Source organism: Molothrus aeneus, chromosome 4 (genome assembly GCF_037042795.1).
Source record: "Molothrus aeneus isolate 106 chromosome 4, BPBGC_Maene_1.0, whole genome shotgun sequence".
NCBI classification, from domain to species: domain Eukaryota; kingdom Metazoa; phylum Chordata; class Aves; order Passeriformes; family Icteridae; genus Molothrus; species Molothrus aeneus.
The window spans coordinates 72,129,454-72,268,739 of NC_089649.1; the positions used below are offsets into that span (position 1 = coordinate 72,129,454).

Consider the following 139,286-nt stretch of genomic DNA (forward strand, 5'->3'; position numbering starts at 1 on the left):
TCACCGTCCGAGGGGGTCCAGAGGGGTCGGGGGGGGCCGGGGACCCCGATTATTTTGGGGGGGCGCGGAGGAGGCGCGGCCGCCCGCCGGCATCGCGGGGAGCGGGGTTGGGATCGGGATCTTTGGGATCTTCCTATGGGATCATCTTTGGGATCGTCACTGCGCGGAGGCGGCGCTGGAGCAGCCGGGGGGGGCGTCCCGGGCACGGGGGTGCGGGGATGGGACCCCCCCAAAATGGGTTTGGGGGTGCGGGGACGGCTGAATGGCCCAAAAGTGACCCCAAAAGTGCGGGTGCACAACCGGGATCGGGATCTTTGGGATCTTCCTATGGGATCATCTTTGGGATCGTCACTGCGCGGAGGCGGCGCTGGAGCAGCCGGGGCGGGGGGGTCCCGGGCACGGAACCCCCCCCCCCAAAATGGGTCTCAGCGTTATTGGGGTGCGGGGATGGCTGAATTCCCCAAAAGGGACCCCAAAAGTGCGGGGGCACAACCGGGATCGACCCCACCCCCGGTTTTGGGGCGCTCCCCATTGGGGGTTCAAGGCCGGGGGGGGGTCCCGGTGGCACCAAAATTTGGGGTCCCCCTCGTGCTGCGCTGCTCGATATTGGGGTGTGGGGATGATGGGGAAACTCCCACGGGGGTGACCCCAAAACTGGGGGTGCGGGGATGGGTAAAACCCCCCCCCCGCGTTCCTGAGCCCAAAACTGCAGAGCCGGATCCCCCCCGTTCGTGGCTCAAATCTGGGGGTGCAGGGCTGGATCCCCCCCGTTCCTGACCCCAAATTGGGGGTGCGGGGCTGGGTGAACCCCCGCGTTCCTGATCCCAATTTGGGGGTGCGGGGCTGGGTGAACCCCCCCCGTTCCTGATCCCACTTTGGGGGTGCAGGGCCGGACCCCCCCGGGTATCCCCGATGTGGGGAGCAGAACCGGGGTCGGCTCTCCCCGTGTGCTCCCCCATTTTGGGGTTCAGGCCCGGTCCCCCCCATCCCGGTGTCCCCAACACTGGGGGGGGGGGGGGGTCACAGCTCGGTGTCCCCTCCTGTCCCCTCCCCCCCTTCCCCAAAATTGCCCCCCCCAAGCCACGCGCAGGCCACGTGACCGCCCCGCCCACTCCCTGTGTTTACATGTTCCAGCCAATCAGCGTGCTTCTACCAACGCGCCCTGGCGGCGGGGTAGATTTGTGACGCCCGTCCCCATTGGGCGAAGCGCCTGTCAATCATTCTCCAGCAGCGGGGGCGGGGCGTTCGGTGTTATTTACATCGCGCGCGGCCCCGCCCCCCGCGCGCTGCCCGTCTGCCCCACGTGGGCGACGCGTGCGCTCAGCCAATCAGAGCCACCGGCGGCAGCCAATCCGGAGCGCCGCTCGGTGGGTGGGGTTAACCGTCTGATTGACAGCTCAGCGGCGCAATAGCAACGCGGTTTGTATCCGTGACGCCCAACCAGAACGCTGGGGGGCGGGGCCACGCGGCGGGGCTGGCCAATAGGGGGCGGGGGCGTGGCGGCGGCGGGAGGGGCGGGGCGTGGCGGCGGCGGAGGGCGCGGAGCGGCACCGGCCGGGCCCGAGGTACCGGGTGGGACGCGGGGGGGACGCGGGGGCGGCCCCGGGGACCGCGCCCGGGCCCGGCGGGGGCAGCGGCGCAGCGCGGCCCGGGGGCACTCGGGCGCACTCGGGGAACGCGGGACCGGCGGGGCCAGGGGGCTCCGGGCCCGAGCAGGCCCCGCTGTCCCGCGGGCTCCGGGGGCTCCGGGGGCGCTGCCGGGCCCCGCTCGGGCTCCTGGCGCGGCGCCCCCGGGAGCGGCATCGCGGCGTCCCGAAAGAGCCCCGGAGTGCGCTCGCTGTGGGCCGGGATCGGCTCCTGCACCCCGTTCCCATTCCTGTTTCATTCCCAATCCCAATCCCATTCCCATCCTGTTCCCAATCCTGTTCCCGTTCCTATTCCCATCCCAATCCCATTCCCTTTCCCATTCCCTTCATTCCCATCCCCGTCCCAATCCCATCCCCGTTCCCATTCCCATCCCAATCCTATTCCTGTTCTCTTTTCCATTCCAATCCCAATCCCATCCCCGTTCCCAATCTCATTCCCATTCCCTTTTCCATCCCCGTTCCCAAACCCAATCCCATTCCTGTTCCCTTTTCCATTCCCATTCCCATCCCAATCCCATCCCATTCCCATCCTGTTCCCAATCCTGTTCCCGTTCCTATTCCCATCCCAATCCCATTCCCTTTCCCATTCCCTTCATTCCCATCCCCGTTCCCAATCCCATCCCCATTCCCACCCCAATCCCGTTCCCATTCCCATTCCATAGGGCCGGGCACACCCCAGTTCCCCGTGGATCCCCCAGGCCGTGGCACACTCACATTTGGGGGAGGTCTGTGTCCCCCAATTCCCCCTCCAGCCGGGATTTTTGGGATATTTCTGCCTCGTTCCCATGGGATTTTTGGGATATTTGGGGTTTTTTCCATGCCAGCCCAGCCTGCAGGGCCGGATGGGGACACCAGGCTGTGTGTCCAGCATCCCAAATCCAGGATTTGGGAAAGGTTTTCCCAAACACTCCTTGGGGTGTTTGGGATAAAAACTCTGGATAAAAGCTCTGGGATTTGGAGGGTTATCCTGGAAACATCCACGTTTGGGGAATTTGGGGTTTTCATGGAATCCTGGAATGGTTTGGGCTTGGTAAAAGCCTTAAATCCCATCCAGGGACATTTTCCACCATCCCAGATGGATCCAACCTGGCCCTGGCTTCCAGGAATTCTCTGGGAATTCCAGCCCAGCCAGGAATTCCTTGCCAAGATCCCAGCCCCATCTCCCCTTTCCCAGTGGGAGCCATTCCCTGGCTCCTGTCCCTCGATCCCTTGTCCCCTTTTTTATAATCCCTGATCCTTGAAACCCAAACATTCCTTTCTCAATTTTCTCCCTCTTTTTTCCCATTTTTTTCTCCCATTTTCCCCCATTTTTTCTCAATTTTTTTCCCCTTTTCCCCCCATTTTTCCTCCCATTTTTCCTCATTTTTTTTGCCTGGTTTTCCTCCCTTTTTCCCTCTCCAGCTCTCTTGGAGCCCCTTTAGGCACTCAGAGAATTCCCTGGATTTTTCCCTTCTCCAGGTGAACGTTCCCAATTTTCCCAGCCTGGCTCCTTTTCCAGTTCCATGAAGATTTAACCCTTTGGGAATCCTCCCAGATTTCCAACCCAATCCCAGGGCTCCTGTCACTGCAGGAAAGGAGGGAAGTGGGATTGACCCTTCCCAGGAAATTTTGGGAATGATGAAGACTCCCAGGGCTCATCCCGGCTCAGCCATTCCCGCTGGGGTGGGACAATCCCAGAGATTCCAGCTGTGGAATCCCAAAATTCCAGTTCCAGCATCCTGGGAGAATTCCAGCTCTGGAATCCTGGGAGAATTCCAGCTGTGGAATCCCAAAATTCCAATTGCAGCATCCTGGGAGAATTCCAGCTCTGAAATCCTGGGAGAATTCCAGTTTTGAAATCCTGGAAGAATTCCAGCTTTGGAGTCCTGGGAGAATTCCAGTTTTGGAGAATTCCAGCTCTGGAGTGCCAGGAGAATTCCAATTCTGAAACCCCGGGAGAATTCCAGTTTTGGAGAATTCCAGCTCTGGAGTGCCAGGAGAATTCCAATTCTGAAACCCCGGGAGAATTCCAGTTTTGGAGTCCCAGGAGAATTCCAGCTCTGAAATCCTGGGAGAATTCCAATTTTGGGGTCCTGGGAAAATTCCAGCTGTGGAATCCCAGGAGAATTCCAATTTTGGAATCCTGGGAGAATTCCAGCTCTGAAATCCTGGGAGAATTCCAGTTTTGAAATCCTGGAAGAATTCCAGTTGTGGAGTCCTGGGAAAATTCCAGCTGTGGAATCCCAGGAGAATTCCAGCTCTGGAATCCCAGGAGCTGTTCCCTATCCTGGTCCCGCCTGTTCCGGTGGGATTTGGGATTTTGGGAGAGGTGGCAGAACCGTGGATGGAATCCTGGAATTGTGGAATGGTTTGGGGTGGGAAAAGGGATCCCAGATCCCAAATCCAAGCTGGGCTTCCCTTCCCGCTTTTCCAGAGGGAATGGGGGCCGGGGAGCAGAGCCAGGGGTGAATTCCCTGTGGAATTCCCGGCTGGAATTGCTGCTCCTGCTCGATTTTCCCCAGGGATGGATTTTGGGAAGGAATTCTGCTGGTTAACCCTTCCTGTGCCACAGGGATGCTGCAAGCCAGGCTGGGAGAGCTGGGAATGCTCCCCTGGAGAAGGGAAAATTCCAGGGAATCCTCAGAGTCCCTGCAGGGGCTCCAGGAGAGCTGAGAGGGGCTGGGGACAAGGCCTGCAGGGACAGGAGCCAGGGAATGGCTCCCACTGGGAAAGGGGAGATTGGGCTGGGATCTTGGCAAGGAATTCCTGGCTGGGCTGGAATTCCCAGATTTGCTGGGGCTGCCCCTGGATCCCTGGCAGTGCCCAAGGCCAGGCTGGATCCACCTGGGATAGCGGGAGGTGTCCCTGCCCATGGATGGGATGGGATTTAAGGTCTGTTCCAACCCAAACCATTCCAGGATTCTGGAGCTCTTTTGCTCTGGGAGAGCTGGGAATGCTCCCCTGGAGAAGGGAAAAATCCAGGGAATATTGAAAATCCCTGGAGACAGGGACAGGAGGCGGGGAATGGCTCCCAGGATGGAATCCCGTGGGATCGGGGCTGGCTTTGGGCTCCGCAGCCGCTCCCTCATTCCCGAATCCCCCGATCCCAGAGTCCCCAAGGATGAATGGCTCCGAGCTCGCCGGCAGCACGGCGTCCAACCCCAAATCCAAGGAGGATCCGGTTGGGAATGGGCACGAGGAGAAGGAGAACAATCCCTTCGCTGAGTACATGTGGATGGAGAACGAGGAGGACTTCAACCGGCAGGTGGGATTCCCGGAATTCCTGGGATTTGGGAACAGCCTGGGGGTGATTCCCACAGATTCCCGGAATTCCTGGGATTTGGGAACAGCCTGAGAGTGATTCCCAGAGAATTCCACATCCAGGAATTCTCGGGATTTGGGATTCAGGGCGGGTTTCAGTCTGGGGTGAGTCCCAGAAATTCCCACATTTGGGAATTCTTGGGATTCAGGATTCAGGGCAGATTTCAGCTTGGAGGTGATTCCCAGAGAGTCCCAAATCCAGGAATTCTCAGGATTTGGATTTCAGCCTGAGGGTGATTCCCAGAGATTCCCAAATCCAGGAATTCTCGGGATTTGGGAATGGGGCAGATTTCAGCATGGGGCTGATTCCCAGAGATTCCCACATCCATGAATTCTTGGGATTCTGGGTGGATTTCAGCCTGGAATTGATTCCCAGAGATTCCCACATTTGGGAATTCTCAGGATTTGGGTTCAGCCTGGGTGGGGATTCCCAGAGATTCCCAAATTTTGGGAATTCTCAGGATTCAGGGCAGATTTCAGCCTGGGGTGGTTCCCAGAGATTCCCACATTTGGGAATTCTCGGCATTTGGGAACAGCCTGAATCCCAGAGATTCCCACATCCAGGAATTCTCGGGATTCAGGGTGGATTCCAGCCTGGGAGTGATTCCCAGAGAATTTGGAATTTCCACATCCAGGAATTCCCAGAGAATTCCACATCCAGGAATCCTCGGGATTTTGGGTTCAGCCTGGGGGTGATTCCCACATCCAGGAATTCTTGGGATTTGGGAACGGGGGGCGGATTTCAGCCTTGGGGGTGATTCCCAGAGATTCCCACATCCAGGAATTCTCGGGATTCAGGGTGGATTCCAGCCCGGGCTGGTTCCCAACCTCCCGTGTGTATCCATAGGGAAAACGATCTGGGAATGTTTTGCTTTGATGGGAAAAGGCGGCTCAGGGCAGAGCGTTGGATCTGCCTGGAAAAGCCAGGAAAAAGCAGGAAGGAAAATTCCCGAGGGGGTGGTGCCATCACCATTCCCTTCTCCCCAGACTTTGGGATTTTCCTTCCCTTTCCTCAGGATCACCCCCTGGAATTTGGGTCCAGATCCCAGTCTGGGGTGAAATCCTGGATTTCAGGGAACCTCTGGAGCGGGCAGAGCTCCTGGGATGTTGTGCTGGGACCCAAACAGCTCCAAAACTCGGGAATAACGACCTGGAAGAGCTTTGGATCCTCATCCCAATCCCAGGGCATTCCCTGGCGTCATCCCAGGAGCTGGAGACACCTTGGGAGAGAGGAAGGAGCTTTTCCCTGGATGCTCCTCCCTCCCTCCCTTCCCTAAAACATTCCCAGGCTCCAATTCCCACCTCCAGGGTGTCCAGGAAGGCCGGGAAAAGGGAATTCCCGCCCCCTTTTCTCCACAGGGAAATTCCAGCAGCATTCCTGGTTTATCCCCAGCCAACATTCCCTGTTGCTGACCCACGTTCCAATCCCATGACTTTGGATTTTCCTCCAGAGGTTTTCCCTCTTCCTCAATTTTCCAAAGCCACGTGGCTCCCCTGGATTTTCCAGTTGGGATTTGGGACATCCATCCAATGGGATGGAGCTCTCCAGGTGCTTTTCCAGCCCTTTCCCATGGATCCAGACAATTCCTTTCCCATGGATCTGGAAATTCCCATGGATCCAGAAATGCTTTTCATTGGATCGCTGGAAATTCCTTTCCCAAGGATCCAGAGATTCCCATGGCTCCAGAATTTTTTTCCTCAATGGATCTGGACATTCCTTTTCCATGCATCCAGAAAATCCCATGGATCCAGACATTCCTTTCCCATGGATCCAGATTTTTTTTCTCAATGGATCTGGAAATTCCTTTCCCAAGGATCCAGAGATTCCCATGGATCTGGAAATTCCTTTCCCAAGGATCCAGAAATTCCTTTCCAATGGATCCAGAAATTTTTCTCCCTCATAGAACCAGAAATTTTTTTCCCCCATGGATGCAGAAATTCCTTTCCCATGGATCCAGACATTCCTTTCCAATGGATCCAGAATTTTTTTCCTCCACGGATCCGGAAATTTCTTTCCCCTGGATCCTGAAACTCTTTTCCCATAGATCCAGAATTTTTTTTCTCCGTGGATCCAGAAATTTCTTTTCCAAGGATCCAGAAATTCCTTTCCCATGGATTGGGGCTGAGGGGAGCATCCAGGCTGGAAAACAGGGAATGTTCACCTGGACGTGCAGAATCCTGGGATAATCATCCTCCTGCCAGGATGAGCTGACATTCCTGGGATATTTGGATTTTAGATCCCGATTTCTCTGCAGGAATTCCTTCCCAAATCCCAGCTAAATTCCACTTTTCCAACGGGAGCCATTCCCTGTGTCCTGTCCCTCCGTCCCTTGTCCCCACTCCTGCAGCCCCTTTAGGAGCTCTGAGAATTCCCTGGATTTTTCCCAGGTGGAACGTGGAAAACTCAGCCTTTCCCCGACATTCCATGGATCAAAATTTTCAGGATTGGCTCCTCTTGGAGTCTCCTAAATCCAGGAAAAAAACAAAACCCAGGAAAACGGGAACGGCTGCGATTCCCAACCCCATCCTCTGCTTCCACCTCCCTGCCTGGGCAGCTCCAGGAATTCCGGGCTGGGGAAGCTCTGGGATCACATCCACCATTCCTGGAAAAAAGGAATTCCTGGAAAAAAAAGGAATTCCTGGAAAAAAAAGGAATTCCTGGAACAAAGGAGGCTCAGGGACCTTCTGGAGCTCCACGAATCCCTGGTAGGGGGAGACAGGTGGGAATCGGGATTTGGGAACGGTGATGGGATGAGAGGGAAAGCTGGGAAAAATTGGGAATTTTCCTCTTGGAAAGGAGCTGGAATGGCCCCGTATTCCCGGCGGGATTGGACGGATGTGGCACCCAGGGACGGGAAGGGTCTCTCTGAGGGCTTTTCCGACCTCGAGAATTCCATGAGCTCCTCGGAGCTGCCGGCTCTTCCCGCGGGAAATCCCGGGATTCCCTCCCCTTGGAATGTTCTCATTCCAGGTGGAGGAGGAGCTGCAGGAGCAGGAATTCCTGGATCGCTGCTTCCAGGAGATGCTGGAGGAGGAGGACCAGGATTGGTTCATCCCGGCGCGGGATCTCCCGCAGGGAATGGCGCAGCTCCAGCAGCAGCTCCACGGCCTCTCCGTGGGCGACGGGCACGGGTCCGAGGACATCCTGGTGAGCGCATTCCCGGGATCGGCGCGGCGTTCCCGGGATCAGCACATTGCCGGGATCGGCACAGCATTCCCGGGATCGGCGCAGCGTTCCCGGGATCGGCGCAGCGTTCCCGGGATCGGCGCAGCATTCCCGGGATCGGCACATTCCTGGGATCGGCACAGCATTCCCGGGATTGGCGCATTCCCTGGGACTGGGACATCCTTGGAATCCTGTCCCTGGAATTCGCCCATCCCTGGAATTCTGTCCCTGGAACTGTCCCATCCCTGGAACTGTCCCATCCTTGGAATTGCCCAATCCCTGGAATCCTACCCCTGGTATTCTCCCATCCCTGGAATTGTCTGTCCCGTCCTTGGAGTTCTCTCCTTGGAATTGTCCCATCCTTAAAATTGTCCCATCCTTAAAATTGTCCCATCCCTGGAATTGTCCCATCCCCCGGAATTGTCCCATCCTTGGAATTCTATCCCTGGAATTGTCCCATCTCTGGAATTGTTCCAGTCTCGGAATTCTCCCATCCCTGGAATTGTCCAATCCTTAAAATTGTCCCATCCTTGGAATTCTCCCATCCCTGGAATTCTATCCCTGGAATTGTCCCATCCCCGGGAATTGTCCCATCCTTGGGATTGTCCCATCCCTGGAATCCTGTCCCTGGAATTGTCCCGTCCTTGGAGTTCTCTCCCTGGAATTGTCCCATCCTTGGGATTGTCCCATTCTTGGAATTCTCCCATCCATGGAATTCTACCTCTGGGATTGGCACATTCCCTGGAATTGTCCCATCCTTGGGATTGTCCCATCCCTGGAATTCTCCCATCCCTGGGATCAGCCCATCCTTGGAATTCTCCCACCCCTGGAATTGTCCCATCCCAGGAATTGTCCCATGCCTGGAATTCCACCCCTGGAATTGTCCCATCCTTAAAATTCTCCTATCCCTGGAATTCTGTCCCTGGAATGCTCCTATCCCTGGAATTGACCCATCCCGGGAATTGACCCATCTCTGGAATTGTCCCAGTCTTGGAATTTTCCCATCCCTGGAATTCTACCCCTGGAATTGTCCAATCCTTAAAATTGTCCCCATCCATGGAATTCTCCTATCCCTGGAATTCTGTCCCTGGAATTATCCAATCCCTGGAATTTTGTCACAGGAATTGTCCCATGCTTAAAATTGTCCCATCCTTGGAATTGTCCAATCCCTGGAATTCTATCCTTGGAATTCTCCCATCCTTGGAATTCTCCCATCCTTGGAATTATCCAATCCCTGGAATTCTCCCATCCTTAATTGTCCCATTCCTGGAATTGCCCCTGGATCCCTGGAAGTGTCCAAGGCCACATTGGATCCACCTGGAATATTTGGATTGGGATGGGATTTGAGGATGGGATTTGAGGATCCCTTCCCACCCAAACCATTCCACAATTCCATAAATTTCCTCTCCAGATTTCCCAAATCCAACCCGAGACCCCAGACCTGGGGAACCCTCAACCCATCCCGGGAATCCCTGGAATTCCCAACACTGACCAATCCCATTCCCATCTTTTTTTTTTTCCCAGAGCAAAAGCAACTTGAATCCAGATGCCAAGGAATTCATTCCCGGAGTGAAATACTGACCTCGGAAATTCGGGAATGGCCTGGCCAGAGACTGAATCCCTGCTCCAGGGAAAAGCTGGGACATGGGAAGAGCCCGGAGCGGCTCCATCACCGGGATCTGCTCCAGCTCCAAGTACTTCTGGGTTTCCCTAAAATTTTTTTTTTCCTTTTTTGGTTTTTTTTTTTTTTTTTTCGGGCTTTTCCTCACTTTTTCTTGGCAGTTTTTGGCTTCCTGGGATTTGCGGCGACCCCGCCAGCGGGAAAATCTTGGGAAAAGTCATGGGAAAATCACAGGAGAATAATGGGAAAAATCACGGAAAAATCACAGGAAAATCGTGGGAAGATCACAGGAAAATAATGGGAAAATCTTGGGAAAAATCATGGGAAAATCACGGGAAAATCCTGGGAAAATCACAGGAAAATCCTGGGAAAATCTTGGGAAAAAATCATGGGAAAATCACAGGAAAATCCTGGGAAAATCCTGGGAAAATCACAGGAAAATCCTGGGAAAATCTTGGGGAAATAATGGAAAAATCACAGCAAAATCTTGGGAAAATCACAGGAAAATCCTGGGAAAATCTTGGGAAAAAATCATGGGAAAATCACAGGAAAATCCTGGGAAAATCCTGGGAAAATCACAGGAAAATCCTGGGAAAATCTTGGGGAAATAATGGAAAAATCACAGCAAAATCTTGGGAAAATCACAGGAAAATCCTGGGAAAATCTTGGGAAAAAATCATGGGAAAATCACAGCAAAATCTTGGGAAAATCACAGGAAAATCCTGGGAAAATCCTGGGAAAATCTTGGGGAAATAATGGAAAAATCACAGCAAAATCTTGGGAAAATCACAGGAAAATAATGGGAAAATCACGGGAAAAATCATGGAAAAATAATGGGAAAAATCATGGAAAAATAATGGGAAAAATCATGGAAAAATAATGGGAAAAATCACGAGAAAATAATGGGAAAATAATGAGAAAAGCATGGGAAATCAATAATGGGAAAATCATGGAAAATCTTGGGGAAAATCATGGAAAAATCATGGAATATCAATAATGGGAAAATAATGGGAAATCAGTAATGGGAAAATCAGCTTTTCCTGCTTCCAGAGGATTTTTAGGGTTGGGAGCTGCACTGGATTTTCCCTGATTTTTCTGGAGTGGGATTTCCCCTGGTTTTTCCGGGATGGGATTTTCCCTGCTGGAAGTGAAGGGTTCCAAGGTGCAATCCCGAAATTCCTCCATGTGGAAGCTGAGCAGGGGGATCCTGCCAATCCCAGAGGTTTTGAGGGAAACCTGGATTTCCCCAAACTCCTCTTCCCCTTAAGGAATTCCTCAGCTCATCCAACACTACAGCCCCGATTCCTCGCGGGTGAAAAATCCAAGGAAAACTGAATTCCTGGGAAAAAAGAGAGGGCTGGGATGAGGGATATTTGGGAATATCCTGATGCTGATCCCTTTTCCAAGGATCCTGGGGTGGGATCCGTGTCTCCATCAGGATTTGATCCTGGGAATTTCCTTCCCAATCCATGGGAGCTGCAGCTCCCTAAATCCCAGCCGCTCCCAAGGTTCTGGGAGGTTCAGAAATCCAAGGAAAGCAGGAGATCCTTGAATTTGGGAATCCCTGTCCAAGGAAATCGGGAGCTCCTTGGGATTGGGAATCTCTGTCTGAGGAAATCAGGAACTTTTTGGGGATTGGGAATCCCTGTCCAAGGAGAGCAGGAGCTTCCCAAGGTCAGAAACCCTGTCCAGGAAAACCAGGAATGTTTTGGGATTGGGAATCCCTGTCCAGGGATATCAGGAGCTCATTGGGATTGGGAATCCCTGTCCAGGAAAAATGGGAGCTCTTTGGGATCGGGAATCCCTATCCAAGGAAATCAGGAGCTCCTCAGGGTCAGGAATCCCTGTCCAGGGAAACCAGGAACTCTTTGGGATTGGGAATCCCTGTCCAGGAAAAGTGGGAGCTTTCCAAGGTTACAAATCCCTATCCAAGGAAATCAGGAGCTCCTTTGGGATTGGGAATCCCTGTCCAGGGAAATCAGGAATGTTTTGGGATTGGGAATCCCTACAGAGGAAAAGCAGGAGCTCCTTGGGGTCGGGAATCCTCATCCAAGGAAATCAGGCACTCCCTGGGATTGGGAATCCTTGTCCAAGGAGAGCAGGAGCTTCCCAAGGTCAGAAACCCTGTCCAGGGAAACCAGGAATGTTTTGGGATTGGGAATCCCTATCCAAGGATATCAGGAACTTTTTGGGATTGGGAATCCCTATCCAGAGAAATTGGGAATCTTTTGGGATTGGAAATCCCTGTCCAGGGAAAGTGGGAGCTCCTTGGGGTCAGGAATCCCCATCCAAGGAAATCAGGAGCTCCTTTGGGATTGGGAATCCCTATCCAGGGAAATCAGAAGCTCCTGATGGGGGCCAGAAATCCCTGCCCAGAAAAATCAGGAACTTTTTGGGATTGGGAACGTCTCCCTGGAGAAAGTGGGAGCTCTCTGGGATTGGGAATCCCTGTCCAGGGAAATCAGGAGCCTCCCAAGGTTACAAACCCCTATCCCTGGAAAACAGGACCTATTTGGGGTTGGAGATCCCAAACCAGGAGCATCCCAGAGGCTCCAAACCCCTTTTCCAGGGAAAGTGGGATCTGCTGGGCTGGGGAACCCTGGCGGAGCAGCAGCACCGGCCCCATTCCCGCTGCTCATCCCTGAAAATCCCCGTGGATCAGCGGGATCGGGGCCGCCGGAGCGTGAACAGGGCTGAGCTCATGGAATTCCCGGCGCTTCCCGCAGTTCCCAGCCCCTCTGGAAGCAGCGGCCCCATGGAAACCCTTCCCGCCCCACAAGCCCCGTTCGGGGCCGGCTTTGGCTGGGGCGGGACGGGATCCGTCCCCTGGAGCCATCCCACGCTCCCCCCTCCTCTTTTTCCCGGTTTTCCTTGGATTTCTGCCCCAGTTCCCTCCTTTTCCCCCGCCCCCCAATGCTGTGCATTTCAGACGAGAGGTGTTATCCCAAATAAACTTTTTTGGGAAGGGAGCGGGGCCGGAGTTTTCCTTGGAAAACTGTGGGGTCTCCGTTTGGCCACCCCACCCCTCCCAGTGATCCCAGTCATTCCCAGTTTGGCGCCTGTGCTGGCTCTGCTTGGGAATTCCCCTCCTGGAGAAGCTCCTGGAGGATTTTCCAGCACTTTGGCCCTTTCTGGGCACTTTTGATTCCCTACAGGGATTTTCTCCCTTTTTTTGTTTCCCTTTTTAAGTGGGATTTCCCCCAAAAGCTGCTCCAGCAGCTCCACGTCCATTCCCAGGCTGGGGATGTCACCCCTGATCCCAATCTTTGGGGTTTCCTCCTTCCTGCTTTTCCTTGGATGCAGAGCCCTCCCTGCCTGTGCTGGCAGGCTCAGCACCCCAATCCCGTTCCCAATCCCATTCCCAATCCTGTTCCCAAACCCAGTCCCATTCCCAATCCCATTCTCATTTCCATTCACAATCTCATTCCTGTTCCCAATCCCATTCCCAATCCCCTACCCCGTGCCATTCCCATCCTGTCCCATTCCCATTCTCCCATCTCCATCCCATCCCCACACTCTCATCCTCATCCTGCCCCATCCCCACATTCCCATTCCCATCCTGTCCCATTCCCACACTCCCATCCCCTCACTCCTGGTCCCATCCTGCCCCATTCCCACATTCCCATCCTCATCCTGCCCCATTCCAGGCTCTCGTTCCCACTCCCTATCCTCTCAGTCCCATCCCCATCCTGCCCCATTCCCATCCCGCTCCATCCCCTCACTCCTGGTCCCATTCCCACACTCCCATTCCCACACTCCCTATCCCACCCCATTCCCACCTCCCCAATTCCCATTCCCACCCCATTCCCACTCCCCTGGGCCAGTGCAACCGTTTTATTGCTGAACCACAAACCCCACACACCCCACAAACCCCACAGACCCCACACACCCCACACACCCCACAAACCCCACACACCCCACAAACCCCACACACCCCACACACCCCATAGACCCTCACACACCCCACACACCCCACACACTCCACAAACCCCAAACACCCCACAGACCCCACACACCCCATACACCCCACAGACCCACACACACCCCATAGACCCACACACACCCCATAGACCCACAGACCCCACAAACCCCACACATCCCCCAGCCCCGCCCCTCCCGCGCCTGCTCCCCCTTCATCCGGGGGGCGCTCCAGGAGCAGTTTTGGGGCGCTGTTCCATTTTTGGGGCGCTCTGGGGGCAGTTTTGGGGCGCTGTTCCCGTGTTTGGGTTGGCTCTAGGGGCAGTTTTGATGTGCTGTCCTGTGTTTGGGGCGCTCTAGGGGCAGTTTTGGGGTGCTGTTCGGTTTTAGGGCGCACTTGGTGCAGTTTTGGGGCTCTGTCCCATATTTAGGGCGCTCTAGGGGCAGTTTTGGGGCTCTGTCCCATGTTTGGGTTGCTCTGGGGGCAGTTCTGGAGCTCTGTTCCATTTTTGGGGCGCTCTGGGGGCAGTTCTGGGGCTCTGTCCCATGTTTGGGGTGGCTCTGGGGGCAGTTTTAGGGTGCTCTGGGGGCAGTTTTGGGGTGCTGTCCCGTGTTTGGGTTGGCTCTGGGTGCAGTTTTGGGGTGGCTCTGGGGGCAGTTTTGGGGCGCTGTTTGGTTTTGGGGCGCTCTAGGGGCAGTTTTGGGGCGCTGTTTGGTTTTGGGGCACTCTGGGGGCAGTTTTGGGGCTCTGTTCCATTTTTGGGGCGCTCTGGGGGCAGTTTTGGGGTGCTGTCCCGTGTTTGGGTTGGCTCTGGGGGCAGTTTTGGGGCGCTGTTTGGTTTTGGGGCACTCTGGGGGCAGTTTTGGGGCTCTGTTCCATTTTTGGGGCACTCCGGGGCAGTTCTATGGCGCTGTCCCGTGTTTCGGGGTGCGGCTCTCAGAACACGTGTGTGTAGAACACATCCACGTTCCCGGCGCGATCCAGCGGCAGCGCCGCCCCCACGTTCCGGGCTCCGAGCCGCGCTCCCCCCAGCGCCGAGGAGCGCCGCAGCTTCAGCAGGCTGAACCTGGAGAAATCGCCCTGCGCCGCGAACCGCGCCTGCTCCAGCACCGGGATGAACCCTGCAGACACCGGCACGCGCTCACGGCCGACCCCAAACACAACCCCAAAAGTGAACCCCAAAAGCCAACCCCGAAAGCCAACCCCGAAAGCCAACCCCAAAAGGCGACGCCAAACCCAACCCCAAAAGCCAACCCCAAACCTGACCCCAAACCCAACCCCAAAAGTGAACCCCAAAAGCCAACCCCAAACCCAACCCCAAAAGCAAACCCCGAAAGCCAACCCCAAAAGCCGACGCCAAACCCAACCCCGAAAGTAAACCCCAAAAGCCAACCCCAAAAGTGAACCCCAAAAGCCAACCCCAAAAGTGAACCCCAAAAGCCGATGCCAAACCCAACCCCAAAAGCCGACCCCAAAAGTGAACCCCAAAAGCCGACCCCAAAAGCCAACCCTGAAAGCCAACCCCAAAAGCCGACTCCAAAACAAACCCCAAAAGTGAAGCCCGAAAGCTGACCCCAAACCCAACCCCAAAAGCCAGCCCCAAAACCAACCCCAAAAGTGAACCCCAAAAGCCGACCCCAAAAGTGAACCCCAAAAGCCGACCCCAACAGCCGACCCCCAAAACCGACCCCAAAACCGACCCCAAACCCAACCCCAAAAGCCAACCCCAAAAGCCAACCCCAAAAGCCAACCCCAAAGGCCAACCCCAAAACCCAACCCCAAAAGCCAACCCCAAAAGTGAGCCCCAAAAGCCAACCCCAAAAGCAAACCCCAAAAGCCAGCCCCAAAAGTGAACCCCAAAAGCCTACCCCAAAAGCCAACCCCAAACCCAACCCCAAAAACCAACCCGAAAAGCAAACCCCAAAAGCCAACCCCAAAAGCCGACCCCAAAAGCCAGCCCCAAAAGCCGACCCCAAAAGTGAACCCCAAAAGCCAACCCCAAAAGTGAACCCCAAAAGCCGACCCCAAAAGCCAACCCCAAAAGCCAAGCCCAAACCCAACCCCAAAAACCAACCCCAAAAGCAAACCCCAAAAGCCAGCCCCAAAAGTGAACCCCAAAAGCCAACCCCAAAACCAACCCCAAAAGCCGACCCCAAAACCAACCCCAAAAGCCGACCCCAAAAGCAGCCGACCCCCGGAGGGCGCGGGCGGCCCCGCGGCGCTCACCCGCCTGCAGGCGCTCCCAGCTGTTCCACACGGAGCCCACGCAGACGATGGGCAGCCCCAGCTCGCCCCCGAACAGGCTCTGCGGGGTGGCCGCGCTCAGACGGGCGCGGTGGCACCGCCGCGGGGGTGGGGACACCCGGCCGGGCGCGGTGGCACCGATGGCGCCGCCGGGTGCGGCCTCACCTGGTGGATTTTGGGCAGCACGGCCACCACGTGGCGCGCCAGCACCGCGCCGGCCTTGGTGAAGATGTGGCAGCACAGCGGGTCACCGAGCTGGGCACCTGCGGGTGGCACCCGCGGGGACATGGGACACTCCCCTGTGCCCCCTACCCCAGGGGTGGCACTCATGGGGACATGGGACACTCCCCTGTGCCCTACCCCAGGGGTGGCACCCACGGGGACATGGGACACTCCCCTGTGCCCCCTTCCCCAGGGGTGGCACCCATGGGGACATGGGACACTCCCCTGTGCCCTACCCCAGGGGTGGCACCCACGGGGACATGGGACACTCCCCTGTGCCCCCTTCCCCAGGGGTGGCACCCATGGGGACATGGGACACTCCCCTGTGCCCTTCCCCAGGGGTGGCACCCATGGGGACATGGGACACTCCCCTGTGCCCTACCCCAGGGGTGGCACCCATGGGGACATGGGACACTCCCCTGTGCCCCCTACCCCAGGGGTGGCACCCGCAGGGACATGGGACACTCCCCTGTGCCCCCTACCCCAGGGGTGGCACCCACGGGGACATGGGACACTCCCCTGTGCCCCCTTCCCCAGGGGTGGCACCCATGGGGACATGGGACACTCCCCTGTGCCCTTCCCCAGGGGTGGCACCCATGGGGACATGGGACACTCCTCTGTGCCCCCTACCCCAGGGGTGGCACCCGCGGGGACATGGGACACTCCCCTGTGCCCCCTTCCCCCCCCCGGGGGTGGCACCTGGGTGTCCCCACCCCGAGGAGGGCAGAGGGTGCTGGGGTCAAGGTGCGCCCGGGGCAGAGAGCGGGGAGTGGCAGCGGGAGGGACAAGGGGACAGGGATAAGGGGACAGGGATAAGGTGGCAGGGACAAGGGGGCAGAGACAAGGGGACAGGGACAAGGGGGACAGGGATAAGGGGGCAGGGACAAGGGGGACAGGGATGGGAAGGAGGACAGGGACAAATGGGATAGGGACAAGGGGGATGGGGACAAACAGGGACAGGGACAATGGGGTCATTCCCTGGGCAGGGGTTTCCCTACCCTCCGCCAGTTTCTGGCAAAATCCCGCAAATTTGGACTTCTCGAAGGTGCGGTAGAGGTGGGTCAGGAGCCCCATCCTGTCCGAGATCTGCGGGGTCGGGGCCAGGGGGGCCCCGGGTGAGGGCTGGGGACCCCTCCTGGGCACCCCAATGTCCCTGGTACAGCTGGGAGCAACCCCAGGACCCCAGAACACGGCTCAGGGCCGCCCCTGGACCCCAACACCCACCCCAAAAGCCTTCCAGGACCCCAATACTCACCCCAGCCCTGCCTCCAGGAGCTTGACACCCATCCCAGAGCCCTTCCAGGGCCCCGAGACCCATCCCAACCCCCCAAAAACTCCCAATACTCATCCCAAAGCCCCTCCAGGACCCCAAAACCCATCCCAAACCCCTCAAGACCTCCGATACCCATCCCACAGCACCCCCAGACCCCTACACCCATCCCAAAGCCCCTTAAGACCCATCCCAAAACTTCCCCAACACCCTGATACCCATCCCAGATCCCTCAAAACCCGTCCCAAACCTCCCCAGAACCCCAACACCCATCCCAAAGCCCTACTAGAATCTCAAAACCCATCCCAACCTCCCCAACACCCCAAAATCCATCCCAAAGACCCAAGAACCCCAAAACCCATCCCAAACCACCCCAAGCACCCCGATACCTCTCCCAAAGCCCCTCAAGACCCCAACACCCATCCCAACGTCCCTCAAAGACCCCAATACCCACCCCAGATGCCTCAAAAGCCATCTCAAATCCACTCCAAGACCCCAAAACCCATCCCAAACCCTCCCAGAACCCGAATACCCATCCCAAAGCCCCTCAAGACCCTGATACCCATCCCAGATCCCTCAAAACCTATCCTAAAGCCATTCCAAGACCCCAACACCCATCACAAACCATCCCAAGACCCCAACACCCATCCCAAACCCCACCAAGAACCCCAAAACCCATCCCAAACACCCCAAAAGCCCCGGCAGCACCTGGAAGTAGTCGAACATGGCCTGCCTGACGTAGGCAACGTCGTGAGGCGGCACCTCCAGGTTGTCCATGCAGTCAAACACAATCTTGACAGCCTGGTGAGCAATCCAGTACGCTGGGAATAACGGAATGGGGTCAGGGATGGATGGATGGATGGATGGATGGATGGATGATGGATGGATGGATGATGGATGGATGATGGATGGATGATGGATGGATGATGGATGGATGGATGATGGATGGATGATGGATGGATGATGGATGGATGATGGATGGATGGATGATGGATGGATGGATGGATGGATGGATGGATGGATGGATGGATGGATGGATGGATGGATGATGGATGGATGATGGATGGATGGATGGATGGATGGATGGATGGATGGATGGATGGATGGATGGATGGATGGATGATGGATGGATGGATGGATGGATGGATGGATGGATGGATGGATGGATGGATGGGTGATGGATGGATGGATGGATGATGGATGGATGGATGATGGATGGATGATGGATGGATGATGGATGGATGGATGGATGGATGATGGATGGATGGATGGATGGATGGATGGATGGATGGATGGATGGATGGATGGATGGATGATGGATGGGTGATGGATGGATGGATGGATGGATGGATGGATGGATGGATGGATGGATGGGTGATGGATGGATGGATGGATGATGGATGGATGGATGGATGGATGGATGGATGGATGGATGGATGGATGGATGGATGGATGGATGATGGATGATGGATGGATGGATGATGGATGGATGGATGATGGATGGATGATGGATGGATGGATGGATGATGGATGGATGGATGGATGGATGATGGATGATGGATGGATGGATGGATGATGGATGGATGGATGGATGGATGGATGGATGGATGGATGGATGGATGGATGGATGGATGATGGATGGATGGATGGATGGATGGATGGATGATGGATGGATGATGGATGGATGGATGGATGATGGATGATGGATGGGTGGATGGATGATGGATGGATGATGGATGGATGGATGGATGGATGGATGGATGGATGGATGGATGGATGATGGATGGATGATGGATGGATGGATGGATGGATGGATGGATGGATGGATGGATGGATGGATGGATGGATGGATGATGGATGGATGGATGGATGATGGATGGATGGATGGATGATGGATGGATGATGGATGGATGGATGGATGGATGGATGGATGGATGATGGATGGATGGATGGATGATGGATGGATGGATGGATGATGGATGGATGGATGATGGATGGATGGATGGATGGATGGATGGATGGATGGATGGATGGATGGATGGATGGATGGATGGATTATGGTCACTAATGGGGTCATCAATGGGGTCAGTAATGGGGTCAGCAATGGGGTCAGTAATGGGGTCAGCAATGGGGTCAGCAATGGGGTCTCCCCTCCCCGGTGCCCCCCGGGCTCACCAGAGCCTTCGTCCCCCATCATGTGTCCCCAGCCTCCACAGCCGGTCTCGGAGCCGTCGGGGTTGATGAGTTTGCAGTTGGAGCCCGTGCCCGAGATGAGCACGATGCCACCTGCGGGGTGACACCCATGGGGGTGGCACGGTGCCCGATGTCACCAATGCCATCCCAGCCACCAGGGACAAGGGGGGCAGGGACAAACAGGGGCAGGGACAAATGGGACAGGGACAAGGGGGACAGGAACAAGGGGGCAGGGACAAATGGGACAGGGACGAGGGGGACAGGGCCCAGGCGCACCGTGGTCGGTGGCCGTGGCCATGGCCCCCACGGCGTCGGTGGTGATGAAGTAGCTCTGGCTCAGGTGGGGGAAGCGGCGCTGCAGCTCCTCCGTCAGCTTCCCGATGGCGTCCTGCTGGTCCCCTCCGCTCAGGGACAGCCCCTGCCGCACCCAGGGCCACCGTCACCCCCGTGGTGGCACCGGGGGGGTGGCACGGGGCTTGGGGACAGCACGGGGGCTCACCAGGGAGCGCAGGGGCACCTGGGGGTCAGCGCCCGCCTTGCTCTTGGCCTCGGTGACCATGCGCTCGATCCTCTCCAGGCACTTGTCGGAGCCGATGAGCTGTGACACGGCCAGGGGACAGCCTGAGGCCACCAAGGTGCCACACCGGGGGTCCCACGTGGTGTTTTAGACACCCTGAGGCCACCCTGGGGGTCTCACGCGGGTTTTTGGACACCCTGAGGCCACCCCAGTGCCACCCAAGGGTCCCACACGGGTTTTTGGTTATGGGAACGCCCTGAGGCCACCCAGGTGCCATCCCATGAGGGTTTTTGGGAATGGGACACCATGTCACCATCTGCAGTGGCTGCGTCCCACCCAGGTGTCCGTGAGTTTGGGGACAACCAGAAACAGCAACACTCCGTGTCCCACACGCTGCTCCACACCCCACATCTCCATGTCCCACACCCCATTCCGTGTCCCAAACCCATTTCCATGTCCCAAACCCAGGCCTGTGTCCCAAACTCTGCTCCCTGTCCCAAACTCATCTCCATATCCCACATCTCCACATCCCACAGCCCACTCCATGTCCCAAAGCCATCTCTGTGTTCCATACCCCGCTCCGTGTCCCGAACCCAGCACCACGTCCCAAAGCCATCTCCAAATCCCGTATCTCCACGTCCCAAACCCAGCTCCGCGTCCCAAACCCAGCTCCATGTCCCACACCCTGCTCTGTGTCCCAAACCCAGCTCCATGTCCCAAACCCAGCTCCATGTCCCACAACCTGCTCCATGTCCCAAACCCAGCTCCATATCCCATATGTCTGTGTTGCAAGCCCCCTCCCCGTGTGTCATCCCCTGTCCCCGTGTCCCAAGCCCCCTCTCCCTGCGTCCCACACCCCGCTCCGTGTCCCACACCCCCTCCCCATGTCCCGTCCCCTGTCCCCGTGTCCCAGCCCAGCCTGGGGACAGGGCTGTCCCCCAGCTCACCCAGTGGTTGGTGCAGGGTCCCTCGGTCTCGGCCAGGATTTGGCCATCCTCGGACACCAGCACCACCCTGGAGTGGGTGCCCCCGCTGCGGAGAGAGGGGGGGACACTGCCAGCACCGCCCCCTGGCCCCTGTCCCCTGTCCCACCGAGCGGGGGGACCCCGCTCAGCCCCCTCGCCCAAGGGGTCACTCGGGGGGCCCTGAAATGGGGGGTGCTGACCCCACCCGGGGCAGGAGCCGGTCCTGGGGGGTCCATCCGAGCCCCCCTCCATGGCTGCCTCCCCCCGGCTTGGGGGTGCCTGGGCGGGGCGATGGGTTTGGGGGTGCGGAGGAGCCCCCGGAGCCCCCCCCCCTCCATCGGTCCCCGTCCCCCCAGTTTGGGGGTACCCGGGGCGGGGCGATGGGTTTGGGGGTCCGGAGGAGCCCCCGGAGCCCCCCTCCATCGGTCCCCGTCCCCCCAGTTTGGGGGTGTCTGGGCGGGGCGATGGGTTTGGGGGTGCGGAGGAGCCCCCGGAGCCCCCCCGGCCGCGCCGCGCCCCTCACCCCTCCACGCCGCCGAACAGCGACGCCATCGCGGCCGCCACTGGCCCCGCCCCCCGCTCCCGGACACGCGCCCCGCTCCCGGACACGCCCCGGGGCGGGGCCACGCCCACTGACACGCCCACGACCATTTATGGGTATTGCCACGCTCATATACACGCCCATCCGCATGGCCCCGCCCATAGTCCGCCCATCTCCATATATGGGCAAAGAGCAGCGTCATCTAGTCCATGGCCACGCCTCCCGCTTTGGCTCCGCCCCCCGCCCTCTCCGGGTCCCTGTGGCCCCTCCCTGTCCCCGTCTGTCCCCTGCGGGGACCGCGCGATGGCACCGGGACCCCACCCGCGACACGGGCCCTCGCACGGGGCGCTGCTGCCCCACGGACACGCTCAGGACACGGCCCCGCGCGTGTGGGGCTGCGGAATGGCGTAAAGACCCCAAATCCCCCCAAAACCCACCCGTGAGAAATCCCCCAAACCCCCGAAAACCCACCCGTGAGAAATCCCCCAAATCCCCCCAAAACCCACCCGTGAGAAATCCCCCAAACCCCCCAGTGCCCATCCGCGGCACAACCCCAAGCAACCACAAGTGACAAATTCCCCCAAATCCCCCCTACCCACGTGTGATAAATCCCCCAAATCCCCCCAAAACCCGCCCGTGACAAATCCCCCAAATCCCCTCTGTACCCCAACTGTGAGAAATCCCCCAAATCCCCCAGTACCCATCCATGGCACAGTCCTACGCACCCACAAATGACAAATTCCCCCAAATCCCCCCTACCCACCCGTGAGAAATCCCCCAAATCCCCCAGTACCCATCCGTGGCACAACCCCATGCACCCACAAGTGACAATTTCCCCCAAATCCCCCCAAAGCCCCCCAAAACCCACAAGTGACAATATCCCCCAAATCACCTGTGACAAATCCCCCAATTCCCCTGTTCCCTCCTGGCACAGAGCCCCCCTCGCACTCCACCTCTCCTTCCTGGAATCCCCCAAAGCTAAGGGGGGTCTCCCCCTGTCCCCTCTGTCCCCTCTGTCCCCCCTGTCCCCTCTGTCCCCTCTGTCCCCAGTGTCTCCAGTGTCCCCTCCCCCGATGGTCCCTCCGCAGCCGCTGCCGGTCCCCCGTCCCCCGGTCCCCCCTCCCCGGGGCAGCGGGGTCACAGCTGAGGCCCTGCAGGGCCCCGCGGGCTCAGCGGGGGACAGAGGTGACAGTGATGGCAGCGGTGACAGTGATGGCAGCGGTGACAGCGGTGGCAGAGGTGACAGTGATGGCAGCAGTGACAGCCACGTGAGCTGGCTGTCCCCGCCCTGGGGACAGGGAGGGAGGGAGAGGAGGGAGAGAGGGGAGGGGGGAGATGGAAAACGTGAAGGGAAAGAGAGAGGGATGGATGATGGATGGATGATGGATGGATGATGGATGGATGGATGGATGATGGATGGATGATGGATGGATGGATGGATGGATGGATGGATGGATGGATGGATGGATGGATGGATGGATGGATGGATGATGGATGGATGGATGATGGATGGATGGATGGATGATGGATGGATGGATGGATGGATGGATGGATGGATGGATGGATGGATGGATGGATGATGGATGGATGGATGATGGATGGATGGATGGATGGATGGATGATGGATGGATGATGGATGGATGATGGATGGATGGATGGATGGATGGATGGATGGATGGATGGATGGATGGATGGATGATGGATGGATGATGGATGGATGGATGGATGGATGATGGATGGATGGATGGATGGATGGATGGATGGATGGATGGATGGATGGATGGATGGATGGATGATGGATGGAGGGATGGATGGAGGTCTGGGGACACCTGAATGCAGAGAGAAGATGGCAATGCAGGACAGGCAGGAGGAAGAGCAGGGACAACTGCAACCAGCTGGGGACAACGGCCCAGAAACCAGAGGAGGGGACCGGTGGCCCAGCGTGGTCAGGAACCCTTTCCCACCCGGCAGCACCAGCCGGGCCATCCCAAATCCCAAAGCCCACATCCCACATCCCACACCTCTCACAGCCACATTGCCGCTGTCAGGGGTTCTGTGGTCCTGGGATGCTGGGACGGGGACACAGTGGGGCAGCTGGGCCACAGCTGGGACAGGGATACAGCTGGCATGGGGACACAGCCAGGATGGGGACACAGCCGAGATGGGGACACAGCCGAGGTGGGGACACGGCCATCCCGGGACTGTGATCGTGTTGTGTCCCCCCCGCCCTTCAGCAGGGTGTGGCGGAGTCTCCTTGCCGTGTGTCGCCTCCTCCTGGGGGCTGTGCCTGCCCCAGGGATGCGGACCCTCGGGATTGTCCCCGTTTTCCAGGCGGACCCTCGGGATTGTCCCCGTTTTCCAGGCTGGGGGTCCCGGACTCCGCGGGAGGAGCGATCCCGGCTCCCCCCCGGGCGGGGGAGGCGGCGGCAGGGGAAGGGTTAAGGCGGGGAGCGCGCGTGTGCAGCCCCCGAGCCCACCGCCCTGTGCCCTCATTAGCCCTGGTGGCACCAGCCTGTCTGGGGACAGCGGCGACAGGCGACAGGGGACGGCCCCCGCCGCCTTTGTCTCAACTTGTGGCAAAGTTGGAGCGGAGCCGGGAGCTGCCAGTGAGTCCCACGAGGCCGCGGCGTGGGGACAGCGCTGTCCCCGCTGCCACCCTCGGCGCCAGGGGGACGGCGGGGCCGTGCCGGGAGTGCCCCGACCGCATCGCGCCACCCGCTCGGGGACGAGGACAGGAGCGTCCCCGCGGTGCCCTGAGCGTGTCCCCAGCCTGGAGGAGGTGGCTTCTCCCATCTGGGATCGGGTGGCACCGGCGGGACGGGAGGCGCGGGGTAAGGCACGGAGGTTTGGGGGGCTCGGGGCAAACAGGCGGTGGGACCCAGCCCGGGAATGGGGTGCGGGAACCGGGAACGCTCCAGGGACAGCCCGGTGCCAGCAGAGCCCGGGAATGGCGGGGAGGCTCCATCCCCGCCGCTCCCGTGGGTTCCCGATGGGAGGGACAGCGACGGCAGCGGGACAGAGAGGGGACATCAGCACTCGGGGACCCGGGCTGAGCCCCCCAAAACCGGGCTGGGGCCCCTCCGTTATCCCGAGCTCCACCCCGGAGCATCCCTGGCGGATCCGGCTGGGAGAGGAGGGAAGAAGGCCCAGGCAGGAGCGGCCCCGCTGCGGGGGAAGCGCTGATTTCGGGGGGCTGGGTGGAATTCCAGGCTCTGGATCCATCCCCGGCTGCTGAGCCGGGGTCGGAGCGGCACCAGGGACATCCCAGGGACATCTCAGGGGCATCCCACCCGGAGGAGGAGGAGGATGGTGAGCGGAGGATCGGGAATGGGGCGGTGGTGGGATGGGGTGGGTGGCTGCCGTTGGGATTGGATTTGGGGTGCCCATCCCAGCGGGTGATCCCATCCCAAACGGACGATCCTGTGCCCGTTCCCATCCCAAATGGGTGATCCCACACCCGTCCCCATCCCAAATAGACCACACAGGGTCACACCCATGCCACCAGTACCGGGAGAAAGGATCAACCGGGAGAGCCGGGATGCAGGGAAGCGGAGTCTGTCCGTGTGTCCGTCCGTGTGTCCTTCCCTGTGTCCGGTTGCCTTCTTGCAGCTCTGAAATCCCACTGTGTTCCTGGAGATCCCAGCTGTGCTGTAAGTGCTGTCTGACCCATTCCCAGAGTCCGTCCATTTGTCTGATTGTCCGTCCATCCATCCATCATCCATCCATCATCCATCCATCCATCCATCCATCATCCATCCATCATCCATCCATCCATCATCCATCCATCCATCCATCCATCATCCATCCATCCATCCATCCATCCATCCATCCATCCATCCATCCATCCATCCATCATCCATCCATCCATCCATCATCCATCCATCCATCCATCATCCATCATCCATCCATCCATCCATCATCCATCCATCCATCCATCCATCCATCCATCCATCCATCCATCCATCCATCATCCATCCATCCATCATCCATCCATCCATCCATCATCCATCCCTCATCCATCCATCCATCCATCCATCCATCCATCCATCCATCCATCCATCCATCCATCATCCATCCATCCATCCATCATCCATCCATCCATCCATCCATCCATCATCCATCCATCCATCATCCATCCATCCATCCATCCATCCATCCATCATCCATCCATCCATCATCCATCATCCATCCATCCATCCATCCATCATCCATCCATCCATCCATCCATCCATCCATCCATCCATCCATCCATCATCCATCCCTCATCCATCCATCCATCCATCCATCCATCCATCCATCCATCCATCCATCCATCCATCCATCCATCCATCATCCATCCATCCATCCATCATCCATCCATCATCCATCCATCCATCATCCATCCATCCATCATCCATCATCCATCCATCCATCCATCCATCCATCCATCCATCCATCCATCCATCCATCCATCCATCCATCCATCCATCATCCATCCATCCATCCATCATCCATCCATCCCAGCATTTGCTCATCCATCCCACCATCCCTTTGTCCCTTCATCCCTCCATTGCTCCATCCATCCCTCCATTTTCCCACTCCTCACCCTCCACCCCTCCCTCCATCTCTCTCTCCCTCCCTCCACCCCACTCCCCATCCCAGGGATCCGGGCAGGGACAATGTTGGTGACATTTGCGCTCTGGCTCTGCCATCTTCCAGCCGGACACCGTGGAGGGGACAGGAGGTGAATTCCAGAGGAGGTGAATTCCAGGTGAATTCCTGAGGGACCAGGAGCAGGGCTGGGAGGTGACGCTGTTGGGGCTGAGCCGCCCTGGGGTGGTGGCACTGGGGACACGGGTGGCTCCTGCCTGTTCTGGGAGGTGTCACAGAGCAGCCTCAGCTCTGAGGGCTGGGGATGAGCACCGGGATGTGGCTGTGACCTTTCCAACCGGGAATGTCACCGGTGTCCACCCACGGAGACCCTGGGCTGGACAGGGATGGGGATGGGGACAGGGAATGGGAATGGGGAGAGGGAGTGGGGACAGGGACAGGGAATGGGGACGGGGATGGGGATGGGAGTGGGGAATGAGGACAGGGAGTGGGACAGGGAATGGGGATAGGGACAGAAAATGGGAATGGGGATGGGATCAGGGAATGGGAATGGGGACGGGGACAGGAATGGGGATGTGACAGGGACAGGAAATGGGACAGAGAATGGGGACAGACACAGACAGGGGCAGGGACAGGGAATGGGGATGGGGATGGGGATGGGGACAGGGAATGGGGATGTGACAGGGACAGGGAATGGGACAGAGAATGGGGACACAGACAGGGGCAGGGACAGGGAATGGGAATGGGGACCGGGAATGGGAATGGGGACAGGGACAGGGAATGGGGATGGGGATGGGGACAGGGACAAGGATGGGGACGGGGGCAGGGATGGAGATGGGAATGGGGCAGGGATAGGGACGTGGGTGGGGACAGAAGGATGGGAACAGGGACAGAGATGAGGACTGGGATGAAGACAAGGATGGGGACAGGGATGGGGACAGGAACAGGGACAGCAGTGGGGGTGGGCAGGGGGCTATGGGCGTGGCCAGGGGGGCAGGGACAGGGACAGCGCCGAGGGGCGCCCATCCCCACCGGAGGGGTCGGGGCGGGGCCGATGGGGCCGCGGGGCCCCGGTGGGGGCAGAGGGCAGGAGCCGAGGGGCGCCGCTCGTTAAAGCTGATCGCTCCATCGCTAATTGATATCATTAATGAGCGGGGGGAGGGGGCGGAGAATCCCCCCGGAGCAGCTCCGCCCCTCCCCCACCCGCGCCGTGCCTCAGTTTCCCCCACCCGCCTGCGGAGCGCGCGCGCGGGGACACGCGGCCATGTCACCGCCCCGCGCGTGCCACGGGAGCGGGGGGAGAGGGGAGGGGACACGGCCGGGAATGTCCCTTGGGGTCACCCGTGGGGCGGCCGCGGTGTCACACTCCTGACCTACTGCGGGGCCGGCGCTGGAAATGAGACAATCGGCTCCGGGGAGGGACCTGGGGACGCTGGTGGCACTGCCCTGGTGTCACCCGGGCTGGTGGCACTGCCACGGTGTCACCCGGGCTGGTGGCACCGCCCTGGCGTCACCCGGGCTGGTGGCACCGCCCTGGTGTCACTCGGGCTGGTGGCACCGCCTCGGTGTCACCCGGGTTGGTGGCACCGCCTCGGTGTCACCCGGGTTGGTGGCGGGGACAGGCGGGGCTCTCCCCACAGCGCTCCCAGCAGCGCGTGGGGCTGCACTGGGACGGACTGGGACGGACTGGGATGGACTGGGACGGATTGGGATGGACTGGGATGGACTGGGACAGACTGGGATGTACTGGGATGAACTGGGATGAACTGGGACGGACTGGGACGGACTGAGATGGACTGGGGCGGACTGGGATGAATTGGGATGGACTGGGATGAATTGGGATGAACTGGGATGGACTGGGATGGACTGGGATGGACTGGGATAAACTGGGGCGAACTGGGATGGACTGGGATGAACTGGGACAGACTGCAATGGACTAGGGATGGACTGGGATGGGTTGGGATGAACTGGGATGGACTGGGGCGGACTGGGTTGAACTGGGATGGACTGGGACAGACTGGGATGAACTGGGACGGACTGGGATGAACTGGGATGAACTGGGATGAATTGGGATGAACTGGAAGTCTTCCAGTGCTCCTCAGGAGCTGGGCAGGAGCCCCAGCAGGAGCACCGAGGGCAGAGAGGTCCCCGAAACCCGCCTGAGGGGACACGGGACCCCAAAACCCGCCTGAGGGGACACGGGACCCCTGAAGCCGTGACAAGGGGACAGGGGACCCCAAAGCTGTGGTAGGGAGGACATGGGACCCCCAAATCTCTGCTGAAGGGAGATGGGACCCCTGAACCTCCCCCAGGACCCCCAAATCCTGGCTGAGGGTAAATGGAACCCCAAACGTGGACTGAGGGGAGAAGGGGTCCCCAAAATCCCACCCGGGGGGAAATGGGACCCCTGAATCCCGGTGAAGACAAGCGGGGGGTCCTGGGCACCCCACAAGGGTGATGGAGCAGGGGATGGGGGCACCCCAAATCCAGGGGTCACCCCGGATTTTCCCAGACCCCAAATCCACGGCACCATCCCATGATGGGGATCCGCTCCCACCACCCTTTGTCACCCCAAAACCATTTTGGGGACACGCGGGGGGTGCTGGGGCCGGAGTAGATCCGGGGGTGCCCCCAAACCCCTCCCGGAGGGAGGTGAGGCCACCCCGTGTCCCCTCTGCCGTTTGGGGTCCGTGGGGACGCCGTGTGCCCATCCCGGGGGTCCCCTGCGGGTGCGGGCGGTGGGTGCCCCCCAATCCTTCCTGATCGATCCCCCCAATCCTTCCTGATCACCCCATTTTCCTGATTGATCCCCCCCCTTCCTGACTGATGCCCCGACCTTTCCCAATTGCTCCCCCCCTTTTCCTGATTGATTTTCCCACCTTTTCCAATTGAACCCCATCATTCCTGATCGATCCCCCCATTCCTGATCGATCCCCCCCATTCCTGATCGATCTCCCCCATTCCTGATCGATCCCCCCATCTTTTCTGATTGAATTCCATTTCCTGATTGATCCTCCCCCTTCTTGACTGATCCCCCATTTCCCGATTGCTCCCCCACCTTCTCCCGATTGATTTCCCCCCTTTTCCTGATCGATCCCCCCATTGTTCCCTTATTGATCCCCCCAATCCTCCTTGATTGCCCCCCCTTTTCCCAATTGATCCCCATCATTCCCAATTGCTCCCCCATCTTTTCCCGATTGATTTTCCCACCTTTCCTGATCGATCCCCCGACCTTTCCTGATTGATCCCACCTTTTCCTGATTGATCCCCTCACCTTTCCTGTCTGCTCCCCCATCATTCCCGATTGCTCCCCCTTTTCCTGATTGATCCCCCTCTCTTTTCCCGATTGATCTCCCCACTTTTCCTGATTGATCCCCCATCATTCCCGATTGCCCCCCCTTTTCCCAATTGATCCCCATGATTCCCAGTTGCTCCCCCATCTTTTCCCGATTGATTTTTCCCCCTTTTCCTGATGGATCCCCCGACCTTTCCTGATTGATCCCACCTTTTCCTGATCGATCCTGCTTTTCCGGATCGATCCCCCGACCTCTCCTGACTGCTCCCCCCCTTTTCCCGATTGATGTCCCCATCCTTCCAGACCTTTTCCCATCCTTCCTGATTGATCCCCCCCATCCTTCTTGATCACCCCCTCTTCTCCTGATTGATCCCCTCACCTTTCCTGTCTGCTCCCCCATCATTCCCGATTGCTCTCCCATCGTTCCCGATTGCTCCCCCTTTTCCTGATTGATCCCCCCCCTTTTCCTGATTGATCACCCCCTCTTTTCCCGACTGATCTTCCCACTTTTCCTGATTGATCCCCCATCATTCCCGATTGCTCCCCCTTTTCCCGATTGATCTTCCCACCTTTCCTCATTGATCCTTCGATCATTCCTGAGTTCCCCCCCCACCTTTTCCCGATTCATCTCCCCCCCTTTTCTCGATTGATTTTCCCACCTTTCCCGACTGCTCCCTCATCATTCCCGAGTTCTCCCCACATTTTTCCCGACTGATCTCCCCCTTTTTCCGATTGCTCCCCTTTTCCCCATCGCTCCCCCTTTTCCCAATTGCTCCCCCGCCGGTCCCGGGAGGCAGAGCCGGGCCCGGGGAGCAGCAGCGGGAGCGGGGCCCGTCCCGGGGAGCAGCGGGGCTGGTTCGGAGGAGGCAGAGCCGGTCCCGGGGAGCAGCAGCGGGAGCGGGGCCGGTCCCGGAGAGCAGCGGGGCCGGTCCCGGTTCGGGGGAGCAGCAGTAGGAGCGGGAGCGGGCCCGGTCCCGGGGAGCAGCAGCCGCAGGAGCGGGAGCGGGCCCGGTCCCGGGGAGGCAGAGCCGGTCCCGGGGAGCAGCGGGGCCGGTCCCGGTTCGGGGGAGCAGCAGCCGCAGGAGCGGTCCCGGTCCCGGTCCCGAGGAGCAGCAGCCGCAGGAGCGGTCCCGGTCCCGGTCCCGGTCCCGGTCCCGGGGAGCAGCAGCCGCTGGAGCGGGAGCGGGCCCGGTTCGGGGGAGCAGCCGCAGCAGCGGGAGCGGGCCCGGTCCCGGTTCGGGGGAGCAGCCGCAGGAGCGGGAGCGGGCCCGGTCCCGGTTCGGGGGAGCAGCCGCAGGAGCGGGAGCGGGCCCGGTCCCCGGCCGCGGTGCATTCACGGTTCGGGGAGCGCGGGAGGCTGAGCGGAGCTGACGGCAGCCGGCGGGAGCGGCGCTCCGGGGGGAGCGGGGCCCGGATCAGGCAGGGCTGACCGGAGCGCGACCCGCGGCGCAACACGGAGCCGATGAACGGCGGCGGCGGCGGCGGCGGCGCGGGGGGAGCCGGGGCGGGGGCGGCTCTGTCAGCCCGGGGCAGCGCGGCCAGGCGTGCGGGGAGCGGGGCGGGAACGGGAACCGGGAACCGGGAACCGGGGTGGGGCAATGAGAACCGGGATGGGGGAACGGGGATGGCAATGGGGTCATGGGAACGGGGACGGGGATAAGGGAATGGGAACGGGGGAATGGGAATGGGAACCGGGGTGGGAGAATAGGGGATTGGGGATGGGGGAATGGGAATGGGAACAGGGATGAGGATGGGAATGGGAACGGGGTAATGGGGACAGGGATGGGGACAGGGGAATGGGGATGAGAATGGGAATGGGGATGGGATGGGGATGGGAATGGGAACAGGGATGAGAGTGGGAATGGGGTATTGAGAACAGGAAAGGGATGAGGGAATGGGGATGAGAATGGGAATGGGGACGGGGGAATGTGGACAAGGATGGGGATGGGAATGGGAAAGGGAACAGGAACTGGGAGCAGGAGTGGGGATAGGGATGGGAATGGGAATGGGGGAATGAGGATGAGGATGAGAATGGGGATGGGAACAGGAACAGGGATGAGCGTGGGAATGGGAATGGGGAAATGGGAATGGGGTAATGGGAAGGGGGGCATGGGAATGGAGATGGGGATGGGGGAATGGGAACAGGGAAATGAGGATGAAATGGGGATGGGGATGGGGGAATGGGACTGGGAACGGGAACAGGAAAGGAGATGGGAACTGGGATGTGGGAATGGGAACAGGGATGAGAGTGGGAATGGGGATGAGACGGGGAATGGGAATGGGGATGAGATTGGGGGAATGGGGACAGGAACGGGATTGGGGATGGGGACGGGGACGGGAAAGGGAATGGGGATGGGAATAGGGATGGGATTGGGGTGGCAATGGATTGGGAATGGGAATGGGAACGGTGGAATGGGAACAGGGATGGGGATGGGATTGGGATGGGATTGGGAACAGGAATGGGGATGGGGGAATGGGAAGAGAAACGGGAGTGGGGATGGGGATGGGAACAGGAACGAGAAGGAGGATGAGGGAATGGGAACGGGGGAATGGGAATAGGAATGGGAATGGGATGGGATGGAACAGGAGCTGGAGTTGGAATGGGAATGAGATGGGAATGGGGATGAGGACAGGAATGGAGGAATGGGAAGGAGAATGGGAATAGGGGAATGGGGGAATGGGAGCAGGAGTGGTGGTGGGAAATGGGGATTGGAATGGGAATGGGAGTGGGGATGGGAATGGGAATGAGGATGGAAATCAGACAGGGGCAGGTGGGGGGCACTGGGAGTCAAATCCCATCCATGGGGATGTTCAGGGATTAGGGGACAAAATCCCATCCATGGGGACTTGTAGGGCTTGGAAACAAAACCCCATCCATGAGGATTTCTGGGATTTAGGGAAAAACCCCCTCCAGAAGGATTTGGGGGAACCCAAACCCCATCCATGGGTTCAAGCCAAGCTGTGGGGGGTGCCAAACACCCAAACCACTCCCCGAGAACCTTCTGGAAGCTCCAGTCCCGGATCCCTGGGGGAGCTGTGGGGTGGGTTTGGGGCGGGGCTGTGAGGGGAAGGGGGGGAGCGGCAGAGAGCCCCGTCAGCCCCGTCAGGAGCGGGAAAAGGGGAGGGAAAGGCGCTCCCGGGGCGCCTCTCGCACATTTTTCACGCCTGGATTCGCCGGCAGCTCCCGGCGGGGCCCTCCCGGAACTTCACGGGGTTTTGGTTGCGGAGTGGAAATGGGAAAAGAGGAAAAAAAAAATCCTGCAAAAGAAAAAAAAAAAGGGGGAAAAATAGCTGTAAAAATAGCTCTAAAAATAGCCCTAAAAGCAACCTAAAAACTGCTCTAAAAATAATCCTAAAAACTGCCCTACAAATAATCCTAAAAATGACCCTAAAAATTGCCCTACAAATAATCCTAAAAACGGCCCTAAAAACGATCCTTAAAATGGCCCTAAAAATAACCCCACGCGCAGCTCTGAGGGTCCTAAATGCCCTAATGGGGGATTTTGGGGTGACAGGGAGGCGTGGGCATGAGGAGGGCCCTATTGGGGTGTTTGGGGTGCTCGGGGTTTTGAGGAATTTGGGGTATTTGGGATCCTGGAATTTTTGGTGTGTTTGGGGTATTTGGGGTGTTTGGGTTGTGTGGGGTATTTGGGGTGTTTGGAGTGCTCAGGATTTTTGGGGTGCTCAGGATTTTAGGGTGTTTGGGGTTTTGGGGTTTTTGGGGCATTTGGGGTGCTTGGGGAGCTCGGATTTTTTGGGGTGTTTGGGGTATTTGCGGTGTTTGGGGTTTTTTGGGGTTTTGGGTTTTTGGGGTGTTTGGGGTATTTGCAGTGTTTGGGGTTTTGGGGTGCCCAGGACACCTGAGGTTCACAGGAGTTTTGGGGTGCTTGAGGTGTTTGGGGTGCTCGGGGTATTTGGGGCGTTCGAGATTTTGGGATACTTGGGGTGCTCAGGGTGCTCGCAGTTTTGGGGTATTTGGGGTATTTGGGGTGTTTGGGGGCTTCACAGGGGTTTTGGGTTGCCTGGAGCCCTCACAAGAGGATTTGTGGGGAAAACGGGGAAAATTCGGGCGGGGGGACACGGGGACAAAGGCGGGGGGGGGGAGCCCCAAAACGCGGGGCGCGCTCATCCCAAAGGATTCCGGGGATTTATCCCGGATTGCCGGGCCCGGGGTGGGGCTGGAAGCGGGATCGGGAATGATCGGGAGAGATCGGGGGGGATCGGGAGGGATCGGGGGGGATCGGAAAGATTGGAGGGGGTTCGTGAGGGATCGGGAAGTTTCGGAAGGATCGGGGGGGGGTTCGTAAGGGATCGGGAATGATCGGGAGGGATCGGGAAGGTTCGGAAGGATCGGGGGGGGGTTCGTGAGGGATCGGGAATGATCGGGGGGGATCGGGAAGGTTCGGAAGGATCGGGAGGGGGTTCGTGAGGGATCGGGGAAGATCGGGAGGGATCGGGAAGGTTCGGGGGGGTTCGTGACCGATCGTGAGGGATCGGGGGGGGGGGGATCGGGAGGATCTCGGTACCTCCCAGGGAGCGCAGAGATGGGAGCGAGGAGCCGGAGGTTCTCCCTGTCCCTGTCCTTATCCCTGTCCCTGTCCCCATCCCTGTCCCCATTCCTATCCCATCCTCGTCCCTGTCCCATCCCTGTCCCCCCCATTCCCCGCTGCCCGCGCCATTCCCGGGCCCTGGGGGGCTCGGCCTCACCCCCCCCCCCCCACCCCACATGGGGTCACCTCTGTGTCCCCCCTGTGTCCCCCCTGTGTCCCCCCTGTGTCCCCCCTGTGTCCCCTCTGTGTCCCCCCTGTGTCACGCCCCGGTCACGGCGCCCCCGGCTCAGCGCTGCCGCCCGTGCCAGGCCGCGTTAGCGCCGCCCGAGCGACACTTTGTCACCTCCCCGCCTTTGTCCCCTCTGTCACACAAAGGGGGGGTTCAGGGGGTGCCTCAGTTGGGGGTTCCCCCAAAATCCCGGGGTGCTGCGGGCTGGAGGTGCTGGCGCTGCTTTTTTTTAGGCCCCAGAGGCCCAAACTGAGCCCACGGGACCACAAAATGAACCCTCAGAACCCTAAAATGAACCCCGAGAACCCCTAAAACGAGACCCCAAAACGAACCCCACAGCACCCCTAAATGAGCACCCCGAAATCCCAAAACACAGAACGAGCACCCCTAAAATGAGCTCAGGGCCCTAAAATGGACCCCAGGACACCAAAACAAGACCCTAAAATGAACCCCCGAGCGCCCCAAAATGAAACCCCAAAAGCCCTAAAATGAACACCCCAAAATGAAATAACCCCGGACCCCAAAATGAGCCCCTCAGAAGCCCTAAAATGAGCTCAGGACCCCAAAATGAACCTGCATCACCCCAAAAGGAGCCCTCTGGGATCCTAAAACGAGACCCCAAAACGAACCCCCCAGGACCGCAAAATGAACCCCCAGCACCCCTAAAACGAGACCCCAAAACGAACCCCCCGGACCCTAAAATGAACCCCCAGCACCCCTAAAACGAGATCCCAAAACGAACCCCACAGCACCCCTAAATGAGCCCCCTGAAATCCCAAACCCCAGAACGAGCAGCCCTAAAATGAGCTCGGGACCCCAAAATGAGCCCCCACTACCCTAAAATGAACCCCCGGACCCCAAAATGAACCCCCACCACCCCAAAATGAGCCCACACCACCCCAAAAGGAGCCCCCCAAGACCCTAAAAGGAGATCCCAAAACGAGGTCCCCAGTTCCAAAACGAGACCCCAAAATGAGCTCAGGAACCCTAAATGAGCCTCCCAGGGCCCCAAAACGAGCCCCCAAAATGTGCCCCCCAATACCCCAAAACGAACCCCCCAGGAGCCCTAAAATGAGCTCAGGACCCCAAAATGAACCCGCATCACCCCAAAAGGAGCCCTCTGGGATCCTAAAACGAGACCCCAAAACGAACCCCACAGCACCCCTAAATGAGCACCCCGAAATCCCAAACCCCAGAACGAGCAGCCCTAAAATGAGCTCGGGACCCCAAAATGAACTCACAGCACCCCAAAAGGAGCCCTCCAGGACCCCAAAACAAAACCCTGAAATGAACCCCCGAGCGCCCCAAAACGAATCCCCCAAGAGCCCTAAAAAGATCTCGGGACCCCAAAGTGCAACATCCAGAACCCTAAAAGGAACACCCCAAAATGAAACAACCCCGGACCCCTAAAATGAGCCCCCAGCACCCCAAAAGGAGCCCCCGGGACCCTCAAACGAGCACCCCAAAATGAGCACTCCAACGCCCCAAAATGAACCCCCCAGCACCCCTAAAACGAGACCCCAAAATGAACACCCGGACCCCAAAATGAACCCCCCAGGACCCCAAAACGAGACCCTGAAATGAGCACCGCACCACCCCAAAACGAACCCCCGCACCCCAAAATGAACCCGCACCACTCCAAAACGAACCCCCGCACCCCAAAGTGAACCCACACCACCCCAAAATTAACCCTCTAGAACCCCAAAACGAGACCCCAAAACGCGACCCCAGAGCACCCCAAAAAGAACCCCCCAGGACCCCAAAAGGAACCCCCCAAAACCCCGCACCCCAAACCCCTCCCAGTCCGGCCCAGTGAGTTTTTTGGGGTCCCTACACACTTTTGGGGGTCCCTCTGCGTTTTGGGGTCTCTGTGGGGTTTTGGGGGTCCTCGCACCCTTTAAAGTTCCCATCCTTTTGGGGTCCCCTACAGATCGGGGTCCCTGTGCAATTTTGGGGTCCCTGCGTGTTTTGGGGTTTCCTTCACAGTTTGGGAGGTCCCTGTAGATTTTTGGGGTCCCCGCGCAGTTTTGGGGTGGGTCCCTGTACAGATCAGGGGTTTCTGCCGTGTTTTGGGGTCTCTGCCATATTTTGGGGTCCCTGCACACTTTCGGGGCCCTCCTTGTCTTTTGGGGTCTCCCCGCACCCTTTTGGGGTCCCTCCCGTGTTTTGGGGTCCCTGCACATTTTGGGGTCCCCTTTTCGGGGTTTCCTTCACACTTTGGGGGTCTCTGCACATTTTGGGGTCCCCGCACATTTTGGGGTCCCTGCACATTTTGGGGTCCCTGTACATTTTGGGGTCCCTGTACATTTTATAGTCCCTTTGCCAGCTTTTCCTTCACACTTTTGGGGTTCCTTGCACATTTTGGGGTCCCTCCCCGTATTTTGGCGTCCGTGCCCATTTTAGGGTCCCTGCACATTTTGGGGTTTCCCTCACAATTTGTGGGGTCCCATTCATTTCCCGCCTCCTGCAGACTGTGGGGAGTCTCCTCTCCCACTTTTCATCTCCCCACACCCTTTTGGGGTCTCCCTCGTGTTTTGGGGTCCCTGCACATATTGGGGTCTCTTTTTCAGGTTTTCCTTCACACTTTGGAGGTCCCTGCACATTTTGGGGTCCTTACCCATATTTTGGGGTCCCTGCACATTTTCGGCTCCCTCCCGAGTTTCGGGATCCCTCCCATGTTTTGGGGTCCCTGTAGATTTTGGGTTCCCTGTACATTTTAGGATCCCTTTTCCAGCTTTTCCTTCACACTTTTGGGGTCCCCGCACATTTTGAGGTCCGTATACATTTAGGGCTTTCCCTAACAATTTGTGGGGTCCCATCCATTTCCTTCCTCCTGCAGATTTTGAGGAGCCTTTTTTCTCCTCCTTCTCATCTCCCTGCACCCTTTTGGGGTCCCCCCCGCACATTTTGTTTGGGGTCCTAACAGAATTTTGGGGTTTCCCTCACAATTTATGGGGTCCCATCCATTTCCTTCCTCCTGCAGATTTTGAGGAGCCTTTTCTCCTCCTTCTCATCTCCCTGCACCCTTTTGGGGTCCCCCCGCACATTTTGGGGTCCTTACAGAGTTTTGGGGTTTCCCTCACAATTTATGGGGTCCCATCCATTTCCTTCCTCCTGCAGATTTTGAGGAGCCTTTTCTCCTCCTTCTCATCTCCCTGCACCCTTTTGGGGTCCCCCCCCGCACATTTTGGGGGTCCCTCCCATGTTTTGGGGTCCCTGTGCATTTTGGGTTCCCTGCACATTTTAGTATCCCTTTTCCAGGCTTTCCTTTACACTTTTGGGGTCCCCCCCGCACATTTTGGGGTCCCCGTCTCCCTTTAGGCCGCGCGAGTCCTCCAAGCCTGCAGGGGGCGCTCTGCCGCTCTGCCCCTCACGTCTCGTTGGTTCCGGTGCCTCCTCTCGTTGGTTCCGGCGGCGGGCGCGGAGCGGGAGCGGCCCCGGGAGCGGCACCGGGAGCAGCGGCCCCGGGAGCGGCCCGGCCCCGCCATGTGGTTCATGTACGTGCTCAGCTGGCTGTCCCTGCTCGTGCAGGTGGCCTTTGTCACCTTGGCCATCGGTGAGAGCGCCCCGGGGGCTGCGCGAAGGGATTGGGCCCGTTCCGGCCGTGTCGCGATATGGCGGGGGAGGGGACGGGAGGGGGAGGGGCCGGAAGGGCGGAGGGGAGCGGGGAGAACCCCGGGGGTGGCCCGGGGACAGCAAGGGATCGGAGTGTCCTCGAGATTTGGGCTCCCTGGGTGTCCCCAAAGCCTCAGAGTGTCCCCGAGACTGGAGGTCCCTGGGTGTCCCAAAAGGGCTTAGAGTGACCCTGAGATCTGAGGGTCCTTGAGTGTCCCCAAGCTCTCGGAAAGTCCCTGAGATTTGGGATCCCTGGGTGTCCCCAAAGCCTCAGAGTGTCCCCAATATTTGCGGTCCCTGGGTGTCCCGAAGTCTTCAGGATGTCCCCAAGATTGGAGGTCTCTGGGTGTCCCCAAGCCCTTAAATTGTCCCTGAGATTTGGGATCCTTGAGTGTCCCTGAGCTCTCAGAGTGTCCCCAGGATTTGCAGTCCCTGAATGTCCCCAAACCCTCAGAGTCTCCCCAAAACTGGAGATCCCGGGGTGTCCCCAAGGCCTTAAATTGTCCCTGACATTTGGGATACCTGGGTGTCCCTGAGCCCTCAGAGTGTCCCCAAGATCTGGGGTCCCTGGGTGTCCCCAAACCCTCAGAAAGTCCCTGAGATTTGAGGTCTCTCAGTGTCCCCAAAGCCTCAGAGTGTCCCCAACATTGCAGGTCTCAGGATGTCCTCAAGCCCTTAAATTGTCCCAGGGATTTGGGGTCTCTGGATGTCCCTGAGAGCTCTGAGTGTCCCAAGGATTTGGGATCCCTGGGTGTCCCCAAGCCCTCAGGATGTCCCTGAGATTTGGAGTCTCTAAGTGTCCCCAAGCCCTCAGAGTGTCCCCAAGACGGAGGGTCCCAGGGTGTCCCCAAACCCTTAAATTGTGCCAGGGATTTGGGGTCCCTGGGTGTCCCCAAGTCTTCAGGATGTCCCCAAGTTTGGGGGTTCCTGGTGTCCCTGAGCCCTCAGAGTGTCCCCAACAATGAGGGCCCCTGGCTGTCCCCAAACCCTTAAATCACCTCAGGGTCTGGAAATGTCCCCAAGCCCTCAAAATGTCCCCAAGATTTGGGATCTCTGGGTGTCCCCAGGCCCTTAAATTGTCCCAAGGATTTGGGGTCCCTGGGTGTCCCCAAGGCCTCAGGATGTCCCCAGAACTCTGAGTCCCTTGGTGTCCCCAAACCCTCAGAAGGTCCCTGAGATTTGGGATCCCTCAGTGTCCCCAAGGCCTCAGAGTGTCCCCAAGATTTGGGGTCTGTGGCTGTCCCCAAGCCCTCAGAGTGTCCCCAATATTTGGGGTCCCTGGGTGTCCCCAAACCCTCAGAGTGTCCCCAATATTTGGGGTCCCTGGGTGTCCTCGAGCTCTCAGGACGTCCTCAGGACTGAAGGTCCCTGGGTGTCCCCAGGCCCTTAAATTGTCCCAGGGATTTGTGGTCTGTGGGTGTCCCTGAGCCCTCAGAGTGTCCCCAAGATCTGGGGTCCCTGGGTGTCCCCAAGTCTTCAGGATGTCCCCAAGTTTGGGGGTTCCTGGTGTCCCTGAGCCCTCAGAGTGTCCCCAACAATGAGGGCCCCTGGCTGTCCCCAAACCCTTAAATCACCTCAGGGTCTGGAGATGTCCCCAAGCCCTCAAAATGTCCCCAAGATTTGGGATCTCTGGGTGTCCCCAGGCCCTTAAATTGTCCCAAGGATTTGGGGTCCCTGGGTGTCCCCAAGCCCTCAGAGTGTCCCCAATATTTGCGGTCCCTGGGTGTCCCAAAGCCTTCAGGATGTCCCCAAGATTGGAGGTCTCTGGGTGTCCCCAGGCCCTTAAATTGTCCCAAGGATTTGGGGTCCCTGGGTGTCCCCAAGGCCTCAGGATGTCCCCAGGACTCTGAGTCCCTTGGTGTCCCCAAACCCTCAGAAGGTCCCTGAGATTTGGGATCCCTCAGTGTCCCCAAGGCCTCAGAGTGTCCCCAAGATTTGGGGTCTGTGGCTGTCCCCAAGCCCTCAGAGTGTCCCCAGCATTGAGGGTCCCAGGATGTCCCCAAGCCCTTAAATTGTGCCAGGGATTTGGGGTCTCTGGGTGTCCCTGAGGGCTCTGAGTGTCCCCAGGATTTGAGATCCCTGTCTGTCCCCAAACCCTCAGAAAGTCCCTGAGATTTGTGGTACCTGGGTGTCCCCAAACCCTCAGAGTGTCCCCAAGATTGGAGGTCCCAAGGTGTCCCCAAGCTCTTAAATTGTCCCTGAGATTTGGGATCTTTGAGTGTCCCCGAGCTCTCAGAGTGTCCCCAATATTTGGGGTCCCTGGGTGTCCCCAGACCCTCAGAGTGTCCCCAATATTTGGGGTCCCTGGGTGTCCTCGAGCTCTCAGGACGTCCTCAGGACTGAAGGTCCCTGGGTGTCCCCAGGCCCTTAAATTGTCCCAGGGATTTGTGGTCTGTGGGTGTCCCTGAGCCCTCAGAGTGTCCCCAAGATCTGGGGTCCCTGGGTGTCCCCAAGTCTTCAGGATGTCCCCAAGTTTGGGGGTTCCTGGTGTCCCTGAGCCCTCAGAGTGTCCCCAACAATGAGGGCCCCTGGCTGTCCCCAAACCCTTAAATCACCTCAGGGTCTGGAGATGTCCCCAAGCCCTCAAAATGTCCCCAAGATTTGGGATCTCTGGGTGTCCCCAGGCCCTTAAATTGTCCCAAGGATTTGGGGTCCCTGGGTGTCCCCAAGGCCTCAGGATGTCCCCAGAACTCTGAGTCCCTTGGTGTCCCCAAACCCTCAGAAGGTCCCTGAGATTTGGGATCCCTCAGTGTCCCCAAGGCCTCAGAGTGTCCCCAAGATTTGGGGTCTGTGGCTGTCCCCAAGCCCTCAGAGTGTCCCCAATATTTGGGGTCCCTGGGTGTCCCCAAACCCTCAGAGTGTCCCCAATATTTGGGGTCCCTGGGTGTCCTCGAGCTCTCAGGACGTCCTCAGGACTGAAGGTCCCTGGGTGTCCCCAGGCCCTTAAATTGTCCCAGGGATTTGTGGTCTGTGGGTGTCCCTGAGCCCTCAGAGTGTCCCCAAGATCTGGGGTCCCTGGGTGTCCCCAAGTCTTCAGGATGTCCCCAAGTTTGGGGGTTCCTGGTGTCCCTGAGCCCTCAGAGTGTCCCCAACAATGAGGGCCCCTGGCTGTCCCCAAACCCTTAAATCACCTCAGGGTCTGGAGATGTCCCCAAGCCCTCAAAATGTCCCCAAGATTTGGGATCTCTGGGTGTCCCCAGGCCCTTAAATTGTCCCAAGGATTTGGGGTCCCTGGGTGTCCCCAAGCCCTCAGAGTGTCCCCAATATTTGCGGTCCCTGGGTGTCCCAAAGCCTTCAGGATGTCCCCAAGATTGGAGGTCTCTGGGTGTCCCCAGGCCCTTAAATTGTCCCAAGGATTTGGGGTCCCTGGGTGTCCCCAAGGCCTCAGGATGTCCCCAGGACTCTGAGTCCCTTGGTGTCCCCAAACCCTCAGAAGGTCCCTGAGATTTGGGATCCCTCAGTGTCCCCAAGGCCTCAGAGTGTCCCCAAGATTTGGGGTCTGTGGCTGTCCCCAAGCCCTCAGAGTGTCCCCAGCATTGAGGGTCCCAGGATGTCCCCAAGCCCTTAAATTGTGCCAGGGATTTGGGGTCTCTGGGTGTCCCTGAGGGCTCTGAGTGTCCCCAGGATTTGAGATCCCTGTCTGTCCCCAAACCCTCAGAAAGTCCCTGAGATTTGTGGTACCTGGGTGTCCCCAAACCCTCAGAGTGTCCCCAAGATTGGAGGTCCCAAGGTGTCCCCAAGCTCTTAAATTGTCCCTGAGATTTGGGATCTTTGAGTGTCCCCGAGCTCTCAGAGTGTCCCCAATATTTGGGGTCCCTGGGTGTCCCCAGACCCTCAGAGTGTCCCCAATATTTGGGGTCCCTGGGTGTCCTCGAGCTCTCAGGACGTCCTCAGGACTGAAGGTCCCTGGGTGTCCCCAGGCCCTTAAATTGTCCCAGGGATTTGTGGTCTGTGGGTGTCCCTGAGCCCTCAGAGTGTCCCCAAGATCTGGGGTCCCTGGGTGTCCCCAAGTCTTCAGGATGTCCCCAAGTTTGGGGGTTCCTGGTGTCCCTGAGCCCTCAGAGTGTCCCCAACAATGAGGGCCCCTGGCTGTCCCCAAACCCTTAAATCACCTCAGGGTCTGGAGATGTCCCCAAGCCCTCAAAATGTCCCCAAGATTTGGGATCTCTGGGTGTCCCCAGGCCCTTAAATTGTCCCAAGGATTTGGGGTCCCTGGGTGTCCCCAAGGCCTCAGGATGTCCCCAGAACTCTGAGTCCCTTGGTGTCCCCAAACCCTCAGAAGGTCCCTGAGATTTGGGATCCCTCAGTGTCCCCAAGGCCTCAGAGTGTCCCCCAGATTTGGGCTCCCTGGCTCTCCCTGACCTTTGGGCTCCCACACCCCAGAATTTGGGGCCCCCCGGGTGTCCCCAAAAGCGCCGTGGGCCGGTGCCACCCCTGCGGTGCCATCGGTGCCATCGGTGTCCCCGCGTGTCCCCGCAGCGGCCGGGCTCTATTACCTGGCAGAGCTGATCGAGGAGTACACGGTGGCCACCAGGAGGATCATCAAATCCATGATCTGGGTGAGTCCTGGACCCCAGCCCCAGATACCCGAATACCCCAAACCCCAAATACCCCAAATACCCCAAACCCAAATACCCCAAATACCCCAAATACCCCAAATACCCCAAACCCCAAATACCCCAAATACCCCAAACCCAAATACCCCAAATACCCCAAATACCCCAAATACCTCAAACCCCAAATACCCCAAATACCCCAAACCCAAATACCCCAAATACCCCAAATACCCCAAACCCCAAATACCCCAAATACCCCAAACCCCAAATACCCCGAATACCCCAAATACCCCAAACCCCAAATACCCCAAACCCAAATACCCCAAATACCCCAAATACCCCGAATATCCCAAATACCCCGAATACCCCGAATACCCCAAATACCCCGAATACCCCAAACCCAAATACCCCAAATACCCCAAATACCCCAAACCCCAGAAACCCCGAATACCCCAAACCCCAAATACCCCAAACCCCAAATACCCCGAATACCCCAAATACCCCAAATACCCGAAATACCCCGAATACCCCAAACCGCAAATACCCCAAATACCCCAAATACCCCAAATACCCCAAACCCAAATACCCCAAATACCCCAAATACCCCAAACCCCAAATGCCCCAAACCCAAATACCCCAAACCCAAATACCCCAAATACCCCAAATGCCCCAAACCCCAAATACCCCAAACCCAAATACCCCAAACCCCGGAAACTCCAAATACCCCAAACCCCAAATACCCAAATCCCAGAAACCCCAAATCCCAGACACCCCAAATACCCAAACTCCAAATACCCCAAACCCCAGAAACCCCAAATACCCCAAACCCCGGAAACTCCAAATACCCCAAACCCCAAATACCCCAAACCCCAAATACCCCAAACCCCAGAAACCCCAAACCTCAGAAACCCCAGAAACCCCAAATCCCAGAAACCCCAAATCCCAGAAACCCCAAATCCCTGGGAAATCCCAAAGCCCCGAAACCTCAGAAACGCCAAATCCCTGGGAAACCCCAAATACCGGAAACCCCAAATCCCAGAAACCCCAACACCAGGAAATCCCAAATCCCAGAAACCCCAAATCCCAGAAATCCCCAGGAAATCCCAAATCCCCGAAACCCCAAATCACTGGGAAACCCCAAACCCCAAAAACCCCAAATCACTGGGAAACCCCAAATGCCAGAAGCCCCAAATCTCAGAAACCCCAAATCTCAGAAACCCCAAATCCCAGAAACCCCAAATCCCAGAAACCCCAAAACCAGGAAATCCCACATCTTTGGGAAAACCCAAATCCCTGGGAAACCCCAAATCTGCCAGAAACCCTAAATCCCGGAACCCCCAAATCCCTGGGAAATCCCAAACCCCAGAAGCCCCAAATCTCAGAAACCCCAAATCCTGGAAACCCCAAATACCCCAAACCTCAGAAACCCCAAATCCCAGAAGCCCCAAATCTCAGAAACCCCAAATCCCAGAAACCCCAAATCCTGGAAACCCCAAATACCCCAAACCCCAGAAACCCCAACCTCAGAAACCCCAGAAACCCCAAATCCTGGAAACCCCAAATCCCTGGCAAACCCCAAATCCCAGAAACCCCAAATCCCTGAGAAACCCCAAATCCCAGAAACCCCAAACCCCAGAAACCCCAAATCCCAGAAACCCCAAACCCCCGAAACCCCAAATCTCTGGGAAACCCCAAATCCCAGAAACCCCAAATCCCTGGCAAACCTCAAATCCCAGAAACCCCAAATCCCTGAGAAACCCCAAATCCCAGAAACCCCAAACCCCCGAAACCCCAAATCTCTGGGAAACCCCAAATCCCAAATGCCCTGGAAATCCCAAATGCCCTGGAAATCACAAATCCCGGAAACCCCAAATCCTGGATACCCCAAACCCCCGAAACCCCAAATCCCAGAAACCCCAAATCCCCAAATCCCATTTTCCTGGGTTTTTTCCCATTTTCCCCTTTTTTTCTCCCATTTCCCCCCTTTTTATTTTCCATTTTTCCCCATTTTTTCCCATTTTTTCCTATTTCTCCCATTTTCCCCATTTCCCCCATTTCCCCATCTTTTTTCCCATTATTTCCCTCCTTTTTCCCCATTTTTCCCTCCTTTTTTTCTGTTTTCTCCCCATTTTTCCCATTTTTTCCCATTTTACCTTTTTCCTCCATTTTCCCCATATTTGTTCCATTATTTCCCGATTTTCCCCCATTTTCCCCCATTTTTTCTTCCCATTTTTCCCCCATTTTCTCCCCATTTCCCTCTTTTTATTTTCCATTCTTCCCCATTTCCCCCATTTTTCCCATTTTTCCTATTTCTCCCCATTTCCCCCCATTTTTCCACCTATTTCCCATTATTTCCTTCTTTTTTTTCCCATTTTTCTCATTTTCCTCAGTTTTATTCCCATTTTACCTTTTCCCTCCATTTCCCCCATATTTGTTCCATTATTTCCCTATTTTTTCCCATTTTTTCCCCATTTCCCCCTGGTTTTTCCCTGTTTTTCTGCATTTCCCCCCATTTTTTTTCTCCCTGTTTTCTCCCCTTTTTTCCCATTATTTCCCCCTCTTTTTACTTTCCATTCTTCCCCATTTTTCCCCTTTTTCTCATTTTTTCCCATTTTTTCCTGTTTTTTTCCCATTTTACCCCTTCCCTCCATTTTCCCCCATATTTGTTCCATTATTTCTCTATTTTTTCCCATTTTTTCCCCATTTCTCCCTGGTTTTTTCCCTGTTTTCCTGCATTTCCCCCCTTTTTTTTCTCCCTGTTTTTCCCCCCTTTTTATTTTCCATTTTTCCCCATTTTCCCCCATTTTTCCCATTTTTTCCTATTTCTCCCCATTTTCCCCCATTTCCCGCCTTTTTTCCCATTATTTCCCTCTTTTTTTCCCATTTTTCTCATTTTCCCCATTTTTTTCCCATTTTACCTTTTCCCTCCATTCCCCAATATTTGTTCCATTATTTCCCTTTTTTTCCCATTTTTCCTCCATTTTTTCCCCATTTTTCCCTGTTTTATTCCCCCATTTTCTGCATTTCCCCCATTTTTTTCTCCCTATTTTCTCCCTTTTCCCCTCTTTTTATTTTCCATTCTTCCCCATTTTTCCCCATTTTTCCCCATTTTTCCCCATTTTTCCCTATTTCCCCATTTTCCCCATTTCCCCATATTTTTTCCCCATTTTTCTCATTTTCCCCCATTTTTTCCCTATTTTCCCATTTTACCTTTTTCCTCCTTTTCCCTCCATTTCCCCCATATTTGTTCCATTATTTCCCTATTTTTTCCCATTTTTTCCCCATTTCTCCCTGGTTTTTTCCCATTTTTCTCATTTCCCCCCTTTTTTTCTCCCCATTTTCCTCCCATTTTCTTCCCTTTTCTCCCATTATTTCTCTCTTTTTATTTTCCATTCTTCCCCATTTTTTCCCCATTTTTTCCTATTTTTCCCATATTTTTTTTCCCATTTTTCTCATTTTCCCCCATTTTTTCCCTATTTTCCCATTTTACCTTTTTTCCTCTTTTTGCCTCCATTTTCCCCCATATTTGTTCCATTATTTCTCTATTTTTATTTTCCATTCTTCCCCATTTCCCCCGTTTTCCTTTTTTCCCCTTTTTTCCCCATTTTTCCCCATTCCCCCATCTTTTTTCCCATTATTTTCCTCTTTTTTTTTCCATTTTTGTCATTTTCCCCCATTTTTTTCCTATTTTCCCCTGTTTTTTTCCCATTTTACCCCTTCCCTCCATTTTCCCCCATATTTGTTCCATTATTTCCCTATTTTTCCCCCATTTTCCCCCATTTCTCCCTGTTTTTCCCTATTTTCCTGCATTCCCCCCATTTTCCCCCCATTCCCCCCATTATTTCCCTCCTTTTACTTCCCATTCTTCTCCATTTTTCCCCCGTTTATTCTCATTTTTTTCCCCATTTTCCCCATTTTTTCCCCATTTTTCCCCCATTTTCCCCCCCAATCCCATTCTTTCCCATTTTCCCCCCTCCTAATCCCATTTTTCCCATTTTTCCCAGTTCTCCTCTGCCGTGCACCTGGGGCTCTTCCTGTTCGAGCACTTCCCGACCGTCCTGGTGGCCACGGGGCTCTTCAGCAACCTCGTGTACCTGGGGCTGCTGCAGAGCTTCCCCTGCATCGTCCTCACCTCCTCCAACTTCCTCCTCTCCTGTGGTCAGACACAATTTTGGGATTTTTAGGGGTTTGGGGATTTTTTGGGAATTTTTTGGGATTTTTTCGGGCATTTTTCGGGCATTTTTTGAGGATTTTTTGGGGATTTTTGAGGATTTTTTCAAGATTTTTTCAACATTTTTGAGGGAAATTTTTGAGGAATTTTTGATGATTTTTTGAGGAATTATTAGGGAATTTTTGAGGGAATTTTGGGGTTCTTTAAGAGCCCCAAAAGGCTCGGAATGTTCCGGAACTTTGGGGTTCCTGGTGGCCGCGGGGCTCTTCAGCAACCTCGTGTACCTGGGGCTGCTGCAGAGCTTCCCCTGCATCGTCCTCACCTCCTCCAACTTCCTCCTCTCCTGTGGTCAGACACAATTTTGGGATTTTTAGGGGTTTGGGATTTTTTTGGGATTTTTTTGGGATTTTTTTGGGATTTTTCGGGCATTTTTGAGGATTTTTTGGGGATTTTTGAGGATTTTTTCAGCATTTTTTCAACAATTTTGAGGGAATTATTGGGGATTTTTTGAGGATTTTTTGGGGATTTTTTGAGGATTTTTTGGGGATTTTTTGAGGAATTTTGAGGGAATTATTAGGGAATTTTTGAGGATTTTGGGGATTTTTTTACGACTTTTTCAGGATTTTTTGGGGCTTTTTGGGGATTTTTTCAAGAATTTTGAGGGAATTATTGGGAATTTTTTGGGGAATTTTTGAGGAATTTTGAGGGAATTATTGGGGAAATTTTGAGGATTTTTGGGATTTTTTTAGGATTTTTTGAGGATTTTTTTGGGAATTTTTTGGGATTTTTGGGGAATTTTTCAGGATTTTTTCAACAATTTTGAGGGAATTATTGAGGAATTTTTGATGATTTTTTGGGATTTTTTGAGGAATTTTGAGGGAATTTTTGAGGGAATTTTGGGGTTCTTTAAGAGCCCCAAAAGGCTCGGAATGTTCCGGAACTTTGGGGTTCCTGGTGGCCACGGGGCTCTTCAGCAACCTCGTGTACCTGGGGCTGCTGCAGAGCTTCCCCTGCATCGTCCTCACCTCCTCCAACTTCCTCCTCTCCTGTGGTCAGACACAATTTTGGGATTTTTAGGGGTTTGGGGATTTTTTGGGAATTTTTTGGGATTTTTTCGGGCATTTTTCAGGCATTTTTTGAGGATTTTTTGGGGATTTTTGAGGATTTTTTCAAGATTTTTTCAACATTTTTGAGGGAAATTTTTGAGGAATTTTTGATGATTTTTTGAGGAATTATTAGGGAATTTTTGAGGGAATTTTGGGGTTCTTTAAGAGCCCCAAAAGGCTCGGAATGTTCCGGAACTTTGGGGTTCCTGGTGGCCGCGGGGCTCTTCAGCAACCTCGTGTACCTGGGGCTGCTGCAGAGCTTCCCCTGCATCGTCCTCACCTCCTCCAACTTCCTCCTCTCCTGTGGTCAGACACAATTTTGGGATTTTTAGGGGTTTGGGATTTTTTTGGGATTTTTTTGGGATTTTTTTGGGATTTTTCGGGCATTTTTGAGGATTTTTTGGGGATTTTTGAGGATTTTTTCAGCATTTTTTCAACAATTTTGAGGGAATTATTGGGGATTTTTTGAGGATTTTTTGGGGATTTTTTGAGGATTTTTTGGGGATTTTTTGAGGAATTTTGAGGGAATTATTAGGGAATTTTTGAGGATTTTGGGGATTTTTTTACGACTTTTTCAGGATTTTTTGGGGCTTTTTGGGGATTTTTTCAAGAATTTTGAGGGAATTATTGGGAATTTTTTGGGGAATTTTTGAGGAATTTTGAGGGAATTATTGGGGAAATTTTGAGGATTTTTGGGATTTTTTTAGGATTTTTTGAGGATTTTTTTGGGAATTTTTTGGGATTTTTGGGGAATTTTTCAGGATTTTTTCAACAATTTTGAGGGAATTATTGAGGAATTTTTGATGATTTTTTGGGATTTTTTGAGGAATTTTGAGGGAATTTTTGAGGGAATTTTGGGGTTCTTTAAGAGCCCCAAAAGGCTCGGAGTGTTCCGGAACTTTGGGGTTCCTGGTGGCCGCGGGGCTCTTCAGCAACCTCGTGTACCTGGGGCTGCTGCAGAGCTTCCCCTGCATCGTCCTCACCTCCTCCAACTTCCTCCTCTCCTGTGCTCAGACACAATTTTGGGATTTTTAGGGTTTGGGGATTTTTTTGGGATTTTTTTAGGATTTTTTGGGATTTTTTTGGGGATTTTTTGGGCATTTTTCGGGCATTTTTGAGGATTTTTTCAGCATTTTTTCAAGAATTTTGAGGGAATTATTGGGGATTTTTTGGGGATTTTTTGATGATTTTTTGGGGATTTTTTGAGGAATTTTGAGGGAATTATTAGGGAATTTTTGAGGATTTTTGGGATTTTTTAACGATTTTTTGAGGATTTTTTGGGGATTTTTTGAGGATTTTTTCAAGAATTTTGAGGGAATTATTGGGAATTTTTTGGGGAATTTTTGAGGAATTTTGAGGGAATTATTGGGGAAATTTTGAGGATTTTTGGGATTTTTTGAGGATTTTTTGAAGATTTTTTGGGGATTTTTGGGGAATTTTTCAGGATTTTTTCAAGACTGTTGAGGGAATTATTGGGGATTTTTCAAGATTTTTTGTGGATTTTTTTGGGATTTCTTGAGGAATTTTGAGGGAATTTTTGAGGGAATTTTGGGGTTCTTTAAGAGCCCCAAAAGGCTCGGAATGTTCCGGAACTTTGGGGTTCCTGGTGGCCGCGGGGCTCTTCAGCAACCTCGTGTACCTGGGGCTGCTGCAGAGCTTCCCCTGCATCGTCCTCACCTCCTCCAACTTCCTCCTCTCCTGTGGTCAGACACAATTTTGGGATTTTTAGGGTTTGGGGATTTTTTGGGATTTTTTTGGGATTTTTTTGGGGATTTTTCGGGCATTTTTTGAGGATTTTTTGGGCATTTTTGAGGATTTTTTCAAGATTTTTTCAACATTTTTGAGGGAAATTTTTGAGGAATTTTTGATGATTTTTTTGGGGATTTCTTGAGGAATTTTGAGGGAATTTTGGGGTTCTTTAAGAGCCCCAAAAGGCTTGGAATGTTCCGGAACTTTGGGGTTCCTGGTGGCCACGGGGCTCTTCAGCAACCTCGTGTACCTGGGGCTGCTGCAGAGCTTCCCCTGCATCGTCCTCACCTCCTCCAACTTCCTCCTCTCCTGTGGTCAGACACAATTTTGGGATTTTTAGGGGTTTGGGATTTTTTGGGAATTTTTTGGGATTTTTTTTGGGATTTTTCGGGCATTTTTTGAGGATTTTTTGGGCATTTTTGAGGATTTTTTCAGCATTTTTTCAACAATTTTGAGGGAATTATTGGGGATTTTTTGAGGATTTTTTGGGATTTTTTGAGGAATTTTGAGGGAATTATTGGGGAATTTTTGAGAATTTTTGGGATTTTTTAACGATTTTTACAGGATTTTTTGGGGATTTTTTGAGGATTTCTTCAAGAATTTTGAGGGAATTATTGGGAATTTTTTGGGGAATTTTTGAGGAATTTTGAGGGAATTATTGGGGAAATTTTGAGGATTTTTGGGATTTTTTCAGGATTTTTTGAGGATTTTTTTGGGAATTTTTGGGGATTTTTGAGGATTTTTTTCAAGATTTTTTCAAGAATTTTGAGGGAATTTTTTGAGGAAATTTTGATGATTTTTTGGGGATTTTTTGAGGGAATTTTTGAGGAATTTTTGAGGGAATTTTGGGGTTCTTTAAGAGCCCCAAAAGGCTTGGAATGTTCTGGAATTTTGGGGTTCCTGGTGGCCACGGGGCTCTTCAGCAACCTCGTGTACCTGGGGCTGCTGCAGAGCTTCCCCTGCATCGTCCTCACCTCCTCCAACTTCCTCCTCTCCTGTGGTCAGACACAATTTTGGGATTTTTAGGGGTTTGGGGATTTTTTGGGAATTTTTTGGGATTTTTTCGGGCATTTTTTGAGGATTTTTTGGGCATTTTTGAGGATTTTTTCAGCATTTTTTCAACAATTTTGAGGGAATTATTGGGGATTTTTTGAGGATTTTTGGGGAGTTTTTGAGGAATTTTGAGGGAATTATTGGGGAATTTTTGAGAATTTTTGGGATTTTTTAACGATTTTTACAGGATTTTTTGAGGATTTCTTCAAGAATTTTGAGGGAATTATTGGGAATTTTTTGGGGAATTTTTGAGGAATTTTGAGGGAATTATTGGGGAAATTTTGAGGATTTTTGGGATTTTTTTAGGATTTTTTGAGGATTTTTTTGGGAATTTTTGGGGATTTTTGGGGAATTTTTCAGGATTTTTTCAACAATTTTGAGGGAATTATTGAGGAAATTTTGATGATTTTTTGGGATTTTTGGAGGAATTTTGAGGGAATTTTTGAGGGAATTTTGGGGTTCTTTAAGAGCCCCAAAAGGCTCGGAATGTTCCGGAACTTTGGGGTTCCTGGTGGCCACGGGGCTCTTCAGCAACCTCGTGTACCTGGGGCTGCTGCAGAGCTTCCCCTGCATCGTCCTCACCTCCTCCAACTTCCTCCTCTCCTGTGGTCAGACACAATTTTGGGATTTTTAGGGGTTTGGGATTTTTTTGGGATTTTTTGGGGGATTTTTCGGGCATTTTTTGAGGATTTTTTGGGCATTTTTGAGGATTTTTTCAGCATTTTTTCAACAATTTTGAGGGAAATTTTTGAGGAATTTTTGATGATTTTTTGAGGAATTATTAGGGAATTTTTGAGGGAATTTTGGGGTTCTTTAAGAGCCCCAAAAGGCTCGGAATGTTCCGGAACTTTGGGGTTCCTGGTGGCCACGGGGCTCTTCAGCAACCTCGTGTACCTGGGGCTGCTGCAGAGCTTCCCCTGCATCGTCCTCACCTCCTCCAACTTCCTCCTCTCCTGTGCTCAGACACAATTTTGGGATTTTTAGGGTTTTGGGATTTTTTGGGAATTTTTTGGGATTTTTTCGGGCATTTTTCGGGCATTTTTGAGGATTTTTTGGGCATTTTTTGAAGAATTTTGAGGGAATTATTGGGGATTTTTTGGGGATTTTTTGATGATTTTTTGGGGATATTTTGAGGGAATTATTTGGGAATTTTTGAGGATTTTTGGGATTTTTTGAGGATTTTTTGAGGATTTTTTGGGGATTTTTGAGGATTTTTTCAAGCATTTTGAGGGAATTATTGGGAATTTTTTGGGGAATTTTTGAGGAATTTTGAGGGAATTATTGGGGAAATTTTGAGGATTTTTGGGGTTTTTTCAGGATTTTTTGAGGATTTTTTTGGGAATTTTTGGGGAATTTTTCAGGATTTTTTCAACAATTTTGAGGGTATTATTCGTGATTTTTTTAGGATTTTTTGGGGATTTTTGGATGATTTTTTGGGGATTTTTTGAGGAATTTTGAGGGAATTATTAGGGAATTTTTGAGGATTTTTGGGATTTTTTTAGGATTTTTTGAGGATTTTTTTCAAGAATTTTGAGGGAATTATTGGGAATTTTTTGGGGAATTTTTGAGGAATTTTGAGGGAATTATTGGGGAAATTTTGAGGATTTTTGGGATTTTTTTAGGATTTTTCGGGCATTTTTTGAGGATTTTTTGGGGATTTTTGAGGATTTTTTCAGCATTTTTTCAACAATTTTGAGGGAATTTTTTGAGGAATTTTTGATGATTTTTTGGGGATTTTTTGAGGAATTTTGATGGAATTATTAGGGAATTTTTGAGGATTTTGGGGATTTTTTAACGATTTTTTCAGGATTTTTTGAGGATTTTTTTGGGGATTTTTTGGGGATTTTTTGAGGATTTTTTCAAGAATTTTGAGGGAATTACTGGGAATTTTTGAGGAATTTTGAGGGAATTATTGGGGAATTTTCGAGGATTTTTGGGATTTTTTTACAATTTTTTCAGGATTTTTTTGGGAATTGTTGGGGATTTTGGGGGATTTTTGGGGATTTTTTGAGGATTTCTTCAAGAATTTTGAGGGAATTATTGGGAATTTTTTGGGGAATTTTTGAGGAATTTTGAGGGAATTATTGGGGAATTTTTGAGGATTTTGGGGATTTTTTCAGGATTTTTTGAGGATTTTTTTGGGAATTTTCGGGCATTTTGGAGGATTTTTTCAAGAGTTTTTCAACAATTTTGAGGGAATTATTAGGGAATTTTTGAGGATTTTTTGTGGATTTTTTTTACGATTTTTTGGGGATTTTTTGAGGATTTTTGGGGTTTTTTTAGGGGGAATTTTTCAAAAATTTTAAGGCAATTATTGGGATTTTTGGGGAATTTTTGAGGATTTTTGGGGAGTTTTTCAGGATTTTTTCAAGAATTTTGAGGGAATTATTGGGAATTTTTTGGGGAGTTTTTGAGGATTTTTGGGACTTTTTTTGGGATTTTTTGAGGAATTTTGAGGGAATTATTGAGGATTTTTGGGGGGAATTTTTGAGGACTTTTGGGATTTTTTGAGGAATTTTGAGGGAATTATTGAGGATTTTTGGGGGGAATTTTTGAGGACTTTTGGGATTTTTTGAGGAATTTTGAGGGATATATTGGTATTTTTGAGGATTTTTGGGGGTTTTTTCAGGGTTTTTTCAAGAATTTTGAGGGACTTAATGGGGATTTTTTTTGGGAATTTTTGAGGATTATTGGGATTTTTTTGCAGATTTTTCAAAGAATTTTGAGGGAATTATTGAGGATTTTTTTGGGAATTTTTGGGATTTTTTGAGGAATTTTGAGGGAATTATTGGGGATTTTTTGGGCATTTTTTGAGGATTTTTTGAGTATTTTTGAGGGAAATATTGGGGATTTTTCAGGGATTTTTGAGGATTTTTTCAAGAATTTTTGAGGGAATTTTTTGGGGAATTTTTGAGGATTTTTGGGACTTTTTTTGGGATTTTTTGAGGAATTTTGAGGGAATTATTGGGGAATTTTTGAGGATTTTTGGGATTTTTTAAAGGATTTTTTTAGGATTTTTGGGGATTTTTCAGGGATTTTTGAGGATTTTTTCAAGAATTTTGAGGGAATTATTGGGGATTTTTTTATTAATGTCTGAGGGACTTTTTTGATATTTCTTTTATTTTTTGAAGAATTTCTGGGGAGTTTTGAGGGTATTAATGGGGATTTTTCTGGGAATTTTTGAGAATATTTTGGGAATTTTTGGGGATTTTTTTAGGAATTTTTTGGGAATTTTTCAGGAATTTTCGGACAACTTTTAGGGGATTTTGAGAGAATTTTTGGAGACTTTTTTGGATTTCTTTGGGAAATTTTGGGGATTTTTAAGGGATGTTTTGGGAGTTTTGGAGGATTTTTTTTGAGATTTAAAAAAAATTTGTTAGGGATTTTTAAAGGATTTTTGGGGTATTTTTCAGGGATTGTTTTGGATTTTCTGGGGTATTTTGGGGGATATTTTAGGAGATTTCTGGGAATTTTTGAGGCATTTTGGGGAGATTTTTTAGGATTTATTTGGATTTTTTGAGGATTTTTGTGAGGATTTTTTTTATTTTTCCGGGATTTTTGAGGGGTTTTGAGGTAATTATTGGGGATTTTTTTGGAAATTTTTTTTTGTTTTTTAATTTTTGGGGATTTTTTTTAGCATTTTTTTAGGAAGTTTTTGGCTTATTTTCAGGAATTTATTAGGATTTTTTGCAGACCCTTATGAATTTTTTGGGAGAATTTAGGGGGAATTTTTGCAAGAATTTTGGGGGGATTTTAGGGATTTTTTTTTGTTTTTTTTTTTTTTTTCAGATTTTTTTGGGAATTCTTGGCAATTTTGGGAGGGGTTTTTGGAGAGATTTTTGGGGGAATTTTGGGGGATTTATGGGGATTCTTGGGAATTTTTGGGGAATTCTATGGGAATATTTGGGGGGAATTTGGGGATTTTTTCGGGGAATTTTTGGGGATTCTTTGGGAATTTTTGGGGCGATTTTGATGCATTTTTGGGAATCTTGGGGGGAATTTTTGGGGCAATTTTGAGGGAATTTTTTGAGGTTTGGGATCCCAAATTTTGGGATCCTTGAGCACCCCAAACCCTAAAAAAATCCCCAAAATCCCCCCAGTTTTCACCCCCACCTCAAAATTCCCAAACGTTTGGGGCCTGGCCAGAATTCCAGGTTTTGGGATTGGCCTGGCGGAGAACGGGAGGGCTCCAAAATTTGGGATTTTCCCTCTGGAATGTTCTGATCCCGTTGTTTTTCCTGGTTTTTCCCTACAGTTCTGGTCGTGGTCAATCACTACCTGGCATTCCAATATTTTGCTGAGGAATTTTACCTTTTCTCTGAGGTAAGATCCCAAAAATTCTGGGATTTTCCCCATTTTCCCCATTGGAAAAATCCCAATTTTTGGGTTGGTAGCTCTGAATTTCTTCAAAATAAAATTGATTTTTTTTATTTTTTCCAATTTTTTTTGGGGGTGGGTTTCTTGAGGTTCTGAAATTCCCTGGCAGTTTCAGGTTTAGGGTTTTCCTAGGAAATTCCAGGAATGTGGAATGTTCATCCCAATTTATCCCTAAAATGTGAAAAATTTTAGGAAATAGGAGAAATTTTAGGAAAAATAGGAAAGAAACATTGAAATTCCATTTTTTTTCCATTGAACCCCAAATCTTTTCCCATTGGGAATTCCATGACAAAAATCCCAAGAGGCCAAAATTCCATAAAAACCAAGGAAAATCGAATTTTTCCTTGAAGTTTTTGGATTTTTAAAATGAATTAAATTCATTTTTCCATATGGATTTCATTGAATTAATTAAAATCTTAATTAAAATCTGGGAATTCAAAACCAGGAAGAGCAAAATAATTGGGAAAACCTCAAGGGAACTTTTTTATCCCACAAAAAAAATGGATGAGATAGAAATTTTCCATAGGAATTCTTGGAATTTTGGGCTTTTGGGGTTGGAATTTTGGGGCTTTTGAGCTGGAATTTTGGGAATTCTGGGTTGGAATTCTGGGAATTCTGGCTTAGTTCAAGGGAAAACCAGGAACAGCCAAAATTTTTGGGAACACCTCGAGGAAACTTTTCCCCTGCAAGAAAAGGGGTGAGATTGGAAATTTTTCCATAGGAATTGTTGGGATTTTGGGGTTTTGGGGTTGGAACTTTGGGATTTCCGAGCTGGAATTTTGGGATTTCCAAGCTGGAATTTTAGGGAATTGTGCAGGTCCTGGCTGGAAATTTTCCACAGGAATTTTTGGGGTTGGAATTTTGGGATTTCAGAGCTGGAATTTTGGGATTTCAGAGCTGGAATTCTGGGATTTCCAGCTGAAATCTTGGGAATTCTGGGTTGGAATTTCAGGAATTCTGGGTTGGAATTTTGGGAATTCTGGGTTGGAATTTTGGGAATTCTGGCTTCTTTCGAGGAAGAGCAAAAAATTTGGGAACAACTCAAGGAAACTTTTCCCCCACAAAAAAAGGGGTGAGATGGACGCTTTTCCTTAGGAATTCTTGGCATTTTGGGGTTTTGGGGTTGGAATTTTTGGGGTTTTTGGCTTGGAATTTTGGGAATTCTGGTTGGAATTTTGGGAATTCTGCAGGTCCTGGCTTATTTCACCTTCTGCCTGTGGTTGATTCCTTTCGCCTTCTTCGTGTCGCTGTCGGCCGGGGAGAACGTCCTGCCCTCCACGGTGCAGCCCGGAGGTGGGAATGGGATTGGGAATGGGAATGGGGTTGGGAATGGGGTTGGGAATGGGGTTGGGAATGGGAATGGGAATGGGGTTGGGAATGGGAATGGGTGGGAAAGGATTTTGAGTTTGTCCGGTTTCGATCCTGCTCAGAACGTCCTGGAAATTTGGGATTTTGGGGGCATCAAGGGTGACAATGTTGAGGAAATTTGGGATTTTTGGGGGTCCTTGAGGCCTTGGAGAATCCCAGAAATTTGGGGTCCTCGAGCCTTCAGAGAATCCCAGAATTTGGGATTCCTGGGGCTTGCCAAGGGTACAGAATGTCCCAGAAATTTGGGATTTTGGAGGCATCCCTGAGCCCTTAGGGAATCCCAAGGATTGAACTGCACGGTGCAGCCCGGAGGTGGGAACGGGGCCGGGAATGGGATTGGGATGGGCTTGGGAATGGGGTTGGGGTGGGAATGGGTGGGAAAGGATTTTGAGCTCATCCAGTTCCGATCCTGCTCAGAACATCCCAGAAATTTGGGATTTTTGGGGTTCCCAAGGGCTCAGAATGTCCTGGAAATTTGGGGTCCCAGAGGCTCAAAATGATCTCAAAAATTTGGGATCTTTGAGTGCCCCCAAAGTCTCTGAATGTTCCCAGAAATTTGGGATCCCTGGAGCTTCCCAAGGGCTCAGAATGTCCCAAAAATTTGGGATTCTTGGGGGTCACCAAGAAATTTGGAAATTTGGGATTTTGGGGGGATCCCTGAGCCCTTGGGGAATCCCAAGGATTGAACGTCCTGAACTCCATGGTGCAGCCTGGAGGTGGGAACGGGGCCGGGAATGGGGTCGGGAATGGGGTCGGGAATGGGGTCGGGAATGGGCTTGGGAATGGGCTTGGGTGGGAAAGGATTTCGAGCTCGTCCAATTCTCATCCCGCTCAGAATGTCCTGAAAATTTGGGGATTTTGTCAGAATGTCCTGAAAATTTGGGATTTTTGATGGTCCCTAAACCTTTGGAGAATCCCAAGGATTGGGAGTGCCAAGGCCTCAGAGAATCCCAGAAATCTGGGATTTTTGGGGGTCATCAAGGGCTTGGAATGTCCCAGAAATCTGGAATCCTTGGGTGCCTCTGAACCCTTGGAGAATCCCAGAAATTTGGGGTCCCTGAATCCTTGGAGAATCCCAAGGGTTGGGAGTGCTGAGGCCTCAGAGAATCCCAGAAATTTGGGATTTTTGGAATCCCCAAGAGCTCAGAATATCCCAGAAATTGGGGGTCCCAAAGGCTCAAAAAACCCCAGAAATTTTGGGATTCCTGGGTGCCCCCAATTCTCTGAATGTCCCAAAAATTTGGGATCACTGGGAGTCCCTAAAATCTCGGAGAATCTCAGAAATTTGGGATTCCTGAGGCTTCCTGTGGGCTCAATATCCCAAAAATTTGGGATTTTTAGGGGTCACCAAGGATCAGAATATCCCAGAAATTGGGGGTCTCAAAGGCTCAAAAAACCCCAGAAATTTGGGATCCTTGGGTGCCCCAAAATGTCCCAGAAATCTGGGATCCCTGGGGCATCCTAAAGGCTCAGAATATCCCAAAAATTTGGGATTTTTGGGGTCCCCAAGGGCTCAAAACATCCCAGAAATCAGGAGTCCCAAAGACTCAAAGAATCCCAAAAATTTGGGATTCCTGAACCTTTGGAGAATCCCAGAAATTTGGGATCTCTGGGCACCCCAAAAGCTCCGAGAATTCAATGGAATTGGGGTTTCCTGATTACCCCATAAATTTGGGATCCCTGATAACCCCGAAACTCCAATCCCACATTCCCAGTGGGATCCAGGAGCAGCCACAACTTCTCTGGAAATTCCATCCCAGTCCCAAAAATCCCAAAATCTCCCAAAATTCCCCTCTGGAATTCTGATCCCGCTCCCCGTTTTCCCGCAGACGACGTCGTCTCCAATTATTTCACCAAGGGGAAAAGAGGGAAACGCTCTGGGATTCTCCTGATTTTCTCCTTCATCAAGGAAGCCATCCTGCCCAGCAGGCAGAAAATTTACTGAAATTCGGGAATATTTGGGAATATCCAGAAGATCCCCAGCCGGAATATCCCAAATTTTGCCCCTTTCTGGGAATTCTTTGGGAATTCAGAGACTTGGACACTCCTGGAGGTGCCGACCACGCTTGGGGGTTTTTCCTGCTGATTCCTTGGGAATGTTTTCATGGAGAATCTTGGGAATTTTGGGAATTTCCCAGTTCCCTGGGGGGTTTTTGTTTTTTGGAGCTGCTTCTGGATTTTCCTGAGGGTTCCACAGAGCCATGAATGAAAAAAAATCTATGGGAAAAATCGGGATAAATCCAAAGGATTCCAGGCTGTCCCTTCATCCCGCTTTTCCAGAAGGAATGATCCCAAAAAAAAAAATCAGGATTTGGGTGGTTTAAATCCTGAAAATTCCCATTTTTCCCTCCAGCAAAGCCTTGGGAAGGAGTTGATGGGAAGGGATTTTCCATGGGAATCTCGGTTTTCCAGGGAATTCCCAGAATTCCGGATTTTTCTGATCCTGCAGACGAGGGGGAACCTTGAGAATTCCCAGATTTTTCCTTCCTCCTTTTCCGAAGGGTGAAAATCCTCCAAGGGGAGCTGCAAATTTCTTCTTTCCCATCAGAAAATTCCTGTTTTTTTCTGGAATTTTCCATTCCCACCCCAGCCAGGCTTGGGAATTCCTGATCCAGAAGATTTTTTGAGGAATTCCCCAAAAAATTCTTTTGGAAAAAATGGAATTTTGCTCTGAGACTTCTTGGATTGGGATTTTTTGTTGTTGTGTTTTTTTTTTTTTTTTTTTGTTTTTTTTTTGTTTTTTTCCCCCTTATGGTTTTGCTGGAAAATTCCAGGATGGGAATGAGGAAAATCAGGAATTCCTGATTCCTTTGAATCCCAAATTCCTGGGAATTTTTCTAGGTGTTTTTCCATATTTTTCCAGCCTGGATTTCCAGGAGCTGAAGCAGATTTTAGGGAAATCGTGGAATTCCATAAACATTTAAGCAGGAAAAGGAAATTTGGGATGAAACCCCTGGAAATTTGGGAAAAAACATTCCCAGAAACACTGAGAATGAGAGAAATTTATGAATAAAGTGGAAAAATCCTGGATTTTCCTTGGGGTTTTGAGGGTTTTTATTGGGATTGGGATTTTTCCAGGTCCGTGGAAGTGTCCAAGGCCAGGTTGTGGGATTTGGATGGAATTTTGCCACAGGAATTCCAGGATTTTGGGGGAAATTCATGGATTCAGATCCCATCCTGTGGGATTGTGGATTTTCCTGGATCTGGAAAGGGCAGGAAAAGGAAAATCCCAGGCTCTGGAATTTCCCTGGAAGCAGCAGGGAGAGCCCCAAAAAAAAAGCTGGATTTGGAAAAACCGGGGAAAAATCTCCAGGATTTGGGAGAAATCAGGGAAAAACCCCAGGATTTGAAGAAATCCAGGAAAAAACTGCAGGAAAGTTCCAGGATTTGGGAAAATCTGGGAAAAAACTCCAGGAAAGTTCCAGGATTTGGGAAAATCTGGGAAAAAACTGCAGGAAAATTCCAGGAATTGGGAAAATCCAGGAAGAAGCTCCAGGAAAGCTCCAGGATTTGGAGAAATCTGGGAAAAATCTCCAAGATTTGGGAAAAATCTGTGAAAAAACTCCAGGATTTGGAAAATTCCATGAAAAAGCTCCAGGAAAGTTCCAGGAATTGGAGAATTGGGGAAAGAGCTCCAGGATTTGGAAAAATCAAGGAAAAAACGTTCAGGAAAGTTCCAGGATTGGGAAAAATCTGGAAAAAAACTCCAGGATTTGGAAAAATGTGGGGAAAAACTTCAGGAAAGTTCCAGGAATTGGAGAAATCTGGGAAAAAACTCCAGGATTTGGGAAAATCTGTGAAAAAACTCCGGGAAAGTTCCGGGAATTGGAGAAAAATCTGGAAAAAACTCCAAAACTCCTGATTTGGAAAAATCAGGGGAAAATCTCCAGGAAAGTTCCAGGATTTGGGAAAAAGCCGGGAAAATTTCTTGCTTCTTTTCCATCAGGAATTTCCCTTTTCCAGGTTTTTTTTTTTTTTTTGGGCCTCTCCTTCCCAGTTTCCCTCCAGGAAAAGGAGCAGGAATTCAGGGAAATTTGGGAAAAAATCCCTCCCAGCCTTAAATCTTCGAGTTCCAGCCGGAAGAGGAGGGAAAAAAAACTGGAGAAAAAAACCCAAATCCAAGGGAATTCCCGGGGAATGGAGGATTTGGGATTGCTGGGAAAGGAGCTTTGGAATAATTCCAGGTGGTTCCAAATCCAAGGGAAATAAAGGATTTTATTTGGATGTTGTAGGAAAGGAGGAGCTGCCAGAGGTTCTGTGGGATTTTGGGGAAGGAATTCCCAAATTTTGGGGGAATTTGGAGGGTGGGATGGAATTCCGTGGGGTGGGTGGGGTTTGGGTCGTTCCCAAGGGAAAGCAGTGTGGAATTCCAGGGGATCCCATTTTTCCAGGCATTCCCAGGAGGATGGAAAATTCTGGGAATGGAAGGAGGGAAATCCTGGGAAATGAGGGTGGAAAATCCCGGGAAAGGAGGGTGGAAAATCTTGGGAATGGAGCCAGGAAAATTCTGGGAATTGAGGGGGGAAAATCCTGGAAAAATCTTGAGAAAGGAGGCTGGAAAATCTTGGGATAAAAGGATGGGAAATCCTGGGAATTGAGGATGGGAAGTCCTGGAAAGGAGGCAGGAAAATCTTGGGGAAAAAGGGCAAGAAATCCTTGGAAATTAGGGTGGAAAATCTTGGGAATTGGGAGTGGGAAATCCTGGGAAATGAGGCAGGAAAATCCAGGATATAAGGGTGGGAAATCCTGGGAGAGGAGGGTGGGAAATTTTGGGAATTGAGGGTGAAAAATGGTGGGAAAAAAGGGTGGAAAATCCTGGGAAAGGAGGGCGGGAAATCCTGGAAAGGAGGGTGGAAAATCCTGAAAAAATCTTGGGGAAAAGGGGTGGGAAATCCCGGGAAATGAGGGCAGGAAATCCTGGGAAATGAGGATGGGAAATCCTGGAAAGGAGGCAGGAAAATCTTGGGGAAAAGGGTGGGGAGTCCTTGGAAAGGAGGGTGGGAAATTTTGGGGAAAAAGGGGCGGAAATTCCTGGGAAAGGAGGCAGGAAAATCCTGGGAATGGAGGGTGGGAAAATCCTGGGAAAAAACGGTGGAAAATTCTGGGAATGGAGGGTGGGAAATCCCGGGAAATGAGGGTGGAAAATCTTGGGAATGGAGCCAGGAAAATTCTGGGAATTGAGGGCGAAAAATGGTGGGAAAAAGGGTGGGAAAATCCTGGAAAGGAGGGCAGGAAATCCTGGGAAAAAACGGTGGAAAATTCTGGGAATGGAGGGTGGGAAATCCTGGGAAATGAGGGTGGAAAATCTTGGGAAAAATGAGTGGAAAATCCCAGGAAAGGGGGGTGGAAAATTCTGGGAATCTAGGGTGGAAAATGCTGGGAATATCCTGGGAATGGATGTCAGGAAGTCCATGGAAAGGAGGGCGGAAAATCTTGGGAAAGGAGCGTGGAAAATCCCAGGAAATGAGGATGGGAAATCCTGGGAAACAAGGGCGGGAAGTCCTGGAAAGGAGGCAGGAAAATCTTGGGAACGGAGGACAGGAAATGCAGAAAAGAAGGGCGGGAAATCCTGGGAAAGGCGGGTGAAAAATCTTGGGCTAAAAGGATGCAAGACTCTGGGAATCGCTGGTGGGAAAATCCCGGAAAATGAAGGTGGAAAATCCCGGGAAAGGAGGGCGGGGATTCCCGGGAAGTGGCTCCTAGGCCTTGTCCCCGCTGTCCCAAGCCCAGCGGGGCCGGGGCCGCGTCCTGGGGAGGCCACCAAGGCCCCGGGGCCGGAAGGGGACAGCGGCCGTGTCCTGATCCTGATCCTGATCCCGGTCCTGCTCCTGGTCCCTGTCGCGGTTTCCTGGGAAAAGCCGTGACAGGGATGGCAGCGGGGACAGGAGGGGACAGGGGGTGGCGGCTGCCGGTGTCACCTCCGCGCCCTCCCTGGGGACGTTCCCAGCTCCGTACCTGCTGCACCCGCCTCCTTCCCGGCGCTGTCGCGCTCCTGCGCTCCCGTGGGACTCCCCGTGGAGATGGTGCCCGTGGAACTGGTGCCCATGGAATTCCCCATGGAATTGGTGCCCATGGACTGGTCTCCCATGGAATTGGCGCCCATGGAATTCCCCATGGAATTGGTGCCCATGGAATTGGTGCCCATGGAACTGGTGCCCATGAAACTGGTGCCCATGGAATTCCCCATGGAGTTCCCCATGGAACTGGTGCCCATGGAACTGGTGCCCATGGAATTCCCCATGGAATTGGTGCCCATGGAATTGGTGCCCATGGAACTGGTGCCCATGGAATTGGTGCCCATGGAACTGGTGCCCATGGAATTCCCCATGGAATTGGTGCCCATGAAACTGGTGCCCATGGAATTGGTGCCCATGGAATTCCCCATGGAACTGGTGCCCATGGAACTGGTGCCCATGGAATTCCCCATGGAATTGGTGCCCATGGAATTGGTGCCCATGGAACTGGTGCCCATGGAATTGGTGCCCATGGAATTCCCCATGGAACTGGTGCCCATGGAATTGGTGCCCATGGAATTCCCCATGGAATTGGTGCCCATGGAATTGGTGCCCTTGGAACTGGTACCCATGGAATTGGTGCTCTTGGAATGGTTTCCCATGGAATTCCCCGTGGAACTGGTGCCCTTGGAACTGGTGCCCATGGACTGGTCTCCCATGGAATTGGCGCCCATGTTATTCCCCATGGAATTGGTGGCCATGGAATTCCCCATGGAATTGGTGCCCTTGGAACGGTTTCCCATGGAATTGGTGCCTGTGGAATTCCTCATGAAATTGGTGCCCTTGGAATTCCCCAAGGAATTGTTGCTCATGGAATTCGTGCCCATGGAACTGGTGCCCTTGGACTGGCTTCCCATGGAATTGCCCATGGAATTAGTGCCCATGGAATTGCCCATGAAATTGGTGCCCGTGGAATGATTCCTCATGGAATTGGTGCCCATGGAATTCCTCATGGCATTGGTGCCCATGGAATTGGTGCCCTTGGAATGGTTTCCTATGGAGTTGGTGCTCATGGAATTGGTGCCCATGGAATTCCCTGTGGACTGTTTTCCCATGGACTGGTCTCTCATGGCATTGGTGCCCATGGATTGGTTTCCCCTGGAATTCTCCATGGAATTGGTGCCTATGGAATTGGTGCCCATGGAATTCCCTGTGGACTGTTTTCCCATGGACTGGTTTCCCACGGCATTGGTGCCCATGGAATTGGTGCCCATGGAATCCCCCGTGGCAGCGTCCAGGGCCCGGCGGCGCCGCTCCAGGATGGATCCCAGCTCCAGGGCCGATCCCAGCTCCCGATCCCGGCTCTGCCGGCTGCGCCTCCGGCTCGGCCTCCGCAGGGCGCCCTGAGACGCACGGGGTCACCGGGGGACACCATGGGGACAGCGAGGGGACACAAAGGGGACATCAAGGGGGACGTCGAGGGGATATCAGGAGGGGTCTCAAGGGGACATTGAGGGGACACCGAGGGGGACATTGAGGGGACACCATGGGGACATCAAGGGGGACATTGAGGGGACACCGAGGGGACATCAGGGGGAGGGATATCGAGGGGACACCGTGGGGACAGCAAGGGGACATTGAGGGGACAGTTGGGCAGCACTGTGGGTGTACAAAGGGGACATCTAAAGGGACACCAGGGGGACAGCAAGGGACACCGCAGGGACACAATGGGGGCAGCATGGGGACACCCAAGAGACACCACAGGGACACCAAGAGGACATCAAGGGGGCACTGAGGGGACATCAAGGGCCACCGAAGGGACACAAAGGGGACACCACAGGGACAGAATGGGGACACTGCAGGGACGGCATGTCAACACCATGGGGACACCACGGGGACAGCATGGGGAGGGATATCAAGGGGACATCAAAGGGACACCAAGGGGACAGCGAGGGGACACAAAGGGGACATCACGCGGACGCCAAGAGGATGCCACAGGGACAGCAAGGGGACACTAGGGGGACACCATGGGGGCATGATGGGGACATTGAGGGGACAGTGTGGGGACATCAAAAGGACATCAAGGGGAACATCATGGAGACATCATGGGGACACCATGGGGTACCAAGGGTACACCAAAGGGACACTGAGGGGGCAGCATGGGGACAGCGTGGGGACACCGAGGGGACACTGAGGGGACACTGAGGGGACAGCGCTGCCCACCAGGATCCCCTGCAGCTCCAGCGCTGCGCTCCTCCTCTTGCTGGCTGTGGAGTCCTGCTGGGAAATCGGGAATGGCTCAATCCCGGGAATTCCTGACCCCGGAATGGCTCAATCCCAGGAATTCCTGACCCTGGGAATGCCAGACCTGCCAGTCCGTTGTCCCCATTGTCACCTGGCACGGGGGTGGCCTGGCCCTGGCCGGCCGCAGGACGATCCCGGTGCGGATCCGCTCCAGCATCTCCTGCACGGCCCTGGCACGGATGTCCTCGGTCCCAGAGTCAGCTGCCAGGGTGGCACCGTGTGTCACCTCCCCCCGTGTTGGGGACACCGCTCAGGTCACACTGAGGGTGGAGCTGTCACCTCCCCTGGCAGTGCCACCCTGTCCCAGATCACCCCCAATGGAGCTGGGGGACCCCTGGAGTGCCCCCTGTCCCTGTGACACTTCGGGAACACTCCTGATGTCACCCACCCCCCTGTCCCGGTGACACTTTGGGGACATTCCCAATATCCCCACCCTGGTGACACTTTGGGGACATTCCCAATATCCCCACCCCGGTGACATTCCCGATGTCCCCACCCCTCAGGACTCACTTTGCTCCGGGTTTTTCCGCACCTTCCTCTGCCTGAGGGCGGCCAGGGGGCTGCGGGGGGGACAGGAGGTGACACCGAAGGGGACAGGAGGTGACACGTCTGTCACCCCATCCCCTCCCCTCTTGGGACGGGGTGGGGACAGCGGTTTTCCAGGAATATTCCGGAATGTTGGCCGGGAGAAGCCGCTGGGATGTGTCACCTACTCGGCGGGGACGGTGGTGGCAGCGGGCGGTGGCAGTGGTGGCGGCGGTGGCACCTCGGGGTGGCTCTGGGGTGGCGGCTGCTGCGCCAGCTGCTCCCGGAGGGACCCCACTGGAATGAGGCGGGATCGGGATTGGGGATCCCTCTGGAATTGTCTGGAATCCCCCGTGGAACCCCCTAAAATCCCCCTGGGATCTGTCTGGAATTTCTCTGGAATCCCCCCTGGAATCTTCTGGAATTCTTTGGAATCCCCCTGGAATTCCCCTGGAATCCTCTGAAATCCCCCCTGGAATCTTCTGGAATCCCTTTGGAATCCCCCCTGGAATTCCCCTGGAATCCTCTGAAATCCCCCCTGGAATCTTCTGGAATCCCTTTGGAATCCCCTCTGGAATCTTCTAGAACCTTCTGGGATTCTTTGGAATCCATCTGGGATCCCCTCGGAATCTTCTGGAATTCTCCTGGGATCCCCTCTGGAATAATCTGGAATAATCCCTCAGCATCTTCTAGAATCCCACTGGAATCCTCTAAAATCCCCCTGGAATAATCTGGAATTCTTCTGAAATCCTCTAATATCCCTCTGGAATTCTTTGGAATCCATCTGGAATCTTCTGGAGTCCCCCTGGATTTTTTCCCTGGAATGTTTTTGAATCCCCCTGGAATCCTCCAGAATCCCCCCTGGAATTCTTTGGAATTTTCTGGAATCCCTCTGGAATTCCACGTGGAAATTCCCACCTTCCTTCTCCAGCCCTTCCAGCCTCTCCCTCAGCTCCCGCTTCTCCTCCCGCTCCTCCTCCAGCGCTTCTCGCGCCCGCTGCAGCTCCTCCCGCTCCTGCTCCAGCTCCTCCTCCTGTGGGAATGCGGGAATTCCGGGATCTGGGAAAACCCCAAGGACGGCAACGCTTCCCCGACCCTAAAATCGGGAATTCGGGGAAAAACTCCCGGCGGGTTTAAGGGCAAATCTGCCCTCGCTGTGGGATGGGGTTCCATGGACAGCTTGGGAAATCCGTGGAAGGAAATCCATGGTGGGAAATGCATGGATGGAAATCCATGGAAAGAAATCCATGATGTGAAATCCATGGAGGGAAATCCATGGAAAGAAATCCATGGTGGGAAATCCATGGAGGGAACTCCATAGTGGGAAATGCATGGATAGAAATCCATGGAAAGAAATCCGTGGTGGAAATCTGTGGTGCGAAATCCATGGAAGAAAATCCATGGAGGGAAATCCATGGTGGGAAATCCATGGAAGGAGATCCATGGTGGGAAAACCATGGTGGGAAATCCATGGAAGGAGATCCATGGAAAGAAATCCATGGAGGGAAATCCACAGTAGGAAATCTGTGGTGGGAAATCCATGGAGGGAAATCCACAGTGAGAGATTCACGGTAGGAAATCCATGGAAGGAAATTGGTGGTGGAAAATCCATGAAAGGAGATCCATGGAGGGAAATCCTTGATGGGAAATGCATGGAGGGAAATCCATGGGAGGAAATCAGGTGGGAAATCCATGGAGGGAAATCCACAGATGGAAATCCACAGTGGGAAATCCGTGGATGGAAATCCATGGTGGGAAATGCATGGAAGGAGATCCATGGACGGAAATCCATGGAGGGAAGTCCATGGTGGGAAATCTGTGGTAAGAAGAATCCAATTTTCCACGGACGGAAATCCGTGGAAAGAAATCCGTGGAGGGAAATCCATGGAGGGAAATCCATGGAAAAGCAGCACTCCATGGAATAGTGGGAATGGAGGGGTGGGATCTGGACCCCGCTGTCCCCTCCCCGTGATGTCCCCAAGCTTGGGGACATTCCCTCACCCGCTGGCGCCGTTCCTGCCGCGTCTCCTCCAGCTCCCGGCTGAGTTTTTCCACTTCCTGGAACGCTTCCAGGATTTGGGAATCGGGTGCGGCGCTCCTCAGCAGGATGGAGCTCTGGCGCTTCGCCTCCTTCTGGTGGACCAGCATCTGGGAGCGCAGGTGTCACCGCGGTGTCACCTCCCTGTCACCTCCCTGTCACCCTCTGGAGGGCCTGGCGGTGAATCCCACCCGGCTCCATCCCAGGAAACCACAGCAGGAGAATCTTGGGATCGTCCCATTCCCTCGGGATCACCTCATTCCCTTGGGATGGGTGACCCCACTGCCACCTCCGTGCCACCCCCAGCGGTGTCCCCAAGGCCTTGGTGGCACCTGGTGGGCGAAGGCCTCGGCGTGGCAGCGCAGGTCCTGCTCCAGCTCCAGCTGCTCCAGGGCCTGGCAGTAATCCTGGGTGACAATCTGGGACACTGCGGGGACAGCGGGGTGGGAAAGGGGGGAAAAGATTTGGGAAATGGGAGGGAAAAGGGTGGGAAAAAGGATGGGAAAAAGGGGTGGGAAATGGGGGGAAAAGGGTTGGAAAAGTGTAGGAAAAGGGGGAAGGGAAAGGTGGGAAAGGGGGGAAATGAGGGGTGGGAAATGGGGGAAGGAAAGGAGAGGGAAAAGGTTAAAAAAGGGTGGGAAAAGGGGGAAATGAGGCGTGGTAAGGGGGGAAAAGGGTGGGAGAAGTTTGGGAAATGGCGAGAAAAGGGTGGGAAAAGGGGGGAGGGAAAGGTGGGAAATAGGGGAGGAAAAAGTGGGAAAGAGGAAATGAGGGGTGGGAAAAGGGGTGGGAAAAGGGGGAATAAGGGGTGGGAAATGGGAAAAAAAGCAGGGGAAAGGGCAGAAAACAGGTGGAAAATGGGGGAGGAAAAGGGGGGAAAGTGGAAGAAAAGAGTGGGGAAGGTTTGAGAAACGGGAGGGAAAAGGATGGGAAATGAAAAGGAAATGAGGTGGAGGGAAAGGGGGGAAAAGGGTGGGAAAGGAGGTGAAAAATGATGGGAAAATGGGGGAAAAGGGTGGAAAATAGGGGTGGGATAGGGAGGGAAGAAGGGTGGGGAAAAGGTGGGGAAAAAGGAGAAAAAGGGGAGAAAAGGGAGAAAAAGGAGGCAAAAAGGAGGGGAAAAAGGGGGAAATGAAGGTGATGCCGCCACGGGCAGCTGCCAGCCGTTGGTTTGGGGTGGCACCGGTGGCACTGGTGGCACTGGAGGGGACATGGGGACCCTGCTGACCTCTCTTGAAGGACCTCAGTGCCCTCTGGCTGGCGGCCAGGGCCGCCCGCAGGCGCTGCTGCTCCTCCCGCTCCAGCTCCAGCTGTGCCGGGAAAATACAGGAAAATACGTGAGAAATCGGGGAAATATCCGGGAGAAAATCCGGGAGAAAATCAGTGAAAAATCCATGACAAATTCGTGAAAAATCCGGGAGAAAATCCGGGAGAAAATCAGTGAAAAATCCATGACAAATCCGCAAAAATCCGCGAAAAATCCGGGAGAAAATTCGGGAGAAAATCTGTGACAAATCTGTGAAAATTCGTGAAAAATCCGGAAGAAAATCCGTGAGAAAATCCAGGAGAAATCCACAAAAATTTTGTGAAAAACTTAGCAAAAAATCTGTGAAAAATATGAGAGAAAATCAGTGGAAAAAATCCATGAAAAATCCACAAAAAAAATCTGCAAAAATTTGGGAGAAAATCCATGAAAAATCTGCAAAAAATCTGTGAGAAATCAGCGAGAAATTAAAGAAAAATCCACGAAAAATCCGTGAAAAATCTCACCCTGAGCCCTGGGACATTGGGGGGGGGGCTTAATCCCAAAAATCTCCAAAATCCCAAAAAGGGAAAGGGGGGTTTGGGTGGTTTTGGGGTACCTGGGTGTGCAGGTGCTGCAGCTGTGCCTGGAGGTCCCGGTGCTGTTCCAGGAGCTGGGAGAGATCTTCCTGTGGAGCTGGGGGAAAAGTGGGAATGAGGGGTGGGAAAGGGGGAAAAGGGGAAAAATGGGGTGGGGGAAAGGGGGAAATGGGGAAATTGAGGGGTGGGAAAGGGGGAAAAAGGGGGAAAAGGGAACAAAGAAGGGAAAAAGGGGGGAAAAGGGGGGGAAGGGGGAAAAAAGGGGAAAAGGGAAAAAGGGGGAAAGGGGAAAAAGGGGGAAAGGGGAAAAGGGAAAAGGGGGGAAAGGATGAAAAAGGAGTGGGAAATGGGGGGGATGAGTAGTGGAAAAGGGGGAGAAAAAGTGGGAAATGGGGGAGGAAAGATTGGGAAAAGGGGAACTGAAGGGTGGGAATGGGGGAAAGGGTGAGAAAGGGAGGGAAAGGGAGGGAATGAGAGGTGTGAAAGGGGGAAAAAAAGGGGGGAAAAAGGGGGGAAAAAGGGGCATGGGAAATGGGGAATGAGGAGTGGGAAAGGGGAAAAAAGGGGCAAAAGGGGAAAAAGGGGTGTGGGAAATGGGGGGGAATGAGGGGTGGGAAAGGGAGATAAAAAGTGGGAAATGGGGAGGAAAAAGGTTGGGAAAGGAGGAATTGAGGAGTGGGAAAAGGGGGAGAAAAGGAGTGGAAAAGAGGGAAAAAAGGGATGGAAAGGGCAGCCCAGCCCCCCCAGAGCGGAGCCCCCCTGGTCACCCCATCCCAGCTGTGTCCCCAGTATCCCGACTGGAATCTGCCTCTGCAAGGGGATCCAGCGGGAATGAGGTGTGACAGCGGGGTGGCGCCCCTGGGACACCCCAAACACCCCCCAGGGATCATCCTGGGGTGGGATCAGGGGATTGGGGGTGTCCCCATGAGGTCCCCAGAGGCTGCCGAGAATCGGAAGCGGCACCTTGGGAAAAGAGGATGGGAAAGGGGAAGCGCGAGCGGTGTCGGCGACCGCGGTTGGATTTCGGTGTCGCTTTCGCTTGGTTTGACCCAAAACGGGGCTTGGGAACGGCCCCAAAACTCGGTGTGGGGACAGTCTGGGATCTGGGGACATTGGGAGGGGACGGCAGGGCACGGATGGGGTGGGGTGGGATGGGATTGGGATGAGATGAGATTGGGATGGGATGGGGTGGGATGGATTTGGGATAATTTGGGGTGGGTTAGGATGGGATTGGGATGGGATGGGATGGGATTTGGATTGGGATGGGATTGGGATGATTTGGGATGGGATAGGATATGATGGATGGATGGAACAGAATTGGGATGGGAAGGAATTGGGATGATTTGGGATGAGATGGAATTGGGATGAAATGGGGTGGGATAAAATGAGATGGGGAGGAAATGCAATGGGATGGGATGGGATGGGATGGGATGGGATGGGATGGGATGGGATGGGATGGGATGGGATGGGATCCATGGGATGGGATGGGATGGGATGGGATCCATGGGATGGAATGGGACACCTCAGGCTCACCTGGGAGCTGGGCAGGGGTGGGTGACTCTTCCAGGGCCACCCCTGTGGGTGTCACCTCCTCTGGGGTCACCTCAGGGGTCCCTCTGGGGCTCCTGGCCAGGCTGATCCTCTCCAGCCACGCGTTCTCCTGCTCCACCAGAATTCCAGAATCCCAGAATTGGGGTTTCCCCCATGGCCCTCGAGCCGGGCATGCCCCGAGGGTGCCCCAGCACCTTTGTCCCCACAAAGGGACAAATCTGGGGACCTGTCCCCATCCCCACCTGGGCACTGAAGGCCTGGGCTCGCTGCCGGCTCTGCTGCTCCAGCTCCACCTCGGTGTCCAGCGCCGCCAGCTCGGCCAGCAGCGCCTGTGACGCTGAGGGTGACACCGGTGGTGACATCGGGGATCAGGTGCCACCAGTGTGCCCAGAGCCCGGCCAGGGCACCCAGGGGTGGGGCTGGCACCGAGCCAGGGTGGGGATTTACCCCAGGGAGGTGCCAGGGACAATGGGGACATGTGGATGGGACAATGGGATGGGACAATGGGATGGGACACGGGGATGGACAATGGGATGGGACAATGGGATGGGACAATGGGATGGGACATTGGGATGGGACATTGGGATGGGACACAGGGATGGGACATTGGGATGGGACAATGGGATGGGACAATGGGATGGGACATTGGGATGGGACAATGGGATGGGACACGGGGATGGGACATTGGGATGGGACACTGGGATGGGACATTGGGATGGGACATTGGGATGGGACACGGGGATGGGACATTGGGATGGGACATTGGGATGGGACAATGGGATGGGACAATGGGATGGGACATGGGGATGGGACATGGGGATGGACAATGGGATGGGACAATGGGATGGGACATGGGGATGGGACACGGGGATGGACAATGGGATGGGACACGGGGATGGGACATTGGGATGGGACACCAGGAAGGGACAGGGCTCACCTTGCTCCAGCTGGGCCAGCCGAGTCTCGGTGTCATCTGGCGCCACATCCAGGGGCAGGTGCTATGATGGGAAAAACAGGAATGAGGCTCTGGGTTGGCATGGAATTCCATTGGCACGGAGTTCCGTTGGCACGGAGTTCCATTGGCAACGGCCGTGACAAATGTCACCGTGTTGGCACAACGTGGCATTGTCATGGCGCTGAATGGCCCTCGGGATGGGATTCTGTTGGGATGGAGTGGCCCTTGGGGTGGAATTCCATTGGGATGGGATGGGATGGCCCTTGGGATAATGCCCTTGGGATGGGATTCCATTGGCACGGCATTCCATTGTTTGGCACTGGCACCGCTTTGGCACAGAATTCCACTGGCATGGCATTCCACTGGTATGGAATTCCACTGGCCTGGCACTGGCAGGGTATTCCATTGGCATTCCATTGGCACTGGCAGGGTATTCCATTGGCATTCCATTGGAATTCCATTGGCACAGTCAGAATATTCCATTGGAATTCCATTGGCATTCCATTGGCACAGTCAGAGTATTCCATTGGCATTCCATTGGCACTGGCAGGGTATTCCATTGGCATTCCATTGGCGATCCCCGAGCCACCTGGACACCCTCAGTGCCAGGGATGCTGTGCCTGTGTCACCCCGAAATTCGGACACAGGGCACCCCCCCTTCATCCCCCTGATTTATGGGATCAGGAAGGGGAAATCCAATGGAAAAGGAGCCTGGAAGTGATACCTGTCCAAGAGCTGCCTCTTCCTCCTCCTCCTCGCTGCTCCCGGACTCCAGGATGGCTGTGGTGACACCAGGGGTGACAGTGGGGGACAGGACGGTCCCTGGCACCCCTGAGTGTCCCCTCTGCAGACTGGGACACAGCCCTGGGGTCCCCCATGTGGCACTGGGGACATCCCTTGTCCCCAGGGTCCCTGGCTCCCCCTGGACCGGTCCCACAATCCCTGATCCAGTTGTGAACACACTTGGGAATCCAAATCCCAACCCTTTTTCCCAGGACAGGACCCTCTCCCCAGCCAATCCCCCAATCCTGAGGAGGGAAAATCCCTCCCCAGACCCCAAATCCCACTGCTGATTCTCCAAAAATCCCCAATCCTGAGGAGGGAAAATCGCCCCCAGAACCCAAATCCCAGCCCCCAAATGCAACTGGTGACCCCCCAAAAATCTCCCAATCCTGAGGAGGGAAAATCCCTTCCAACCCCAAATCCCAGCCCCCAAATGCAACTGGTGACCCCCCAAAAATCTCCCAATCCTGAGGAGGGAAAATCCCTCCCAACCCCAAATCCCAGCCCCCAAATGCAACTGGTGACCCCCCAAAAATCTCTGAATCTTGAGGAGGGAAAATCCGTCCCAACCCCAAATCCCAGCCCCCAAACCCCACTGGTGACCCCCCAAATATCCCCCACAAGCTTCCCCCTTACCCGTGAGGTGTCCCCCGACTCCGTCCCCAATCCAGGCCATGCCTGGGGGTCCCCAAACCCCCAAGATTTGGGGGTGCCTCCCTTTCCCCGGCGCTGCCTCCTCGTTCCCTGACAGGGAAGTGAAACCACCCTCCCCTCCCTCTCCCCTCCCTCTCCCCTCTCCCCTCCCTCCTCCCGAGAGGCCCCGATCCCAGCGTGGAGGAAGTGAAATCCACAGCAGGATGTTGGGGTTTTCCATGACGAGTTTTTCCCCTAAAACACAGAATTATGGGGTTTTGGGGAGCTGCAGTTTGGAGAGGGGTCAGGAACTGCCGCTCCAGGGGTTCCCAAGGGTTCCCAGGGCGGGAATTCCATTGCTCATGGAAAGGAAATGTTGGAGAACAGAAGGGTTTGGTGACCACGGTTGTTTATTCACCAATAAAATAAAAGAGATTTTTCCCTGGTTGTAGGAAGGGGGATCCAACTGTAGGAAAGGGGAGTTTTCCCCTAAAACACAGAATTATGGGGTTTTGGGGAGCTGCAGTTCAGGGTAGGGTCAGGAACTGCCGCTCCAGGCGTTCCCAGGGCGGGAATTCCATGGCCATGGAAGGAAACATCGGAGCACGGAAGGGTTTGGTGACCACGGTTGTTTATTCACCAATAATAACAAATTTTTTTGCCAAAGATTTTAGGAAGGGGGATCCGATTGCAGGAAAAGGGGGATTTGTGTGGCTCTGGGGTCACAGGGCCGTGCCCTGCTCGGGCGCCTTGGCCTCGCGGGGGTAGAACTCCGCCAGGATGTTCTCGGGGATGCGCTTGAGGAGCTGCTTGGGGAAGATGCGCAGGAGCTGCCAGCCAATGTCCAGCGACTCGAAAATGCTCCGGTTCTCGTAGGGACCTGCCGGGACGAGCGGGGTGGAGGATTTGGGGCTGCTGCAGGGGCTCTCCCGGATCCCAGATGCCCGGTTTAGGGCCGGAGGCTCACCCTGGGAGATGAAGTGCTTCTCGAACTTGTGCAGGAACTCCAGGTACAGGAGGTCGTCGGCGGACAGGGCCTCCTCGCCCACCACGGCCTTCATGGCCTGCACGTCCTTCCCGATGGCGTAGCAGGCGTACTGCGGGATCCAGGGATTCCACCGAGGGATTGGGATGGGCGCGGGCTCCACAACCCGGCCAAGGGACACCTCCCACCATCCCAGTGGTTCAAAGATCCATCCCAACCTGGCCTTGGGCACTGCCAGGGATCCAGGGGCAGCCCCAGCAAATCTGGGAATTCCAGCCCAGCCAGGAATTCCTTGCCAAGATCCCAGCCCAATCTCCCCTTTCCCAGTGGGAGCCATTCCCTGGCTCCTGTCCCTGCAGGCCTTGTCCCCAGCCCCTCTCCAGCTCTCCTGGAGCCCCTGCAGGCACTCTGAGGATTCCCTGGATTTTTCCCTTCTCCAGGGGAACATTCCCAGCTCTCCCAGCCTGACTCCAGAACTCTGGGATAGTTTGAGTTGGAAGGACCTTAAATCCCATCCCATTCCACCCCCATTCCATGTTTAGGGACACCTTCCCCTACCCCGGGTTGCTTCTGTGTCCTGTCCCTCCATGACACAGAAGCAACCCTCCCATCCCATCCCATCCCATCCCATCCCATCCCATCCCATCCCATCCCATCCCATCCCATCCCATCCCATCCCATCCCATCCCATCCCATCCCATCCCATCCCATCCCATCCCATCGCATTTCCTCCCCATCTCATTTTATCTCACCCCGTTTCATCCCAATTCCATCTCATCCCAAATCATCCCAATTCCTTCCCATCCCAATTCTGTTCCATCCATCCATCCATCCATCCATCCATCCATCCATCCATCCATCCATCCATCCATCCATCCATCCATCCATCCAACCTGGCTTTGGACATTCCCAGGGATTTGGGGCATTCCCAGCATTCCTGTGTGTTTCCCTGGATTCTCCCCCCATCCCAATAAAGGCAGCTGAAGATTTGGGATTTAGGACATCCCGTGGAGCTCAGTGGGATGCAATCCTGAATCATCCCAAAATCAGGGCTCTCCTCTGGAATCCCGTGGCCATTCCTGGGGCTCTGAGCTCTTCCCTTTTCCAAGAGAACATTCCCAGCTCTCCCAGCCTGGCTCCAGAGCAGCTCCTCCTCTGGAATTGCTCCAGCAGCTCCAAACCCTCCTGAATTTGGGATCTGGGAGCAGGAGCAGCTCCACGGGTGGGGCCTCACCTGAGCCTCCCAAGCGGGGGGACAGGAGGGCCCTGAAGTGACAAACGCCCCACCCTGAGTGTCCCCAGGCCCTCACCAGCTGGTTGGACACGTCCCCGTGGTCCTTCCTGGTCATTCCCTCTCCGATGGCCGATTTCATCAGCCGGGACAGGGACGGCAGAACGTTGATGGGGGGGTAAATCTGTAGGGTGGGAGCGACCCCAGTGTCCAGCCAGCCCTGGGGGACCCCACCCCTACACCCGGTGTTCCCGGGTGGTTTCCAGCCCCAGTGGGCGCTGGATCCATCCCTGGATCCCTCCTGGATCCATCCCTGGAGATGGGGAGGGGTTTGGGAACGAACCTGGCGGTTGTGGAGCTGCCGGTCCACGTAGATCTGGCCCTCGGTGATGAACCCGGTCAGGTCGGGGATGGGGTGGGTGATGTCTGGGGTGGGGGGACAGAGGGGCTGTGAGACCCCAGAGCAAGGCTGGCAGCTCAGCTGGACACGGGACAATGCTCTGTGACATCTGTGGGGTCACGGGGGCAGCACAGACCCCACTGAGGTCAATACGGGGGGGTTTGGTGTCACCTCCTTGTCCTGGAGTGACCCCAAATGGGAGGGGATGGGGTGGCTTGGATGGCACAGAGGGGTTTTGGTGTCACCCCATTGTCCTGGAGTGACCCCAAATGGGAGGGAATGGGGTGGTTGGGGTGGCACAGAGGGGTTTTGGTGTCACCCCATTGTCCTGGAGTTTGGGACCCCAATGGGAGGGTTTTGGTGTCACCCCCTTATCCTGGAGTGACCCCAAATAGGAGGGTATGGCATGGCTTGGATGGCAGAGAGGGGTCTCAGTGTCACCTCCTTGTCCTGGAGCGACCCCAAATGGGAGGGGATGGGGGTGGTTGGGGTGGCACAGAGGGGTTTTGGTGTCACCCCCTTATCCTGGAGTGACCCTAAATGGGAGGGGATGAAGGTGGCTTGGATGGCACAGAGGGGTTTTGGTGTCACCCCAATGTCCTGGAGTGACCCCAAATGGGAGGGGATGGGGGTGGTTGGGATGGCATGGGGGGGTTTTGGTGTCACCCCCTTATCCTGGAGTGACCCTAAATGGGAGGGGATGAGGGTGGCTTGGATGGCACAGAGGGGTCTCAGTGTCACCTCCTTGTCCTGGAGTTTGGGACCCCAAATGGGAGGGTTTTGGTGTCACCCCCTTGTCCTAGAGCTGGGGACTCCAGATGGGAGGGGATGGGGGTGGTTGGGATGGCATGGGGGGGTTTTGGTGTCACCCTCTTATCTTGAAGCCAAGGACCCCGAACAGCAGATGTTGAAGGGTTGCTGGGGACATGGGGAACTCTCAGACCCTAAATCACCCCAGCAGCCTCACCACCCCAGGAGCTCCCAAAACCGAGTAAAACCAGCACAATTTGGCATTTCCCAACCCTGCGATTTCCCGGAGTGGGGACATCTCGATCTCCCACGGTGTTCCCGCCCCCTCCCGGTGTTTGCGGCCCCTCCGTGTCCCGCTGACCGTCGTTGGGCATGGTGAGGATGGGGATCTGGGTGATGGAGCCGTTCCTGCCCTCCACGCGCCCGGCGCGCTCGTAGATGGTGGCCAGGTCCGTGTACATGTAGCCGGGGAAGCCGCGGCGGCCCGGCACCTCCTCCCTGGCTGCTGACACCTGCGGGGCTGGGGGGGTCAGAGCATCCCAAACACCCCAAAAACCATGGGAGGCGCGAGGGACATGAGTGTCCTGAGCAGCCCAGGCAACCCCAAAAATCCCAAGTGTGCTGCGTGCCCCAAACACCCCAAAAAACTGAAGAAGCTTGGGAGATCCGGGTGTGCTGGGAATTCTGAGCACCCCAGACACCCCAAAAACCCCAGGTGTGATGGGTGCCCCAAACACCTCAGAGACCTCAAAACCTCCAAACACCCCAAAAACCATGGGAAACCCAGATGTCCTTGTCACCCTGAGCACCCCAGGTACCCCAAATGCCCCAAGAACCGTGGAAACCCCAAGTGTGCTGAGAATCCTGAGCACCCCAAGCACCCCGGACACCCCATAGACCCCAAACACCCCAAAAACTCTGGGCTGTCCTTGTCATTCTGAGCACCCCAAACTCTCCAAGGACTCTGGAACCTCCATCTGTCCTTGTCACCCTGAGCACCCCAAACCTCCCAAGAATCCCAAACACCCCCAGCTGTCCTTGTCACCCTGGGCCCCCCAGGTACCCCAAGAACCCCAGCTGACCTTGTCACCCTGAGTACCCCAAACTCCCCAAGAACCCTGGGCTGTCCTTGTCACCCCAAACTCCCCAAGGACCCTGTCACCCCCAGGTGTCCTTGTCACCCTGAGCACCCCAAGTCCCACAAGGCCCCTGGGACCTCCAGCTGTCCTTGTCACCCTGGGCCCCCAGGTACCCCAAGAACCCCAGCTCTTCTTGTCACCCTGAGCACCCCAAACTCCCCAAGAGCCCTGGGCTGTCCTTGTCACCCTGGGCCCCCCAAACCCCGCGGCCACCCTGCGCTGACCTCTCTGAGGGCCTCGGCGTAGGAGCTCATGTCGGTCAGGATGACCAGCACGTGCTTCTCACACTGGTACGCCAGGAACTCGGCTGTGGTCAGCGCCAGCCGCGGCGTGATGATCCTCTCGATCCTGTGGGACACCCCCAATTAGCACAAGTAGGCTAATTAGCCCCCACTGGGCAGGTTTGGGGTGCCAGGAAAGGAAGGGAGAGAGGGAAGAGGGAAGGCAGGAAGGCAGGAAGGCAGGAAGGCAGGAAGGCAGGAAGGCAGGAAGGAGAGGAGGAGAGGAGGAGAGGAGGAGAGGAGGAGGAGGAGGGAGAAGGAGAGGAAGAGGAGGAGGAGGCAGGGCTGTGCCTCACGTGGGGTCGTTGGCCAGGTTGAGGAAGAGGCAGACGTTCTCCATGGAGCCGTTCTGCTCAAAGTCCGACTTGAAGAACCGCGCGGTCTCCATGTTCACCTGCGGGACACGTGGTCGGCGGGTGGGGGGACATGGGGACACAGGGACGGGGTGGTCTGGGGTCACCTGGGATGTCCTGACTCACCCCCATGGCCGCGAAGACAATGGCAAAGTTGTCCTCGTGGAAATCCACCACATCCTTGGATTTCTTCACCAGCCCGGCCTGGCGGCAGATCTGAGCTGCGATCTGCGGGAGGGGACAGAGACAGGGGTGGCAGCAGGGACACCCCGGAGCGGCCACGGGCCCCGTGGGACTGGGGTATGGCCCCACAGGTCGGGGGCCATCAGGGTGTCCCCCTCTTGCTGCGCCCTGCCTTGCCCGTGGTCACTTCTGACTGGTCAGGGATGGTTCCCATCCCATCCCGCCCTATGGATCCTATCCCAATCCCATGCCAAGGATCCCATGCCATGCCATCCCATTCCACCCCATGGATCCCATCCCGTCCCATCCCACCCTGGCCCATCCCATTCCATCCCAATCCCAATCCCAATCCCAATCTCAATCCCAATCCCAATCCCAATCCCAATCCCAATCCCAATCCCCCTCTGGAATTTCAACCCCTCCTGCTCCGTCCCACACTCGTGGGGACATGAGAAGGGTATGGATCTCCCCAATCCCTGGATTTAGGGACCCTAAACCAGCCCAGATCCTCCCGCACAGTGCACAGGGATTGCTGTGCCAACAGGGAAACTGAGGCACGAGCTGACGGCAGCTTCCCGACTCCAGGAGCAGGGATTCGACCTTCCCAACCCCTCCATCTTCCTCCTCCCACAATCCCACCTCGTTGTGGGGCAGCCCGGCGGCGGAGAAGATGGGAATTTTCTGTCCGCGGGCGATGCTGTTCATGACGTCGATGGGAGAGATCCCAGTCTGGATCATCTCCTCGGGATAGATCCGCCCGTGGGGGTTGATGGGCTGGCCTGGATCATGGAATGGAGGGGTTGGGTGGGCCTTGAACACATCCAGTCCCACCCAGGGACAATTCCCACCATCCCGGGGTGCTCCAAGCCCTGTCCAGCCTGGCCTTGGATACTTCCAGGGCTGGGGGGGAGGAGGATGCAGGCATGGCCCTGGTTGGTGGTGAAAATTGGGAAGGAAGTTCTGGAGATGAGCAGGGACCCACTCTGGGGGGGGACAGGAACCATCCCAGTGCCTGAACACCCTCCTGGAGCACTGCGGTGGGGATGGAGGGATGGATGGATGGATGGATGGATGGATGGATGGATGGATGGATGGATGATGGATGGATGATGGATGGATGATGGATGGATGGATGGATGGATGGATGGATGGATGGATGGATGGATGGATGGATGGATGGATGATGGATGGATGGATGGATGATGGATGGATGGATGATGGATGGATGGATGGATGGATGGATGATGGATGGATGGATGGATGGATGATGGATGGATGGATGGATGGATGGATGGATGGATGGATGGATGATGGATGGATGATGGATGGATGGATGATGGATGATGGATGGATGGATGGATGGATGATGGATGATGGATGGATGATGGATGATGGATGGATGGATGGATGGATGATGGATGGATGATGGATGGATGGATGGATGATGGATGGATGGATGGATGGACGGATGGATGATGGATGATGGATGGATGGATGATGGATGATGGATGGATGGATGGATGGATGATGGATGGATGATGGATGGATGATGGATGGATGGATGGATGGATGGATGGATGGATGGATGGATGGATGGATGGATGATGGATGGATGGATGATGGATGATGGATGGATGGATGGATGGATGATGGATGGATGATGGATGATGGATGGATGATGGATGGATGGATGGATGGACGGATGGATGGATGATGGATGGATGATGGATGGATGGATGGATGATGGATGGATGATGGATGGATGATGGATGATGGATGGATGGATGGATGGATGGATGGATGGATGATGGATGGATGGATGATGGATGATGGATGGATGGATGGATGGATGATGGATGGATGATGGATGATGGATGGATGATGGATGGATGGATGGATGGACGGATGGATGGATGATGGATGGATGATGGATGGATGGATGGATGATGGATGGATGATGGATGGATGATGGATGATGGATGGATGGATGGATGATGGATGGATGGATGGATGGATGGATGATGGATGGATGGATGGATGGATGGATGATGGATGGATGATGGATGGATGATGGATGGATGGATGATGGATGGATGGATGGAAGGATCCATGTATGGACGCAGGGATGTGGTGACACCATCAGGGCACGCTGTTACCCCCAATTCCAGCCCATCCCAAGTCCCTCCTGCATTCCCTCATTGCTGTCACCATTGATGTCCAGGAAGTCCTCGGCCATCACCGGGGGGCCGCTGTCGATGGGTTTGGCGGAGCCGTTGAACACGCGGCCTGTGGGGACACGGGGACTGTCCCTCCTGAGGCCACCAGCCGGGGGTGGCACCTGCTGGTCCCATGGCCCTGGGACATGGTCCCCAACCTGATCCCGGGATGTGCCTCCCACCCCCAGAGGGGACACAGGCACCGGGGGGCAGTGGGGCAGGAAGTGTCACCTGCAGGCTGGGGGACACCGCAGCTCCTGTGGCAGGAAGGTGCTGGCACATGAGCACAAGATCCCCATGTCCCCCCCACGTCCCCATGGCCCTGTCCCCGTGTCCCCATGCCCCCAGCCACCTCCATCACCTCCCCCTTGTGTTCCCAGGCAGGGGGATGACACTGAGACCCCCATAAAGGCACAGGGGACAGGACCTTGTCCCCAACATCCTTTCCATGACCCCATGCCCCCAGTCACCCCCATCACTCTGCCCTTGTGTCCCCATGTCCCCATCACCCCCATCACCCTGTCCCTGTGTCCCCATCACCCCCATCACTCTGTCCCCCTGTCCCCACGTCCCCAGTCACTCCCCTCTCTCAGTCCCCATCACCCCCATCACTCTGTCCCCGTGTCCCCATGTCCCCATCACCCCATCACCCTGTCCCCATGTCCCCATCACCCCCATTACCCCCATCACTCTGTCCCCCTGTCCCCACGTCCCCAGTCACTCCCCTCTCTCAGTCCCCATGTTCCCATCACTCTGTCCCCCTGTCCCCACGTCCCCAGTCACTCCCCTCTCTCAGTCCCCATGTTCCCATCACTCTGTCCCCCTGTCCCCACGTCCCCAGTCACTCCCCTCTCTCAGTCCCCATGTTCCCATCACTCTGTCCCCCTGTCCCCACGTCCCCAGTCACTCCCCTCTCTCAGTCCCCATGTTCCCATCACTCTGTCCCCGTGTCCCCACGTCCCCAGTCACTCCCCTCTCTCAGTCCCCATGTTCCCATCACTCTGTCCCCGTGTCCCCACGTCCCCAGTCACTCCCCTCTCTCAGTCCCCATGTTCCCATCACTCTGTCCCCGTGTCCCCACGTCCCCAGTCACTCCCCTCTCGCAGTCCCCCGCTCAGTGGGGTGACACCACCCCCCCTCTAAACCATCCCCAGGGAGGGGACACGGCCTCACCGCTCCCTCTCAGCCTCATCGACCGTCTCGGAGCCGCGGTGGCATCGATCGCCACAAAGCCACGGTTCCCTGACCTCGCCTCGGTGGCTGCTGTCCCCTCCCCGCCCCCCCTGTCCCCCACGGGACGCGGCGGCGGTGCGGGGACACGGCGGCGGTGTCACAGCGCATCAGGGTGATGGCAGCGCCGAGCGCCGAGCACGAAAGGTCAGCGGCCACGGCAGCGGCGACTCCCGGGGGACACCGAGAGCGGCAGGGGGGCGACACCGGGGGGGGGGGGGGGGAGGTGACACCGCCCCCTGCCCTTTGCGGGAGCGGGACGGGATCGCGGCGGACACGCGGCCCCCGTGGGTGAGGGGACAGCGCAGGGACAGGGCCACCCCCCGGGCCGACCCCGAGTGACCCCGGCGGGGTCTGGGGGGCTCGGGGGACATGAGGGGAAGGGGGGGGGGGGCTCAGAGCTGGATCCCAGAGTGGTTTTGGGGGGAAGGGACCTTAAATGGCGTCGATGTCACCTCCCTGCCATGGGGACACGTTCCACCTACAGGAGGATTCAGGCGCTGGCCAGCCCGGGCTGGGACACTGCCAGGGGTGGGGTGACACCGCCAGGGACGGGGTGACACCGCCGGGGACGGGGTGACACCGCCAGGGACGGGGTGACGCTTTCAGGAATGAAGTGACCCGCCGGGGGTGGGGTGACACCGCCAGGGACAGGGTGACACTTGCAGAGATGGGGGGACACCTCCAAGGATGCGGTGGCACCGCCAGGGACAGGGTGACATTTGCAGAGACGGGGGGACACCTCCAAGGATGCGGTGGCACCGCCCGGGACGGGGTGATGCTTTCAGGGATCGGGTGACGCCTCCGGGGGTAGGGTGACACTTATAGGGGTGGAATGACGCCTCCAGGGATGCGGTGACACCGCCAGGGACAGGGTGGCACCTCCAGGGAGAGGGTGGCACCTCCAGGGATGCGGTGGCACCTCCAGGGACAGAAGGACGCTTTCAGGGATGGGGTGACACTTATAGGGACGGGGTGACACCGCCAGGGACCCAGTGACACAGGGAGAGGGGGACACTTCCAGGGGTGGGGTGACACCCCCAGGGACGAGGTGACACTTTCAGGAACCCGGTGCCACCTCACCTGGCCTCCTTTCCCCCCCATCCCAGGCGGGATCACCGCGCACAGAGGACGCGGGGACGGGTCCCGCCCTGTCCCAGGTGACTGTCACAGCTCGGAGGTGACCCAGGGACGTTCTCAGCCCCGGAGCTGAACCCCAAACGCCCGAACCCCCCCGGATTTCGGTGCCAGCCGTGCCCGCGCTCACCCAGCATGTCCTCGGACACCGGCGTGCGCAGGATGTCCCCCGTGAACTCGCACGTTGTCGCCTTGGCATCGATGCCCGATGTGCCCTCAAACACCTGCGGAGTGCCCGCCGAGGCCAATTAACCAGGATTAATTAAGGCTTTGGGGGGCGTGATGTGACCCGCGCTCACCCCAACCCCCCCCCCCCCCGGGAGGGGACATAAAAGAGGGGACAAAGTTTGGGGTTAAAACCCCCTTCTTGAGGGGTTTTGGGGGGATTTTTTTGGGGTGGGCGGTGAATGCCGCACCCGCGGGAAAAGCCTTTTTGATCCGGATAATATTTGGCATAATTTGCGTTAATTAACCCCCGGCTCGCCGCTTTAATTAGAGCCGGGTGGCCCCTGGGAGCAGGGGGAGCTGGGGGCGGTGACAGGTGACACTTGGAGCCCCCCAGGTGGCTGCGGGTCACCCCCAACAACGCTGAGGCTGCAAAAATCCCCTTCTCTCTCTTTTTTTCCCCTTCCTTTTATCCCTTTTTCCTCCCTTTTTTTCCCCCTGCCCGAGCCTGACTCCCTAATAGGATTAAAAGGGCATCCCCGAGGCGCAGGTGGCATCAGAGCCGCGATTCTGGGGCAGCTGCGCGGCCCCCCCGACCCGAGCCCCGCGGGGCCACCTGGGGGGGATCCGGGCTAATCAGGGGGGGTTTGACCCCAAACAGCCCCGGGGCTCGCGGCTCTGGGGACACCCCGGCAGCCAACGCTGTCCCGGGGCTGGTGGCTTTGGGGACACCCCGGCAGCCAACGCTGTCCCGGGGCTCGCGGCTCTGGGGACACCCCAGCCAGGTCTGGTGGCTTTGGGGACATCCCAGCCAGGTCTGGTGGCTTTGGGGACACCCTGGTAGCCCCTGCTGTCCCAGGGCTGGTGGCTTTGGGGACACCCCGGCAGCCAACGCTGTCCTGGGGCTGGTGGCTCTGGGGACACCCCAGCCAGGTCTGGTGGCTTTGGGGACATCCCAGCCAGGTCTGGTGGCTTTGGGGACACCCTGGTAGCCCCTGCTGTCCCAGGGCTGGTGGCTTTGGGGACACCCCGGCAGCCAACGCTGTCCTGGGGCTGGTGGCTCTGGGGACATTCCAGCCAGTCTGGTGGCTTTGGGGACACCCCGATGGCCGCTGGTGTCCCGGGGCTGGTGGCTTTGGGGACACACCAGCGGTCCCTGCTGTCCCAGGGTTTGTGGCTTTTGAGACATCCTGGTGGTCCCTGGTGTCCCAGGGCTGGTGACTTTGGGGACACCATGGCCAGGGCTGGTGGCTTTGGGGACACACCAGCGGTCCCTGCTGTCCCAGGGCTGATGGCTTTGGGCTTTGGGGACAATGGCCTCGCTGTCCCAGGGCTGGTGACTTTGGGGACACCCCGGCCAGGTCTGGTGGCCTTGGGGACACCCCGATGGCCGCTGGTGTCCCAGGGCTGGTGGCTTTGGGGACACCCCAGCAGCCACTGCGGTCCCAGTGCTGGTGGCTTTGGGGACAATGGCCGGGCTGTCCCAGGGTTGGTGGCATTAGGGGGTGGTGGCAGCGCAGTCCTGGGATGGAGGGGGGGCCAGTGTGGGGTTGTGGGGTGAGGGAGGGGACACGGCCTGTCCCAGGACACCCCTGACCATCCCAGGACACCCCTGGCCATCCCAAGATGTCACTACCAGTCCCGGGACACTGTCCCCTGTCCCAGGTCACCCTTGACCATCCCAAGACATCCCTGACCATCCCAGGACACTGTCCCCTGTCCCAGGACATTTGTCCCAGGACACTGTCCATCACAGGACCCCATTATCTGTCCAAGGACACTGTCACCTGTCCCAGGACCCATCCCAGGACACCCAGGACACCCCTGGCCATCCCACGACACTGTCACCTGTCCCAGGACCCATCCCAGGACACTCTTGGCCATCCCAGAACATCGGTCCCGCCTCTAAAGAGCACAGGGACACGAGCCCGACAGCCACCACTGGAGGGGGACAGAGCCACGGGACAGAGCCCTGGGACAGGGACAGAGCCCTGGGATACGGACCCGGGACAGGGACAGGGACCCGGGACAGAGCCCAGGACAGGGACCCGGGACAGGGACAGGGACCCGGGACAAGGACAGGGACCCGGGACAGAGCCCAGGACAGGGACAGGGACCCGGGACAGGGACCAGGGACAGGGACAGAGCTCTGGGATAGGGACCCGGGACAGAGCCCAGGACAGGGACCAGGGACAGGGACAGAGCTCTGGGATAGGGACCCGGGACAGCGACCCGGGACAGGGACAGAGCCTTGGGACAGGGACTCGGGACAGGGACAGAACCCCGGGACAAAGCTCCGGGACAGGGACTGGAGACAAGGACAGGGACCCGGGACAGAGACAGAGCCCTGGCCCGCGTGGCCCCCGCCTGTCGCAGTGCGGCGCTGTCGCCGTGTCCCCGCGGTGTCGCCGCGTCCCCGCGCTCACCTGCACGATGGCCTTGGCTCCCATCACCTCCAGCACCTGCCCGCTGCGGGTGGTGCCGTTGGGCAGGGTGAAGTTCACGATCTCGGCGTACTGGGCGAACTGTGGGGACAGCGACACTGGCAAACGGGGTGGCGGTGTCCCCTCTGTCCCCTCAGCCCGCCCCTGTCACCCCAGCCCCGCCTGCCCCGCTGGTGCTGTCTCAGTTTCCCTTCCTTTGGTCCTGAAGCCACCAAACTCTTGAGCGGGAGGGGACACCGGGTGGCAAAGAGGTGTCAGGAGGTGGCGCTGCCTGTGCCTGTCACTGTCCCATCCCGGAGCTGCCCCTGGGCTGTGGCACCGCTCCGTGCCTCAGTTTCCCCGATGTGGAGGGGATTTTCCACTCCCGAGGAGGTGACAGCAAACGCTGCCACAGCCAGAGCCACCAGGCTGCCACCACCAGGCTGCCACCACCAGGGTGCCACCGCCTCCAAGGCAGAGGCGTCCCCATGAGGCACGAGTGGCACTCATGGGGACACTGCGGGGCACGCGGAGGGGACGTTTGTGTTGAGGGGACACGTCCTGCTCTGGGGACAATGGCCGATGTCACTGCTGCCCAGCACGCTCAGGGCTCTCCTCCTCCTCCTCCTTTGATTGAGCTGATTAATTAATAAATTACAGGGGCCGTGGAAATGCGACACCAGGTGACAAAACCCTCTGGGTGTCACCCGGGTGGCCTCAGCCCAGCCAGGAGAGCGGGACAAGGGACAGGGAGGGTGACAGCGAGGGGACACGGCGGTTGTGGAGTGGCCCCGCTCAGAGAAGGGTCCCTGTGGGAGATGGGGCTGGGACAGGGGACAAGGGACAGGGGACAGAGCTGGGAAAGGGGACAGGGGATGGGGGATGAGGAACAGAGTTGGGAAAGGGTACAAGGGACAGGGGACAAGGGACAGGGGACAGAGCTGGGAAAGGGGACAGGGGATGGGGGACAGGTGACGAGGGACAGAGGACAGAGCTGGGCAGGGGGACAGGGGACAGAACTCAGGCAGGTGCACAGGACACAGGGACAGGAGCCAGAGCTTGGTCAGGGACACAGGGGACAGGGCACAAGGACACAGGGGACACGGGCTGAGCTCGGGCAGGGACACGGGGACACGGGGGACAAGGTGCCCGGACTGAGCGCACACACATCCCACGGAATGTCCCCAGTGTCCCCCGTGTCGGAGCACACGCCACCTGCGCGGGGGACATGGGGACGTGGGGACACCGGAACATGGGGACACGGGGACATGGGGACACAGAGACACGGGGACATGGGGACACGGGGACACGGGGACATGGGAACACGGGGACACCGGGACACGGGGACACGGGGACATGGGGACATGGGGACACGGAGGCACGGGGACATGGGAACACGGGGACACTGGGACATGGGGACATGGAGACACGGGGACACCGGGACATGGGGACACTGGGACACGCCACCCGCGCGTGCAGGCGGGGACAGGGCTCTGCTGCCGAGCGCGTCCAGAGGAGGGAGCTCGGACCCCGGAGAGGAGGGGACAGCCCAGGGGACAAGGGACAGGAGGGATGGCCCAGGGACAGCCCAGGGGACAAGAGATGAAGAGGGGACAGGGGACAGCCCAGGGGACAGGAGGGAGGGGACAGGGGACAGGGGACACACTCCCCCCATTGCACCCTCAGCACGGGGGTCCCCAGGCAGTCCCAGGTGCCACCGCCAAGCTGTCCCCATGTCACCCCAGGGCCCTACCTTGACGTTGTCCAGCACCACCAGGGGCCCGTTGACACCGCACACTGTCCTGTAGGCTGGGGGAGGGGACACCGTCAGTGCCCAGGGCCACGGGGCCACCCGGGCAGTGCCACCCCCACATCCTGTCCCTCTCTGCGTCCCTTTCCCTGTGCCGGTGACACCCCGAGTGACCGGCGGTGGCCCGACTGGACGCTCTGTCCTGCAGGAAATGTCACTCAGTGGTGACACGGTACTCGGGGGTTGTGTCACCTTCTGGAGGTGTCCCCAAGTGCCCGGCGAGGATGTCACCGCTGGGAATGCCAGCAGGGCCAGCAGGGAAGTGTCCCCTCGTCCCCTCCCAGTCACGCCTTGCCCGAGGATCCTGCCTGGCCCTGTGGGATGTGGGGACACTTCCCAAAGCCCCCACATTGGGGACAGGTGCTGGGGAGATCCTGGTGGCCCTGGGGACACCGCGGGGGTGACATTGGGGTGGGGAAAGGAGGGTGTGACCCCGCGGGGACAACCCCGGGACAGGCGGTGACAAAGGCAGACAGGGGACAAGGGTGACAAACGGGGGTGAAGCTGGGCAGGAACACAGGGAGAGGCAACAGATCCAGGGAATTTCGGGATTGGGATTCTGGGAATTCCGGGATTGGGATGGGATCCTGGGAATAATGGGATTGGGATGGAATCCTGGGATTGGGATGGGATCCTGGGAATAATGGGATTGGGATTGGATCCCCGGGAATGCTGGGGTTGGAATAGGATCCCAGGACTGAGATGGGATCCTGGGAAATTCCGGGATTGTGATCGGATCCCGGGGATTCTGGGTTTGGGATGGGACCCTGGGAATAACGGGATTTGGATTGGGTCCCTGGGAATAATGGGATAGGGATGGGATCCTGGGAACGGCGGGATTGGGATCCGCTCCAGGGAACCCTGGACTGGGATCGGCTCCCGGAAGTGCCGGATTTGGGATCAGCTCCGGGATTGGGATTGGATCCCAGGAGTGTCAGGATTGTGATCGGCACCTGGGACTGCCAGGATTGGAATCAGCTCCGGGGAACGCCGGGATTTGGATCAGCTCCGGGGAACGCCGGGTTTAGGATCAGCACCCGGGAATGCCGGGACTGGGATCGGCTCCCGGGAACGTCGGGTTTAGGATCAGCACCCGGGAATGCCGGGACTGGGATCGGCTCCCGGGAACGCCGGGTTTAGGATCAATTCCCGGGAACGATGGGGTTTGAGATCGGCTCCTGAGAATGCCGGGCTTTGAGATCGGCTCTCGGGAATGCCGGTGTTTGGGATCTCCGGGGTTTGGGATCGGCCCCCGGCGGGTGCAGGTGCGGGGGAGCTGATCCGGCTCTAAGCCGCGCCTTGATCCGCGCAGGAAGTGTCAAAGCCCCGAGCGCTGCCCCGGCCCCGCTGACCCCGCCGGGCCCTTTCATGCCCTGCCCCCTCTCCCACACCGGGCTCCGGCATTCCCACCTGATCCTAATAGGATCGGAGAGGCCGGGCCAGCTGCGGGGCGTCCCGCGGGGACGGGGGTCCCTGATGTCCCCGTGCTGACGGTGGCATTGTCCCCCGGCGGGGACAGCCCCAGGGAGCTCACGGCCACAGCCCAGTCCCCAGACACAGCCCCACGGGGCACTGTGGGGTCACCCCGGGGGCACAACGGGACCCTCGGTGTCCCCTCCCCTCAGCCAGGGCAGTGCCAGCGATCCCGGATATCCCAGCAATGGGATCATGGAATTCCAGACTGGTTTGGGTTGGGAATTCCTTAAAGCCCAGGATTTCCACCTCTGGCACCTTCCACTGTCCCAGGTGGACCAAACCCCAGTGTCCAGCCTGGCCTTGGGCACTGCCAGGGATCCAGGGGCAGCCCCAGCAAATCTGGGAATTCCAGCCCAGCCAGGAATTCCTTGCCAAGATCCCAGCCCCATCTCCCCTTTCCCAGTGGGAGCCATTCCCTGGCTCCTGTCCCTGCAGGCCTTGTCCCCAGCCCCTCTCCAGCTCTCCTGGAGCCCCTGCAGGCACTCTGAGGATTCCCTGGATTTTTCCCTTCTCCAGGGGAACATTCCCAGCTCTCCCAACCTGGCTCCAGAGCAGAGGGGCTCCAGCCCTGGAAACAGCTCTGGAATCTGCTCTGGATTTGCTCCAGCAGCTCCACACCCTCCTGAATTTGGGATCCGGGAGCTGGAGCAGCTCTGCAGGTGGGATCTCACCTGAACAGAGCACAGGGATGGAATTCCCACCTTTCCCAACTCCATCTTCTCCCAGGGCTGCCCCCAATCCTTTCCCCTCCAGTTGGATTTGTGCCCCATCCCAGCTCCTCCCGCCCTTGGCCCTGCTGAGCCCCACGAGGTGCTCCCAGCCCCACGGCAGGAGCTAATTAGCTAATTAGCCTTCTCTGCCCTTCCCCAATTAGGGCCGGCTCCTGCTGCTCGCCCATTCAGGCTCCGGAGGGGCTGGCACACTGGGAGCCCCCTCCCCGCCTTTTGTCCCCTTTATTCCCAAAGTGACCATCCGGCCTTTTATTCCCGTTCCCGCTTCCCTTCCCCCGGCTGGAGTTTCTGGGATTTTTATTTCCAGCAGCCCCAAAGCCACCACCGTGGGACAGGGACACTGGGAGTGTCACTTGTCCTGCCCCTGGGGTGACCCGTGAGGTCCCGGTGGCTGCCACCCCCTTGGGGACGTTCCTGGCTGCCCTCTGGCCCCACCGGGATGGCTCTTCCCACCGGGAATGTGGGAGCCTCTGGCAGTGCTGGTGTCACTGGGGGTGACATCGGATCATCGGCCGAGCTCTTGGGTGGTATGGAAATCCATCCTTCATCCATCCATCTGTCCATCCGTCTGTCCATCCATCCATCGTCTCCATCCATTGTCCCAATCATCCATCCATCCATCCATCCATCCATCCATCCATCCATCATCCATCCATCCATCCATCATCCATGCATCCATCCATCATCCATCCATCCATCCATCCATCCATCCATCCATCCATCCATCCATCCATCCATCCATCATCCATCCATCATCCATCCATCCATCCATCCATCCATCCATCCATCCATCCATCCATCATCCATCCATCCATCCATCCATCCATCCATCCATCCATCCATCCATCCATCCATCATCCATCCATCATCCATCCATCCATCCATCCATCCATCATCCATCCATCCATCCATCATCCATCCATCCATCCATCCATCCATCATCCATCCATCCATCCATCATCCATCCATCCATCCATCCATCATCCATCCATCATCCATCCATCCATCATCCATCCATCCATCCATCCATCCATCCATCCATCCATCCATCCATCCATCCATCCATCCATCCATCGGCAGGGACCTCTGGACATCCGGGAATCCTGGACTAATTTGGGTTGGGAGGGGCCTCAAATCCCACCTGGTTCCATCCAGGGACCCGTCCCACCACCCCAGGCTGCTCCAAGCCCGGTGTCCAGCCTGGCCTTGGACATTCCAGGGGTCATTCCAGCCCCTCATGCCTGCCAGGCTCTGGAATGTTCTGTCGGGACAGAGCGGGAAATCACGACAGCAACGCCGCAGGACAGCCTGGGAAGGGATCGGGGTGGGGAGAGAGGAGGAGGAGGAGGAGAAAATTGAAAAGAAGGAAAAGAAGGGAGGAGGAAGAGGAGAAATAGAAGAAGAAGACGTGGGAGGAGGAAGAGGTGGAAGAGAGGAAGAAGGATGAGAAAGAGAAGAAGAAGAAGAAGAAGAAGAAGAAGAAGAAGAAGAAGAAGAAGAAGAAGAAGAAGAAGAACAAGAAGAACAAGAAGAAGAAGAAGAACAAGAACAAGAGACGGCAGAGGAGAAGAGGAAGAAGGGGAAGATGAAGAAGAAAAAGAAGAGGAAGAGGAGGAGAAGGAGGACATGAAAGAGAAGAAGAAGTGGAGGAAGAGGAGAAAAAGACGAAGAAGATGTGGGAGGAGGAAGAGGTGGAAGATGTGAAGAAGGATGAGAAAGAGAAGAAGAAGAAAAAAGAGGAGGAGGAAGGGAAGGACGAGGAAGAAGAGGAGAAGGAAAAGAAGAAGAAGAGGGTGAGGACAGGAAGGAGTAGGAGAAGGAGAAGAAGAGGAGGAGAAAGAGAAGAGGAGGAGGAGAAGGAGAATAACAAGAAGAAGAGGAGGAAGAGGAAGAAGAGGAGGAAGAGAAGGAGGACGAGAAGAAGAGGAGAAGGAAGAGAAGGAGAAGAAGAAGAAGAAGAAGAAGAGGAGAGAAGAACAAGAAGAGGAGAAGGAACAGAAGGAGAGGAAGAGCAAGAAGAGGAGGAGGAGGGCCGAGAAGCGCAGGGGGAGCACCGGAAAGCCCCAGCAGCGATAATGAAGCCGCAGCCGCAGCAGCAGCAGCCGCGGGCTGGGTGGGCCGTGGCCGCCGGCCGGGGGCACGGCCGGGGGGCGGGGGGCGGGGGGCCGAGGGGGCAGCAAAGTCTTTCAACCTGGCCTTTCCACACCCCCAGCCCCAAATTCACAGCTGCTGTCACATGCGATCTCCGTCAGCGCTGACACTCACGCACTGCTGCCCGCGCGGGGGGGACCGCGGCCCCCGGTGACAAAGGGGACCCGAGCCGGCTCCACCCGCCGCTAATTGCTCCCGCTCGCCCGCCCTGCCCTCCGCAGCCCCCGCCGCCCCTCCCGGCCCCCCGGCACGTAGGGCTCGGCTGCAAAGTGCGCCGGGGGCTCGCTGCCACCTCCGATGGGGGGCTTGGGGTCGGGGAATGGAGCTTAAGGGCTGTCCCGTTCCGCCCCCTCAGGCGGCTCCGAGTCCATCCAGCCTGGCCTTGGGCGCTTCCAAGGATTCAGGGGCAGCCACAGCAAATCTGGGAATGCCATCCCAGCCAGGAATTCCTTCCCAAAATCCCACCCAAATCTCCCCTTTTCCAGTGGGAAGCCATTCCCCTTTTTTGTCACCTCATCCTCTGGGCTGGGTGTGGGGTGAGTGATGCTCAACCCCCGTCCCAAATTCCAGAGCTGGGAAGGAATGGGGACACCTGGAGCAGAGATGGGAAGCAGGAGGGATAAACAGCCCCCAGATCCCCCAGGTGCTCAGTCCCAGAGCAAAGCTGTGGGTGCAGGGCTGCCCCAGCAGCTCCAGAGCTGGTCCTGAGCCCCCCTGGGGCACGGGGAGGGTTCCCGGTGTCCCCCAGGGCACAGAGGGGGGACCCCACCCCTGGCACCCCTGGCAGGGGCAGGGAGGGGCAGAGGCTGCCGGGCACAAGGCTCTGGATGGGGCTGGGTGCATCCCCCATCCCTGGCAGTGTCCAGGGGACAGGGACAGGGCCGGGAGCACCTGGGACAGTGGGAGGTGTCCCTGAGGGTGGCACTGGGATTTAAACTCCCTCCCAACCCAAAATCCGGGACTTTACGCCCCCAGGAATGCCCGATTTCCAGAACCCACCCTACAAACCCACCACTCCTCTGTTTCCTCCTCCAACTCCTCCTCCCAGTCCCTCTCAGCCCCGAGCCCACCCTGGGACTTTTCCGACAATCCCTAAGTGACCGCTTCCCCCAATCCCGGCCGGCCCTGGTCGCCTCCCGAACCTGCCCATTGTGCCATGTGTCACTTTGTGCCGCGCTGTCAACCCCGCGGGGCTGGCCCGGGGCTGGCAGGGGCCGTGAAAAGCCCGGCGGGGGGTCACACTCTATGCCACTAATTAGGGCCCGGCGGCCGCGGGTTCCCAGACACACCTGCACAGTCATGTGGGGGCAGCCCCAGAAAAGGCGGCCCCAGCCAAGCGTGAAGCCAGCGAGGGAAAAAAAAAAAAAGGAAAAAAAAAAAAAAAAGAAAAAAAAGAGAGGGAAATTCAATCGTGTCTCGCTGTGGGTTTTGCTGGTGGAAAGAAAATCAGGGAGGGAGGAGAGGGGGAGAGCGGAGGGATCCTAAAGGATGTGGGATATGAAGGGTGGGGGTTGTTGTGGGGCAGTGGGGTCACAGCGCCCCGGGGCAGGGTGGCCGAGGGCTGGGAGTGTCCCTGGATCCTCCTCTGCTCCTGCCCATGTCCCAAACGGCACCAGGGACAGATCCCAAAGGGACCACACCGTGCCTGGAGCAGGAGGGGTGTCACCGATGGTGGGGACAGCTGGGACGTGGCAGCGTCCCACCAAAATCACTGCTGGGCTGGGGCTGCGTGGCACAAATTGGGTGTGCTGCCTCCTGCTCTGTCCATCTGTCCGTCCAACCATGGATCCATCCATCCATCATCCATCCAGCCATGGATCCAGCCATGGATCCATCCATCCATCCATCCATCCATCCATCCATCCATCCATCCATCCATCATCCATCCATCCATCCATCCATCATCCATCCATCCATCCATCCATCCATCCATCCATCCATCCATCCATCATCCATCCATCCATCCATCCATCCATCCATCCATCCATCCATCCATCCATCCATCCATCCAGCCATGGATCCATCCATCCATCCATCCATCCATCCATCCATCCATCCATCCATCCATCCATCCATCCATCATCCATCCATCCATCCATCCATCCATCCATCCATCCATCCATCCATCCATCATCCATCCATCCATCCATCCATCCATCCATCCATCCATCCATCCATCCATCCATCCATCCATCCATCATCCATCCATCATCCATCCATCCATCCATCCCTGCCCATCCCAGTTCTCCCAGTTCCAGGCACTGGGCTGTAGCTGGGGACAGTGACACCAGCCCTGTGCCCTGTGCCACACTGGGACCCCAAACTGGGACCTCAAACTGGGAAACTGAACTGGGTCCCCGGACTTGGACCCCAAACTGGAGCTCTTAATTGGGACCCGAAACTGGAACCTTTAACTGGGAACCTGAACTGGAGCTCTTAACTGAGATTCTAAACTGGAACCTTTAATTGGGACCCCAAACTGGGAACCCAAACTAGGAAACTGAACTGGGACCCCAGACTTGGACCCTAAACTGGAGCTCTTAACTGGGACCCTAAACCGGAACTCTTAACTGGGAACCTGAACTGGGACCCATAACTGGGACCCCAAATAGGGACCCCAAGGTGGGATGGCAAGCTAGGACTCCAAACCAGGACCCTAAACTGGGATCCCAAAATGGGACCCCAAACTGGGACCTCAAGCTGGGACCCCAAACTGGGACTCCAAACTGGGACCCTAAACCGGGACACTAAACCAGGAACGTAAACTGGGACCCCAAACTGGGACCCAGAATTGGGACCCAGAACTGGGACTCCAAACTGGGACCCCGAACTGGGGGAAACCCGCATCCCCTTGAGCTCAGGCGCCCACAGCCCCACGCTGCCCCTCCCCCATATTCAGGGATGTCCCCACCCCTCCGAATGTCACCGCCAGGTCCCCCCCCCCCTAATCTGTGCCACCCCCCTCTGTCCTTCCTGCCGCCTCCGCTGTCACCTCCCAGAACATTTCGGGACCCGCCTGTTCCAGCTGCCCACCTGGGTGACAGGGACACACCGGGGACAGGACTTTGTCCCCGCCTGGGTGGCGGTGCCGGGCTGGGCACAGGGAGGGGACAAGCGCGTCCCCCGAGGGGACAAACGCGAGCAGCGTGAAGAGACTGGGGCGGTTTTTTCCTGGCAAAGGGACACGCGGGTGACACCCGAGCCAAGGGCTGGCGCTCGGCCAGGCGACACGGGCAGGAGACACCCGCGGGTGGCCGCTGTTGACAGCAAACACGGCGGGTGGCCGGGCAGGGCCAGCTCGGCTCGGGAGGGACCGGAGCCACCCGGTTGGGGACATCGCAGCGAGGTGGCTTCCGAAGGGCGCCGGCAGCAGCGAAGGCACCAAGGTCACAAGGGACGCCCTTGGTGACAGGGGGGGCTTGGGGAAAAGGTGACAGGGGGGATCGTCCAGACCCGTGTGGCGCTGGCACGGTGCCAGGTGTCCCGATGTCGCCGTGGGATGGGGACACAGCGGGAAGGGCGCCACGGCGCCTCACAGGTGTCCCCAGGGTGGGGACGCTTTCTCCGGTCCTTGTGGATGCGGTGCCCAGGAGGGGACACCCCCGCAGCCCCCCAGTGTACCCCTGTCCCCCCGAGAGACACACGTGGCCCCTGTGCCACCCTGCCTGTCGCAGTGCCACCCAGCTGTCCCCTCCTGAGCCAGTGTCACCCGCCCATCCATCCCTGTCACCCCTGTCTGTCCCAGTGTCACCCGCCCATCCATCCCTGTCACCCCTGTCTGTCCCAGTGCCACCCCTCTGTCCCTTCCTGACGCGGTGTCACCCACCTGTCCCTGTCACCCCTGCCTGCCCCAGTGCCACCCACCCGTCCCTGTCACCCGTCTGTCCCAGTGCCACCCCTCTGTCCCTTTCTAACCCGGTGTCACCCACCCATCCCTGTCACCTCTGCCAGCCCCAGTGCCACCCGCCTGTCCCTGTACCTGCTCCAGTGTCACCCACGCACTCCTGCCCGGTGTCACCGCCTCGTCCCTGCCACCACTGCTCGGGGACAGAGCGATGTCCCTCCCCTCCCCGGGGCTCCCTCCTCGGTGTCCCCCCGGTGTCCCCTCGGTGTCCCCCACTCACTCAGCCGGGGGTTGCTGTGGAAGTCGCGGGTCACGGCCAGCCCGTGCTCGCGGGCGGCCGCCAGCTCTGTCGCCGCTGCTGTCACCTTGGTGGCGGCCATGGCCCTGTCCCTGTCCCTGTCCTTGTCGCCGTCACGGTCCCGGTCCCGCCGGGCAGGACACGGCAGCGCCGCGGGTTTTGTAGCCCCGGCCCGGCCCCGCCCGCGACACCGGCGGCAAAGGTGACACCGACAGCAAAGGTGACACCTGAGACACAGGTGGCACCGGAGACACAGGTGACACCGGAGACACAGGTGACACCGTGTTGGCTGTAAACAGCGGGAGGGAGCGGCCGGGGGCGGGACCGCGGGAGCCGGGATGGGGGCAGGGAATGGGAATGGGAATGGGAACGGGAACGGGAATGGGAATGGGAATGGGAATAGGAATGGGAATGGGAATGGGAACGGGAATGGGAGTGGGATAAGGGATAGAGATAGGAGTAGGGATAGCGATAAGGGGTATAAGATAGGGAATGGAACAGGGATAAGGGATAGGGATGGGAATAGGGATAGGGAGAGGGGGAGGGATAAAGAATAGGGGGATGAATAGGGGATGAGGGGCAGGGATAAGAAATGAGGATAGGGATAAGGGATGGGGCAGGGAATAGAGATAAGGGATAAGAATAGGGATAGGGATAAGGATAGGGATAGGGACAGGGACAGGGACAGGGATGGGAATGGTATAGGGATAGGGAATGGGATAGAGACAAGGGGGAGGAATAAGGAATAAGAATAGTGATAAGGGATTGGGATAGGGATAGAGATAGGGATAGGGATGTAGATAAGTGATAGGGATCGGGATAGGGAATGGGATAGGGATGGGGTTAGGGATAAAGGAGAGGAATAGGGATAAGGGGTAGGAATCAGGATAGGGTTAGAGAATGGGATAGAGATGGGATTATGGATAGGGGATAGGGATAGGGATAGGGATAGGGATAGGGATAGGGATAGGGAGAGGAATTGGGATATTCCCGCTCCTCAGCAGGGATAAGGGATACGAGATAGGGAATGGGATAAAGGATAAAGGCTCGGGAGAGGGAAAAGGAGAGGGAGAGGGATGAGGATACGGGATAGAAATGGGAAAAGAGATAGGGGTAAGGTAATGGGATGGGGGTAAAGGAATGGGATAGGGTTAGGGATATGGGATAGGGATTAGGGAATGGAATAGGGAAAGGGACAGGAATAAGGGATAGAGATGCAGATAAGGGATAGGGATCGGGATAGGGATAGGGAATGGGATTGGGAAAGGGACCGGGATAAGGGATAGAGATGTAGATAAGGGATAGGGATCAGCATAGGGATGAGGGGTTGGGGCAGGGATAAGGGGTTGGGATAGGGATAAGGAATAAGAATAGGGTTAAGGAATAAAAATAGGGTTAAGGGATAGTGATAAGGGATGGGGATTGGGGTAGCGATAAAGGACCAAGAAAAACGGGATAAAAAAATAGGAAAATAGGAAAAACAGGGACAAGGGACTGGAATAAGGAACAAGGATAGGGAGCAAGGGGTGCACGGCTCCTCGGGGACTCTGAGGACACAGCAGAGAGGGCAATGGGGGCCTTAGAAATGTCACCCTGTGATGTCTCCCACGGGGCCAATGACACCCGGAGCGGGGGAGGATGAGGAGGAGGCGGAAGGAGGCAGGACGTGACTTTTATTAACATTAGAAACCATTAAAAAAAACCAAACAAACCCATTTTTCCTTAAAATGTGACATCCAGTTGTTGGTTTTCCGGTCATCCCAGTCTGGAGGAGCCCCTGGCACCGAGTGGGACAAACTGGGGGTGTCCCCAAGCTGTCCCCGGCCCCCGCGACAGCTTCGCTTTGGCGAAAGGAGCTTTGGAAAAGCTTTGGATGGGATCTGGGGATTTTTGGGGTCAAACGGGCAAAAGGGGCAGCGCCGGGATTCCCGCGGAACCAAAGCAGGCAGGAAAACCCCAAGGATATTTCCAAGCTCGCATTCCCAAATCCAACCCGGGATTTGTTTTGCCCGAAATGTCCCCAAATCCCCTCCGGCCGCGGAGATTGAGGGGTCTGGGGTTCCCTTCTCCACCCGATTGTTCCCGGTGAGCCCGGGAATTTTCCGGGCTGGAAAATCCCTAAATCTCCTTGGAGTGGGGCTGGGAAAAGGGAAAAGCAAAATCCAAGCGAGGCCCGGGGGGGGGGTTGGGGACAGAATTCCAGGGGTGGGGACGCGGCCACTTCCCTGTCCTGGCTCCACCTGGATCGGGAAGAGGCGAGATCGACATAAATGAAAGGATTAGGGAATGATCGGGGGAAAAACCCCAAATATCGTTGGAGCAATTCCAGGCAAATTGTGCCATAATTAAAGGACAGGGGGACAGGCAGGATTGTCACTTGTCACCTGTCCCTGCCTCAGTTTCCCCGCCCGAGCCGTCCCCTTGAAAGGCTCCAAAGGGAGCGGAGCAAAAAATAACAATTCCCTAAAAACGGGGGAAAATTAAAAAAAAAAAATGACCCGAAGTTTCTCATAAAATCTTTTATTTTAAATATTTCCCTGCAAAATCCTGGGAATTCGGGGCCCCGGGGAATGTGGCCCCGTAGGGAGCAGCAGCCCTGGGATGGGGGGGGATGCTCAGTGTTAATGATCATTATTAATTAATTGATTGATTGATTAATTAATCAACAGCAGCGGGTTTGGGGGTGTGGGGGGAGCCCCCGGGGCAGGGCCTGGGTGTGGGGAGGGGGCTCGGGGTGTCCCCCTGGTGCTGCCACAGCCGCGTCCCTGCGGGGTGGGGGGGTGGCACTGAGGGGTGGTGACACCCCAGGGTGTCCTGGCCTGGGTGGTGACACCGTGGGGTACCTGGCGATGCCACCCCAGGGTGTCCTGGCAGGGTGGTGACACCGTGGGGTACCTGGCGATGCCACCCCAGGGTGTCCTGGCAGGGTGGTGACACCGTGGGGTACCTGGCGATGCCACCCCAGGGTGTCCTGGCAGGGTGGTGACACCGTGGGGTACCTGGCGATGCCACCCCAGGGTGTCCTGGCAGGGTGGTGACACCGTGGGTACCTGGCGATGCCACCCCAGGGTGTCCTGGCAGGGTGGTGACACCGTGGGTACCTGGCGATGCCACCCCAGGGTGTCCTGGCAGGGTGGTGACACCGTGGGTACCTGGCGATGCCACCCCAGGGTGTCCTGGCAGGGTGGTGACACCGTGGGTACCTGACAATGCCACCCCAGGGTGTCCTGGCAGGGTGGTGACACCGTGGGTACCTGACAATGCCACCCCAGGGTGTCCTGGCAGGGTGGTGACACTGCAGGACACCCGGACACGGTGACGCCACCCCAGGGTGTCCCACCAAGGTGACACTCACACCCCCCCCAGCAGCTGCTCCTGTCCCCAAGGGCCACCTCATGCAAAGTCCCCCTGGTCCCCAACCCCACCCTCAGCCCGAGTGGCCCCGCAGGAAGCCACTGTCACCCCCTGGGAGCCGGGAAGGGCCCCTGGCTGTGGCAGGTGACAAGGCGGGTGTGGCAGGTGCCAGTGCCGGCACGGGGTCACTGCGGTGCCGCCCCAGGGTGGGTCTGGGGGCGCTGCTGCTGGACCCGCCCCGCCCCAGCGCGGCAGATGCCACCGCTGTCACCGCTGTCCCCAGCTGTCACCCAGCGGCGCGGGACAGGGACCCACGGCCCCTCGGGGGGATCCCTGTGGGGACGGTCCCAAAAAGGGACAGGCAGGGGTTGGGGCCCCGCGGGTGTCCCCGGGGTGGCGGCAGCCGCTTGTTCCCAGCACGGCGACAACTGGGGACATCGCCCGGGACATCGGAGGACAAAGCCCCCTCCCCGGCGCAGGCGGGGAAACTGAGGCACGGGGACAGAGCCCGATGCCACCTCGCGCTGTCCCTTTTGTCCCCCCGGAGGAGACACCCCAGGGTGTCCCAGCGCCACCGCCCGCTGCTCCCGTCCCCTCCCGCCGATACCTGGAGCGGGGCTTTGGCGACAGCGACACCTCGGAGTGTCACCAGCTCAACCCTGGCCACATCCGCGCCTCCACCGGCCCGGGGAGGAGCCGCCATTCCCGGGGGCGCCCATTCCCAGCGGGAATTCCCAGTTTGGGGGGGGACGATCTGGGCTTGGTGTGGCGGGGGGGAGGTGACACTTTTTGATACTGGGTTTTTTTGGGGTTTTTTTTTGTTTTGTTTTTGGGGGGGTTTCTTTTTTAAGGGCTCGGCTTCTTGCTGGGTATAGAATTGTCCTTCCTCTCCAGCCGCGTGTAAGGCTCGAACGCGGATGCTCCGGGCGGGTACGAGGCGGGCAGATCGTGCAGGCTGCCCAGCAGCGGCCCCCCGAAACACAGCGGCCTCCCCGGCAGCCGCGGCGACGGCGACAACGAGGACGAGGAGGAGGATGAGGAGGAGGAGGAAGCGGCGAGGGAAGGGACGTGCAGGCCGAAAGGCGGCGGGGCCGGGGGGCTGCCGCTGCCACCGCCCAGCCCCGGAGGGGACGCGGGGACAGGCGGGGCCAGGCTGGCCGCGGGGCTGGCGACAGGGACAGGGTTGGGAGGGGGGGACAGGAGGCTCGGCGGGGCCGGCACGGACAGGAGGCGGCCCTGCTCCAGCAGCCGCAGGATGTTGCAGGTGGCGAAGGACTCGGAGGTGCTGGAGGAGCGTTTCTCAGAGTCCCTGCTCTGGTCCTTCTTCTGCTTCGTGCGGCGGTTCTGGAACCACACCTTGACCTGGGGACAGGCGGGGTTTGGGGTGGGGAAAGGGGGGGCGGGAGGGCACGGACGGAAAGAGAGCGCGGGGGGGGCCGGGGAGAGAGAGGCGAGAGCCAGGAGAGAGCGAGAGGTACGAGAGAGAGAGAGAGATGGATTAGAATAAACGGCCAAGCGAGATCCGCCCGCCCGGGATCCGGCCGCTGCCGGGGAGAGGGAGAATTCCTGCGGGGCCCGAGCCCGACGGGGGCACCCCGGGAATGAGAGCACCGGGATGGGAATCGGGACTGCACCCCAGGAACGGCACCCCAGGAATGGGACTTGGGACAGGAACCCAGGGATGGGAAGCCAGGGATGGAACCCCAGGAATGGGATCACAGGGATGCAACTCGGGACTGGACCCCAGGAATGGGACTTGGGACAGGAACCCAGGGACGGGATCTCAGGGATGGAACCCCAAGGATGGAACCTCAGGAACTGGACCACAGGTTTGGGAGCCTGGGGATGGATCCCCATGGATGTGACCTCTGGAATGGGACCCCTGGAATGGGACCCCAGGGATGGCACCCCAGAGATGGGACCCCAGGAATGGAATCCCAAGAATGGGATCCCAGGGATGCGACCCTAGGAATGGGATCCCAGGAGTGGCACCCCAGGAATGGGACTCGGGACAGGAACACAGGGCTGGGATCCCAGGGATGGAACCCCAAGGATGGAACCTCAGGAACGGGATGCCAGGGATGGGACTCGGGACAGGAGCCCAGGAATGGAATCCCAGGGATGGAATCCCAAGAATGGGATCCCAGGGATGGGACCTCAGGAATGGAACCTCAGGCTCCTGTCCCTGGAATGGGACCCCCGGAATGGGACCCCAGGGATGGAACTTGGGATAGGACCCCAGGAATGGGATCTCAGGGATGGTATCCCAAGGATGGGACCCCAGGAATGGGACCCCATGGATCCCAGGTTCCTGTCCCTGGAATGGGACCCCAGGGATGGGGCTCAGGACACGAGCTCAGGGATGGGACCTCAGGAATGGGACCCCAAGGATCCCAGTCTCCTGCTCCTGGAATGGGACCCCTGGAATGGAGCTGGGGACAGGAGCCCAGGGTTGGGAACCCATAGATGGACCCCAGGAATGGGACCCCAGGGATGAGACCCCAGGAATGGGTTCATAGAGATGGGACTCGGGACAGGAGCTCAGGGATGGGAACCCAGGGACGGGACCCCGAGGACGGGAGCCTGGGGAAGGAGCCCGGAGCTGGTGCCTGACCCGCCCTGTGCCGTGCTCGGCTCTCCCTGCGCTGCTTTTCCCGGGAATGCTGACAGGGACAGGCTGGATCCTCCTCAAATTCCCAAATTCCCGTCCCCGACTGCAAACCCTCCCATGGCCGGGGCGCAGGGTGACACCTGAGGGGACAGGGTGGCTTCTGGTGGCCCTGGATTGCTGGGGACAGACCCAGCCGGGGACACTCGCACCCCTGGCCGAGGTCAGGAGGGAATCCAGGCTGAGCCCCGCGGGATCCCCGCACCCCAAACCCGCCCCTGCCCACCGCAGACCCCCCTAAACTCCCCCTGCCTCCCTCCCTCCCTCCCTCCCTGGCAGAGCAGAGGGGCAGGAGAGGCAGAGAGAGAGACAGAGAGAGGCGGCAGGGACGGACAGACGGACACGGGGTGAGGGAAGGACACACGGGTGGGAAGACACTCGGGTTAGAGCGCGGCGGCGACGAGCGGGAGGGACCCCGAGCCGCGGGGCCGGCGGTGCCGGGCTCCTGCCGGTGTCACCGGCGGCTCCTTGGGGACACGCCGGGCCCGCGGTGACGCGGCACAAAGGAGCCCCAGGGCGGGAACCGGGGGACACCGCGGGGACACCGCGGGGACATCGCGGGGACATCGCCTCCCGCCACCGCCGGGCGCTGCCGGCCCGCCGCTCCCCGCGGGGACAGCCGCGACACCCGCACGGGGACATGGAGGCACTCACTGCCACCGGGCACGGCCGGGTGCCCAGGGAGGGGGTCCCCGTGTCACTGACCCCAGAGCTGTGTCCCCATCCCACTGACCCCAGAGTGGTGTCCCCGTGTCACTGACCCCAGAGCTGTGTCCCCATCCCACTGACCCCAGAGTGGTGTCCCTGTCCACTGACCCCAGGGCTGTGTCACCGTGCCACTGACCCCATTGGTCACTCCTTGCTGACCACTAGGATGGTTTTGGGAACAGAGCTGGGTGCCCAGGGCTGGTGTCCCCATCCCACTGACCCCAAAACCATCTGAGTCCCCATCCCACTGACCCCAGAGTGGAGCCCCTGTCTCACTGACGCCAGGGCTGTGTCCCCATGTCACTGACCCCTCTGGTCACTCCATGCTGACCACTGGGATGGTTTGGGAACAACGCCTGTCCCCAGGGCTGGTGTCCCCATCCCAGTGACCCCAGAGCTGTGTCACTGTGTCACTGTGACCCCACTGGTTGCTCCGTGCTGACCACTGGGATGGTTTTGGGAACAGTCCCACGTCCCCAGACACAGTGACTTGACACAGAATTGTCCCATCCCCTGGAGCAGCTGAATCCTGGGAATTGCAGATCCCAAACCCGCAGTGGTGGGGCCAAAGAGGAACCAGGTGCCCCAAACCCATCTAATTAGCGCCACCTTAACAAAGATCCAGAGTGGACCCGAACAGATGGACATTCCCAGAACTCTCCTCTCCAAATGTTCCCCATCCAGCAATTCAGGAGCAGCAGGAATTCAGGAAAATCCCTCAGTGGGATTTAATCCTTGGGGATGGGCACGATGAGCCCATGGATCAGGTTTGGAACTCCAACCCCATCCCTGAACCCCAGACCAGCGGCTGCTCCAAAATCCAACTGTCCCAGGTGGATCCAACCTGGCCTTGGGCACTGCCAGGGATCCAGGGGCAGCCCCAGCAAATCTGGGAATTCCAGCCCAGCCAGGAATTCCTTGCCAAGATCCCAGCCCCATCTCCCCTTTCCCAGTGGGAGCCATTCCCTGGCTCCTGTCCCTGCAGGCCTTGTCCCCAGCCCCTCTCCAGCTCTCCTGGAGCCCCTCCAGGCACTCTGAACATTCCCTGGAATTTTCCCTTCTCCAGGGGAACATTCCCAGCTCTCCAGTCCACCAAGGAAATGGGAATATGAGAGAAAGGAATCACGGCACAGAGACCCCAAAGCGCTGGGAAAAGGGAGCTCTGAAATTGTGTAAAATATTAAATACTAATAATTCAACATTTATATTAAATAATAACTAATGTAATATTTTTATTTGGGAAATATAATAATGGGATATTGAAGATATAAAAATTAAATAGATACACATTATTTTAGTGTATATAAATACATAATTATTGTTTTCTATTATATTTAATAACATCTTTATGTTTTCTGTATTGTATTGAATGACATCTTTATATTTTTATTGCTTTTATTTTATGTTGTATATTAAATATTCTATAATGGAGATATTTTATATTAATTAATAACTATAGTAATAGCTACTATTAATATACACCTATAAAATATAGCTTACTAATATATAATACATAATACATATGTACATATATAGTATATAATGTATTTAATGTAATTATAATGTATTACACCTTTTATATTATGTATTACATTATATTTTAGATTATATGTTTATATATTGTGATATTGATGGTTTTCCTTATTTATTTTTTCTTTTATTATTTAATTATTTAATTATTTTTAAATTTTTTATTTTATTCTTTAGTAATTTAATTGAATTTAATTTTAATTTTTAAAATTGATTTTTAAAAAATATAATTTAATTGAATTTAACTTAATTATTTCACTCCCTTGTCTTCTACCAAATTTTTAGAATTCTCCTATACTTATTTTGTTTTCTCCTACTGTATTTTATTTTGCTTTATTCTACTCCATTTTATTTTCCCATCTTTTATTCCATTCTATTCCTTCTCCCTGAGCCAATTTGCTTTCATTATATTCTATATTTTATATTTTATATTTTATATTTTATATTTTATATTATTTTATATTTTGTATTTTAGTTTACATTTTATTTGACTATATTTTATTTATTTATTATTTTTATTTTATAATGTTATATCCTAATTTTATTTTATTTTTTATAATATTTATTATTTTTATTTTGTTTCCTATTTCGCTTTGTAATATTTTATATATTTTATTTTATTTTCATTTCCCACTCCCTATTCCACAACTGGATGAGTCCCTGAGATCCCCCCGGATTTCTCCTCCTACCACAGATCCTTTCCCTAGGGATTCATCCCTCTGACCCAGGAAGGCAGGGCTGTGTCCCCTCCCCTGCTCCTGGCACCTGGAATGTCATCCCAAATGTCACCGTGCTCGGAACGCTGCAGCCCAGTGCCCTGGGGAGTTCTGATCCCGGAATCCCAGTTCCCGGATCCCCAGCAGGGTGCGGGGAGCGCATGAAGACAGGAATAAAATGGGAACACGGCGTTATCCGGAGCCTACGGAATCATCTGGAACCTGCAATGTCGGCTCCATCCTGGTTTTCCACGGCTGTTGGCACTGGGATGGAGCCCACAAAGTGTTTGATCCCTGGAATCCCTGGGATGGAGCCCATGAGGGGTTGGATCCCTGGAATCCTGTGCCGTGATCTCGGATAGCGCTGAATCCCGGGATTCCTTCTCTGGAGATGCGGGGCTGCTGTTCCCATCCCTGCCCTTCCCCAGATGCCTCTGAGCCACAGAAGGAATTATTCCCAAGAAGGGAATCCCGATGGAAACCCCTTATCTGGGAAGGCAAAGGATGGGAGCTCATCATTCCACGGATCTCAGTGATCCGGGGATTTGTGCACGTTTTCAGTCCAGTAACTGCCCATCCATGTATGATCCATCCATCCATCCATCCATCCATCCATCCATCCATCCATCCATCCATCCATCCATCCATCCAGCCCAGCATCCCGAAGCACCGCATGGATGGAACTGGAATTTTCCTCCTCTCATTTACAGCTCCCGTTTTCCATCCTCATCCACTGCTTCCTGCTGCACTGTGGCCGAGCCATGGTGGGAATCGCTCCTGACTGGGATCACAACCCCGCCCAGGCAGATCCTGGGAATATCAACACTGCACACTCTGGCACTCCCACATTCCCAAAAAACACCGGAGCGCGTTCTCCCAGCGTTTATGCACCCAACAGGACAATCCCGACCCCGGCGTGCGGCTGCGGGGCCGGGGCCGTGTTTGGGGTTTTTAGCGGTGTTTGTTTTGGGCGGCCCTGCCCCGGCGCTGACCCCGGCTCCGTCACGCACTCCTGGCACACGTGTGGCCCCCGGCTCCTCCATCCCGCGCTATTCCTGGCTGCCGAGCGGGAATTGGCCGGGATTAGCTCCCGACCGCCGTCAGCTGACGCTCATTGGGAGCCTGCACTCCGCCATCATCCTGCGCCACCTTCCTCCTCCTCCTCCTCCTCCTCCTCCTCCCCTTCCCCCTTTTCCTCCTTTTCCTCCTCATTCTCCTCTTTCCAGCCCCACTGGGGCTCGGATCCCGGATCCCGGCGTTGTGCAATCCGTCAGGATCGCTGCCCGGACCCGCGGGTTTCGTAACGGCGGCTCCGTGACCCTCCCGCCTCTCCCTGTTCCGAGTGGATGGATCCCATTCCAGCTCATCCCGCTGCGCCAACCATTCCAAACCCTCTGCCGCTCCCTTGGGAATGCGCTTCCAGCCACCAGCGCGGTGGGAATTGTCCCTGACCCTCATCCGGGAGCCCATTCCCAGCACAGCTCCTTTCCCACCACTGATCCAAAATTCCAGCCAGCAGCCAGGCCTGTGTCCAGCTCCTGCTCCAAAATTCTGGATAGTCCTGGCTTGGGAATATTTGGATATTGGGAATTCTGGGTATTGCAGCCAGGGAATCTTGCGGGCGCTCTGGCGCCCTTTGGAAATGGAAAATTTGGAGATGCTCGTGAAGCTGGAGGGGAATTCCTCCATTTTTGGGGTTTTGGGAAGTGCTGGGGACACCACTCTCCATGAAATCCCAAGGGTCTGGATGGGACCCGTGGATGGGAATTCCAGCCCCAGCATCAGGATCAACTTATGAAAACCATCACCAAACCCAAATCCCGTCATTTTTTTCAGTAAAACATTTCAATTACATCCACTTGGAGGATGCTGGGATTGCTCTGGGAACACCCAGTCCGGCTTCATCAGGAGCCAAAACTTTCCATCAGAAATTCTGAAATCCCAGGATTTATTTTTTGGGGAGGAGGGGTTTGTAAATCCTTAATTATACAAATCTCAGTGAGTTTTTCCCTATTTTTTTCCCCATCAATCATTTCACTCCATGCTTGGAGAATCTTGGAAGTACCTGGATATTTTGGAAATCCCAAACATCCAACTCCTCTATCCCAGAGCACACCCCAATTTCCCTCTCCCCTTTTTAGGAACACTCCCCAGAAATCCCCAATTCATCCCCCCCAGCTGGGATTTTGGGATCCCGACGCCGGAATTCGGGAATCTCGGGGGCTGTGCCAGCCTGGCCCTGCCACCGCGGCCTCCCCGCTTAGGCCCGGCTTTGTTGTCCCCCCCACGGCCCCGCTGCCAGGAGGGGCCGGGATTAGCGGGGCCACGTGAGCTGGGCTTGCTCCAGGAACGAGCTCTGACGCAGGCTGGGGTGTGGGAATGGGATCCAGCACCTGTTGGAGGTGTCCAAATCCTGGGAATCTCTGGTGGGTAGCAGGATTTAGGATCTTCCTCTTTTCCAGGTGCTTTCAGCATCCCGGTGCGACCTGATCCCGTTAAATGTGGGATGGTTCAGGCTGACGTTGCCTGTTGGCACTTATTCCCAAGGATTTGGCAGCTGTAGGATGCTGTTCCCAGGTCCTCTGGAACAGCCCAGATCCCTCCTGGAAGTGAGTCAGGGAAGTGCTCCAGGAAAACAGGGTGGGAGAGTTCATCCCATCCCGAAAAACCTTGGGCAGAAGGGATGGAGAGAGGGATGGAGGGATGGAAAGATGGGGGGGGGGGGGATGGAGGCCCCTCAGGAAAGAATCCCTGAATCCCAGAATTCCCAACTGGTTTGGGTTGGGAAGGATCTTAAAACTTTTCTTCCAAGGACAGGGACACCTCCCACTGCCCCGGGTAGATCCAACCTGGCCTTGGGCACTGCCAGGGATCCAGGGGCAGCCTCAGCAAATCTGGGAATTCCAGCCCAGCCCCTGCCCACCCTCCCAGCCAGGAATTCCTTGCCAAGATCCCAGCCCTGCCCGTGGAAGGTTCCAAAATCACCTGGTGTGGGTCCTGTCCCTTCCACCGTGTCCCAGGCCAGAGGGAAATGGGAATTAAGGGGTTTTGGGGCTCCCAGCTCTTCCCAACCTCATCTTTCCTGCTTTTCTTTTTTTTTTTTCCCCAGGAGAGGAAAACCTGTGGCAGCCCCAGCCCTTGTCCCCTCGTTCCGTCCCTGCGGGGACCAGGAGCCGTTAACGAGCTGAGGTGATTAATTTTTAACGGCCTCCTCTTAATTGCTGGGCTATAAATAGACCTTCCCGGCCTTCCTCGGCTTTCCCAGATGTTTTTCTCCATGCTGGGAATCCCGGGATGCTCTGGGGGGTGTGGGGCCATGGGTAGTGATGGAGTTGTAGGGTGGCCCAGGAGCTGTCCCCAAGGTCTGGATGGAGCCCGTGGGGACACCTGGAGAATCCCATGGATTTCCAGCAGCCAGGCAGGCAGAAATCATGGAATTGTGGGATCAATTAGGTTGGAAAAAACATTGGAGACTCCTGAATCCAGCCAGTCCTCCCAGCACTGCCAAGGCCACCAGCATGTCCCCAAGTGCCACACGCACAGGGCTGGTGAATCCCCCCAGGAATGGGGATCCACCCCTGCCCAGCTGGAAAACCCTTTCCATGTAGGAATTTTCCCAAAAATCCAACCTAAACCTCCCCTGGCACAATTTGGGACTGTCCCTCATTCCGAGTGTCACTTCCCTGTCCTGGCCCTAAAAAGGGCTGGAAAACACCAGGGTCACTTGAACCTGAGCCTGGCATTGAACTCCAGACCCTGAGAGCAAATCCCATCCCATCCTAATTCCCATCCCATCCCATCCCATCCCATCCCAATTCCCATCCCATCCTAATTCCCATCCCATCCCATCCCATCCCATCCCATCCCATCCCATCCCATCCCATCCCATCCCATCCCATCCCATCCCATTGCATTTCCTCCCCATCTCATTTTATCCCACCCCATCCCCGTTTCATCCCAATTCCATCTCATCCCAAATCATCCCAATTCCTTCCCATCCCAATTCTGTTCCATCAATCCCATCCCATCCCATCCCAATTCCCATCCCATCCCATCCCAATTCCCATCCCATCCCATCCCATCCCATCCCACGAGGGATTTATGGGAATTCCACCCTCTCCACTGTCCCCTTTTTGCCTCCTCCACCTGGGATTTTCCATCCCATAATGACACTGGAAAGGGGCACTTTTCCCTTCAGGATTCCGGTGGGTTTTCCCATAAAAAGCCGGATCTGTGGATATGAGCTGCCCTGGGGATTTGGGATGGGTTTGGGATGCTCCCGCCACTTCCCAGCTAATCCCAAGGACCTCAGAGCTCTCCTCGGCACCTCCATGGAAATATTCCCCCATGGAAACATTCCCCAGGTTAATTAAACTCATTGAACATTAATTATATCTGTGGATTAATTAGGAAAAGCACTGGGAGGTGGAGTGGGGACGTGGATCCCGCAAGGGAAAGGGAATTCCCTGGATGGGTGGAAGGAACTTTGGCTCTGAAATTCCCTCCTGCTCTCCTGACAAGATCCCTCCTCTCTCCTGGGTGACCCCACCCTCACTTCCAGGGGATTCCCATAATTTCTGGGTCATCCCAGCCTCAGTCCTGGGTGATTCTCATAATTTCTGGGTGATTCCCATAATTTCTGGGTTATCCCCCTCTTCCCTGGCTGATCCTTCCTCTCCCTTGGGTGATCCCCATCTTCTCTGGGTGATCCCTGCTTTCCTTGGATGATCCTGCCTGCACTTCCAGGTGACTCCCATCTTTTCTGGGTTATCCCACCCTCAATTCCTGGGTGATTCCCATCATTTCTGGGTGATCCCATCCTCAGATCCAGTTGATTCCCATAATTTCTGGGTGATTCCCATCATTTCTGGGTGATCCCATCCTCAGATCCAGGTGATTCCCATCATTTCTGGGTGATCCCATCCTCACTCCTGGATGATTCCCATCTTTTCTGGCTGATTCCCATCATTTCTTGGTGATCCCATCCTCATATCCAGGTGATTCCCATAATTTCTGGGCGATTCCCATAATTTCTGGGTGATCCCACCCTCACTCCTGGATGATTCCCATCTTTTTTGGATGATCCCTCTCTCCCTGCCTGATCCCTGCTCTCCTCCCAGCGATTCCCTCTCTCCCAGCCCGATCCCCCATTCCTGGAACACCACTCAGAGCCAAAAAAAAATCCCAAATCCCGCTCTCCCCAACCCATCCTCCCTCCAACTCCCCCAAACAGCTTCCAGGAGAGTAAAACCAGACCCTAAATCCCCCTTTTTAACCCCATTTCCAGCAGGATTTCTGCAAGATCCTGGCCCCGCTCCCAGGAATGCTGCAGCATTCCAGCTGCGATCACACCGCGTCTCTTCCCATCTCGTCACATTCCCTCCTCGCCGGGATGAATCATCCTTCCCCCTCCCTTCCCAAACATCCACAGGCACAAAAAACAAATCCCAGCCCTGGTGGCCCCTTCCCTTTCCTTCAGGGTTCCCGCCACATCCACATGGAAAAGTCAGGAGCAGCTTCCTCGGAATTAAAGATTTAATCGCAAGAATTCGTCTTGGAATTAAAATCCAGCCCAAGGAGGGGCTGGAAAGGATTTGTCCCCTGTCCCAAAAATATAATAGAGAGCCAGGAGATGCTGTTGATTGGGATTCACCCCCAAAATTCCCTAAAATTCTGGGAGTTGCTCTGGGAATGAATCACCAGAAGCAGCCAAAATCCTGGGATTGCTGCAAAAGTTGGATTTATCCCAGTTTGGAGGAGCTGGGTGGGGACAGGAGGGGCTGGCGGTGACTTTTCCCTCTCCAGGTCACATCCAGGTGGGATCAGCACCTTCCAGACCCAAAGGGGCCTTGGAAAAGTCGGTTTAAAGCTCTTGGAATCCCCGAGGAAAACATCCTGGCCGTGAAAAACCAGGAATGAGGAAAAGGGAGACGCCCGAGTGTGAAACCATCGCTAGAGAGAGGAAGGGGAGGAATTTGGGAATTCTGGGTGGCTGGGAAGAACTGGGGAGCCAAGAAGGTTCTGGAAACTGGGAATTGGCTGCAGGGAAGGAAAAATGGTGTGAAAAGCAGGGAAAGGAATTTAAGGAGACAGGGATGAAGGAGGGAAGGGGGAGAGCAGAGCAGAAGCGACAGCACCCGGCCCACGGGGTGGGAATTTTCTCACCCAGGGATGGAGGCAGCAGCCGGGCTCCAGAGAAAAGATGGGAATTTCATCCCTAAGGAAAGGCTGTGACCTCCTAGCCCTGGCACCCTGCTGGGCACATCCTCTGTGCCCAGGGGACAAACGCTGACCACGGAGAGAGCCTGGGAAGGGGGATTTGGGAAAGGGGGGATTTGGGAAGGGGGGATTTGGGAAAGGGGGGATTCGGGAAAGGGGGATTTGGGAAAGGGGGATTTGGGAAGGGAGGATTTGGGAAAGGGGGATTTGGGAAAGGGGGATTTGGGAAGGGGAGATTTGAAAAGGGGGATTTGGGAAGGGGGAATTGGGAAGGGGGATGTGGGAAGGGGGAATTGGGAAGGGGGAATTGGGAAGGGGGGATTTGGGAAGGGAGAATTGGGAAGGGGGATGTGGGAAAAGGGATTTGGGAGGGGGGATTTGGGAAGGGAGAATTGGGAAGGGGGATGTGGGAAGAGGGATTTGGGAAGGGAGATCCTGGGAAGAGCAATTTGGAAGGGGGGATTTGGGAGGGGGGATTTGGAAAGAAGGATGCTGGGAAGGGGGATTTGGGAAAGGGGGATTTGGGAAAGGGGGGATTTGGGAAAGGGGGGATTTGGGAAAGGGGGGATTCGGGAAAGGGGGATTTGGGAAAGGGGGATTTGGGAAGGGGGGATTTGGGAAAGGGGGATTTGGGAAGGGAGAATTGGGAAGGGGGATGTGGGAAGAGGAATTTGGGAAGGGGGATTTGGGAAGGGAGATCCTGGGAAGAGCAATTTGGAAGGGGGGATTTGGGAGGGGGGATTTGGAAAGAAGGATGCTGGGAAGGGGGATTTGGGAAGTGGGATCCTGGAAAGTGGGATTTGGGAAGAAGGATTTGGGAAGTGGGACTGGGGAAGGGAGATTAGGGATTTGGGATTTGGGAAGAGGAATTTGGGAAGAAGGATTCTGGGAAGTGGGATTTGGGAAGGGGGATTTGGGAAGGGTGATTTGGGAAGGGGGATGTGGGAAGGGGGATTTGGGAAGTGAGATCCTGGGAAGAGCAATTTGGAAGGGGGGATGTGGGAAAGGGGATTTGTGAAGAGGGATTTAGGAAGGGGGATTGGGGAAGGGAGATTTGGAATTTGGGAAGAGGAATTTGGAAAGTGGGATTTGGGAAGTGGGATTTGGGAATTGGGATCCTGGGAAGAGCAATTTAGGAAGGGGGATGTAGGAAGAAGGATTCTGGGAAGCGGGATTTGGGAAAGGGGGATGTGGGAAGGGAGATTTGGGAAGGGAGATTTGGGAAGAGGGATTTGGGAAATGGGATTTGGGAAGGGGGATCCTGCGAAGAGCGATTTGGGAAGGGGGATGTGGGAAGGGGAATTTGTGAAGAGGGATTTAGGAAGGGGCGTTCGGGAAAGGGGATGTGGGAAGGGAGATTCGGAAAGGAGGATCCCATGCCAAGGACGCACAGGTTGTCCCTTGTCACCTGTCTCTCCCGGCTCTGTGGAGGTGACACCGGGACCCCAGGAGGAGGAATCCTGGGAAAAGGGAATTGCTGTGCAGCTCCAGCTCCCTGGAATCCTCTGCTCCCACTTTGCACAATTCCCTCCCCACGGATCTGTGGAGGGGACACTGGGACAGTGGCAAGAGGGACCTTGAGGAAGGGACCCCTCACCACGGGACAAAGCTGTCCCTGCAGTGTGACACGGCCAAGGCCACCTGTGACAGTGCCAGCTCCATGGGAGTGACACTGGGACCTCGGGAAGAGAAATCCCGGGAAAAAGAACCCTGGGAAGAGGGATTACAGGAAAAGGGACTGACCCCAAGAATAGGGACACGTCAGGGGCTGCCTGTGTTGGGGACAAAGCTGTTCCCACAGAGTGACACGGCCAAGGCCACCCGTGACTCTCCTGGCTCCGTGGAGGTGACACTGGGACCTTGGGAAGAGGAACCCTGGGAAGAGGAACCCCAAGAAGAGGGATTCCAGGAAAAGGGAACTCCTCACCAGGGGGACCAAGCTGTGACACTGCCAAGCCCATCCATGACCCTCCTTGCTCCGTGGAAAGAGGAACCCCAGGAAGAAGGACACTGGGCAAAGGGACCCCTCATCAGGGGGACAAAGCTGTTCCCACAGAGTGACACAGCCAAGGCCGCCTGTGACCCTCCTGGCTCCGTGGAGGTGACACTGGGACCTCGGGAAGAGAAATCCCAGGAAGAGGAACCTCAGGAAAAGGGATCCAGGGAAAGGGACCCCTCACCAGGGGACAAAGCTGTTCCTGCAGTGTGACAAAGCCAAGGCCACCCGTGACCCTCCTGGCACCATGGAGGTGACACTGGGACCTCGGGAAGAGAAATCCCGGGAAGAGGGACCCCAGGAAGAGGAATCCCAGGAAGAGGAGCCCCAGGAAGAGGAAGCCCTCATCAGGGGACAAAGCTGCTCCTGTGTGTGACACGGTCACCTGTGACCCTCCTGGCTCCACAGAGGTGACACTGGGACCTCGGGAACAGGGAACACAAGGCCACTTTTCTCCCGACCACAGCACAGCCAAATCCCACTCCAAATCCTCCTCCTCACCAAAATCCTCCTATTCTACCCCCCAAAAAAATCCCGGAGTGCCGATTTCCCGCTCACCCAGCAGCAGGATTCCCCCCAGTGCCAGCCCTCAGAGCCAGGGCCTGGCTGCCCATGGCTGGGATGGGTTTGTTCCATAAAAAGGGTTGGAAAAATTGGAATTATTTCCTGTACAAATGCCATTGCCAGACTTGGCAGGAATGGGGTGGACAAGGCAGAATATTAATAATTATTCTATTATTATTATTATTATTACATAAATACCATTATTAATATTATTTAATTAATTCTGATTACTATTTAATAATACATTTCTAAGCCAAAACCATCACGACCCATCAGGGGCACCAACCTCAGAGCTCACCCCACCCATTCTCCCAGCTCTCCCCAGCACAGGAAAACCAGGAAAATCCCTTCCCATCATCCAAGGAAGGCGATGGAGAAGAGACCCAGGGCTAATTCCTGGATTGCTGGGATTGGGGTGCTGGAAAAGCGGGAGCAGCCCCCACAGACCCCAATCCCCACCATATCCCACCTCAGGTCACTGCTGTCACCTCCTGCTCCTTCCTCTTCCCGCTTTTCCCGGGATCATGGAATGGGTTGGGTTGGGAACAACCTCAAAGCTCATCCAACTTTGGGTCCAACCTCTCCTTGACGCTTTGCCGGACATTTGAGGGGAGACACCACCAGCCTGGGGGTGTCCCCACAGACCCCTCAGGGCTGTTCCCAACCGTATCCCAACCATTCCAAGGACGCGATGGAGGAAAACCATCGCCGGGAACGCCGCGCGCATTCCGTCGCCGCCTCGCTCCGCGCATCTGACGGCTCGGGGACGCGGCCACCAGCGCGGGGACACAGCCACCAGTGCGGGGACACGGCCACCGCGATGTCCCCAGCCCCGAGGAGCCCCCGCGGGTCTCACCTGCGTCTCGGAGAGGTTGAGCTGCCGCGCTAACTCTGTCCTTTCCCGGCCCACCACGTACTGGCAGCGCTGGAACTCCAGCTCCAGGCGGTAGAGCTGCTCCGCTGTGAAGGACGTCCGCGTCCGCTTGGGCCGGTCCAGGTCCAGCCCCTTGGGCAGCACGATCTCACGGATCGTCCCTTTGGCATCTGGGTGGAAAACAGAGAAAAACGGTCAGGAAAAAAAAAAAAAACAACCCAAAAAAGTGAAGAAACCCATCCAAAAATCCAAAAGTGCGGTTAACGGGAGTTGGGAAAATGCAGCATTTCATCCTGGGAATAATAATTTGCAAAGCCAGGAGCAAAAAGGAGATTGATGCCAAGGAAGGACTCAAAGATAATTTGATTATTTTTAAATGTAATTTTTATTTAATTTTTGATGGGGAGATCCATCAGGGAAAAAAATAAGTGAAGGAATCTGTCCAAAAATCAAAAAATGTGGTTAACAAGTGTTGGGAAAAAATAGAGTGCTTAATCCTGGGAATAATAGTTTGGAAAGTGTGGAGCAAACAGGAGATTGATGCCAAGGAAGGATTCGAATTAAAGATTTTTTAAATGTAATTTTTATATAATTTTTGATGGGGAGATCTGTCAGGGAAAAAAATAAGTGAAGGAATCTGTCCAAAAATCAAAAAATGTCGTTAACAAGTGTTGGGAAAATGGAGTGCTTCATCCTGGGAATAATAGTTAGGAAAGCCAGGAGTAAACAGGAGATTGATGCCAAGGAAGGATTCGAATTAAAGATTTTTTAAATGTAATTTTAATATAATTTTTGATGGGGAGATCCGTCAGGGAAAAAAATAAGTGAAGGAATCTGTCCAAAAATCAAAAAATGTGGTTAACAAGTGTTGGGAAAAAATAGAGTGCTTAATCCTGGGAATAATAGTTAGGAAAGCCAGGAGTAAACAGGAGATTGATGCCAAGGAAGAATTTGAATTAAAGATTTTTTTTTTCTGTAACTTTTATATAATTTTTCACCGGGAGAACCGTCAAGGAGAAAATAAAGTGAAGGAACGAGTCCAAAAATTAAAAAATGCAGTTAACAAGCGTTGGGAAAATGGAGCATTTCATCCTGTGAGTAATAGTTAGGAAAGCCAGGAGGAAACAGGAGATTTATGCCAAGGAAGAATTTAAATTAAAGATTATTTTTTCTGTAATTTTTAAATAATTTTTATATAATTTTTGACAGGGAGAACCATCAGGGACAAAAACAAAATGGAAGGAATTGGTCCAGAGAAAAAAAAGCAAAACTGAAGGAATCGGTCCAAAAATCCAAAAACAGGGGGGAAATGGAAAATAAATGGAATTAAAGAGTGGCTGGATGTGGATAATCCATGGAATTCCCACAATCTGGAGCTAAATTGTGGCTTGGTTCTTCCTTCCAGCCCCAAATGCTGAGAGTTTATAAATATCCAGGGAAAGGTGACAAATCTCCATGAATTAGGGGTTTTTAAAAGACATAAATAGAAGCCATACATTTTTTTTTTTTTGGAAAATGGAGTGCTTAATCCTGGGAATAATAATTTGGAAAGCCAGGAGCAAACAGGAGATTTATGCCAAGGAAGAATTTGAATTAAAGATATTTTTCCTGTTATTTATAATATAATTTTTGATTTCTGTCCTTCCTTGGGAATACTGGAAAAAATTCCTCTCTATTACAATTCCCATCTCTCCAGAATTATCCTCACTGCAGGAATATTTCCTTGGAAAGCTCAGCTCCCATTTTGGGGCGGTTTCCTATTAAAGAAAAAGTTTGGGAAGTGCCGTGGGCGCCGAGCTTCTCCCGGCTGTGGATTTTATGAGGTTGGGAATATCCAGGGAAAGAAAACTTTAAAGGTTTGGGTGTGGGAAGTGGCTCGTGGCCATTCCAGAGGAGCCCCCGTGGCTTCACTTCCCACCAGGAAAGGACAAACTCCACCAAAAAAAAATCCACAGGAATCCTGTCCCAGCTCCCAGGAATTAAAATGAGCCTCGGGAATCGCCCACTGGGATCTTCCCAGATCCCAAATCCCAACTGGGTTTGGGTGAGCCCTCCCTGCAGAGCTCATAGGGGCTTTTCCAGAGGGTTAAAATCCAGCCAGGAAGTCGCTCCAAGCCCTGATTTTGGGATGCTGGATCCCAATTCCAGAGGGATCCTGGTTGGAGGTCAATGGCTCTCCCTCCATCTGGCTGAGTTGGGAATGAAGGGGTTACAAAATTCCTGGGGTAGGAAGGAGGAAAACAGCGAGGAAAAGCTGGGAATGGGGTGATGGAGATGGGGTGGGGATGGCAGAGATGGGAATGGTGGCACCGGGATGGGAATGGCGGTGCTGGGATGGGAACGGTGGCATTGGGATGGGAATGGTGGCACCGGCATGGGAATGGTGGTGCTGGGATGGGAACGGTGGCATTGGGATGGGAATGGTGGCACCGGCATGGGAATGGTGGTGCTGGGATGGGAACGGTGGCATTGGGATGGGAGTGGTGGCACTGGGATGGGAACAGTGGCACTGGGATCAGAATGGTGGCACTGGGATAGGAGTGGTGGCACTGGGATGGGAATGGTGGCACTGGGATTGGAATAGCAGCGCTGGGATAGGAATGGTGGCACTGGGATGGGAATGGTGGCACCAGGATTGGAATAGCAGCGCTGGGATGGGAAGGGTGGCACCGGGGTTGAAATGGCGGTGCTGGGATGGGAGTGGTGGCACTGGAATGGGAATGGTGGCACTGGGATGGGAAGGGTGGCACCGGGATTGGAATGGCGGCACCGGGATTGGAATGGCGGCACTGGGATGGGAGCGGTGGCACTGGAATGGGAATGGTGGCACTGGGATGGGAATGGTGGCACCGGGATTGGAATGGCAGCGCTGCCATAGGATCAGTAGAACCAGGATGAGGACAGAGGGGCTGGGATGTGGGCGGCGGGTCCGGCACTGGGATGGGAATGGGGGAATGGGGACCAAACACCGATTTGGGAAAGGGACCCCAATCCCGGAGCTGCGCTCCCACTGTGGAGCTGCGGGACACGGCGGAGGCGCCACCCCGGAATGCGGCACCGAAGGAGTCCCGAGGGCTTGGGGACACCCAGGGTGGCACACGGGGTGGTGACACCTGACCCACACCCCAAACCCCACGGGCTGGCGTGGAGCTGCCGGGAAGCAAAGGGGCTGTCGGCGGATCAGCGGCTTTTCCGGCAGGATCAGAGCTGGGAACCATTTTGTGTGGGAAGCGCCGTGGTGGTGACGATGCCCAGACCACGTCCGCACTCCCGTGCCCACATCCGCGCCCACGTCCGTGCCCACGCCACGGCTCCGGCACAACAACAGCCGGGAATGCCGGGGAATGCCGGATCTGGGGCCGCAGCTGCGGCCTCGGCTCCAGCTCGGGCATTATTTATTGTTATTCCCTGGCAGCTGGAGCAGCTCCGGAGGGATGGCAGGGAAAAGGGCACGGCCACGGTGCCAGCTCGGCACGGGGGACACCAAACCCCTCGTCCCACCCCACTGACCTTCCCCAGTGGAGGTTTTGGGGTGCTCAGACCATCCCCCCATTCCAGCCTTTGGAATGCCCTCCTGAGAGCCTTTTCTGGAGCCCCAAAAATTCCCAGCTCCTGCCTGAGGGGTTCCGGAGCCTTGGGCCTCGCTGGTGACACGTCCTGCTCTTGGGGACCAGGGCACTCCTGGTGGCTCTGGAGCCGGGACACAACCGGGATTGAAATCTCCCAAAAGAGCAGAGAGCACCCAAATCCATGGGGACACCTCACCCCGGCACAGGGACACCCCACCCTGGCACAGGGACACCCCACGCTGGCACAGGGACACCTCACACTGGCACAGGGACACCCCATGCTGGCACAGGGACACCTCACACTGGCACAGGGACACCTCACACTGGCACAGGGACACCCCACGCTGGCACAGGGACACCCCACACTGGCACAGGACACCCTGTGCCCACCTGGGTTCCCGCACCAACACAGCTGCCAGGACCTTTTGGGGCTCACACCCGCCCTGCCAGCCCTCAGGGTGTCCCCTCAGTGCCACGGGGTGGCCATGGTGGCACCAAACGCCACCGCGGTCCCTCCACGTGCTCTGCGGCCACCGGGCCCAGCACTGGGCCAGCCCCGGGAGGGGACCCGGGGGAGCATCCCGGGATGTGTCCCCAGCCCCGTGGGGCTGCAGTGGCCCCGGTGACACCGGGACCGGCCCCGGGGTTGCCCAGGTCCCTCCTTGTCCCGTTTATCCCCGGGAGCCACCCCCGGCGAGACGGGGACGGCCGGGAAGTGACCGGGAGGTGACCGGGAGGGGACCGGGAGGGGACCGGGAGGCTCCGTCCCGCACGGACCATCCCCGGTACCGCGGGATCATCGAGCGGACCGAGATCCCGAGAGGACCCCGTCGGTGTGAGGGGGTCACCAGGACCCCCCGACTTCACCGAAAGCACCGCGGGCGAGCACCGGGGCTGCACCGGGGCTGCACCGAGGCTGCACCGAGGCTGAACCGAGGCTACACCGGGGCTGCACCGGGGCTGCACCGAGGCTGCACCGAGGCTGCACCGAGGCTACACCGGGGCTGCACCGGGGCTGCACCGAGGCTGCACCGGGGCTACACCGAGGCTGCACCGAGGCTACACCGGGGCTGCACCGAGGCTGCACCGAGGCTACACCGGGGCTGCACCGAGGCTACACCGGGGCTGCACCGAGGCTGCACCGGGGCTGCACTGAGGCTGCACCGGGGCTGGCGGCAGCTCCGCGGCCTCCGCTCCTCACCGAGGCCGGGGCTGGCGGGGCCCCTTTCCCTGGGCAGGCAGCGAGAGCGAAACTCAAAATATTAAAAAAGAATCATTTTAAAACATAAAAATGAGCATTTTAACGTCCCGCTTCGCAGGGAACCCACCGGGAGGCTCTGCCCGGGCCCAGCCGCTGCTCGGCCCCGGCCCTGCCCGGCTGCGGGACCGGGTGGGGAGCGGCGGCTCCGTGTCCCCGCAGCCCGGGTGGCCCCGCCACGTTCCCCCCGCTTCATTTCGGCTCAGGCCCCGGTGATTTGCGGCGTTTTCTCCCCGCCACCATTTTGTCCGCACCGTGGCGGCTGCAGCAAGATGGTGAAACCGGGCGCTCCCGGTGAGGGTCCCCGGGGTCGGCGGGAGCGGAGACCCTGCCCCGGCCTTGGGCACCGACCCTCGCCCCTCTCCCGGTGCCGGCACCGTCGGGGCGGCCTCGGTGGGGCTGGAACCGGCGGAGGAGAGGCCTGACCCCAGCCTGACCCCGGCGGGACCGGCGGCAGCCCCGCTCGGCGACCCCCGGGGACGCGGGGACAGCACGGGCGGGACCCCGGGGCTCGTGGCCGAGCGCTGCCCGCTGCTCGGCCGCTGTCCCCGGTTCGGGACTGGGATAACCGAGCTGTCGGCGAAGGGCGCCTATCGCGACAACCGGGAGAGAGGCTTGGGTGATGCCCGAGCCCGGGATAACGACGGGACAGGGACCCGGCTCCGGTCCCCGGCAAAGAGGACGGAGGTCACGGCCGCCGCTCCGCTCCCTGCCCGAGCGCTGCGCTGGGCACCGGGAGGCCTCGGCCCTGATCGCCGAGCGGCCGCCGAGCCGCTCTGGGCTCCGGCAGCGGCGGAGGAGCGGCGGGGACGCGGAGCATCCCCGGGATCCCGGGACCGCGGAGCGCTCGGGACCCGCCCGCCTGCGACAGCTGCGCCAGGGCGCCCCAAACTTCTCGGGGTTCGCCACAAGCCAGAAGTGATCCTGGCGAGTCCCGGGCCGGCGGGGACTGCGCGCGGGCGGCGGGATGCGGGATGCGGGATGCGGGAGCGCCGAGCCGCAGCCGGGGCCGAGCCGGTGATTTTATAAAGGGGAAAGAAAAAAAAAAATAACCCCCCCCGTCGCCCGCCGCCGCTCCGTGACGCTTTTCTCCTGCGACATCGCTCCCAACGCCGAGCGATGCTGTCCCCCCTCTCCCGCCACCCGCGCGTCCCCCGCGGGGCTCCGCCGGCCCGGCGGCTCCGTGACCCCGGGGCCGTTCCCCCGGAGCCCTCCCGGCCGCCCCCGCTGGGCACGGCCCCGCTCCGAGCCCGCTGCCGGCGGAGCCGGGGCTGGGGCAGCGGGCCCGGTCCGTGCCGCGCTCAGCGGAGCCAGGGCAGGAGCGGCGGGGCCGGGAGGCCGGAGGTCGCAGCCGGGAAGCGCCCGGGATGCCCTGGAAGCGGTGCCGGGGATGCCCCGTGCCCGCAGCGGGAATCCCGGGGGCGGGGGAAGCGGGGAGCGGGGACGGGAGCGGGGAGAGTGCCCGTACCTCGCACCAGGATGCGGCGGCAGTAATCCGCCTCGCCGGTCCCCGACGGGCTCTCGGTGTCCGGGGCGCACTGCTTGGAGGAGCCGGGGCTGACCGCCGACGTTCCCGGGATGTCCTTGAAGCCGCCGGCGGCTCCGCCACTGCCGCCGCCGCCGCCGCCGCCGGCGCGCAGGGCGCTCTCCAGCTCCGCCCGGGTCGGCAGCTTCTCCCGGGCCCTCCCGCTGGCCGCGGGCTCGGCCAGCAGCACGGGGCTCCCGCCGGGCTCGGCCCCTCCATCGCTCATCCCTGCGGGCGCCGCGGCGGGATCAAACATCAGGAGGCAGAGAGAGACACGGGGAGAGGGAGAGAGGAGGCAAGGCTGGGCGGGGGGGATGGGAGGGAGCCCCCCCGCCCCCCCCACCCTCCGCAGACCCCTTCCCCTCCCCGCCCCTCCCCGGCCCCCCCGGGGCTCCGCGCCCCCGCTCACCCCCATGGCCGGGGACCGCCGGGGGCCGTCGCCTGTCGCCTGTCGCCCTCTCCCAACCGGGGGCCCGGCATTTAAAGCCCGCACCCCCCCCCCCGCCGCTCCCCGCCCCGCCGGCCGGGGGTGGTACCGGGAATGGGGGGGACCCGTCGGGGCGTCCCGAGAGGGTGCGAGGCTGGGGGGGAGAAGGAGTTTCAAACTTTGACAGGCGGCCGAGCCCCCCAGCGCCCCCTCCCCAGCTCCACCTCCCGCAGCACCTCGCTCCGGGCAAACTTCAGGCGCTCCGGCCGCCGCCGCTGCCCTTCCATGGAGCGCCGGTACCGGTGCCGGTGCCGGTGTCGGTGCCGGTACCGGCGGGAGCGGGCGACGGGAGAGCCGCCGGCGGTGCCAGGGCTCGCCGCGCCGCGCTTGGGATTCGCGTGCGGGGGAAATCAATACCGGGAGATTGGGGGCGATGATTTTAGGGGGGTGGTGGGGAGGGAGGGGTGCGGGGGGCGGGAGGGGAGAGGGAGGCCGAGGGGAGGGAGCTGCGGAGGAAGCGGCCGGGGGTGGGACCGGCGAAGAAGCCGGGTCCTTATTCCTCCGGCCCGGCCCTCCCCCGCCGCCGCGCTCCGCTGCGCATCCCCCGGCGGCCGCCGCCGCCGCAGCCGGCAGCGGGGAGCGGGCGGCCGAGCCCCCTCCGCGCCGGGGAGCGGCTGGGGGCGAGCGGGGGGCGAGGAAAGAGCCGATTTTAAATTAACGGCTCGGTACAGACGCAATTTCCTGCCCTCCCGTTCCGTGACACCGATTGGTAAACAAAGAGCCCCCTCGGCGGCCGCTGCCCGGCTCCGACAGCGGCGGCGGCGGCGGCTCCGGTTCCCGGTTCCTTCTCGGGGGGGGCTCACCCTGGGGACCCCCGCCCAGCTCGGGCAGAGGTGGCAACGAATAAAGGAATCCCTCGGCCCCGGCGGGCGCTGCCCCTCCCCGGGCCGGGCGGGGGTCGGGGGGCTCCGGTTCCGTTTCCCCGCGCTGCCCCGCAGCTACCGGAGAGTCCCCGCTGCTCCCGGGGTTACCGCACTGCCGCCCCGGGATGGGGCAGCGAGGGAGCCCCGAAATTCCCTGATCCGGCACAGCCGCTCCCGGGCACCGGCACCGGGACCGAGCGGGGCGGCTCCCGGTTTCCAGCTGGGAGTACCGGACCCGGTTGTGCGGGGGTGTCCCGGGGGTCTCCCCCGCCTCGAGGGGCTCCGTTCCGCCGCTGTGGCCGCGACGGGGCAAAACCGGGCGGAAAAAGCGGCGGCGGCGGCCGCGGTGCTTCCCCGGGGGCGGCCGCCCCCCTCCCCGGTACCGCCTCGGATCGGAACGGTTCTAACGGCGGCGGATTGAAAATAAATAAATTAAAAGTTTAAACACAAGCAACCCTGAGATTTCGCAGCCCCTGCGTTCCGTCGCACCCACGGCTCGGTACCGGGCACCGCCCCGGGCTGGGGAGCCCGCAGGGGTCTGGGTAGGGCCCGAGCACCGGGTAGAGCCCGGTAGAGGCGGGAGGTGCCCGGTTCGGGCTCTGGAGGGCACCGGGAGTTCAAGGCCTTGGGCTGCAGCGGCCTCTGGATGTCCGAGCCTGCCGCGGCCTGGGCCCGTCCCTGAAATAACCGGAACAGCGCGGGGAAAACAGCAGGAAAACCAAGAAAATTCGAAAGGGAAAAAATAAAATTAAAAGGCGAAGTAAACCTGCAGGGATAAGGAAAGTAAAAGGAAAGAAATCAAAAGGGCGAAAAGGGGAAGGAAATAAAGCGAACGAAAAGGGCCGAGCGGGGAGAGCGCAGGGGACGGGCCCTGCTCAAGGCCGGTGGTCCCGGGCCGCAGCCCCGGTTCTGCGGGGCCCGGAGGGGCGAGCGGGGACGGAGCCGCCGCTCCGGGGAAGGTGCTGGCGGTCGGAAACGATTCCCGGCTCCCCGTTCCCGGTTCCCCGCTGCCGCTTCTCCACTCCCGGGGCTGCGGCAGGCCGGGGCCGGACAGCCGGACAGCCGGACAGCCGGACAGCCGGACAGCCGGACAGCCGGACAGCCGGACAGCCGGACAGCCGGGCTCCGCCGTGCCCCGCCACCGGGCCCGGTGGTGGGTGCGCCATTAACCAACGATTTTTAACGAAAACGAGGAAAATTACCCCAAACCCAGCCCGCCCTGCGGCCTCAGCCCCTCGGGGCCGCGGGGAAAGGCTGCGGGCCGGTCCCACCGGGAAGACGGAGGGCGGCGATCGCCCGGGAGCCGCTGGAACGAAAATTCCTCCTTTCGCCGAGCCCCGGCCCCGAGCGGCGGCTGAGGCCGCGGAACGAGCGGCGGAGAAGCCGCCCCGGTGCCCGCTAAGCCGCCGGTGCCCGCTCAGCCCCCGCCGCCTCCTCACGGCTCCCGCTCCTTTCCTGCTGTTGTTTTTTGGTTTTTTGTTTTGCTTGTTTTGATTTGGTTTTTTCCCGTTATCCCCACGATTAACGTGAATAATAACGAGAAGGGATTTGCTTCGGGAGAAGGGGAAACGGGGAAAAGGGGAAAATACCGGGGGCGAGCTGCCGGGAAGGAGAGGCGAGGAAATCCGCGGGCTCCCAGATCCTCAAAAAACAACAATATTAGAAAAATAACCGTAATTTAAAAATCCCATTTTTTGCTGCATGATTGTTGTTGTTTTCGGGGCGGGTTTAGCGCTGTTGTTGTTGTTTTAATTAGCGTTAATATTAGCGGTATTAGTGTCGCTATTAGCCTTGCTATTATTAGTGCCGTTCCTATTCCTATTATTAGTCCTATTAACACCATAATTAGTCCTTATCAGCACCATTTATCGGTGTTTTTATTATCGATATTCCCGTTTTTTCTCGCTGCCGAGCACACCCAGCCCAGCCAAGCCCTGCCCGGGGTGGGAGCGGCCGCGCTCTCCCGGTGCATCCCCGTTCCCGCCGAGCCCCCGGGCCCGCCCCGCCGCATCCCCCGCTTCTCGCCGCTCCGGGAGCGAAAAAACCCCGCGGAATTCCTCGATTTTCCCGGTTTAGAGCCGGATCCGCACCACCCCCCTCCCCGGTTCTCCCGGTGCCCCGGAGATGGAGGTAAGGCCAGGCTCGGTGAGCTCGGCTCGGCCCCGGGCCTGGCTGCGGGGAGGGTGCGGGAGCGGAGCCAGGGCTTCCCCCGGTACCGGACCGGCCGCTCCCGGTGGGTCCCGGGCTCGGAGGGCACCGGGAGTCGGGGGGGGGGACATTTCTGCTTGTCCCCGCCAAGGAACGGCTGCCCCGGGGACAGCTCCCGGTGGGGACCCCGCCGAGGGACCCCCGGGGCCGGGCTGGGCCGGGAGAGAGCGGCGGAGCCCGGGAACCGTGCGGGGCCTTGGCGGGAGCGGGGACACCGCGGGGACACCGGGGGACAGCGTGGGGACACCCGGGGAGTGTGAAAACACGGGGGGACACTGAGGGGACACGTGGGGACACGGGGGGACACTGAGGGGACGCGGGGCTGAGAAGGGACACGGGGGGAATGTGCAGGGACACGGGGAGACCGTGAGGGGACACGAGGGAACCGTGAGGGGACATCGGGGACTATGAGGGGACACGAGGGAACCGTGAGGGGACACCGGGGACTGTGAGGGGACATGGGGGGACTGTGAAAACGCGGGGGGACACTGAGGGGACACGTGGGGACACGGGGGGACACTGAGGGGACACGGGACTGTGAGGGGACACGGGGGGAATGTGCAGGGACACACACGGGGAGAATGTGCAGGGGTGGGACATCGGGGACTGTGAAAACACGAGGGGACACTGAGGGGACACGGGAACTGTGGGGAGACACCGGGGACTTTGAGGGGACACCGGGAACTGTGAAAACGCGGGGGGACACTGAGGGGACACGTGGGGATTGCGTGGGGACACGGGGGGACATTGAGGGGACACGGGGGGACACTGAGGGGACGCGGGGCTGAGAAGGGACACGGGGGGACTGTGAAAACGCCTGGGGACACTGAGGGGACACGGGACTGTGAAGGGACACGGGGGGACTGTGAAAACGCCTGGGGACACTGAGGGGACACGGGACTGTGAGGGGACACGGGGGGAATGTGAGAAAACACTGGGGGAATTTTGTGGGGACACGGGGGGACCCTGAAGGGACGCAGGGGGACTGTGCAGGGACAGAAAGGGACAGCGTGGGGACACGGGGGGGCTGTGAGGGGACGCGGGGAGGAGTTCAGGGCTGTGGGGGAGCCGTGAAAAACACGGGGGGACGGTGTGGGGACACCGGGAGCTGTTTGGGGACACAGGGGGACAGTGTGGGGACACGGAGGGACTGGGGACAACACGAGGGAGTCGTGAAAAACACGGCGGGACTGTACGGGGACGCCGGGAGCTGTCTGGGGACACCCCAGAACTGTCTGGGGACACAGAGGGACTGTGTGGGGCTGGGCACGGATACGAAGGGACCGCGTGGGGACACGCGGGGCACGAAAACACGAGGGACAAGGCAGAAACACGGGGGGACCGTGAGGGGACACGGGAATTGTGTGGGGACACGGGAATTGTGTGGGGATACCGGGAATTGTGTGGGGACACGGGAATTGCGTGGGGACACGGGAGCTGTGTGGGGACACGGGAATTGTGTGGGGACACCGGGAATTGTGTGGGAACACGGGAATTGTGCGGGGACACGGGAATTGTGTGGGGATACCGGGAATTGTGTGGGGACACGGGAATTGCGTGGGGACACGGGAATTGTGTAGGGACACGGGAATTGTGCAGGGACACCGGGAATTGTGTGGGGACACGGGAGCTGTGTGGGGACACGGGAGCTGTGTGGGGACACGGGAATTGTGTAGGGACACGGGAATTGTGCGGGGACACCGGGAATTGTGTGGGGACACGAGAATTGCGTGGGGACACGGGAGCTGTGTGGGGACACGGGAGCTGTGTGGGGACACGGGAATTGTGTAGGGACACGGGAATTGTGCGGGGACACGAGAATTGTGTGGGGACACGGGAATTGCGTGGGGACACTGGGAACTGTGTGGGGACACCGGGAATTGTGTGGGGACACGGGAATTGTGTGGGGATACCGGGAATTGTGTGGGGACACGGGAATTGTGCAGGGACACCGGGAATTGTGTGGGGACACCGGGAATTGTGTGGGGACACTGGGAACTGTGCGAGGACACGGGAATTGCGTGGGGACATGGGAGCTGTGTGGGGACACGGGAATTGCGTGGGGATAGCGGGAATTGTGTGGGGACACCGGGAATTGTGTGGGGACACGGGAATTGTGTAGGGACACGGGAATTGCGTGGGGACACCGGGAATTGTGCGAGGACACGGGAATTGTGTGGGGACACCGGGAATTGTGTGGGGACACGGGAATTGTGCAGGGACACCGGGAATTGTGTGGGGACACTGGGAATTGTGCAGGGACACCGGGAATTGTGTGGGGACACAAGAATTGTGCGGGGACACGAGAATTGTGTGGGAACACGGGAACTGTGTGGGAACACGGGAATTGTGCGGGGACACGAGAATTGTGTGGGAACACGGGAATTGTGCGGGGACACGAGAATTGTGCGGGGACACGAGAATTGCGTGGGGACACCCGGAGCTGTGAGGGGACACCGGGAGCTGTGAGGGGACACGGGAAACCGGGCAAAAACCCCAGGGACTGTGAGGGGACAACGGGGACACTGTGAGGGGACACCGAGGGGACTGTGAGGGGACAGCAGGCAAAAACCCAGAGGGCTGTGAGGGGACACGAGGGGAGAGGACAGTGCGTGACAAACAGAGACGGTGCAGGGACACGGGTAAAGGTGAGGGGACAATCGGGACTGTGCGGGGACACCAGGGGACAGTGAGGAGGCACAAAGGGACACAGGTCAATGGCCACGGGTGCCGTGGGGCGGTGTCCGGCTGGTGTGAGTGGACACGGCCACACGGCCCACGGGGCAGCCACGTGGGCAGAGCGTGACCGGCCACCCCTCCTGTCCCCGGGGTGGCGGGTTTGGGGACATCAGGGTGGCCGCACCCGCGCTCACACGCGGCTGGGTGCGAGTGGCACCGTGTGACCGTGCCGGGTCACCCGAGCAGTGTCCCCACCCCGCGGGGTCCCGTAGGTGCCTTTTGTCACGGGGTGGCTGCCCCGAGGCCACCCTCGGGGACATCCCCGCGTGTCCCCAGCCCCGTCGGGCCCGCGCTGAGCTCGGGCAGCGCCGGTTTCGTTACCGGAGCGGCCGCGCCCGGGGAGTCCGGGGTGTCCCCGGTGCGGGAGGGCTGGGGACACCCCCCCAGGCCTTGGGGACACCCCAGCCCCGGGCCTGGCTGTCCCCAACCCCGCCAAGGTCGCCCGAGGGTGGGCGCGCTCCTCCCGGCCCGGCCCGGCCCCGCCGCGCCCGCTCTGGCAAAAAGGAATTAAACGAAATTAAAAGGAATTAAACGAAATCGGGGGGCCCCGGTCCCGCAGCCCCCCCGGGAGCCCCTGCCCCGACACCGAGCCCGTGGCCGAGCCCGCCCGCACCGGGGGGACCCGGCCAGCGCTGCCACCCGGGCTGTCCCCACCCCGAACGAGCGCGGGGCCGCGGGGACAGCTCCGTGCGCGGGGCGGCGGGGCCGGGCAGCCCCGATCCTAAAGCCGGGATCCTAAACCGGGATCCTAAACCGGGATCCTAAAGCCGGGATCCTAAACCGGGGATCCTAAACGTGGGATCCTAAACCGGGGATCCTAAACCGGGGATCCTAAACCCGGGATCCTAAAGCCGGGATCCTAAACCGGGGACCCTGAACCCGGGATCCGAAACCGGGGACCCTGAACCCGGGATCCTAAAACGGGGATCCTAAACGTGGGATCCTAAACGTGGGATCCTAAACTTGAGGTCCTGTTCCTGGGATCCTAAACCTGAGGTCCCGTTCTTGGCGTCCTAAACCTGGGGTCCTGATACTGGGATCCTAAACCTGGAATCCTAAACCTGGGATGCCACTCCTGGATCCTAAACCTGAGGTCCCGTTCCTGGGATCCTAAACCTGAGATCCTAAACCTGGTATCCTAAACTGGGGATCCTAAACCTGGGATCCAGATCCTAGGATCCTAAACCTGGGATCCCAAACCTGGGATCCCGTTCCTGGGATCCTATGCCTGAGATGCCACTCCTAGGATCCTAACCCGGGGATCCTAACCCGGGGATCCCGCTCCTGGATCGCCTCCTCTGGTGTCCCCGTGCGTGTGATCCTGATCCTGGGATCCTAAACCTGGGGTCTCCCCCTCAGCCATCCCTGTTCCTGGGATCCCGCTCCTGGGATCTCCTCTGGCATCCCAATCCTGCGATCCCGTTCCTGGAATTTCCTTTCCTGGCACTCCTGCTCATCGGATCCAGCTCCTGGGATCCTAAACCTGAGATCCTAAACCTGGGATCCTAAACCTGGGATCCTAAACCTGGGATCCTAAACTCGGGATCCTAAACCTGGGATTCAGCTCCTGGGATCCTAAACCTGGGGTCCTAAACCTGGGGTTCCGTTCCTGGGATCCTAAACCCGGGATCCTAAACCCGGGATCCTAAACCTGGGATCCTAAACATGAGATCCTGCTCCTGGGATCCTAAACCTGGCATCCTAAATCTGGGATTCAGCTCCTGGGATCCTAAACTCGGGATCCTAAATCTGGGGTCCTAAACTCGGGATCCTAAATCTCGGGTACTGCTCCTGGGATCCTAAACCTGGGGTCCTAAACCTGGGGTTCCATTCCTGGCATCCTAAACCTGGGGTCCTAAACTGGGGATCCTAAACCTGGCATCCTAAACCCGGGATCCTGCTCCTGGGATCCTAAACCCGGGATCCAGCTCCTGGGATCCCCCCCCAGCACCCCAATTCCCGGGATCCCCTCTCCCTCCCGATCTCCGTGATCCCTCAGGGATCCCAGCTCCAGGAATCCCTCTCCGGTCCCTTGGGCCCCCTCCCGCCCCCCTTGTCCTCCCCGTGTCCCCTCCCATGGCGGGGGTGACGCCAGGGTCCCCAAGAGCAGGGACGCCAAAGGAGAGGATAAACCGAGGGGTAAACTGAGGCACACAGCAGATTTGGGGGGGCAAAACCATGGGGGACCCCCCCCCCCCCCGCTTCCCAATTTGGGTTTTGGGGTGACCCCGGGCAGAGAAGGGAGGAGGGGACAGAGCCCCGAATTCCTCCCGGTTCCCACGGCAGGGCAGGGTCTGGAGTGGGTGACAGGGACACCCCGACCCTATTGTGGACACCCCGACCCCACTGGGGACACCCTGACCCCACTGGGGACACCCTGACAGGGACACTCCGACCCCACTGGGGACACCCCCCGGCAGGAGGGGACCACGAGGAGCAGCCACGTGTGACAAGGGGACAGGGAGGTGGTGGCCTGTCCTGTCACTGCTGTCACTGCCACCCACAGAGGGGTGGCAGAGAAGGGGGGATGTCCCTGCACGGTGTCCCCACAGGGCCACCAAGCTGTGCTGTCCCCAGGCCACGGGTGACAAGGGACGGGCGGGATGGATTTAGAGGGTGTGGCTTGGGGACACGGCTGGGGACACGGCTGGGGACACGGCTGGGGACACTCGGGCGGGCTGTGGTGGCAGGGGGAGTCCTGGGAATCCTGGGGGATCCTAAAGGGGACAATGGTGTTGTCCCAGGATGTCCCCAGAGAGTTCCCACATCCCGGCCAGGGAGGGACACGGGTGTCACATCGGGGTGGGGACAATGTGACACTGCTCACAGGAGTCACACCTGCATGGGGACAGTGTGACACTGCTCACTGCATGGGGACAATGTGACACTGCTCACAGGGGTCACACCTGCATGGGGACAATGTGACACCGCTCACAGGGGTCACACCTGCATGGGGACACTGTGACACTGCTCACTGCATGGGGACAATGTGACACTGCTCACAGGGGTCACACCTGCATGGGGACACTGTGACATTGCTCACATGGATGTCACACTTGCATGGGGACACCAAAACAATGCTCTCAAGGGTGTCACCCTGCATGGGGACACAGTGACATCGTTCACAGAGGATGTCACACCTGCATGGGGACACTGTGACACCACTCAAAGAGGGTCACCCTGCATGGGGACACCAAAACAAGGCTCTCAAGGGTGTCACCCCTGCGTGGGGACACTGTGACACCATTCACAGGGTGTCACCCTGCATGGGGACAATGTGACACCGCTCACACGGTTGTCACCCTGCATGGCACCACCACATACAGCCATCCCAACCAACACCTCCCACCCCTCCAGCGCGGTGACAACCCCACCAGGGGCCACCAGCTCTGCTGTCCCCTCCTGTCCCCAACCCCACCAGGATCCCCCAGCCCCTCTGTCCCCTCCTGTCCCCAACCCCACCAGGAGCCCCCAGCCCCTCTGTCCCCTCCTGTCCCCAACCCCACCAGGATCCCCCAGCCCCTCTGTCCCCTCCTGTCCCCAACCCCACCAGGAGCCATCGGCTCCTCTGTCCCCTCCTGTCCCCAGCCCCACCAGGATCCCCCAGCCCCTCTGTCCCCTCCTGTCCCCAACCCCACCAGGGGCCACCAGCTCTGCTGTCCCCTCCTGTCCCCAACCCCACCAGGGGCCACCAGCTCTGCTGTCCCCTCCTGTCCCCAACCCCACCAGGATCCCCCAGCCCCTCTGTCCCCTCCTGTCCTCAACCCCACCAGGAGCCATCGGCTCCTCTGTCCCCTCCTGTTCCCAGAAGCCACCAGCTGTGCTGTCCCCTCCTGTCCCCAACCCCTCTGTCCCCTCCTGTCCCCTCCTGTCCCCTCCTGTCCCCAACCCCACCAGGAGCCACCATCCCCTCCTGTCCCCTCCTCCTGCGGGCCGGGATTAGGGGCGGGCAGCAAATCCGGGCCCCGCTCGCTGCACCGGGAGGCGCCGCGCACGTTCCCGGGCCCGGTGGCAAATCCGTGACCTCCCGTTCACCTCCCGACCTGGCCCCGTTCCGCCCGGCCCGGCCCCACGTGACGGGAGGATTTGGCTCAACGTGCCAGGCAGGCAGGGCGGGGGCACGGGGGGAGCTCAGAGAGAGCCCCGAGGGCACCGCGGGCACCGCGCCCGGCGCACGGGAGCTGCTGCAGCGCTGGCACGGCTTAAGGGAGGCTGGCACGGGTTACAGCAGCCTGGCACCGAGATTCCTGCAGTGCTGGCACGGCTTAAGGGAGGCTGGCACGGGTTAAGGGAGGCTGGCACGGGTTACAGCAGCCTGGCACCGAGATTCCTGCAGTGCTGGCACGGGTTAAGGGAGGCTGGCACGGGTTACAGCAGCCTGGCACCGAGATTCCTGCAGTGCCTGGCACGGGTTAAGGGAGGCTGGCACGGGTTACAGCAGCCTGGCACCGAGATTCCTGCAGTGCTGGCACGGCTTAAGGGAGGCTGGCACGGGTTACAGCAGCCTGGCACCGAGATTTCTGCAGTGCTGGCACGGGTTAAGGGAGGCTGGCACGGGTTAGAGCAGCCTGGCACTGAGATTCCTGCAGGGCTGGCACGGGTTAAGGGAGGCTGGCAGGGGTTAGAGCAGCCCTAGTATGGGTTAGGGAGGCTGGCATGGATTACAGCAGCCTAGCACGGGTTAGAGCAGACTGGCACGGGTTAGAGCGGCCTGGCACCACAATACCTGCAGCGCTGGCACGGGTTACAGTGGCCTGGCACAGGTTACACCAGCCTGGCACGGGTTAGAGCAGCTTGGCACGGCGATTCCTGCAGGGCTGGCACGGGTTACAGCAGCCTGGCACGGGTTAGAGCAGCCTGGCACGGCAATTCCTGCAGCGCTGGCACGGGTTAAGGGAGCCTGGCACCACGATTCCTGCAGCGCTGGCATGGATTACAGCGGCCTGGCACGGGTTAGAGCGGCCTGGCACGGGTTACAGCAGCCTGGCACGGGTTAGAGCAGCCTGGCACCCCAATTCCTGCAGGGTTGGCACGGGTTAAGGGAGCCGGGCACAGCAATTCCTGCAGCGTTGGCAAGGGTTAGAGCGGCCTGGCATGGGTTACAGTGGCCTGGTATGGGTTAGAGCAGCCTGGCACGGGTTAGAGCAGCTTGGCGCCGTGGTTCCTGCAGTCCTGGCACGGGTTACAGCAGCCTGGCACGGGTTAGAGCAGCTTGGTGCTGCGGTTCCTGCAGTCCTGGCACGGGTTAGAGCAGCCTGGCACTACGATTCCTGCAGCACTGGCACGGGTTAAGGGAGCCAGGCACCCCAGTTCCTGCAGGGCTGGCACGGGTTAAACCCTCCGGGCACCCCAATCCCGTTCCCAGCTGCTCCCCGCCTTTCCCAGCTCCTCTGTCCCCGTGGCTCCGGGCTGGATGGAGACCCCAGAGCCGCTGGGGTCACCCCCAAAGCCCCTCCCTGCCCCCCAAACCCCGGGATCCCTCCCTGCCCTGCTGGGAACAGCCGGGATCCCTTCCCGCTCCCGCTGCGGGCTCAGGGAGCCGATCCCGATCCCGATCCCACTCCTGGTCCCCATTCTGCTCCTGATCTCGACCCCAATCCCAATCCCAATCCCAATCCCAATCCCAATCCCAATCCCAATCCCAATCCCAATCCCACTCCTGCTCCCCAATCCCAATCCCAATCCTGATTCCAATCCTGCTCCTGCTCCCCATTCCACTCCCAATCCCAATCCCGCTCCCTATCCCGATCCTGCTCCCGATCCCGATCCAATCCCAATCCCAATCCCAATCCTGATTCCAATCCTGCTCCTGCTCCCCATTCCACTCCCAATCCCAATCCCACTGCCAATCCCGACCCCAATCCCGCTCCTGATCTTGATCCCGAGCCCACTCCCCATCCTGATCCCAGTCCCACTCCTGACCTCGACCCCGACCCCGATCCCAGTCCCGATCCTGATCCCGCTCCCTGGGGAATCCAGGCTGGAATTCCCGAGCTCCGGGCCGGGAAAGCGGGAGGAGGTGGAGGAGGAGGAGGAGGAGGAGGAGGAGGAGGAGGAGGAGGAGGAGGAGGAGGAGGAGGAGGAGGAGGGACGGGACCCTTGCCGGGGGCTCGGCGGGCGCAGGTGGCCAAGGAGAACGAGGGGTGATGGCACTGGGGGTGGTGGCACTGGGGTGGTGGCACTGGGGTGGTGACGCTGGGGGTGGTGGCACTGGGGGTGGTGGCACTGCGGGGGTGGCACTGGGGGGATGGCACTGGGGGGGTGGCACTGGAGTGGTGACGCTGGGGGTGGTGGCGCTGGGGGGGTGGCACTGGGGGGGTGGCAATGGGGTGGTGGTACTGGGGTGGTGGCACTGGGGTGGTGGCACTGGGGGTGGTGGCACTGGGGGGTGGCAATGGGGTGGTGGCACTGGAGTGGTGACACTGGGGTGGTGGCACTGGGGGTGGTGGCACTGGGGGTGGTGGCGCTGGGGTGGTGGCGCTGGGGCGGTGGCGCTGGAGCCGAGGGTGCTCGGAAAGGTGAGCGCCAGCCCGAGGGCGGGAGCGGCCGGGTCACCTCTGTCACCAGCCGGGCGCAGGTGACAAAGTTTGACCCCGCTGCCCCTCAATGCCCGCGGGGACCGCGTGGAGGAGGGGTGGTGCCACCGCCCTGTCGCCTCCACGCTGTCACCACCCCGCCAGAGAGATGTCACCGCACTGCCACCCTGCCCGTGACCCTGCCACCACCCTGCTGGCCCTGGGCAGGGGACAGAGATGGGGACAGAGATGGGGACGGGGATGGGGACAGGGATGGGAATATGGATGGGGACTGGAGATGGGAATGGGGACAGGGATGGGGACAGGGAAGGGGACAGGGATGGGGACACAGGAGGGGATAATGAGAGAAGAGGGGATGGGGGTGGGGACAAGGATGGGGACAGACGTGGGGACAGCAATGGGGACAGAGATGGGACTGGAGACTGGGATGGGGACACGGGTGGGGACATGGATGGGGACACAGATGGGGATGGGGACAGGGATGGAGACTGGGACGGGGACAGGGGTGGGGACACGGGTGGGGACATAGATGGGGATAATGAGAGAAGAGGGGACAGGGGTGGGGACAAGGATGGGGACACGGGTGGGGACAGCAATGGGGACAGAGATGGGACTGGAGATGGGGACAGGGACAGGAGTGGGGACATGGATGGGGACAGAGAAATGGGGACAGGGATGGGGACACAGACAGGGACAAGAGCTGTGACAGGGATGGGGACAGCCCAGCACCTGCTCTGGCAGCAGAACGGGCACAGAAGGGGGGATTGAACACCCACGGGAGCCCCCGATCCCAAATCCCCCCCGATCCCAAATCCCCCCCGATCCCAAATTCCCCCCGATCCCAAATCCCCCCCTTTCCCGGGAAGCTCCAGCTCCAATCCCAAAGCCCCATCCCCGCGGCCGAGGCCAGGTCTGGTGGCGAGGTGGCCACACAGTGACCTCTAACGGCAGCGGGGACACGGCCGGAGGGGACGCGGCCGGAGGGGACACGGCGCCGCTGCCACCAGCAAGCAGAGTCCCCATGCCCAGGTCCCCTCGTCCCGGGCGCTGAGGGGACACGGGTGGCTTGGGGACCGCAGTGTCCCCCCCTCTCCAAGGGGCCACCGGGATGGATGGCAGGGAAAAGGGACGGGTGGTGACAAACAGGACGTTCCCAGCACCGGGAGGTTGGGTTTTATTCTTGTCCCGGGGTTTCCCAGCCCGGAGGTGTCACCTGGTGGTGACAAGGATCCATGGGCAAGGGACGAGGGGCTGGAATGCGGCCGGGGGATCCCCGGGGGAGTCCCTGGGTCCAGCCAGGATGGGGAAATTCCAGCGGCCACAGCTGGCCTGGGGTCTGAGAGCCACCGGGTCAGGATGCTCCATCCATCTGGAAAAGGTTGGGAGTGCCTGGGGACACCTTGTCCTTCTCTGGGGACACCCTGCCCATGGCTGGGGACACCCAGCTCATGTCTGGGGACACCCTGTCCTTGTCTGGGGACACCCTGCCCATGGCTGGGGACACCCAGCTCATGTCTAGGGACACCCTGTCCTTGTCTGGGGACGCACAGTCCATGGCTGGGGACACCCTGTCCTTGTCTAGGGACACCCTGTCCTTGGCTCGGGACACTGCTGGTGTCTGGGGACACACTGTCCATGGTTGGGGACACACGGTCCATGTCTGGGGACACCCTGCTCATGTCTAGGGATGCCCTGTCCACATCTGGGGACACCCTGTCTGTGTCTGGGGACATCCTGTCCATGTCTAGGGACACCCTGCCCTTGGCCGGGGACACCCTGCCCATGGTTGGGGTCACTCCATGGGGACATCCCGTCCATGGCTGGGGACACCCTGTGCTTGTCTGGGGTCACCGTGTCTGTGTCTGAGGACACCCTGCCCATGGTTGGGGTCACTCCATGGGGACAGGGGACATCCTGGGAGGGGTTGCCACCCCTCTGTGCCATGGAGCCCCTCTGGAATGAGGCTGGCACGGGCATTTTGGGTCCCCTCAAGGCTCTGTCCCTCCTGTCCCTGGGACAGTGACAGCCACGGCTGTGGTGGCACCACGGGGCCACCAGGCTGGGCCTGATCCCAGATCCACGTCCCATTCCCACACTGGGGATTCCTGGATAGGAGCCCCCGAGCGCTCAGGGGACCCCAGCGCTGTCCCAGTGATGTCCCCAGGGCTGTCCCCAGTGATGTCCCCACCTGTGGCAGGTCCTGTTTGCTCCTCAGCTCCAGGGTGTCCTCGGCACGGGACCAGCTCCGGAACTTCCTGATCCTGCCAGGGAGCACAGGGAGCTGCCACCACCCCGGGGTCATTGTCACCGTGCCAGGGTCCCTGTCCCACCGCCCCCAGGGCCTTGTCACCACTCCAGGGTCACTGTGCCACCACCCCAGGGCCTTGTCACCGTGCCAGGGTCACTGTCCCACCACCCCGGGGTCATTGTCACCGTGCCAGGGTCCCTGTCCCACCACCCCAGGGCCTTGTCACCACTCCAGGGTCACTGTCCCACCACCCCCGGGGTCCTTGTCCCCGTGCCAGGGTCACTGTCCTACCCTGGGGTCCTTGTCACCACCCCAGGGTCCCTGTCCCACCACCCCGGGGTCATTGTCACTGTGTCAGGGTCACTGTCCCACCCTGGGGTCCTTGTCACTGTGCCAGGGTCACTGTCCCACTGCCCCCAGGGCCTTGTCACCACTCCAGGGTCACTGTGCTGTCACCCCCAGGTCCTTGTCACCATGCCAGGGTCCCTGTCCCACCATCTCAGGTGTCCCTGTCCCCTGATCCTTGGTCCCTGTGCCACCCTGGTGTCCCTGTCCCCCCATCCCAGGTGTCCCTGTCCCCCCACCCTCCCCCATCCAGGACGTCACCTGGGCCACACCTTCAGGGCCAGCAGGGCCACGGTGGCGATGGCCACGATGGCCATGAGCAGCCCGGACAGGACACGGAAGGTCCTCAGGTGGCTCAGAGCTGGGGACAGAGATGGGGACAGTGCCAGCAGGGACCCCCCGGACCTCGGGGTGCCCCAAAAGGGGTGAAGGGGACACTGGGGGGTGACAAAATGGGGGACAGGCAGCATTTGGGGCAAGGACACACATGGGGGGAAGTCACAGGTGGGGACAATTGCTGCTTCTGGCTGCCACTGTCTCCTGTCCTAAAGGCCACCCTACCAGGGACAGGAGATGTCCCCAACACAGCCACAAGTGCCACCCTCATATTTTGCCACTTGACCCCATTCCATGTCCCAATTCCTGGGATTTTTTTGGGATTCCTCCGTCCCCACTCACTGTGGACATCAAAGTCAGTGCTGGCCGTGGCGTTGCCCAGAGCGCCACTGTCCCCTGTCCTAAAGGCCACCCTACCAGGGACAGGAGATGTCCCCAACACAGCCACAAGTGCCACCCTCATATTTTGCCACTTGACTTCATCCCGTGTCCCAATTCCTGGGATTTTTTTGGGATTTCCTCCATCCCCACTCGCTGTGGACATCAAAGTCAGCGCTGGCTGTGGCGTTGCCCAGAGTGCCACTGTCCCCTGTCCCCAAGGCCACTCTACCAGGGATAGATGTCCCCAACACAGCCAAAATGCCACCCTCATATTTTGCCATTTGACTTCATCCCGTGTCCCAATTCCTGGGATTTTTTTTGGGATTTCCTCCATCCCCACTCACTGTGGACATCGAAGTCAGCGCTGGCCGTGGCGTTGCCCAGGGCGTTGGTGGCCACGCAGACGTAGCGTCCCCCAGCCCCTGTCCCCAGGGCCGCCAGCTCCACGCGCAGGGCGTTGTGCGAGGGGGTGGCCCGCACCCCCGGGGTGGCAGCGGGGGACAGGCTGGTGGCCAGGAGGTGGCCGTGGTGCAGCAGGGCCAGCGAGGAGGGCGGGTGGCTCTGGGCCGTGCACAGCACGATGGCCCCGTGTCCGTTCTGGTTCTCCAGGAAGGTGCTCACCGAGACGGCCCGAGGGGGGTCTGTGAGGGGACAGCGAGGGTGGCACTGGGGACACGTGGTGGGACAGCCTGGCCTGGCTGTCCAAAAGTGCTTTAAAGTGGCCCTGGGTCTGTCCCATGCCGCTCATCCCGGTGCTGGGGGATTCAAACCCTCTCCAGTCTTTGTTTTGCCAACCCAAAGCTGGAGAATCTTCCTGACTTGGAGCTTCTGGGCTCCAAATCTGATTTTTGGGGGGCAATTCTAAAATAAAAACCCCAAATCCCTTTCCCAAAAGCTTCCTAACGCATCCCTCCTCCAGCCTGGATCATCGCCTCACCCTCTGCTCCCACCTCCAGCTGGAGAACCCCTCAGGTTGGAGCTTTTTGGCTCCAAATCCAACTTCTGAAGGACCAATCCTAAAAATCCCCTTAAAATCCCCTTCCCCAGGTCACCAAGAGCTTCCTGACTCATCCCTTCTCCATCCTGGATCATCCTCACCCCATCCATCCCTGCCCTGGTGGCTTCCCACGTTCCCCAGCCCCTCATTCCACACCCAACCAGAAAATTCCTCAGCTCTGGAGATTTTTGGTCCCAAATCTACCTAAAAAAAAACCCCCTAAAATCCCCAAAAGGAGAGGAGCAGGACAGGAAGAGGAAGAGGAGGAAACTCCCCTTGCCCTTGCGGAGGTGACACGGGTGACAGGGGCTGGGGACACCTGGCTGTGTTGTGCCTGGTGGCGCTGGGGACACTCACAGAGGACACTGAGGCTGAGGGGGACGGAGGTGGCCGTGCCCCATGTCCCGCTGGCCTGGCACTGGTAGGAGCCGGCGTCGGCGCTGGACACGGGGCTGAGGACGAAGGAGCCGGACGGTCCCTCCCAAAGCCACCTCCCGTCGCGGTACCACGTGTAGTTGACACCTTTGTCCCCCCAGGCGGTGGCCGAGCAGCTCATGGTGGCCTTGGTGCCCTCGGGCACTTCCTGCGAGGGCTCCACCGTCAGCGTGACCCCTGAGGAGCGACATTGGGGGGCTCCAGGAATGCCCGGCGAGCTCCCACGGGGACAACCCCGCTCCTTGGCCGCTCGGGGACACCTCACCTGGCACCTGCAGCCGCAGGGACGCGGTGGCCGAGCCGCGGCTGTTGGTGGCCGAGCACAGGTAGAGCCCCGCGTCGCCCGGCTCCAGCCCCGCCATCCGCACCCGCAGCGACGTGGGGGTGGCCCGCACCTCGAAGCGGGGGTCAGAGGGCCCGAGGCTGGTGGCCAGGGGCGGGTGGCCCTGTCCCCTGCTCACGGCGATGTCCGGCGGGGGGACACCGTCGGCCGAGCACAGCAGCACCGCCTGCCGCCCCCCGCGGGGCTCCACCAGCGCCACAAAGCTGGGCTCCTGCGGGGCATCTGCGGCGACAAGGACAGCGCTGCGTGTCCCCCCCACGCCCCGCCGGGCGACGAGGAGGCCACCCCCGAGCGGGGGCTGCGCTGTCGCCGCGTGTCGCGGGGTGGCGACACAGGACCGGGCAGCGATGTCCCCGCGGGGGTGGCGCGTCCTGCTGTCCCCTCCCGCCCTCCCGGAGGTGTCGCCCCCCACTCACAGAGCACGGCGAGGGCCACGGGCGGGGCGCGGCGCCCCCGGCCCGCCCGGCAGCCGTAGAGCCCCGCGTCGGAGCGGTGGCCGCGGAGCGCCAGCGAGGGCTCGGGTCCCTCTGTCACCCACCGCCCGTTCTTGAACCACGTGTAGAGGGTCCCCGGCTGCGCCTGAGGGGCCTGGCACGTCAGGGTCACCTCTGTCCCCTCCGCCACCTCGGCCGAGGGTCGCACCAGCACCCTGGTGGCTGCGGGGAGCGGGTTTTGGTCACCTTTTCCCTTCGAAACCTTCAGCCCCAAATTGGTGTCCCCAATCTCCAGCTCCTCC

General features: G+C 57.2%; 6 protein-coding genes across 9 annotated transcripts in view; 2 read left to right on the plus strand and 4 right to left on the minus strand.

Moving 5' to 3' along the window:
* The first annotated feature begins 1,499 nt into the window (after positions 1-1,499).
* PAIP2B (poly(A) binding protein interacting protein 2B) lies at positions 1,500-9,844 on the plus strand. Its single transcript, XM_066548837.1, has 4 exons — positions 1,500-1,565; positions 4,736-4,890; positions 7,918-8,094; positions 9,637-9,844. Exons 2-4 carry the CDS (start codon positions 4,747-4,749, stop codon positions 9,691-9,693), a joined length of 378 nt encoding a protein of 125 aa, XP_066404934.1. The 5' UTR covers positions 1,500-1,565; positions 4,736-4,746; the 3' UTR covers positions 9,694-9,844.
* A 4,623-nt stretch (positions 9,845-14,467) lies between these two features.
* NAGK (N-acetylglucosamine kinase) lies at positions 14,468-25,585 on the minus strand. Of its 2 annotated transcripts, none has more exons than XM_066548835.1 (10): positions 25,113-25,585; positions 21,046-21,130; positions 20,081-20,179; positions 19,858-19,999; positions 19,564-19,674; positions 18,097-18,209; positions 17,117-17,204; positions 16,062-16,159; positions 15,879-15,957; positions 14,468-14,773 (listed from the first exon to the last, which is right to left on the minus strand). In XM_066548835.1, exons 1-10 carry the CDS (start codon positions 25,313-25,315, stop codon positions 14,589-14,591), a joined length of 1,203 nt encoding a protein of 400 aa, XP_066404932.1. In that variant the 5' UTR covers positions 25,316-25,585; the 3' UTR covers positions 14,468-14,588. The 2 variants fall into 2 exon arrangements, with proteins under 2 accessions (XP_066404932.1, XP_066404933.1); XM_066548836.1 differs by lacking the exon at positions 25,113-25,585 and adding an exon at positions 21,587-21,631.
* Positions 25,586-37,631: 12,046 nt separating this feature from the next.
* Positions 37,632-58,979, plus strand: TEX261 (testis expressed 261). The gene is made up of 6 exons (XM_066548838.1): positions 37,632-37,824; positions 42,363-42,442; positions 46,444-46,597; positions 54,774-54,841; positions 56,086-56,188; positions 58,093-58,979. Exons 1-6 carry the CDS (start codon positions 37,755-37,757, stop codon positions 58,206-58,208), a joined length of 591 nt encoding a protein of 196 aa, XP_066404935.1. The 5' UTR covers positions 37,632-37,754; the 3' UTR covers positions 58,209-58,979.
* Positions 58,980-73,570: 14,591 nt separating this feature from the next.
* Positions 73,571-95,733, minus strand: ATP6V1B1 (ATPase H+ transporting V1 subunit B1). Its single transcript, XM_066549268.1, has 14 exons — positions 95,634-95,733; positions 87,095-87,150; positions 85,345-85,443; positions 82,884-82,977; positions 80,379-80,456; positions 78,810-78,949; positions 78,114-78,215; positions 77,931-78,028; positions 77,578-77,701; positions 76,576-76,726; positions 75,408-75,490; positions 75,144-75,248; positions 73,816-73,945; positions 73,571-73,728 (listed from the first exon to the last, which is right to left on the minus strand). The coding sequence occupies exons 1-14, from the start codon at positions 95,731-95,733 to the stop codon at positions 73,571-73,573; spliced, it is 1,518 nt and encodes a 505-aa protein (XP_066405365.1).
* Positions 95,734-98,155: 2,422 nt separating this feature from the next.
* Positions 98,156-121,464, minus strand: VAX2 (ventral anterior homeobox 2). 3 transcript variants are annotated; one of them, XM_066548841.1, is made up of 4 exons: positions 121,296-121,464; positions 120,576-120,860; positions 114,324-114,450; positions 98,156-100,367 (listed from the first exon to the last, which is right to left on the minus strand). In XM_066548841.1, the coding sequence occupies exons 2-4, from the start codon at positions 120,856-120,858 to the stop codon at positions 99,659-99,661; spliced, it is 1,119 nt and encodes a 372-aa protein (XP_066404938.1). In that variant the 5' UTR covers positions 120,859-120,860; positions 121,296-121,464; the 3' UTR covers positions 98,156-99,658. The 3 variants fall into 3 exon arrangements, with proteins under 3 accessions (XP_066404938.1, XP_066404937.1, XP_066404939.1); XM_066548840.1 differs by lacking the exon at positions 121,296-121,464 and having other exon boundaries at positions 120,576-120,888; XM_066548842.1 differs by lacking the exon at positions 121,296-121,464 and having other exon boundaries at positions 99,775-100,367; positions 114,263-114,450; positions 120,576-120,888.
* Positions 121,465-134,656: 13,192 nt separating this feature from the next.
* SIGLEC1 (sialic acid binding Ig like lectin 1) overlaps positions 134,657-139,286 on the minus strand; it is a 19,214-nt gene continuing 14,584 nt past the window's right edge. Inside the window, exons 16-22 of the mRNA XM_066548843.1 lie at positions 138,967-139,206; positions 138,473-138,772; positions 138,130-138,384; positions 137,120-137,416; positions 136,320-136,419; positions 135,654-135,726; positions 134,657-134,834 (exon numbers count right to left, since the gene is read on the minus strand). Coding sequence (XP_066404940.1) covers positions 134,817-134,834; positions 135,654-135,726; positions 136,320-136,419; positions 137,120-137,416; positions 138,130-138,384; positions 138,473-138,772; positions 138,967-139,206 — 1,283 coding nt within the window. The 3' untranslated portion in view covers positions 134,657-134,816. The remainder of the gene's footprint in view (positions 134,835-135,653; positions 135,727-136,319; positions 136,420-137,119; positions 137,417-138,129; positions 138,385-138,472; positions 138,773-138,966; positions 139,207-139,286) is intronic.

Coding starts and splice junctions, on each gene's coding strand:
- ATP6V1B1 (XM_066549268.1), bottom strand. CDS start 95,733: ATGGCCGCCACCAAGGTGACAGCAGCGGCGACAGAGCTGGCGGCCGCC. Junction 85,444..87,094: donor TGGTGCTGGACAACGTCAAG/GTAGGGCCCTGG, acceptor CTGTCCCCACAG/TTCGCCCAGTACGCCGAGAT. Junction 75,491..76,575: donor CCTCACCATGCCCAACGACG/GTCAGCGGGACA, acceptor CCCCCACCCCAG/ACATCACCCACCCCATCCCC.
- VAX2 (XM_066548840.1), bottom strand. CDS start 120,888: ATGTTTGATCCCGCCGCGGCGCCCGCAGGGATGAGCGATGGAGGGGCC. Junction 114,451..120,575: donor CCGCCGCATCCTGGTGCGAG/GTACGGGCACTC, acceptor TTTTCCACCCAG/ATGCCAAAGGGACGATCCGT. Junction 100,368..114,323: donor CTGGAGTTCCAGCGCTGCCA/GTACGTGGTGGG, acceptor GCCTGTCCCCAG/GTCAAGGTGTGGTTCCAGAA.
- TEX261 (XM_066548838.1), top strand. CDS start 37,755: ATGTGGTTCATGTACGTGCTCAGCTGGCTGTCCCTGCTCGTGCAGGTG. Junction 46,598..54,773: donor CAACTTCCTCCTCTCCTGTG/GTCAGACACAAT, acceptor TTTTCCCTACAG/TTCTGGTCGTGGTCAATCAC. Junction 56,189..58,092: donor CTCCACGGTGCAGCCCGGAG/GTGGGAATGGGA, acceptor GTTTTCCCGCAG/ACGACGTCGTCTCCAATTAT.
- PAIP2B (XM_066548837.1), top strand. CDS start 4,747: ATGAATGGCTCCGAGCTCGCCGGCAGCACGGCGTCCAACCCCAAATCC. Junction 4,891..7,917: donor AGGAGGACTTCAACCGGCAG/GTGGGATTCCCG, acceptor TTCTCATTCCAG/GTGGAGGAGGAGCTGCAGGA. Junction 8,095..9,636: donor ACGGGTCCGAGGACATCCTG/GTGAGCGCATTC, acceptor TTTTTTTCCCAG/AGCAAAAGCAACTTGAATCC.
- NAGK (XM_066548835.1), bottom strand. CDS start 25,315: ATGGATGGACGGACAATCAGACAAATGGACGGACTCTGGGAATGGGTC. Junction 17,205..18,096: donor CCATGTTCGACTACTTCCAG/GTGCTGCCGGGG, acceptor CCGACCCCGCAG/ATCTCGGACAGGATGGGGCT. Junction 16,160..17,116: donor TTGCCAGAAACTGGCGGAGG/GTAGGGAAACCC, acceptor TGCCACCCGCAG/GTGCCCAGCTCGGTGACCCG.